Raw genomic sequence first — 144,179 nt, forward strand, 5'->3', positions numbered from 1 at the left:
ATCGAAACTCACAATGGAATAACCATAAATTCCAGTTGATATTGCCGACGTTCCCTTAACCCAATATGAAGACATTCAATTAACAGTGGTGCTAATAGCAACTTAGGGTATGGACTACCCCTCTGCGGTTTCGAGCTAGTGCAGAGATAATGCAGGCATATCATTCTTTTTTTGTGATATAAAATAATGACTTCTCATAACTAGCAAGGAAGTGGAAATTCTACTCTCTTCTCTTTCTGCATTTATCTTAAGAGAAGACAACTGCTATTTTTTCGTATTAAGATTCAATAAAGGCAGGATTTCTGTAAAATGTACGAATACTTGTAAGCAAAGCACAAAATGAGCACTAAAAGTTGATTCGAGTGTAAAATTCTTATTGCAGAGTGAATGCTGGCTTTCCATATCGCTTCTCTTCAGTTCATCTTGCCGCAATCGTATTAACTCTTACTGGATATTGTAGATACATATAGATTTGGTAGCGCTAAAAGTCTTGTCGTACGCGAATTGCCAAAGTTGTGTGGAAAAAGATGAGGTAGAAACAGCTAGCCCCTTTCTCGTCCATTGTTCAGCTTTTGAAAGACTGTGATTGAAACATCTCGACAATTATAATTTCGGCGTACCAGGAGAGGTAGCCAAAACTGATATTAGTCGCCTCAACAAATTTGTGATAGGCTCAAAGCGATTTTGTCGATTTATGAAAATCTTTATGATCAGTATATAAGAGTAAGATCCCTGTTGGCGCATGTAATAGGATCGACCTTTTATCCTAACTTAACCCTACCATCGCTATCAGTTTAACTCAACTTTATATAAAATCTCAGCACTTAGATGGAGAGTTCACTATATTTACACATGACTTAGCTTCCCACATTTAGTCAGTTAGGCACCTATAATCTACGTATGCCTGTCTTTAACAGAAGAAACATCTGATTACTGGTTTTTGAAGTCATCAAACACTGGTTACCTAATCCATAATTCAGAAACTTTAAATTCCTGATTTTTCCTCATAGGTTTTGTTCTTATCGGGGTCGTCATGATTGTGGAGAGCCTATTTCGCCACAAAGACCATTTTTTCTTGTATGTATATGCCTTTTTTATATTTTAATCAAAGCAGGATTATCGGAGAAACTATGTCACGAACTTCATTTCCGTGTCATTTGTCATCAGTGATTGACAATTGTACAAATTCCTTAATCCCACCTTTGATCTGTTAGTTTTTTAAAAAATCTTAGTTTGTTCAAAGGTGTTCTAAGGTCGTTTTTGTAAAAGTTTAAGTCATCAAGAATTTAACGTCTGTTACAATATTTAATCTGATTTCTTCAATTGTATTATCATTAGAAATATCTTATTGTAAATAACTTGGATTTTTTCGAGTTTTGATCTCAATTAGCTTTTGTTTTAAGGCATGTTTCTTTTGACTAATCGGTTTTAAAACTGACCTTTCTGTCGAATCCAAGTTTTAAGAAAAAAAGGAAAGTAAAAGAAATTCAAAATGTTACTTAACTTATTGTTTGAATTATTATGACTGCAATTTCGTTTCTTAGGCCAGCTTATATTAGATTTGTACTTTCGGACTTTCAGCGCCGAAAAGTTATTATTTCCGGAAATACCCAGAGATGACTACTACTCTATTAGTGAAGAGTGTCAGTTCGTATAACTCCCAACCTTTAGTCTCCTTTCCACTAGCTCGTTGTACCGTAACTGTTTTTTATTCGCACTTCTTTCTTTATTACTCGTTTGCTTATTGTGTCGTGGTCAGCCGAGCGCATTTGATTTGTATCTGTTCCGACATTTGAGTCTGAATTTTTATCTGTGAGCAAGTGCAGCTGATACCGCACCACCACCACCATCGTCACCAATGTAAGCACCTAAGTCTTAGCGCACACAAAAGCGAGGTACTTAGCGTTCTAGAGCTAATCATTTTGGATGGACGTGGGCAAAGAAAAAAGGACATTTAAGCTTATTGAGACAAATTAACATTTGACACGATTCATGTGGGACAAATACATGCCCACATAATAAAAAAGGACTCTATTTAGGCAAATATACATACACATATACGCTAGAAGGAAGTGCCGCTTGTGATTGTACAATGTGTGTTTCGAAGACACTTAGCTGTATGCATTTCTGAATATAATTTCGTATAAAACATACATATGTGGTATGCCTATGTATGTACAAAAAAAAATTTATATATACCATATATAGATATGTATAATATATACTTAGTAACTACAGTGGGGTGTTGCTAAGCATGACTTGGTATATATACAAAAAAGAAGTCCTCCGTCAAACACCCAACCAACCAGTCTGCCTTTCAACCATTAGTCGTCTTCGCTACAGAATTTCTTAGCATGTTGTTGTTATTATTTTTGTATCTTAATGAACAGCAAATCACAAACGTTATTCAAAGGACATGCTCATTAAAAACATTATGCTTTTTGATTTGTCACCTTTTGCTTTGTGTTGTTGTATTCCTTGCCTATATACATACTATATACTTTTTATTTCCAACTTTAGTTGAACAAAGTGGAAATTATTGAAAGGCGTGTCTTGCTACAGCCGGTGGCTACCGGTTCCGATGCGTTCGCTCATTTAAGCTTGCCTTCCTCCCAAAGCATTCTTGCTTTTTTATTTATTTTTTAATTATATGTGTGCGTGTGCACTGAAAATATGTATCATCGCAATATGCTGCAAATCCTTTAGCCTATGCTTGTTGGCATTGTCGCAACAAGCTGATGGCATTCAGCGTCATTCATGTCAACATAACGCGGATCAATTAGTGCGGTTCAGCAGCTATGAATGCTAGCAGCACTAAACGCAGGGCAAAGCGTTAATACACGTGTATATTTATGTATGTATGTATAAATGTATTTATGTATGTGTGTACTCTATATGAATATTAGTAGTGGTGCGTTATTGGGCATGTCCTTTCCGCCTTCCATTTGCTTAGCACTGTGCCATACAGATGCTGCCCATCTCACCATTAGGCCTTATATCATTTTGTTGTTGTTGCTGTAGTGCTCTGCTTGTACGCTGCGTTGGCACAATACAACCTTATGATCCATCTTATTCACTTATTCACACCTGAGAACAATTGCCGCACAGCAGGACGAGCAAGGATTCGAGTATAAACATTTTTATATATTTAAATATATGTATATATTAATATACAGACAAGTAAGGAAGCGCTAAGTTGGTAGGAAATTAAAAAATCTGGCTCAGTTCCAGTTTGCTTACAAAACTGTACAATAATAAATTAGACGACGGAAGTAAGTGTTCTTTACTCATCGAAAATGTGGACCTATTATATACCTATTTTAAATTTATCGAGTTATCTGTTTCTAATTTTTCACCAGGAAATACCTTGCCATAGATAGGAACAGACAGTAATTACCTGATTCGAAGTCCGGACTATAAAGTGGATGCAATCTCCCAACCAAGTTCCCGGTGCTTCTGGCGAGTCGCTAGCGATATGTGTGGTCTGCCGTTGTCCTGACGAAACACGATTCCTCTTCTATTAACAAAAGTTAGCCGTTTCTGGGTGATTCCTTCCTTCGGACGTTTCAATTGTTGACAGTAGAGGTCCCAATTAAAAGTTTTGCTGTAGGAGAGCAGTTCACGGTAAATGATTCCTTGCCAATCCCACCAAATACGTAGCAAAACCTGCTTGACCGTCAATCCTGTCTTGGGCACTATTTGCGTCGGCCCACCGCTATTCGATCATCACCTCTTTCGCTTGACTTTGCCGTAAGTAACTCAATTTTCATCACCAGTAACCACCCGCTTCAGAAATGGATCGATTTTGTTGTGATTGAGCAGCGATTCACAGATGGAAATTTTGTCGATAAGTTTGTTTTTGCGCTAACTTGTGGGACATTCATACACTGAACTTCTTTTTGTATCCAGCCTTATTTAAATAGTTTCAAACGGCATTTTGTGCTGCCCATCGGGTCATCGAAACAGTGCTTACATAACGGTTGGACTCGATGATTTCCATTATTCTATCGATATATTATATATCGATCGAAGAAAAAATGTTGTTTAGTACGAAATCTTACATTTCTAACGGCATAAAGTTCGTTTCGACATTAGTTGGTCAAGGGAATATATGGTTAGTAATCTATATATTCTTCGTAATTGGGATATTTGTACAACAAACTGATTTAGTTCAAAATGGCGTTTGATAAATCGAAAATAATCTTAAATTGTTATGAGTTGTGCCATCGTAGTGTTTATTATAGTAAACAGGTTTCTAGCTCAAGGAAGTTGGTTGACTTCCTAGAAGTTTCTCAAGATATTTAAATATTTTCTCGACTCTGCATCATCAGAACTCTTTATATATCTTTGTTTTTGCTGTATATTGTTACCAAAAACTGTTTGACGAACAAAATTCTTACACACCGTACAACGTGTTGCGTGGGTATAAAAATATATATCAGTTTATACACACACGCACACGCAGACATATATATAAATAAAATCACTTTGTTTGGTCTAAGTGCAGTCATCGCTTTGCGCTTGAAACGCTCCGAATGCCCGGCTTATATGGCGGCTTTGAGTGCTTTGAATGCTCTGAATATTTTGAATGCGCTCAACACTTTGCATAGATTGCGATTTCATTCTTATTTTGTACAACTTTCTTGTGAAATTATATGAAATTATTTGCATTTTTCGACATTCGCGCAAATTCTATTCAGCGTGCGATCTGGAGCTCAATTTATGGTCGGCTCTCCACTTTACGTTTTGATGTTCACAAATGTCGTTTGTGTTCGAATTGAAAAGGTTTTCGAAAACTCAGTCGTGCATATTCGACACTTGCGGTTGAAAGAATTTCAACACTACCGTAAGTAGTACAGGAAATACATACTTGTTAACGGTATTAGGAAAAGAAATGCGTCTTAATTAAAAGTCGTGTTCGTATGGCATCTCTTGACAGTCCACTTCGAGGAAGCACTTTGAAGTGCTCCCCTAAATAAGTTTTTATAAAAACAACTGTAAATAATAGTGTTTTGCAGACAAGCATTTTTTTTAACCCTGATTGTCCCTATATATTATCCACTAGTGTACTTATCATGTAAAATTTTTTATTATAGACAGCCATATAAAATTCGTAATATCTATTGACTTAATTCCATACTAGGAGTCATCGTTCCCTCTCATAAAAAGTTCTTGAAAACACCCGATGGCACTGATGATAGATTTACTTTACTACGGCCAAAATCTCATCCCAATCGGACTAACAATTTGGTATTGACCAAGCGTGTGTGCTCTATCGATCGCTGATTCGATTCTTATTTTTGGCGTGGATTTGCTTGGATTCAATAAACGGTGACCCCTGCACTTCGATAGGAACTGCCAAAACTGGTTTGTTGAGTTTCTACAAACGGTTCATACGTCAGGGTTTAATGAGCCATGGCCGGGTGTTCCGAAAACGTTACCAGATAGAAAAAAGATTCACGATGTCGTAGTGGCAGACCACTGGCAGTGCGTTAAATATATCCTGCATGAAATATTGGATATGAGACCACTTTAAAATGGTAGCTGTTTAAGCGTAATTTGACTTGAATCAATGGTGTTGATGGTGGACAGACCAAAAAGCTTCTACTTTTACTCAAGGGCAAAATTAGTAACATTGTAAGGGTCATCACAGATCTCACATTCGAAAAATTGGTAACGTAGGTACGCCAGAGTGCAGAGAATGCATGATCTAGAACATTACCTTTGCGAATATCCAGCCAATATCCAAAACCACTGAGTTGCTGAATACCACTCCGGAGTTCTTAACTGGTTACCACTCCGGAGTACAATGGAACTAATGATGATCTAAGTGCGGCCGCTTTTCAACCATCTAACAAATGGAAATCGAAGAGGTTTCGTGGATCCAATGGTACACAACAAATATCAAAAAATAGGCGATTATGCTCCGTAGAAGACGAACACTTTCCAATCTTCCATAAAGAGCATGCGTACCGTTTTCTTGAATTCACAAGGTGTGATCTATATCAAAATCTTGGAAAAAAGCCAAACGATCCCACAGTACAGATTGCGAAAAGAACGGTACCGTTTGACTTTTCTGCAATAATAATAAATATAGCTGCTCACACCTACACCGTCGCCACGTCTAATTTGAACGAACTAGGCTACGTACTTCTACCCCATCTAACATATTCTCCAGGTTTAAAATTCGGTTGAGCTCTTTACGTTTCCAAACTTGAAAAATACACTCGCCGGGAAGAAATTGCTGTCGAACGAAGAGATAATCGCCATCACAGAGGCCTGCTTTGCAAACCTAAGGTCGCGTTAAAGAAATTGGAACCTGGGTCAAGTCTCGCGAACTTTAAGGAGATTATGTTGAGAAATCAATCGAAAAATTTCGAAAATTTCCTTTTTTTCTTGTGTCCGTTAAATATTTATCGGATTTTCTTCGAATATATGTATGTACTTATGTATGTATATCTGTATATTCGTATATACTGTATATTGTTAATATCTCTCACATTCCTCTCATCCTTTTTTTTATGGCAATTTATTGTATTTCATTGCATTAATCTCGAAATCATTGCTTAGTGATTTCACCAATTGTGGAATGAGAGAATCGTATATTAATCTGAATTATAAGAGAAATATTAAAAATTCCACTGCCATTGTGATATTAAAAAATGAAATTAAAAATTTATACTCGCACAAGTACCTAAGAAATGTATTCATTACGGCACTTACTGACGACACAAACACATGCACTTACACACACACACGCACACATTATGCACTGAACTAAAATGTATATGGATTATAGCTGCTGCACTGCGAGCATATGAACTCATCATCAACAAATTGAATGGAATCAGTGAGATGAAATAATTTCTGCCAAATAGCACTGCCAACCAACAAACAATAACAACAACAGCTATGGCAATAGCAATAGCAACATATTGATGTGTGGCTGGTGTAGTTGGCATGGTTGGCTTAAGTGCTCGCCAGCTAGTTGGCTACAATGGCAAATCGTAGCTAAAGCAGAAACAAAATCATACAACAACAACAGCAATAACCAACAGTTGTACGGGAAATAAAATGAAGAAACAAAAATCCACTCGAACTGGAGGAGTACGAAAGCAAAATACACAAATTGAAAACAAACAAACAGTTGCGGATCGGGTGCGCACCCATACGAGGTCTACTCTTCCTCGTATATCCAAAAAACAGGGCACCGGATGTGGACACAGTTCAATTGGTTGCTCTTTAGGGTGAAATGCAAGTAAACAAATAGAGGAAAAATATGCGTTGGAGTTGGATTGAGGACTGACTGGGCTGCGTGTTGTTGCTGTTTGTTGGTTGGCAGAGCTTTCGTGGCGCGTTGCTGAGTGTCGTGGGTGCATACAAGTGTTAGTGTGTGCGTGTGTTTGTGCTAAAGTTGCGTTTGTTTTATTGCGAAAGTAGTTGTGGTGAGGCAAACGGTGGGTGGCGCATATTTACTGTGCTATTTACGCCTTTGGTGGTTGTTCGTGTTGTTGCTGTATTGACAACTGGGTGAAATCAATATGACGAAGTTTATGGTGTGTTCGTTTTTCTCTTTTGTTTTTGTTTTTGTTTTCCTTTTTGTAGAAGATAATAATGTGAGTGCTGTTATAATGATTGTGGTGCTAATGAAGTTAAACTCGATAATTATGATAATGATATATTGAAAGCATCCGGGCTTCGTTATTAGCATACAAAGAAGGATAATAGTTTATAAAATTCTTACTTGGCGATATTATAGTATAAATTCTAAAATTGTCTTTTAAGACCCAGAAATCTTTTAGCATACTTTTTTTTGCATAATTTCAACTGAAGCGGGTGTTTTCGCCAGCTCATTCACCAGTCTAATGTTGTAAGATTTGGATTTAAAGATTAGTTATTTATAACTTAAAAAATGGCATGTTTTTAACATTTCTTAGTTGAATTTGAAAAATAAACAGGATATATGTATATAGCAAATTTATTGTTTTTTTGTGAGAACTCTTTATAAAACCATAAAGTATAGAAAATACAAAATTTATATGAATTTTATAAATCTACGAATTTTGGTTGGTTTGGAAGTTGGTTGGTCTTACCAAGAAATAGCACAAACAGCTCCAATTTTTTTTCTCAAGTTGCTACATCACATGCATATTTTTAAGTTATTCTGTCAATTAATTCTATGTTTACAAGCCATTTTTCATCAGAGAATTTTTTTAATATGGAAAACATTGAAAGGTTTAAAAGCAAAGGAAATTTATGAACAATTAGTAGACGTATATAGAGAGTCCTCCATCCGTTGCATTTGAGACTGGTGAATTTAAACGTGGTCGTACTAGGCTGGTAGACGATCCACGCAAAGAACGTTAACAATTCAACAAAAACTGGATCGAAAACAAATTTCTCAGCATAATTTGGGGCGTTTTAAGCAGAATAAAACCGATTTCTTTCAACGTTTCATAACTATGGATGAGACATGGATCTAGCACCTTGATCCTAAATTGAAACAAGAACCAGAGAGAGGTAAAACAATCAACTCTGAATATTAATGCAGCCTTTGGATCAGCTGGATGAAAAAATTCGTGAGAAAAAACCTGGTTTGCAGTAAAATAAAAATCATTTTTCATCAAGACAGAGCATCTGCTCCCAAAGGTGTTTTAACAATCAAAAATTCAACGAATTGAAGTACGAATTGCTTGAGCACCCACTATATTCACCAGATTTGGCTCCGGGCAACTACTACCTCTTCAGAAACCTGAAACAATTCCTGAGTTGAAAGCCTTTTTCATCGAATAAAGAAGCTATTACGTAAGTAGACGGGTATTTTGCAGAGCTTCCGGAAAGTCATTATAGAGATAGCATAAAATTATTGGAGCATTATAAAGAATAAAAAATATATTTCGTACCAAAACAGTATCTTTTTCATTTCGAGCGCAGACGCTTTTCAACCAACCTGTATACATCATCCATAAAATTTTTTAATTTAGTTTTTTTTATAACAGTTCAAAGTTCAAATTTATTCTTATAATTCTTAATTTTTTAAAATCAATCAAGAAAATACTTCATATTTTTTCCTTTGCAGGAAGTAAATTAATCCTCGTAATAATTCAACCCATCCATAAAGTAACGACTAAAAATAATGGCAGGCTTTAGGAAGGTAAATAATGTTGTTTTATATTAATTTACTACATTATTTTATATAATTATTGTAATTTATATTTAAGGTCTAGTAAAAAAAATACATTATTTTACCAATGTCTTAGCAAAGAGAAAATACGCCATATTTTACAGATTTCCATTTTTAGGCCAAAGCTCTGGAAAGCCAAATATCGATAAAAGAATGAAAATCATCGGGTCCAACTGTTATGTAAGCACTGTTTCGACTGCCCAAGGGCTAAACATTGCACAAAAAACCGTTTGGAACCATTTAAATAATTTTTGATACAAAAAAAAGCTCAATGCATGGAATTTCCATCTGAGAATCACTGCTGAAATGCAACAAAGTCGATTCATTTTTGAAGCGGATGGTTACTGGTGATGGAAAGTGAGTAATTTACGACAAAACTTTAGGCTCAATGATCATGGTCGAATCGCGGTAAGCTCGCACAAACGTTGACCAAGACAGGATCGACGGTCAGGAAGGTTTGTCTATGTATTTGGTGGGATTGGCAGGGTATCATCTACTATGAGCTGGGGAGCAGATCAATATTCGGACATGTACTGTCAACAATTGGACCGCCTGAAAGAAGCAATCGCTCAAAAGAACACAGCTTTGGCCAATTGAAGAATAATTATGTCCTTCAGGACAACGCCAAGCCACACACATCGAAGCTTCGGCAGCTTGATTGGAGGTCTTTATCCACCATCTTATAGTTTAGACCTGGTACCAAGTTAATACTAACTGTTCCTGTATATGGCGAATGATTTTGCTAGTGAAAAATCGCCACAAGAGAAGTTTGTGAAATCGACTGTCTAATTTTTATGCGTAATTTTTATGCCAATAGGGATGAGGGTTTCCATTACTTTTCCCACGACACTCGGGTCTACGTAACCGAAACTGAATCGGATATCCAACTAAGGACTGTAAACTCAGCAGAATTATGCCACTACAACAACAACAACAAGGTTTCTATACAAGTGGCAAACTATCGAAAAAACGGTGCATATTTAACTTAAATGGGATCATTCTAACTAAACTAAACTGGATTTCTTTATACTGGATCCTATGTACGAGTAATACGAGTATAACTATAATATTTTAACTAGAGACGCAGATAGCTTAGTATCGCCAACTAAAAAAGCCATACATTCTTATTCTCATAAAGTTCTACCAAAATGAAAAACGATTGAACCGAAAGTAAAACAAGCGCAGCACATACTCAACAGCGAAATAACAACAACAACCACAAATACTAAAACTCAGTTAAAAGCCTTATTACAAAATACAAGTATCCAGCAAAAACAATAACATAATATAATAACAACAACAAACTGTAAAATATGAGTATTAAGCAGAGTGGGCGTGTTCTCATCATCAATGACAATTTCTTTTATGCTCTTGATGTTGTCGTTGTTGATTTTCTTATATGGCTTGTTGTTGTTTTGTAGTTTTTTTCAATACATATTTAAAACACTCTATTGATATTTTGCTGCTGCTATTTCTATGTATAGATGCAAACACAATAATATCAGCGTATCCTTATGACCTTTTCATATATCTATGTATATATGTATATACTAATTTATATATTTTTACACATGTATGTGCGTACAAGAGTGCGTGCAATTTGTATGGGAGTCATGAAAAGGCGCCGCAGCAGTCGACTGACAGTCGAACCCAGCGTACAATGTTTTCGGGGTTGTTGTGGAGACGCGCGAGGGAATGTGCTCACTTTACGATTGGGTGTCGGCATAAATTATTCATATTTCGTTGGTGCAAGTGAGCAAGGCACATGCCAGCCAACCATTCCGACTGTCAGGCCTGGCGGCAATCACCTCAACCCCCACAACTCAGGCTCTGGCTGCAACATTTCGAGTGTGAGTTTTCATCGATGTTCGGCGATGGCTCAGCGATAACTATTGCAGTGGGTTGGTCGTTGGTGACGTGTGGGTGGATGGGTGGCGCAAGGCGTTTGCCGAACGCAACGAATGGTGGATGGTGTTGTCGTCAGTCGCTTTGCAAGTTGTTGCTCAAACTGAAGGTGCTCTTTTGTTGAGCAGTTCGAATGCGCATTGCATGCTGCGTGAGGAGTACAATGCTGATGGTAGCGGTGATGAGACCAAAATATGATACACAAAAGTCTATTATGTACATATAGATATAACAGTTGGTTGTGCGTTATTAATTAGTAAAATGAGTTATCTTTTTTATGACATATAAATTTAATCTAGAAGGAGTATTACTACTAATAATTGATAAACGAAACTCTGAAATCATCGAAATCGCAAGTGGTTGTGCCATAAAAAGTTCATTCAATTATCTAATAATTACTAGAGCTTATTATCTCAAAGTTCTGCAGTATTTATAAACCAAAATCAGGTCCAAATCTATGCGTTTCCTTACACTCCACAAATGCCTCATTATATCTCTTTCGGGTTAACTTTCTTGCCTTGAAAAGGCTTTTGCGTGCAATTTTGATATAAAAAGGTATTCGTACACACCTATGCGATTGCAGTCCGAGAAATACTTAAACTCACCGCCCGAAACCGACCGGTAGTGTTCTTTTTACCGCATGTGGAATGGGACGAGACGCTGAAGAGTCCGCTTTTCTTTTGGCAACCATCAAATATTGTTTTAACGAGTTTCAACGTCGCTTTTTCATAAGTTACACTCATCTGCTACCATGGAGATAACGTGCCAACGATTCACTATTTTGTAATGATAAACCGTCAATGGTTCCCTTTGAACAATCGGAGTACTTCTTTACAGCAGTATTTCACGCCATTTAAGTGCAAAACTTAATAGTTGCTGCGTCGTTGCTCATCGACTAAGCATAATTTGCTTCTGATTTCCTTCTGTATGCTGATGACCTCAAAATATTTAGACCGATTACTTGTGAGACAGACATCATAATCTTGCAACAAGACATAAATATCCTCAGTGACTGGTGCCGAGTGAACAAACTGGATCTCAACGTAAACAAATGTGCGGCCGTATCTTTCGCTCGCTCACACTCACCGATCCGCAAGAGCTACAAACTTGATGGGCTTGAGATAGCGGAGGTCGAGAACATAAAAGACTTAGGTATCATTGTTGATAATAAGCTCACCTTCTCACACCACGCAGACAAAATTACATCAAAGGCGTTCAAAGCCCTTGGATTTATACTGAGGAGTGGTAAAGATTTCAAAAACCCTTGGACACTCATTAGACTATTCAAGTCACTTGTATTACCAATTTTAGAATATAGTTCGGTAATCTGGTATCCCTACACTAACACGACAATCGATAAAGTTGAAAAGGTGCAGCGTAAATTCTGTAAGTCACTGGCCTATAAACTATCGTCACCAAGTCACATCTGCACTACTGATGAGGTCTACCAGTGCTACTGTATAAACAAACTGTCTTCTCGTCGACAGGTCGCTGACCCCTGCTTTTCCTACAAAGTAGTCAATAACATCATTGATGCTCATGAGATCCCAAACATTTTGAGCTCGCCCCTGCTGGTCTTACCCTGAGGCGAAATAGATTACTAAAAACATCGAAATCCAAGAAAAATTATGTTATCCATGGTCCTCAGAATAGACTGGCTAATTTAGTAAATTCACTTCAAGGTGAAATTGATTTCTATGGAGGAACATACGCTGCTTTTACCGAAAACACCAAGAGACACCTGCTCGTCTGAATTACATCTAAATTAAGTCTGAATTACATATTAACTTACAATTATTTAAATATTTTCCAGATATTACACTAATATACCCTAGCCACTTTTGTATAATACTTTAATTCTTTATTATATCTATGTATATTGCCGATTGGCGTTTAAATAAATAAATAAATAAATAATTCCACCGGAACACATCATACGCCGACGAATATGCTTCGAAGATGGCGAAGAATGTCATATTGGGCGCTAAGCTGATGGCCACTATTCTGGTATATGGCAAGGTGCGATATACGTCGACTACCTATAGGTGGGAAAAGTGGTCATACTACTACGCTACTATGTTCTACGCTACTATGTTCAATTGTAGGGATGATTTAACGCTGAATCCCAGAAAAATTGGCTGCATTTGAGAATACGTAATTTTCAGACGGGTTAAAAAAGTCTAGACAGCGCTAAATCAAATGAATTGAGCTAAAACATATATATACCGCTTCTTTCCACAATTTTCTTGTTTCATTTGTAATCTAAGTGCTTAGTGAACCTCCCTCATATATAGTACAATTGCTTAAAGATTTATCGCGTCGGCATTTCTGCACATTTATAAGACATTATACCTATATCACACAACAATTATTTAACAAATTAATAAACTAAAACGTTTATTGATTTCCTAACTTCCATTAAACATTACTTTCACTATCTCAGCTGACGTGGTTTAAGGTGACCGCTAGTTGATCATTGTCTCATCTAAATAAATGCTTACGTTCAACAATTTGTTAAAATCGCTTAACTAGTCATAAAAAACTACCTTTAGAGGTCTCGGCATTCTCCCATCATAAATTCCGGCTCAGTAAACGCCATCGCTTCAAAAAGCGCAACAGTTTTATTTTGACTTATTCAGTTTCTGAAAACATATGCTTATATTCGGCTGCTTTCACTTTGCCATATCCAAAAAGCTATTAACTATCACTTATAAATACGAACTGCTCAGGCAATGTGCAAAATTTGTCGATATATGCTATTGTGTCCCACGAAAACTTTTTCCAATACCAAGCCATCACCAAAGCAATCTTCTCACGTTAAAAAGTATCTCATAATTTCAAATTTTACATCATTGCGCTCATTATTTTGATACACATCCATATGGGGTCAATAAAACACAGCGGGATATAAATTAATAAATTGGCCACATATGCCGAGAGAAAGCAAAGCATACCTCAATTACATGTAATTTGCAACAATCTAACGAGAAAAAGACCGACACACACCCACCCAAAGCACCGCAAATCACATCCATCTGTTGAACACACACACCCAAACACACGTAGCTTCAAAGTTTTAACAAAAAGTGTCAAAACTTTTTTCGTCCATATAAACTCGCTAACAAACAACGAAGTCTATTCGTGTTCAATACGGCATAAAAAGCTTTAGACACCCTCGTCAATTATTGCGATACACTTTGATGACTACATGCACTGAACTAAGCGCACTTTGATGGGTGGTTGTGAGCAAACACCACGCAACCGGAATTGTTCCTTTTGACCCTTCACTCCACCTGCTCAGCTCTATTTTGAAGCTGTTACAAATTTTTGTGTGCATTGTGTTGTGCCCGGTGGCCAGCAGTCGGCGTATTTAATTGCTGACTGTAAGACTTATGGTGGACCTTGTTGCCAGCGTTGTTCAGTTTTGTCTTCGTGTCTCACTTCTTAGCGCTTTGGTGTACTCAAAACACTGTTGGTCCTTCGTTGTAGGTTAGCTAGGATGGTGCTGTGGTTGTTGTATTTGTTGCCAATGCTGTCTTGTTACCATGTTGCTGTTGCTTGTTTTGTTGTTTGTTATAGCTTGATATCAATTAACTTGTGTCAATATTTAAACGAGCTACTTGAACGCGTTGCACATTAAACGTTCCGTTATTTTGTTAGTTGTTGTTGGTGCAAGCCAACATTCTAGCGTTCCTTTTGCAGCTATCGGAGTGCGGCGTCGTTGCTTTGGAGGTTAGCTTGCGGCGATGCTTTGACATGACAGTTAAATGAATTTTGTTTATCTAATAGCGCACGTAGGCAAATAATCCGATTTCGCTGGTTCTATTCCGGCACAAGGAGAGAGCAAAGAAAATGGCATACATATAGTTTGTCATATATAAAAATCATTGGCAAAAACTTCAGAAGGGACTCAGTGGTTTCAGTTTCAGATGCGTCTCAGTCCTTTGAAGCAAAGCAGTAACATTTGTTTTCATGCGTTCTCAAGACAAATTAGTAAAAAACTGAAGGCCAGATGTTTCAACGATTTGTCTCTGCATATATTAGTTTCCGATACTAGCAATATAAAAATATTTTAATATTTTTTTTTATCTGCCTTTCTAGAACGCAGAAATAAGCAGTTCTGGCGTTATTGGGCCATGTAGGAAACCGATGTTAGTAAAAGAGTTTAAGGGCATGCAACAACTTGAAAATCATGTGGTTACCGTTGGTAAAAAAAATATATGTTTGATATGTCGGCTTGAAGTCTGGTTATATAGGATAGTAACCTGCTACAATATTTAAAGCTGGATTTTCTCCAGTCTCAAAAGCAACACAAGCTCTTCGTCTGCTACTGATAATTACTTGATTCTCAGAACGTCAATGGTGGGCTCTCAAAACATCATACTATGGAGGTCAACGCTATATGAAAGATGTCAATATCTACCAGTTTCCAGAAGGATGCATCCAATATATATTGTGAGTATGGTAAAATATCTTCTGACGAATCGAGAACATTCGGAGAAATGTCCATAGTTTAGTGTTCGGTCGGGTATGAAGCTATTTCACCTGCGTCCTACTAGTCTGCCGGAATCATATTAGCATTAGCAATACAATTAACTCCTGCAATCATTCGTCCAATTCCTAAGTGTGGTCACCACAAATCTTCCAGAGCAGTGGATTAAGTTTCTTGAAATGAAGGAGCGATAAAGGTCGGAGGGATAGTCATGTAATTTAAAATAATGGTTTATTCGGCCGACGTTTCATATCCTTCAGAACTTACTCTAAATTAAAATTTCAGAATAAAAATCGGCAGAAAATCCTTCGTGAGAACTCCAAATAGTAAGCGAAAAATTAGAGATTATTCTACTAGTATTTGAAGCTATTCAATCGTAATAAGCCCGAATTGTGAAAAAAACATAGAGCCAGCATTTCACTCCGGGCGCTATCGATAGTTATGCAAGTGGCTTAGAAGCAGAAAATGGTGCTTCATCGCGATACTACTCGTATGAAAACATACAGTACAGAAATTAAGAAAAAAGATGAAAGAATTGCATGAATTTTGCTTCCGCATCCACTTGGATGGGATCTGGAACCTAGCGACTTTGTCTCCAGCCTTAAAAGAATGCTCGCTGGAAAGATATCGCTGACACTGAGACATATTTCGAAGCAACAATAGACACATAAAACTACAAAAATGGCATCGATAAGTTCCAAAATTGCTTAATTGGTGGCTTTTTAAAATAATGCGAATTGTTCAACGATTTATAAAAATTAGTTTGAACGAAGAAGAGTGCCACTGAAAGTGTCAAATCGCCCATCAGCTAATTCCGTAAAGGCAAAATTATAAACCATTTCTTTTATTATAAAGTAATTAGAATTTATTTTTTGTTATAACTTTTTAAATATTTTATTATTTCATTTGATCGTTTACATTATACTCAACTTGATCTTTTTCTTGGTTAAAATTTTTAATTTAAATTCTCTTTCTCATTTACATAAGTTTTGTGCTGGTATGGTTTCTTAAGTGCAAAAATATTTTGAGTTTATTATTATTTTCTCTTTTCCTCTCCGTTAGTCTTTCACACCTACATACATATGTATGGACATATTTTCACTTTGACAACATCAATACTATACACAAGGGAATTATATGTTATATCTTCAATAAATGCAATTTGTTCTCTTCGGGATATTTTGTGTTGGTAAAAATATATTATTTTAAAATTAAAATAAAAAATTTACTTTTTCTTTTGGTTTTTAAATTTGTTTGAATTTTTGTGTTGTTACAAAAGCTAATGTTAAATGAAGTAAATTTATTAGATTAAAATATTCATGTCATTTAAGTTATGCAAAAATATTTTTTTAATTAAAATAAAATTCATACCATATGTTTATGCTGGCATATATGTATAATGATGTACATTATATATTATAATAATACATTATATATTATATATAATATATGTATTTATGTATACTGCAACAAAAATTTTACTAAATTCTAAGCTCTAGCAAAATATTGTAAGCTTCGACACGCAAAACAATTCAGGCACATAATTTACTATCATTAATAAAATCAATATGTATATATGCATGGACATACATCTACATACATATATTTTAATTTTAATGTATAAAATTTGGCTAATTAATGAACACAGCAAGCGTACAAACATATTTCTCTATGTATGTATGTGTATGGATGGATTATTTGTTTTATTCACAAGCTAATTCCTAAGTTGGAAGATTTTCTCTGAAAAGCTGTCAAATGACTGGCAGACAAATAAATATATATTTTTTCCGATATTTTATGTCATATACTTCATTCCTGCATTGAAATTTTCTTCATTCGTTCGACCGATGGCTCGGAAAAATTTGATTTAGTACGTAATATACTGGCTACTAGGCGCCCAGAAATAACAGACAATGAGTGCCGGAAATATTTTTCTCAATATTTTGCTTCCTGCTCCTGAGCTTATACTGAGCAATCCTGCATTTAAATTTTTGCCATCCGGTTCACCAGGGCCCGGCAAAATTATTATTTTAGTGGGCTAATCGCTGGTTCGTTACTAGGCGCCCAGAAATACCAGGCAGTAGGTGCCGGAAATATTTTTCTCAATTTTTTGCTTCCTGCCCCTGAACTTATACTACAATCCTGCATTTAAATTTTTGGCATCCGGTTCACCAGGGCCCGGCAAAATTATTATTTTAGTGGGCTAATCGCTGGTCCGTTACTAGGCGCCCAGAAATACCAGGCAGTAGGAGCCGGAAATATTTTTCTCAATATTTTGCTTCCTGCTCCTGAGCTTATACTATAATCCTGCGTTTAAATTTATTTCATCCGGTCGACTAGTGGCTTAGCAATATTCAATTTAGTAGACAAATCGCCGGTTGGCTACCAGGAACCCAGGAATCACAGGCAGCTGTCAGCGGAAATATATTTTTGAATATTCCTTCATACTGCTCCTAAACTTATGTTAAATTTTTGCCATCCGGCAAACAGTGGCTGAGAAAGTGTTAATTTTGTGGGAAATTTGCTGCAGAGCTACCAGGCACCCAGAAACAGCGAGTAGGGATCAGATATTTCTTTAAAAGCTTATAACTTCTACAATTATGGACCGATTTCGGTGAACGAGCTGGCATTGGAAAGTACAAAGCTTGACGCTTCAAATAAATGTATGCATGTTTAAAATGTGTTAATACATTTAGCGTTAGATTAGCAAGAAAAATATAATAGCTGTTTTTTTTTTTTTAAATCGCTGTTAAGCGCTTAGCAGCCGCGTAATTTGTCAGGTTATGTTGCTGGATTATGTAGCTATCGACATATTTGCTAATTTACTGCAATTTTAGTTTCATATTTTGTAAATTACCAAACATAAAACCAAATAGATATGTGCAGCTTTTGCGCTTAATTTGTAGATTTAATTGTATGTCAAAAATATTGTTATATTTGATGTATGCTGAATTAGAGTATGTTTGTTTGTCAGTTTTGCATAGATTGCAATTATTCTTGCGCGCAAAGCAGTAAATAATAAACAAAAAATTATAAATAAAAAATGAAAATTTAAATTGTTTTCTCAAAATAAGTATTTATATTTTATTGGTACCATATTTTTTTGTTATTTGTATTGCATTATTATTAGTTATTATTTTAGTTAATGTCTTTTCATTAGGATTACAATACAACTTAGCTTTGTTTGCTTAATTATTATAATTTTTTTTTCACCACGCAGCCTAATTTTGTAATTAAACGAAATGGTTAGCTTTGTGTAGGTATGTATGTATGTATATGTGTATATGTGTGTGTTATGCTAATCATTGTTGTATAATACAAAGTATTGTGGCTCTTGTATTAAGTAAAGTTAGTGAATATTAATTAGATTAATTTAGTTTAAAGACTAAGCAAACATGTTTTGTTGCTTTTTGTTGTTGTTAGCTTGCTATTATTTTAATTATATATGATTATAGTAAATGGTTAAATTGTTGGCTGAAGTCTAATGGATAATAATAGTTATCATTACAATCATTTGTTTATGTATAAATTATATACTATATATAAATATTAATAAACGCTACAATACGATTTACTATATTCATAGGAGTTATAATTATACATATAATATAATATTTATAATAAAATTATTTAGTTTAATTGTAATTGGTAAATTGTAAATGGAAACCCTTGCGTAGTGACGCTTTACTGTTCTTTTTTGTTGTAATTTTGGCAGCTGAAATGAATTTAAGATTTCGGTTTGCATTTGTTTTTCCAAATTCATTGGCTTCAATTGCTGTGGGAAGCTTTAAAATTGTTTGTGTGCTAAGTATATCAAGAAAAAAATAAATTATATACTTTGAAATGTTAATGAGCAGGTATTACTAATGGTGGTTAGCGAGCGTAAAGGAATTTTCGGAAAAGACTAGAGAGCAACAAAAAAAGCTGCTTCAAAAAAAAAAAAAAAACAATAATAATAATAATAATAAACAATATGCTTGTAATTTTATATATAGCACTGAAAGCGTTTTACGGGAATATTCTAGTCAAGAAATAAACAAAAAGTCGATTTTTTTATATTTTCAAAATTTAACTTTTCAAGAATATGTCTACAAGCGCATTTTTCAAAATTCAAATTAATTTCAGCGATATTCAAAGGTGTTTTGCTGACGCGGCATTCAAACTGTTTCGGCCGCAACTGACACTTTAAACGCGTTTTTCTCGAAACTGTCTTTTCAAAACGATAACCGCGATTTCTCAGGTTCTAATGGAGTGATTTACCAGAAAGTTTTAGAGAGTTTTCTTTATATTCTATATCTGGAAGTATCCATAATCCCAAATTTCAATTTTTACTATTTTTAAAACAGTCAAAACAAGTGGTACAAAATTTTTTTTGTTTTTCAGTTAGGTGCCATTTTGTTAAAATTTTTTTTCCAACTTTTCCGTAGAATCAGACATTGCGACATTATTCTGGATTAATATACTTTTTTTTGGTGTTTCAGATAGCTAGAAGGGTTGAATTCATGGGTATGGTCACGTGACAATTTTTTGAGACTGCCAACTACATCAGCTGCTAATATTTGAAATTTTTATTTTTTTATTTATTCTTTGATTTTTCCTGTCTTCTTGTTATGTAGGTAAAAATATTAATTGCCTTTTTCTATTAAATTAGCTTTTTCAAAAATTTCCTGCTCAATATTTTTTCCTTCGAAAATTTGTCTTTTCCACAAATGACGTTTAACGTTTTGCTCAGTTTTCTTCAATTGTTTTTTTCTTCTTCTCATTTCTATTTCATAGCATTCACATATCGTACAATTGAGTATGACTTCCCACGGCTTGTTAAGCAAATTTCAATTATACACTTAAACTTAACTTAGTCACAAAAGTGTAAAGGCAATTAACACAAATCAGAAATTAACCGTAATCGCACTTAAATGTGTAGTTGTGTGTGTGTGTGTGTGATGGGCACTGTATACAGCCAGCAGAAATTGGCTAAACGGCGCTAAGCGAACTGTAAATTCTAAACACACATCGTTATTTGTATAAACATTCCATATACTACAAATATGTATGTGTGTATTACAGCATACATTTAACTAAATAGCATTAAACTTAAGTTTAAACGCTTAACAAAACTTACAAATACATATAACTGCGGCAAACTTAACAAACAAATTACAAACTCACTAAGCCATTGCGTACGTGGACATTTCTACCAAACAACAACCGTACTATTATGCACGTGTATGCGTGTCTGTGTGTGTATGTGTGCAATTAAATAAGGCAGAATATAACATTTACTTTGCAAAAGATTTAGTTGGTTATTTATTCCATTAAAAAAAAAAATAAACGAAACACAACGTTTCCCTTTTTGTTTGCAAGCCAGTTTATAAGTATGTATGTGTGTGTGTGTGTTAAGCAAATCACGTTTTTTTTTTATTATGCTCGCTTTTAGTTTTTGCACAGCGCGCATGTGCGCCTTAAATTATGCTTTTCACTTATATTTTTAAGCTTATTTTGTATTATTTTTAGTTTTCTATTTGTTAAATATTAGTTGCTTGTTGGTGTCTTGTTACAATTACAGCGCTTTAGTTGAAGTGAAATTAATTAAAGTTTACAACTACACAAACAACGCACTGCAATGTTTCGCTTACAAATTCTAAGGACATATTGCTAAAAATTTATTTTGCTTACATAAATCATTAGTTTTAGTATTATTATTATTATTAGTATGCTTATTAGTAGCGCTCCAAAATGGAGTTGACACATTCAGACACTTGCTTTCTCGCTTTCATTTCACGCTTCTTGCGGTTAGTTTCACTTATTAGTTTGGCTGCCATTTATATTTTATTTATTTATCAATTTCTATTTTGGTGCTGCAAATTTTTCGCTTTTCTGGATTTATGTGCTAGATTCTCTGCCACTGCTGCTAGTGCTTATATAACTACACTAGGAGTTATTCTCACAGTCATCGAGTTTGTGCTTCATACGGAAATTACTTAAAAGATCGGCGCAATTGTTCACCATCATTAGGTAGTCGCCATTGTCTAGATTCGCCTGTTCAGTGGTTGTGTAGGCGTGACTATGTTGTGTATTGTTTTTGTCGTTTCTGGAGGACAAAAGGTATATATATTATTAATTAGAAATAAAATTAGAAGACGCTGTAATACAGTTAGCACAAAAAAATTGGTATAATGGAATATAAATTACAAAATATATATGTATATATAAAAAGATAAATTTAAAAAGAAATTAAAAAAATTAAAAAAAAAAAAAATAACAGATTTTTTTAACAATAAAAAACAACAAATAAATAAATAAGAACACTTTTAAAACAATAGTTAGTAATTTAAGATGGCTTAGGTTTATAGAAGAAGAAAGGAAAGAGGCCCTATAAAGTGTATGCATAAATAAACAGAGTGACGAGTTGCGCCTACTATTTAGCCATGTGCTACTGTCTGTATATCGCGAACTAGTATCTTAGTTTTGGGATATTGAACTGAAATTTTATACACGTTCTTTTCTCCCCAAGCAGCTGCTTATTTGTCGGAACCGCCGATATCGGAACACTATAGCATATAGCTGCCATACAAACTGACAGTTCAAAATCAACTATTTTAAACTTTTTTATCAGATAAGGTATCTTGACGAAATTCGGCACAGTTTATTGCTCAAGGCAACATTACACTTTTTAAAAAGATTGTTTAGATCGGACCACTATAGCATATAGCTGCCATACAAGCTGAACGATCTAAATCAAGATAAATATCTCTTTATACCTTTCATGCTATAAAAAATGGATTTCTGAACGGTATTATAGCTTCGCTGCAACCGTAGCTAACAGTTTCTTTTTGCTCTTTTTTTTAATCACGTTAATGTTTATTAATTTTAATGGCACATCTATAAAAGTGGACAACACAACTGACAATCTTTACGAATTTAAATATTAAACATAACATTCACATTGTACAATTACAACAACCACTAAGATTCTTAGCTTACTTACTTCCTTAAATGCTCAACAAAAGTCGAGCTTTGGCAACCTTGGCAATTGAATTGAACAAGGACTTTTTTAAGTGCAAATATGCTGTTATCAAAGATATTGTGTAGAGTAAATTCCCTGTTTTCATTAATGCCCTTCAAAAACTTAGTATTTTACTTCTGTTGCACTTTCAGTCCACATTATTATTAGTAATAGAGTAGGTTTACAAAGAATTTTCCAACCACAAAACACAGTTAGAAGTTTTGTGTAGCACCAATGCACCAGATAGACGCAAAGAAGGTGGCTCAATAGCTTTAGAGAGGTCTGATATGATTCGAGGAGTCAGTACTAAATTGAAAATTATAATAAAAAATAAATATTAGAAAATAAATAATAAAAAATAAAAAATTAAAAATTAATGGAGAAAAATTAAAAAATTTAAAATTAATAAAAAAAAAATAATTTTGTTTTTAAGTAATTATTTCATTAATATTTTTTTGTTATTTGAAATTATAATAAAAAATTAAAATGAATGAAAAACTGCTAAATTTAAAAAAAATTAAAATACCAAAAATTACGAAAAAATATTGAAAATTTATAGAAAAAAATTAAAATACCAAAAATTACGAAAAAATATTGAAAATTTATAGAAAAAAATTAAAATACCAAAAATTACGAAAAAATATTGAAAATTTATAGGAAAAATTTAATAGTACAATAATAAAAATTATAATAAAAAATTTTAAAAACGTAATAAAAAAATGAAAGTGAAAAATTTTAATAAAAAATTAAAAATTAAAGTAACAAAAATTAATAATAAAAAAATATTGAAAATAGAATAACCTAACAAGATAATTTTGGAAAATTTATACAAAAATATTCGAAATAAATCTAAAAGGTTTAAAAAAGGAATATTCACTTTTTTAAACCAAAGAATATATAAATCAAATCAAAAACACCAGCTCAACTCACTTATTTTGTGTAATGTTTGTCAACATATTTTGTGTCATAATCACAGCATTCTCCAGTTCCTTTAGCATGAGTGAATCCTCACAATTCTTAAGATTAGCATGCAGTTGCATGACTGTTTGTGTTGTTGTATACAAATTGTTGATCACATTGTGCACTTGTGATTTTGCTACAACACAAAAAAGTTGAACACATAAAATTTACCCGAAATTATAAAAACAAATTATAAAACTTACGATCACTGCCATCAAGTGCGACGAATTCAGGCGCCTCAAATGCGCCACGCTGCTTCATCACATTCGGACTATTGAGCACTTTGCTCTTATGATCGAAGGTTAAATTGCGCGGGCGTGGTGGCACTATTGGTTTGGAGTTGGACGTACCGGCGGGTGTCTCCTCGGAGCTGGAATCGTCTTGCTGTGGCGCGGCTGATGAAAAAAAGAAGAATTGAATATATATTTCTAAAATTTTTTTTTTAATAAATATTTTGCTTACCGTTACTGAAATTTGGCTGTAAGCCTTTTCGTCGATTGTTGTTGGCATTCGAACTCTTGTTGGCATACTGACGATTAGCAGCTAGCGTATAAAAAAATATTAATAACATATATTCAGACAACGCTTGCATATATAATGCTGCACTTACCCGTGGGACCATTGCTGCGATTTTGGTTGTTGACACTGCTTCGGCCACGATTGCTGTCTTCGTTTTCAGAATCGCTCTAAAATTTAAATGGATTTTTGAATATATTAAGAATTTTTTTTTGTTATGTGCTTGCTGTAAAATTATTATTTTTTTTAAAATAAAATAACAGTATTATTTTAACAGCATACGCAATTTTTCTCTAGACAATACAATTTACAATTATTTTTTTTTATTTTTTTAAAATTTTTTATTGTTATTGTAATACATACTGCTTGATTTAGCACACCAATTGATGAACTCGATGCGCCCAAACCTCCAGCAGAGCTCTTAAGCTGCAAACTATTGCGCTTATTCGCCGATCTTGTTGTTGTACTGTTACGATAGACCACACCCGGATTTTTCAATTGACTCCCGTTTGTCTTACCAGCTGAAATTAATGTCAGATAATCATTATATATTACCATATATGTTAAATAATGAAGTCAAACTACTTACATTTGCCAAGGTTTCCCATATGCAAGTCACTAAGTGAGCAAGAGCGCCGCATAGAGGAGTCTTCGGCTGGCATTGGGAGAAGACTCTTTGGATTGCCTGTGAAAAAAAAATTAAATATTGTGTAAAAATATAAAAAATATATATGAAGAAGGAAAATGTGTTTAAAAATTATAATAATGGAATAAATTAATTTATTTTAATTATATTATTGCGTATTAGTAGTATTAATAGAAAAAATTATAAATTAAAAATAAATAAATTATATTATATAAATAAATAATAGTAAAAAAAATAGTATAAAAATAAAATAAAAAGCAAGAAAAAATGTTAACTTCGGCTACAATAATACCCTTCACAGCTGCATTTCTTATATCATAAAAGGGTTTAAACAGTTCTTTATCTTGATTCCGATCGTTCAGTTTGTATGACAGTTATATGCTATAGTGGTTCGATATGACACATGAGATTATAGCGTGACCTTGGATAATAATCTATGCCAAATTTTGTGAAAATATCTTTTTTTCGATAAAAAAAAAAACTTGATTTTGATCGATCAGTTTGTATGGCAGCTATATGCTATACTGATCCGATATCGGCGTCTCTGACAAATGAGCAGCGGAGAAAATGACGTGTGCGAAATTTCAGATCGATATCTCACAAACTGATGGAGTAGTTCGAATATATACAGACAGACGGACAAACAAACGGACATGGCTAATATGCTAGTCACACTGATCACTTAAAAGTATATATTGTATATATATATATATATATATATATATTATATATATGTTTTTTAGAGTCTTCAACGTTTCCTTCTAGGTGTTATAAACTTTGTGGCCAACATAATATACCCTGTTCAAGGTATCGGAAAAGTAATACAGGACTAAGTTCGGACACATCCGAATACTTAATAGCGCTTATAATACTTTGTGGGCCTGACAAAACTGTGTTTTCAAAATCAGTCTAAAATATTACTAACAACCGTTAAGTAAACAAAATAAATTTTTAAAGAAATATATTATGTGAATATAAATTTTAAAAGAAAATATCAAAAACAATTTTAATAAAAAAATATAATATTAATGAAAATTAATAAAATCAATGTACTTTAAATAAAATATGAATTAGAGTAAATTAAGATATTTTTATTAAACAGACAAAGTAATATCATCTTTAACAATTAGTGGTATTGGTGATCATGGATGAAGGATGGGTGAAATAGAAATTGTAACCGATTTTTTTTTTGTAATGAGAATATGTATGTATGTATGTAAATAAACACTTTATGTATTTTGCATTTTTGGGAACGCGAACAAGTGACTGAGAGCATGATTACGGTGATCATTAGAGACACAAAAGAAAAACAACAATTTTGCCACCAACTCAACCGTAATGTACCGTAAAAAAATTGTAACCAAAAAAAAAAAACAGTGCGTCGGTGATGAAACCACACAAAATATTAGAAAGAAAATCACAAAAAGAAATGTGTTCCAAAACATTTATAAAATAAACACGCTATTGAACGCACGCAGCAAACCTCGATCCTTTTCGTCGAAATCAATGCGCATCTTTTCGCTCTCATGTTCGACCACATCTTCAGCTGCCTCCACATCGGAGTCGGCCTTCACCTCCTTTGCCAGCTCAACTTCATCCTCATCTGTCGATGAGGAGTGCGCAGCTGGCGGCGACTTGCCGAACAAATCAGTGCGCTCCAGCACATCAGGCAAACTAATATTACGCTTGATGTGGCGCGCATAGGCGCACAAATCTGCATCATTACTATCGGCACGTATGCGCCGTTGCTCATTCTCGATATCCTTCTCGATGCCCTTGGCGAGCATATCGAAATTCATCGTTAAACTCTTCACATAACCCTTCTGCTTGGAGTTGCATTCGAAGGGACGCATGCGCGACTCGGTGGCAATGCGTATTTGCTCCAGCTTGCGCTCTTCCATTTCGATTAGTTTTTGTATGATATCGATTTTCTTAGCAATATTTTTACATTGATTACTGGTGGTCGTGTCGACGGCAGTTGTCTTCTCCACATTGGCCATATTCTTTTTATGCTTGGCATCGCGCTCGCGCTCTTGCTGTATCTCGTCGACTACCGCCTGCAGTTCGGGTTTTGTGTATAATTTCAAACTATCCATATTCATATTTTCATGTTCATTACCATTTTCGGCTATGTACATTTCAAAGGAACGTTCGCCACCGTAATCGCTTGGCAAACTGCCTACAATGGGCGGTGGCGATTCGACATTGCGATTTATGTCATTTAGCGGACACGTTGCAGTGGTGCCTGTTTCACGCTCCATTGTCGCGCAGGCAGAGTAAGCGGACGCTGTGCTGCCGCTGCTGCATGAGGACGAACGCTTCTCGCTGGGCGTATATTTAATTTGTGAGACTGTATTGAAGCGCACCGCTACCTTAGGGCGGCCGCGTGTGCGCATGCTTGTGGCGCGTCGCGATGCCGCCACATTCTTGACGTTCGTATCGAATTTCGAAACTTTTTTCAAACAACTGTGTGTGGTAAGCGCGCCACTGCTCACAGACGGGCGCATACCGCTCGCTTTTTTTGCTTGCAACTCGGCTTGCTTTTCGCGCTCGAATTTTTGTAGGTTGCGCTCGAATTTACGCACGACGCTGGCGGTGCGCGACTGACAGCGCACATCTGTGGTGTCCACATCGAAAGCGCAGTACTTAGGTGTTGTATCTCTGGGTGCGCTGCTAGCATGCGCCGTCTCTACAGTAGACGTGAGTGTTGAAACGAGATTTTGCGGCTTTGCGGGCACAGGTGGTTTCGGTTTCACCGTTTTCTTAGTAAACAGCTTGTCATCGTAAGTGTTGCGTTCCATTTGTAGCGGATTCGAGGTGCGTTGCAGACGCTGCTGTGCAAAGTCCTGACTGAGACTCTTGTTGACGCCCGAATTGTATTGCTTGTTCTTAGAGCTGAGCGTCGGTATGTCTTCCGCTTTAATGCCGACAACTGTTCTCGGCGAATCAGCGATTCGAGGATATGTTTTCGAGTTGGGCAGTTTCTTTTGCAATATTGGCGTTTTTGTGCGTACACTTTCGGTTTTGAAATTCTCTAAATTATAGCTGGACACATCAAAGCTCTCATAAGGCAACGGCGAATGCTGCATATTACGCTGCTGCATGTAGTAATCAAAGCTGCCATAAGCATTCGGACTCGAGCCGTACGACTTGGTCACCAGCTGTGTGGTGTTGGCTGCCGCAGCGCTTACCGGCCCATGCAAAATGAAGTTGCGTATGCCAGCATGACGTTGCACTTGCGTTTCCATAGGCGCGCTCTTACAATCGCTCTCATCTGAGAGTATGCTCTCCATGCTATTGCAGTAGCTGCCTTCATCCAAAAACTCATCGGAAAGTAGCGACTCCTGACTCTTGCGCTCGCCAAACTGCGAAGTGAGAAAGAAGCTGGCGCTTGAGTGCCGCTGTGTTTCGAGAAAACGCGCTTCCTCGATACGACGCGTCTCTGCCTGCTGCTCGGGCGCCAATATATCCGAGAGTGAAACATTACGATGACACTGATAGAATTCCTGATAGATGTAGTACTCGGACACTGCACGTTTTGGCGGTGTCACCGCGCCTGGCGACGGCATTTGATAGGGTAGCGTATATGTCAGATGCGGTCCAGCTGTGCGCGCTGCTATAGGCGGCTGCTTGCCTGCCGCATACACAGGTGGCGAAAGACAAGACGGCACTGATTGCGATGCTACAAGCTGTGAGTAACGTCCGCCCAATTTGGCATCATATAAATCGACACCGATATCATCCAGATCACCATACTTTTTCTGTATTTCTTCAATCATCTTCTCGGTATCGGCCTGTATCATGTCGAGTATGGTGCGCGCATCCTCCGCGTATACCGAGTGACGCTTTGGTTCGGTTATTATAATGCTGCTTTTATTATCCGCCGACCATTCGACCTCCTCGTGCACCGGCGATACAGGACACGACTTGTAGTGCTTCAATATGCTTGGCGTGCGACGCGCATTGCCCGCCGGATTGCGTTTAATGCGCGTATGCTGACCTTGCGCGGGCAGCGTGGAGCTATTGAAAGCGCCTGACTGTTTGCCGCTACTATGTTGGGATTGCGTGCGCGTTGTGGTGTTGCGCGCATTGGGCGCTATGAAAGGTACGCCAGGCGGTGGATGTATTTGGTGTACACCAACATGATGCGGATATGGTGGATAGTGTTGTTGCACTTGACGCATAGCTTGACAGCTTTGTTGTAGCACCGAACGCGATGCAGCGCAATTGAAGAAATGTTGTGGTTGCTGTTGTTGTTCTTGACTAAACGACTGTTGGAGTGGTGAACGTGGATAAGTTGGATATTGTGATGAAGTTTGGAATTGTGGTTGCGCAGACATTTGCTGTATTTGTGGCGGCATCTGTTGCTGTTGCTGTGTTGCTAATGTTTGTTGTTTTTGTTGTTGTTGCAATGGGGAATTATAATAGCTAGCGTACTGTGGGGGTTCATTAAAAGGAGCTACTGATTAGTAAAGCATATATTAGTAGTTAAAGTAAAGGCAGAAGTTTAGCAGTATATTAGGTCCAAATATTTCAATTTACATAGCCGCATGTATGAGGGAAGAGAAAATAGGGAGCAGAGTAAGAAATATATACTTGATGAGTATGAGAATATAGCGGTAAATATTAGTTGTTACTATGGTTTTTAGTTAAGGAACTATATAATCCAACAAGTAGGGGTAAGGCAGGGTGGAGAAATTTTATATAAGGGTTATGACTTCTATCTTAATTTAGAAAAATTATTTTGAATCGACATTTCTGAGGAAGGTCAATAAATAATTTAATTGTATTGAAATTAAAATTATTTATTTATTTAATGAAATTAAAATAAAATCAAATCAATACAATTCAACTCAATTTGATTTGATTCAATTCAATTCAATTAAATTGAATTTAATTAAATTAAATTTAATTCCATTCAATTCAATTCAGTACAATTCGATTCGATTCAATTCAATTTAATTTAATTCAATTCAATTCAACTCAACGAAATTCAATTCTGTTGAAATCAAATCGATTAAATTAATTTCAATTTAATCACTTTCGTAAATTCGATTCAATTTCAATTCTGACTTAATCAGTTTCAATATTGATTATTGATTTAAATAAAATTATAATTTTTGAATTTAATTATATCTAATTTTTACAATTCTTTTAAATTTATACTCGTCTTAATCGTATTAATTACATTCAATAAAGTTCAATTTAATTCAATTAACTTACAGTTATTTAAATATGCGTACATATATTCAAATATAGTCAGTTTAATTCAGTCTTACTCAAATTCTAATTGTTTAATTGTATTTTTGAGATTTCACTCACCTGTCTTTGCATAACGGTTAGCGGCGGCCGCCGATCTCGACGCATTATCCATATTGCCCGCTAGACTTAGATCCGAAATACTGTGACTGCCACGCAGTGAGCGATAGCCAACCTAATCAAAAGTTAAAAATAAATATATATTAGTTATAAAAAAATTTTAAACTAAGAAAATTATTAATATTATTAAACAGTTATTAAAAAATTGTATGTTAAACATTTACAAGACAAAGCGCTGACATTTAATTACATATGCTTGTATGTATGTATGTAAGTATGTACAGGATTATTAATATTAGTAAAGCAAAAAGTAATGCTTCGCTGTAATCTTCCTTTTTTATTCACTTTCAAATGCCACGAATGACCGATTACTTTTTTCAATTTCACTTTAAACTCGTTCGCATATTCACATACATTTGTATAATCATTGTGTTGCTGATTTCGAGTTTGCGCCTTTTCTTGTTAACCTTACACTTTGTTAACCGTTGCGCTTCGCTATTTATAGTTCGATGTTACACACGTCGCGTGAAGCGCAAAATCAGCACTTGGTTTGTAGCGACGCATCTGCCTCGTGTGTTTGCTTGTTGCATTGCGTTATGCTTTGCGTGTTAATGCTGAAGTTACCATTAAAGCTAAAACGGTATAAGAAGCATCGGTGGTTCAGTGGTAGAATGCTCGCCTGCCACGCGGGCGGCCCGGGTTCGATTCCCGGCCGATGCAATTTAACTTTTTTAAGTTTTATACTTTATATATGTATTTTATTTGTCTATTTTTTATACAAATATTAATTAGGCGTTTGCGTTTATTTAAAATGGTTTTATGATTATTTCTTTAGTAGTATGACGTAATGTTATATTTATAGTTTAAATCTTATATAGATGTTTTAAAAATGTATATGCACAAAAAAAATGTTCAAATACTGGAGAACAGACAACCAGAATTTTTTTAAAGCTTTTAAATATTTCAACATTTGATGCAGAAAAATTCCACTGAGATAAATTTTCTAGGGAATTTTATGCGCTACACGAATCTTCGATGTAAAATCTTTTATAACCGCAAAAAACGGTATTTGTGATGAACACAGTTTTGTTTACGTGGTTTTTTAATGGGAAACTTTCTACGATATTTTTTTTTATTCTTTATATGGGTTCGTTTTAACCTATGAATTCGATAAGTTCGATAAGTTGAATTCTCCATTCTGGATACTAAAATATACTAAATTCTTTAATTTGATGACTAAAAATGTACATTTTTTAAATTGATTTCGAATAGACAATCAGGCATGAACTTTAATTTAATGACGACAAGTTGCGTTGTTCTGACCAGCTTATTAGAGACTCGACATAACTTTAATACAGCCTTATACTATGTTCCGACCAAAATTTTTAAGTAATTAGATTAAATTTAATCCATTCACTAATCTAGACTGTTCTCACTGCCGTTGTTATAAAAGTCATCTTATTTTAAATAGTTTCCATTTAATGGAAATAATGGACACATTTTTTGATTTGGGAAGTCGATTGCCAGGTGAATTCAGATGCATTGCTTTTAAATTATTTGTTTGTTTATATTTTTCTTCTCTTTGTAGTGTCTAAATCAGCTATGATACATTTTCCTACCGACAAACAGATGTCTAATATTAACAAGATTAGTGAGATAATTTACTCAACAACATAAATCTAGTAATTAAGTGTCGATCGGAACATGGTACTAGGGTCGAGAGTTTAAATTAAAGTAAAGTAGAGATTAAGAATATATTCAGGGTTGTGTCAGAAATCACACTCTCTATACTACCTTAAGTGGATTTAGGATATTTTAACACATTACCATAACAACTTGAAGGTTTTGAAATAAAGAAGGATAACCGTAAATATTTTTTTCCATAAAATATAGTCTAAAATGTTTTATATGCAACAAAAGTTTTTTTTTGTTTTAATTATTATTATATCAAACTGAAATCTAGATTATAATTTAAAATACCAAATTATTTTAAAATAATTAAAAATGAAAGCGACATTCATATACATGCGTTTATGGCCAAACGAATATTCAGAAAATAAAATATGTGATGAAACTGTATGAAAGTCTTTTACAAATGTACTAGGTGAGCAGGTGCGCTGAGATATGAGTGGTGTGCACATAAGTAAATTTGAAAATGACTCCAATTAGGCGAAATAAGCGCAACGAAATAGAAAAGCGTAAATATTATGGCTGTGTGTGTGTGTATATATGTACACCAGTTTTAGTAGAGAAGACTTAGGACTTCAAGAAAGCGTCAAGTTATTAGAATGCCTTAGTAGTGCGTGTTACAGAAATTGTTACAGCGTGTTCGTTTTAGATATTTCTCACCTCCTGTATTGCATTCAACCTCTTAACTCCATTTTTACGTGCGCCCTAAGCACAAAACGTCGTGTACAACCCGTCAATAATAAATACAATCACCAAACAGGAAAATACATTTTTTTTTTTGGTTTTGGTTGGGTTTTTTTTGGTCAATCAAGACACATAAGAGAGACAGACACAGGATTAGGGACGAAACAAATAAAAATATTTATGTGAAAAAACGCTTAAAAATGCCAATAGCATTAATATATGAGGTTATATATACATATATAGTGTTTATTTACATTTTCCAACTGCTGTTTCACTTCGCTGATCACCTTCAGCAGCTCGTCCTTCTTCGTGCTGGTGAACGACTTCGTGATAGTGGACGCGCTGGAAACAGGCTTACCGTTCTCTGTATTATGTTTGGCACTAATACTGCGTCGATCTGCAAAATACACAACATTACAGTGAGAACTTAGTTCACTTACTTCTAAAAGTCACAACTTACTTGTGCTGCCACGCTCTAGCAAGCTGCCAGGGCCCTCGGGTAAGGCGGCCTGCAGGAAACTGCTTGTCGCTTGTGGTATACTTTCCGAACTGCCACCTAGGGTGGACGCCAGCGAACGCTCGGCATTCTCAGCGCTCGGTGTTGAGCCTTCGTCTTCGGTGTCGGAGGTGCCAGTGCCGGTGCCAGTGCTGGCGGTGTGTGTGCTGCCATTGCCGGGTAACGTCAGACCGACTTTATCGAATTTCTGTCTACGCATCGACTTGCGCAGTTCATCCTCATTCATGGCGGTCACTTTGAAGTCACTGAAAATATTGAGAAAGTAATTAATTTTACTAACAATGCTTCTGCGCTGGCCGATATTCGCTTACGTTGGTGTGCTGGGCGATATGTTGTTGTAGAACATGCCGTGATCTGAACTGGTGCGTTCGCCATCCGAAATATCCTCAACATCGCCATCATGCTCATTGGACTGTGGATCGAAACGCAAACCGGGCTTGCGTTTCTCAGGCGCCAAACGATTGGCCGCTGTGCCACCATTACTGCCGGTCACCGTTGGCACTGTACCACTGTTATTGCTGCCTATGAACTTCAATTCACGACGCGTTTCCATACCGGAGTCAATTGACGAATCTTCGCTGAGGTAAGTCTGGTTATACATAATGTCCTTGGACGATGCGCTATTGTAGTCGGATGTTTGTGTATTGCCCATACCACCAACACTCACAACGACACCAACACCACCGCCGACGCCGCCCATACCACCACCACTCGACGATATAGTGCCCAAAGGACTTTCCGAATTCGAACGCAGATCGTCCGGGTCAAATGGGCCACGTTGTGCCCAACGGCCACGCGCACGCGGCACACCACCAACACCTAATTGGCTGGGTGATGAACTCAAATTGGACGTTGACGAGGCAGACTGCATAGCAGAGACGGTTGAGCCAGGTATGGAGACGCCACCGCTCTCATCTGCATTCGCCGCAGCCTTTCGTTTCGCCCACTGCGGTAATTGTCCCACGTCAGAGAATTTATAGCCCGGCGTTAGTGCCGGCTCCTCGGTGAACATTGACGGCGATACGATGAATTTATGTGGTGTTGCCGTTTCCTCCATTTCATGTGTTGGCGACTCGACTATGATACCCTCCGGCGTGGCAATAATCGAACCGGGTCGTGCTGGTAGCGGCGCATGACCAGAACGTAGCCGCTGTTGTGAGAGACGCGCTTGCATTGTGACAATCATATCGTGTGGCACTTGCCACACAAAAATGCAGCCATCACCGCTGGCCGAAATGAGATGGCGACAGTCGTTGGTAAATTTGAGCCCGGTCACCAACTCACTGTGGCCATACATGCGTGCCATGCACTCATTCGAATAGTAATCGTAGACTGCAAGCGTTTTATCTGTGCACGAGGTGGCCACGTAAATGCCGCTGGGATCGAGGCTGAGCTTAATCAAACTACCCTCGTCCGAGTGTGAACCCTTGAAGGTTTTTGTGTGTTTGGCGTTTTGTGTGCCATAGACGCGTATATTGCGATCTTGGCAGGCGGTGAGTATGTGTTTGGCATTTGAGTCCACTTCCATGTCATACAATGTTGTTTTGCCGGAAGTATTTGTGCCGCGCAGGAAAATGTTGCCCTATACGAAATGAGAGAAGACGAAATATATTAGAAAATGCGCATGTCTAAAGTATCAACCATTAGCTTGAATTACCTGGAACGTTCTGAACATAATTGACTTGTCCGCACCGCAAGAAATCATCTGGAAATTAAGTCCGGAACCCACAAATCTAATCGATGTTATGGAAGACGAGTGATCGTCCAATGTCTGCAACAGCAAGTAATCTTGTGACACATCGAATACGTGTATTAGACGATCGCGACTCGCGCTCGCCAACAACTTCCGTTCGATCTTCTCATTGGAATACTCGAGACACAGCACTTCCGACTCGTGTGCCTCAATTGTCATGATTAGCTTTGTATTTGCCAAATTATAGATTCTTATGTTGCCACAACGATCGCCGCTGGCCAAATGCTGCAACTCCGGACTAATTCGTATGCAGCGCACACCATTGCGACCATCATAGGCGGTATTGGAGTTTTTATCGCCCGAAAGATCTTGATCCTTGATAAAATTCATTTCTTCGTCGATGTACATAATTTTTAACAGTTCCTTGGAGTAGATATTTTTACGATAATTTTCCGTGTTTGTGCAGCCATCAAGACCCCACACGCGAATCGTATCATCCGAGGAGCACGTGACAAACGACTCTTCGGGCAGTGTATCCGACAATTCGCGCTCCATATTGTATGGCACAGTTTCCACGCCCCAAATGCAGGTGGAATGATAGAGAAAAGAGTGCGATTTGCCCACACGTTTTATATCCCGCATATCCCAAATGTAAAGCGAATGATCATTGTAGACGCAACTGACCTGTGGTATAAAAAACAAGAGCGTGAGAGATCGTTAGAGAGTTTTTGGTGGCAACTAAATCAGCGCCCCTAATAAAATTACCTTCGCTCGTTGCTCATCATAAACCATTGCCACACAATCCGGATATTTGGCATGCGGTGGTACAGTCATGATGTGATTGATATGTATACCCTGCGCCACATCCACACCCAGATAATGTGTACGCGGCAATGTCGTCACATATTCCAATGTAGCGGCATTAAAAATGCGTATAATGGCTTCGGCACAACCGACAAGTATAAAACGAGCATTCACCGTTAAACAATTAGCGCTCGTCGTACGACATTGCACCCACTTGTCCAACAAACGACGTGAACTGAACTCAACCAAATGACCCTGTCGGGTAATGGCATATGTGCGATCCTTAGTCTCATCCTTGCCGCAGGCGACCGCGCAAAAGTCATTGTCACGCAAATCACCCAATATGGCACTGCGACCCATCAACGGTATAGGATCCTTGTACTGAAATGTGGTGGAAGTGTACGAGGTGAGTTTGTGGTTGAATTGTGTGGGTCGTCTCGATTTTGTTTTTTTTTTTTACTTACCCTGCGTCCACCCTCCATATACCAGTATTTGACATGACGATTGCCCACTGTGACAAAATAGCTGCCATCCTCGGCAAAGCTGAGCGCCGACACTTTGGAGCTGATTTTATTTGAGGCCATCTTTTGATTCGAACGCCAGTCGAATACATTCACAATCATATCGTGTTGTGAACCGATCGATACCAGGTACTTGCCGGTGGGTGAGAAGGCCTGAAAAGTGTAGTGGGTATATAGTTTAAATTAAATAAGCAGCAAGAGTATATTTCTTATTAAATTTGTGCTCTAACTCACCACACATGTGACGGCATATTTGTGATCGAAGAACTCCGCCACCACATTACCGCCGGTGGTGTGCTCGAGATTGCCATTCGGCGAGTCTAGCTCCCAAACTTTAATGGCGGGATTGATGCCACACTCGCCGGTGGCGACATAACGGCCGCAGCGTGAGAATGCGACCGATGTGAATGGTTTGCGGGATGTGTTGACCAGGTAGGCCTGTGTTTGACGCTTCGCATTGAACAGTACCACAGTGCAGCTGCAAGAAAAGAGAAGTAATAAGGTTAATAATTCGGAAAAGTAAGGCAAAAAGTTTAACGAAAAGGAAATCACTCAGAATATTAAATGTTAAAACATAAGTCAGTTTAATTTTAATTATTTATAAGCAAGTGGTTGGCAGCGCAACTACGAGACCTTTTCATTAAAAAATCACCTGCTGACTTAATTAGCCCTGTTCGCCTTTAATGCCTTTTTAACAGCTTTATGTCGCATATTAAATATTTTGTTGCAGTTGCATAGCAAAAGCTTGCGCAAATCCTTTGTTAAGACTGACAGGAAGGAAGCTCGTTTTAACAATTATTTTACAATGCCGAGCAGCAGCACAGCAGCAGTAAATTTACAAACACACACGTTCATTCTGACATGCTGATATGGCATGACATAAAAAATGGCCAGCGAAAGTAAAGTAGTTGCGCATTTAAAAAAGCAAGATAGGAAGTGAAAAAATGTGGGCTGAAAAAAGGAACAGTTAAAAGTTGAGCAGCAGCTTGTGTGCTCTTGCCTTGACTTTGTGCACACATTTAGTTCTAGAGTTTATAATAGTTTTCCTTGTACAGAAGGGCAGAGCATAAACTGGCGAAAAGAAAAACAATTTATGCTTTAATTTTTTGAATTTGTTTTCAATACCATTGAAATAAATATTGTTGGAAAATTTCCATTATATTTTAACCCATTGAATTCCACTTAAAGAGGACGATATGAATCTTACTTCAAGAAAACTCTCAAAAATTAATTTGGAAAGCTTTTAAAGGATTTGAATATGCTAAAATAAATTATTTCGTAATATTTCAATAATAAGTACTTAGCATCACCAATATTGTAAGATAAACGGTTTTGCGTGTAGTACATGCTCATAGACAGCTACTGTCAAAAGCCGAATCGCAATCATAGTTTTCTTCTGCTCGCGTGTGGAAGTCAACAGATTTAAGAAAAATGGAAAAAACAACAAGCTCGTTCGTTGATTCGATTCTTGTTTTTAGAAGTCAATTCGTGCAGTGAAGTCATGGAACGCTTGTATGTTGTACACGATTCTGTTTAAAGGCTAAAATGTTTTAACGAGCGAAGATAAGTGCGATAGCTGAGACAGTAGGCAACTCAAAAGACGGAATGGGTCATAGTCTGCATGAAATTTTGAGCTTTGAGAGAGTATTGAAAACGATGGATGAAATGTTTGCTCACTGCGAACAACAAGAGCAGTCGTGAGACCCATTTACGGTGGTGTTTAACACTTAAGGAGTGACAGGGTCGTTTCGGAACCTTCGATGAAACACGGATTCACTGGAAAGTACCAGAGATTAACTGTCCTATCACCTGGAAAGGAGTAGGCTACTGTTTTCTGGAATTCACAAGGTGTTATCTGCATTACCTTTTTGGAGATGGTAAGTGTTTGGATCACAGGGGCTGTTTCATAGTACATGCAGAAAAATGTTCGTTTCTACTATGATACGGCACTGAATTACACGTCCTCCATCACCACGGCCAAAGTGAATGAATAAGACCACGAACTGCTGCCTCATACACTATGTTCGCCTCGTGCCACTTCTTTTTGATTTCAAATTTTAGAAACTTACTCGCGGTGCAGAAAGTTATTCGAAATAAATTCGGTTATTGCCGCCACGGCGACCCAATTTGCAGACCTCCCTCAAACGTATTTTTCAGACAGGTTAAAGAAGTAAGGTCATTAGGTGCAGGTGAATCGATTTAAAAGAGGATTATTTTGAGATAAAAATCATAAGTTTTCGAAAATTTTTGTTATGTTATTCGTGAATAACTCTTAGTTGAAATTCGAAAATCGGAACTTGTTCTAAGTTTTTATTACACGTACTCTTTAAAATGATATTGCCGTTCCCCTTGTGTAGCATTCAATTAATTTATTGAAGCCAAAAAAGTTGCTCCAGAACTTTACTGGGTTATGAACTCGATTGCGATGTAGTGCGCCACGGACGCTAATATTTGCTTAAGCAGCGCAAGTTCATACGAGGCTTGCTCATATTTTGACTTTACCAGCTTTATATATACACAAATTTACATATATGTTACGTAACATATACGTAAAACATAAACAAGCATGATTCCCGACCGCTTTTTCAACACACCAGGCAAGTGTTTGCATAAGTGAAAGCTTTGAAAAGGCTCTCCGCCGTTGTGCAACAGTCCAAACGCTAGTTGGTAAGCCAATCTGTCAGCGAGTCGCGCAACTACCACCCATTCCCAGCATAATTCCAACCAACACAGTAGAGGGTAGTAGTATAGCGGCGCCAACCAACAAATTTGTCTTATGAAAGACAAATGTTGCCATCCTCGCTGCGGCCCCTCAATCTCAACAATTTGCAAGTGTTTGCCAGCTGTCAACATGCTGCAGGCCATTCTGAGATTGTTAGCAGGGGTTTTGGCTATTTTAGCGTATATATTAAGCGACAGTGGAGGCTGCCAAACAAAGCTACTTTGCGCGGAAAAGCCATCAGCAGAGTTAATGCTCGTGTTCGGTTACATGTGTCGTGGTTAAGGTTGCATGTGGTCCTTCGCGCTGCGAGGCCACTGCTACTAACCACTCTTCCCCGTCTCTTGTCATCTATTATCGCTTAGTTTGAGCTTCGAATTTATCTTTTATTTATGACAAATGCAGCTGTGGCCCGCATTCAAAGTCGCATTTGGCATTTGCCTCCCTGCTCTACATCACTTTACAACAAACACACATGCATTCGCTTCAATGTTGTCTCAAACAATCAAGGACAAAGTACGCGTTCAGCCAGAAAGTTATGCTTCCGTGTTGGCTGAAAAGCTCTGCACAGCGTTCAAGTGGGAAATCACCATGTTCGCTGTTATTCGAAAATATTGTAGTAGCGGCTCAGCTGGGCGTATACGTAACATTTCAACGTAATTTACAAATGTTTAAAGCTTTCTTAACGCTCTCTGCTTTTTCTCGCTGAATTTACATTTGGCTAATGCTATTTACTATATACTGAGCATAAGCTGAGCTTTTGTTGTTGCAGTCATCGATTTTCGCTGTTAATGTGAAATGTAATCAACGTGATGCATTCAATAAGCATCAGGCAGCCAAATTCAATTTTGTGCGCATCTATATTTTTCTCACTGCCGAATAAACAGCTGAAGATATGCTCAGAAAATTAAATTGCATGCACGAGTGCAAACTTACATATGTATGAAAGTGCAGAAGTGCAAGTGGATGTGCATATTTTACTAGAATTGCGCGCAAGGTCTGCTGGAAAAGAGGTAATAAATTGTAAGGATATTCAGAACGAACTGACCAATTCCAAGCAGTTGAAATATTTCTGATTTTATTGTATATGCAAATCGGATTTTCTATTTCAATTCAAAATGAATTTCTCAAAGTTTAAGTACCGACAATAAACTAGCAGAAAGCAAAGGAAGTTCAGCGGAAGTGAAAGTAAATCAAATTTTAATGTATACACACAGAAATACACATGTTCCACGCTATTCAGAGAGGATAAATGTAAATTATATTTGAGTTATTTATTGAAAAAAAGCAACAACAAAAAAACGTTAATTTCGCTTGCACCGAAGCTATAATATAATACTTTTCACAAAATATAACAGATTGATTTTGATAACAGCTATATGCTATAGTGATTTGATCTGAACATTCCTTTGGAAACTTCACTATTGCCTTAGACAATAACCCATGCCAAATTTCGTGAAGATATCTTGTCAAATGAAAAATTTTTTCAAACAAATACTTTATTCCGATCACTTTAATGGCGGTTCCGACCAATGAACACCTTCTTGGGGAGAAAGAGACGTGTGTAAAATTTCAGAACGATATCTTAAAAACTGAGGGATATTAGTTATGGTCGCCTAAAATATGTAGCATCTCTCTAAATTGTTCTTATATAGTTTTGAATGGTTTATTTGCAAATATTTTACTGAGAACTTGTTCTGCTCGATTTTACAGAAAAAAAAATTTCTCAAAAATCAGCTTATAGTTAAACCCACAAATCAAATATAATGAACTTATATATATACGAGTAACGGCGATATAGCATCAAAAGCTTCCTGCTTTCGGCGGTGACCTAATTTATGAAGCTAACCTTTGTGGAAAACTAAATTCCACAACTAAATACTTCTCAACAAACAAATTGAAGCCACAAAGCTATGTATTCGCGCTTAACCCATGACTTGAATAAGTATTTTTCATTTGCTTTCGACAAAGTTTAAAAATAAGCTTCTATAATACCAGATTGCGCTATGTACTAAGAGGAAACTCATTACGCTGCGGTTGAACTACTCGCTGCTGCTTTCAGCTGTAATTAACGAGAAAAAGTGTTTTTCAAACTTTCAAAGATACGCGGTTGTGGCGCAAACAACCGTTATATGCACTTAAAAAATCCCCAAAAAAATATATTGACAAACAACAACAATTTGGAACAAGTTTTTATTTGTTGCTTTTGTGGTTAAATTGAAAAAAAAAGAACACTTACCCTGCTGGATAGGCCAAGAGACCGCTAACGGGCGAAACATCCAAGGCGGCATTGCTGCAAACTGTGAGGCCGAGCACTTTTTTGAGCTTTATCTGCAAATGAACGGAAAACAAACACAGAAAATAAATGGTTAGAATTGTGGTCCAAATGGTTGAAGAAAGTGATTGGGAGAAATTCAATATATATATGTAAAAGTGGACAAAATTTCGGTTTTAACTTTTTTTTTTTGGTTTTTTGGAAAGCAAAATTTTCAATCGATAGCGTTGACGTGTGGTCAAAAGTAATGTATTACACTGAATAGAAATTGAACTTACTATTGGCTATGGTTGTTTGCATTCGTATGTTTACTAGTAGCTGCAAATGCTTTGCTTGTGTAAATAAAAGTTTAATGCCATTTAAAATTCATTTAATTTGTTAGATCAATCAAATGCTGTCGCATTCAATTAGTTTCTAAAATTTATGAGTTTAATTTAAAAGCAGCTCTGATTATTAGAGTATATCACTTATATAAAAAAATATTGAAAAATATAAATTTAAAATTTTTTACACAAAATAAAAAATATATATGTACATATATGTATATATAATAAAAAATTCTATATAAAATTTAATATTTAAATTCAAGACAAAAAATTTTTTTAAAATTTATCTAATAATATGGAAAACCAAAAATTCAGATTTAAAATTGATTTAAATAAAGTCAACTTACAAAATTCTTAACAAGTTGTTAGACATAATTATTTTACTAGTACATTCAAAAAAGAAAATAAGAGAATATGTGCAACGAAATTCAATGAAAAAGTCAGACATTTTAATACAATATAATATATCACAATTTTTAAAAATAATCGGAAAAATTTAAAACAAAAAAAAAAAATTCTGAAATAAAAAAAACATATTAATGCAAGTAAAAAACGTAAAAAACGAATATATAAAATTTTATATTCAATATTAAAAAATATAAATAAAAGTTGAAAAAAAAATTAAAATAATATAGTAAAAAATTTTAATTTAAAAATAAGTGTCTTTTAAAATGTTTTTTCAAGGTTAAAATATTTTTGTACTCGACTTTACTAATTATAAAAAAATTTTGAATTAATTATACTTTTTCAATTATTAATTTATTTGACTATATAAAAAAAATGTATCTTTCAAAATGTTTTCTTTAAGTTTTCTATAATTTTTTAATTGTACATAATCTATAATGTCTAAAATAAAAGGGATTTACTTTAAATTGTTAACTTAATTTATTAATTCCATTAAAAAACAAGTTTTATAAAAATAAATTAATAAGTTTAATTCTAAAAAAAAGATAAAAAAAACGCATTTTTGCATAACAAAGTTTACAGCAGTGCTAAAACAACACACACACCACATGCAAATTTCAAGATAAAAAAAGTGCTAAAAAATAATTAATTCACCGAGGCAATTAAAACGTAATGCAAAAAATTACGTAAAGTATAGATGTTAAAATTTATGGAAAACAGCGCAACAATAAATCAATGCAAAGAAGCACAAGTCACGTACACGCTAAACAAACAACAACAAAAGGCTTGTCTCGAACGCTAAAATGCCAGTTAGACGACGTCATGCAAAATCGCAACAGTCGCCAAAACGACTCCCGCCACACAAGTAGTTGACATCAGCATCCAGGCAAATACCTAGATGCACTTACATATTTGATAATTAAATAAACGTTTTAACTATAAGCTAACAAAATTATTTATTTATTGCAAAGTTTACATTCATGTTTACTTTTTATTTTAATTTTTCGTTATTTGACTTTTTATTACTCAATTTTACTACGCAATTCACAAAAGTACGGCAACCACAGCGCACAATATGTGTCGATTACAGACTAAACAGCGAAACGCCACCAATCAATTGGAAACTGTAATTTAGCCGATGCGCCGAGGCACTAACACACGCTTACACATACATATGAACGAACATACACACATGTAACCTTTTTGTTAATTTCAAAAGCAACATTACGGGTATTTCAAGCCTTCAGTCATTCAACCACTCATTCATGCATTCAATAGCCAGCAGCATAGTAACGCGATACACTCGTATAACATACCAGCGGCACACTCGCCGCCGTCAACTGTGATGATTTTTATTGACTTGGCGAGTCGTTGTGCGACGTTGCGTATACTTAATGTGTTATTAAGATTCACCTTGATCTTGTCTAGCAGCGTGCACAGCTGAGTTGAGGCGGTATTGTTAGTGTGCTATTTTTATTGTTGTTGCACAACAATCATAACTACCGCGTGGGGAAAAGGAGGCGTGCTGAATGTATTTAAATGAAGCTATAATTGTGCAAACAGGTAGTCGAAGTATCGAAAGATGAACGAGAAAAGGGACAGAGGAGGCACAGCGAAATTAAAGCAGAACTTGTAAATGTGTAGAAAAAATAATAAAGAAAAGTTACAACGTAGTATTGCTGCTGCTATTCAACGATAGTTAGTCAATAATTGAGATCATCGAGTAATTTCAGTTCACGTGGAGAGCGAGTTGTGTGGGTAAACACTTGCTAATGGCTTTCGAGTGGTTATTATTGTTATTGTACAACTGATTAACATATTAGTTTGTGTGGCGCGTGTAAAACGAGAATATATATTTACATAGAAAATACCTTTAGTTTATTAATTCATTAGATATTCGTTAATCTTACTTAAAATTGACAGAAATTCTGCTTTGAGAGCTTTGTTATTTTTGTTTTTGATTTTCAATTAGAGTTAGCAATAAATCACGATTTCATAAAACGATCTTTACAGCGCCGTTACTTTCAGTTTTGCAATAATTAAAAATAAAATTAAAATAAAATCGTGCCGAGAAAAAAAATCTATTTATAGCATTTCACAATGACATAAGATAATAAATGGTGACTTTTTTTATAAATAAATGTTTGTTTAATAAATATTTTTATAACCTGAACAGAGTGTAGCAAGTTTGCCACGAAATTTATAACACCCAAATGGAAACGTCGGAGGCCCTATAAAATATATATATATACCATAAATATCTGTATATACGCGAACCTTATACCGAGTGACTAAGATTTTGACAAGTCTTTTTCTCCACAAAAAGCTGCTTATTTGCCGGAACCGATATCGGACCACTTAAGCTTATAGCTGCCATACAAGCTGAACGATCGAAATCAAGTGTTTGTATGGAATAAAATGTCATTTAACGAGATATCTTCACGAAATTTAGCAAGGATTATTGTCTAAGGAACTTAACATTTTTTTCTTGTGGAATATGTCTCACTTCTACTGTTGTATGACTTTTTTCGAAATCCTGCTGATCCGAAAAAAATTTAGTGAAAGGTTTTTCAACCGTCATTCTAAATTACTATTAGTATCATAAGGAACAAATAATATGGAATGTTCCAAGAAGTATATTTAGTAATACAAATAGAGGAGAGGGTGCTAACTGAGTCTTTATCAAAATATCAGGGCGTTTTCAAACCTCCAAAAGGCAAGGTAACTTACTACATTTTCATTGAAGATTACTGGCTATGAAAATTATTACTTTAATAGCTTGCTATATTTTACTAAAATTTTCATCATTTGATATGCTTTTTCGAATTAATTTTTAATTAAATAATTTTTCAAAAACTTTCACTTTTTCAATTTTTTTAATAATATGGTTTGAAAATCCATTTTTCTACATAAATTCTTTTGAAGAAATGAATTTGAATACGAATTATAATAATTTATATGAAGTTCAAATATTTTCTCAATTCGAAAGTTTTCGAAAATGTATTGGTAATTTTATTTTTCAAAACTTACTTACTATTACTTACTCAATTTTTTTTTAAATAATTTTGAAAAATATTTTTAGCCACATCAGTTATTTTGAAGAATTACATTTAGATATAAATTATATAAAATTCTATATAGTTGAAATATTTTCGGTATTCGAAAGTTTACAAAAATGTATTGGTAAATATTTTTTTTTCAAAACTTACTTTTTCAATTTTTTTTAAATAATTCCTGTTTTGAAAAACATTTTTAGCTGCATAAATTTTTTTGAAGAATTAAATTTGGATTTAATTTTGTAATAATTTCCATTTAGTCAAAATATTTGCAAAATTCGAAAGTTGTCAACAATGTATAAATATTTCTTTCTTTTCAAAACTTATTTTCTCTAAACATATTTCTAACTTTTTTCAGACCATTATGCACATTAATTTTACAATATTAAAGCAAAAGCTCACGTTAAATAGTTGAAAAAATATACATTATTTTCGAATTAAAAAAATTTTAAATCACTATAAAATATATTTAAATATTTCGTATTAACACATTAATTTTATTAATTTATTTTAATTAAAAAAAAAAAAAAACAATTTAAAAACTTAAGTATTTTTTAGTTTAGAGTGGTTTCATCATTGAAAAATATAATCACAACCGAGTACAAATTCTCCGACTCCTTTTTTGAATTAATTAGTCTTTTTAATTGTTGCATAACAGTATTATGTACATTTTGCATAACAGTATTATGTAATAATACTTAAAATATTTTGTGTAGTATTAATAAAAAGTTAAATATTTAAGAAAATATTTAAAAAGTGAAATAATTAATCACTTGCAAAATAATAACGTAATTATAAATATAAACAAGGCTGACCAGTGTGGTATAAAAGTTTTTGTTTTTACCATTTACCTATTAATTATCGAATTAAATTCAGTGCGCTCAACAGCAAGTCTTATCATCATAATTATTATTAGCCATGAAATTATTTTTATTTGCACTAAATTGCCTAAATTGCCATGCCAAACAATCCTAACTATACAATTATAGTTTTCAAGACCAAAACTTATGTGAATGAATAACAAACGCTAATTAGTAAACAAAAATTTAAAATATTTGTATAAAATTTTTTGTTGATTTTTACAACTAAACCAAAATACTGATAATGCCTAAAACTAGTTTATTTGATTTCGATTTTAATTTTAATTTTGCCACAGTTTATAAATATGCAAAATTATGTAGATATGTGTGTATGATAAAATGACAACAAACGTGATTTGAAAATCCATTCTCAATGCTAATTAACGTATTTACGATATGTCAATATTGGTGTGTGAACAACAATATTTCCATAATCGTATGCATACCACAGCAACCGAGATTAGGAGTAAACAAACAGCGCTAAGTGAACGATACATTTTGGTGTTTTCGGTTGATTGCATCACCAACGAATATTCGTACTTATAATAACAAAAATAAATAACGTAGTATTAGTTTAGAATGGTGGTGATACACCAATAGATTATGTATGTATGTATGTATGTGTGACACTAGAGAATGTTTTGGGGAACTGAGTATTGTTGAATCTTGCACTAGAAAAAGTTGACTGAGCTCAAATAACCTCATCGCAACTGCATGTGTAACCCTTCATTGTTCCATTACCATATCATTTATCTCATTCAAAATCAGATAATTTGCAATTTGAGTTAAGAGATATTGGAAAAATGGTAGATCAGTGATCATTTATAGTAATTTTTGGAAATACTGCCAATATCTCAATCCCTACTTAAATTGGAGATTTTGAATTTATAGGAAATCTGATCACTCGTCAAAATCTACTTCAGTTTCTAAATGACATATAGAGAATAGTGATGCTACTCCACGAATGTACGAATCGTTTCGCGTATGAGTACAAAATGCTGAATAGTTGAAGTGGGTGCGGCGAAGACGCTGGAGCAGCGGCGCAGTGAGCTTTTTCACGAATGAATCGAAGGTCAAGGGCAAGGTTGGATAGCTGAGCTGCTGTACAGACCATGAGCTTACTAACAGTGAGCTCAAAGCTAGTCAAGGAGTGCATGACCTCACTAGCTGTGGCATCCAGCTACTTCCATATTAAACTTGTCTTCGTGTCTACCACAGCGGAATCGTCGAACACTGTAAAGCCAATGAGCTCGCGAGAAAAGGCACACTTATTCAAATCCCATTAGGTTGGGAACGAGAAGGTGTTCCCCTGTCTTCGTGCACTCGAGCGCTGGATTTATGGACTACGCGCGAGCTTAGTAAGCGTTGGTCAGCAACCAGCACTTGTGGGGTTGCGTAAGCCTTTTAGATGACAGTGGAACTACTGGTTCTTAGCAACGTTTACATATTCCGGGAATGTGATAGGTGTCCTAACTGAACACTGTTCCATTGGCACACACGCTGTGAGGTTAAAGATTTTGAAGGACGTAACTTGTTAAAGTTGCAGGAAGGAAGTTGAGGTGAAAACATTAAGACACTTTCTCTATCACTGTCCAGCTTTCGCCAGACTAAGTTTGAAGCATCTTGGTTGCCATACTTACTACGCACCGAGAGAATTTGGTTGGAGTAGATATTAGCCAGCTCAATAAATTTATGGCTGACGATTATCAGCTTATTTACCTAACCTAACCTAACCTGATTTTAAAGTGAAGTTTAATTTTTCTGCATTATAAAAATTTCCATATCCTATATTCTCATCAGTAAAGTTGTTCAGAGTGATCCGTAGAACATGTTCTATATAGGCGATTTTTCCATTTTGGCTCCATGAAATTCAACCATTCACTCTATAACATACAATAAGTACAATATGTTATTGCTAACTATTTGTAAAACTAAGTACACACAGAGACGTTATGTCAATATTAAAAAAAAAAAAATTGAAATTGTTAATTCACAGCGGATATCCACGTCCATCAAACGGATAAATAATTTATTAGCAACACATAAGTGCATATATATCATACACACGTTTTTGTACTTATAATGACTTGTAAACATAAAATATGCTTGTAGACAGACACAACCCACACACTTGCAATACAAACTTTAACAAAATTTATGAACATTTACATATGTATGTAGATATATATGTCGATTCGTGACTACATTGTTGGACAGAATTTGGAGTAAAATATTTACTACAAGTGCTCTAAATCAATGCAAAGCAGCAATAATCGTAAAAGGCCACAGATATGCCAGTTAAAACGCCCACTATTAAAGCGAAAAACAAAAAGCTGCAGATATACATATGTATATATCGTAATATATACATACATACATATATATGTATATGTATATTATATACCTATATGGACATAAGTATGCATGTAAGTAAGTGCTTTGTAACAATTGTGATGTGAAATTTCGCAAAACAACTGTTGAGCTTTAGAATTATGCCAAAACTTTAAGAATCTTTGGCATATAAGCAGATATTAAGATGCATAACGTGTATATAGTATTATGTGTGTATGAATATGAGCTACTATTTTGCGCTTTTGTTATTGTTTTTTTGTTATGCTGTCACAGGTAGCAGCTACTCCCGACAGCCTGACTCTACATATGCAAAGCTGACTACACGGATGTGTCAGACGTTTGATGGATGGAATGACTGATGGATTTGGCAAATTGATTTTCAGAACGACAACTGACTTTGGAATATTAAAATCTCATTCATTTTTTTTCAAGAAGCGCAAATTAATGACGGTTTTTTATAGTTTGCAACAGACGTTTGGGAAGCACTTAAGATGCAGTAAAAATATTAAGAATGAGCAAATTTATAATACTATATATGCATACAGCTACACGACTTGAGCTTTCAAAATAATATTAACAGTCAGACAAAAATTTTACCTTTTTTTATATTTTAAATAAAAAAAATTAATTACTTTTTTGGAGAACAACTAAAAATTCGTATGTCAAGCTTCTAGGTAATGGATAAATCTAGTTTCAATTTCAAGATTCAATTAAATTCATTTCATACAACAGCACATGCTATACAACCATCAACACTTAAAGGCGCCATAAGTAATGTGTTTTCCATTTCAGGCTGTGAAAAAAGTGAGCAGTGAGATCACCCACAGACTGTAGTGAAAAAATGGTAAAAAAAAGTAAGCTCTTTTGATGCGCATTTTGAATGAAATGTATTTGCGCGAATTCACGCCTGCGCTCTTTACGCCTCCCTGCCTCTTTCACAGCAGCCTTGCTCGTCGACATTTGACTCATCTCAGCTTAGCGACTGCACCCACAACACTACACTACGCTTGCAGTCGCTTATTGTGTGGTTGTTTTATTGCAATCTGATAGTTATTGGCATGTAGTCAAATATTTATATATGCATACATACATACCAAACAGATATATATTTGCAAGCATATATGTTTACATATATAAATACAAGTAATGTCTTTCGTTGCCGTATATGAATTTTAACATCTGTTGCAATAACATTTTCATATGGATTCGTCATTTATTACTTTTTCTGCTTATTTCTTATTCAATTAAGCTTTATAATCGAAGCTAAGTCCTTAGGTTCATGACCAGCACTCGTTTGGTCGTATGTGCGAAACAGATTGACAGTAAAATTGAGCTTTTGACACAGTTCTCTAAATCAGTCGTCCCTAAGCATAACTTCAAATATTCGTATACATATTTCTTTGGCTCTAAAATAAGGTTTTGCAAAATCTTTCTGTTGTTCTAATATAACTCGAATCTGAATTTCTTAGCTAATTAGGCGAAAAACTCGGCCCAGCACCTGTCACAAGGCTTCTTCAAACAAAATTATTATTAGTAAGGCTTCGTGTACTTTAGTGGAGGTATATTTTTCACAAAAGAGAATAAAATTAAAAAAAAAAGATAAAATGAGAAATTTCTGAAGCTGACAATTATACTTTTGCACGATTTTGATATCACACTACACGGACCTCCTGATGTTAATATTTTGATATATGAACAATAGGGCACCGTGTGCTCTCAACTTTTAAAATGAGTAAACTAGTAAGCCAAACTAATCAATACAGGTCCCTGATTCTTACTCTCTTCAAGCTTTAAACGAAGCCTACTTAGATATTCGAAAAAATGTATCCTGTTTTAATAAGGGGCATATATGTATAAATCAAACATTATTTATTTCATTAAATGCAGGGTTCTTTATAAACCACTGTCGAATGAATGTTGGAGCATGTTGTAGAAAAGGCCATAAGAAAACCTCTTTCAAAGTCGTCGTAGAGCTAAGTCGATTTAACAGTGCCCGTCTGTATATACGCGAACTAGTCTCTCAGTTTTTGAGAAATCGATCTGAAATTTTGCACACGTTCTTTTCTCCCCAAGAACCGGCTCATTTGTCTGAACCGCTGATATCGGGTTACTATAACATATAGCTGCCATACAAACTAAACGATCGGAATCAAGTCCCTGTATGGAAAACTGGTTTATATTTTTATATAAATGTATGAAGATTTTGAAAGCAAAAAAAAAAATGTCAAATTACAATTTACCGTTATCACAACTCTTAGATATGCATTATTTACAACTTATTGTAGCTAATTTCCTACTGGGTATTAACTAGGTTTCACAAGATTACAATTCAACTCGCTTACCAAAGGTCGTTAGACAAAAATCGAGATTTGTATACATTATTACTCTTTATATTAGTAAATTTTTCGTTCGTAGTAGCTACCGAAGCGCGGTGTGGAAACCGGTTTCTAGCAAAGGCAAGAAAAAAATCTCAAAAATTAGCAAATGAAACGATTATTTACAATTTTGTTGTCTAAATTTAACTTTTTTTCTGAGCTTGTGTGTTGTCATAATTGTAAACAATTAGAAGTAATTTTCGTGATTAAATTAAAAAACTAAGCAAAAACAACAAATAAATAGAAAAAAAGCGAAATAATGCTAACAGATGCCAGCTTGCGGCTAATATAAAGCAAAAAAAAAACAAATTAGAAAAAAATTTAAAGCTAAAAAACTCAACGCTGCACAAAATCACAAAAGCAATAACAAAAATGCCCGCTGGACAGAAATTAGGTTATTGCTGAAAATTATAAAAAAAAAACAGAAATTCGTTTGCTTGAAAAAGAGCAATAGCAAAAAAAAGTATTTAAAAAAAAAACAACAACAACACGATTTTAACAATCGGAAGTCTTAGCTATTAAAAATAAAATCGTAAGTAATTTTTTTTTTGAAACGCTTGCCGCTGCTCACTCACTGTCATTGCCAAAAGCGTTCGTCGGCATTCGTCGGTTAGGTCAGTCAATTTTCGCTTCAAAGATCAAAGTAGCATACATATGAGCCAAAGTAAGCGCATAAATAACAAAAAATAGCTATAACCACCCGTTCGGCAGCGAATGCATTGCGCAATCGCACACACAGTCACACACATTCGCTTTTTGTTGAATTTTTGTTCAAATCACGATTTATGCGTTTGCAATGAATTTGCTTCGCATAGAATATAGAAATTGCTATGCGAATCGCTGCTAAAATTTATTCTGCATGCATTTGCCGCCCGTAAGCAACAACAACAACATTTTTTCAATCAATTTGATGCCCATGTCAGTCGAAGGAAATACGAATTTGGCTGGGCAGACAAAAAAAGAAACAAACACAATTCGACGGAGTTTTTGTACGCATGCGGCAGCCATAAAATTAAAGTCGATTGTCTGTCTTTTCTTACACGCGCTCAATCAAACACGAACAAACTCTTTTACTTAGTCAAAGCGCTCCGCTATTCCGTCGATTCATGCGAAATTTTCAAGCACAAGTGACTAGTCGCTGTTTAAGCTCGTGACATAGCGATTGTATGTGTTTGAATGTGTGTGTGTGTGCGGAGTGTAAGTGCCGATAGAAGGTGGAAAATGAAAGAGCTAGTGTAGGTAAACGGGTCAACAACGGTACAATGCTGGATTAGCGTTGGTGTCGCTGACAACAGTTGACCGATAATTGAATTTATTGCCAGTGGTGGGAAGTTAGCGGGAAGAGAAAGTATTACTACTATTTTTTTTTTTGGGGAAAATTTGTATTTTGTGCTGGCAAAAATATGTTATGAATAGCGAGAGCATTTTGGCTGAATGCAGTTTTTATTTACAGCTAAGTTGAACAATGTCAGGGAATTCTTATAATATTTTTCATATGTATATAATTTTATTTGCGGTGCATTCTTCAATTTAACTTTAACTATCTATATAGTTTTATATATTTATCCATAAGATAATCATCAAAATAATTTTTCACCATTTTTTATTCATATTAATGACAAACAGAGCCGTCATCATCGCAGCCTTTTCCAACCTAGAAAAAAAGGCAAAGAGGTTAGTCTAGTGGTGAACGTATGCAAGACAAAATAATTGCAGGCTACACACAAAGTTTCCTAGCGTCTTGGGAACTACGTCAGGGTTGGCAACTATAAATTTTAAAAATTCAAGCACTTTGTATACCGCTAAACCAACATAAATTCCACCAATAATCTAAACCTGCAGATCAAGCGCTGAATAACTCTTGCCAAAAGGTGCTTTGTATCTAATATATTGGGGAACAACACCGAGATATTAGGATATTTAGGAACTTCACTGCGAATCGCATGAAATTTTGGGTCTGTTGTTAAACAAGTTCAATTTTATTTTAATAAACTAAGTGTAGTGAAACTTAGCAGACACCTATAGAATCAGAATTTTCTCTCATTTATTCCCACACTCTTTAGGCGCATATTAGCCGATTTCCCCTGTTTATTTCATGATATTTTTTCAAGTCTAAATAATGTGCGTTATGGCATTTAGGTGCCGAAAAATATTTGTTTCATAGAAATCATCAAGCAAGAGGTGAAGCATGATTCCTTAACATAAAGATGGTCACGTAGAAATTACCTGAAAGGTGTTACTGCTTCCTACTTTTTTTTTACCACAAAAATGCAGGTTGAATGAGAAGAATAAACGAAGTTCAGTGTTTCTATTGACTTAAAAGTACGAGATTTTAGGGTGATTATATTAAATTCACAAAAACACAAAAGACACAAAAAAAGTGTGTAATGAATTTCTGGAAAAAAACTTTTCACGCATTGATGAGTTTTTACAGGATTTACTGCTTATTTATAATTGCTTTTTTAATATTTTTTTTATCTTATTGTTTGTTTTTGTTTGCTCCTACTCACAATATCAAATTAAGTTTTTAGATACAAAATAAATTAAAACATTTTCCTTACTCTTCTGCGCTTAATTAATTACCCAACTGCGCGAGGTATAATTTCAAAGAACATATCAATTTAACCTACATTCATCACTATAATACACATTGTGGGCCGCTCATACACCATACATACAACAACAAACATCTTTTGCAACCTTCAATAAATATGTAAAACGTATGCTACAAGCTGCGGCTGAGCGTGGACCACGCAACTCATCTGGCAGACACTTTGTCGTTCATTAGCAAACAACACAATCTGGCAGCCTTGACAATTGTTACAAAAATAAACTACAAATAATAAAATAACAGAAGAATAAACACTACAAGCGCTGACATACACACATGTTTTAAATGCAAAACAAACAGATTTGGAATTTGCATTCGCGCGAAGCTCTGCGTGTGGGCTGAATATAACAGCTCTGCACATGTGACCGTTTTGTTGATGTCAAGTGGAAATGTCAATAAAAATTGTACAACAAACTTTTTTCTGATGACTTTTTGCGAACTTCAAATACAAGAATTGTGTGTGAGTGTGTAAAGATGTTTAGCTGATGGAATTAATATTCATAAATCTAGCTTAAGATAGAGTAGCACTTAAAATTTCTTAGAGGTTAAATCCAAATATTTTAAATTTACAATATAATAAAATACAAAATAATTGTAGTATTATTGCTTGAATGACAGCGATTTTTTTTCTAAGTTGTATTTTTAAGTTATTATTCAGACTCAAGCTAGCAAAACTTCGAGATATGCTAACTTTAATCTATATAATATTGAGAATACTTTAAAATAATCGGAACTCAACTAAAATTACCACCAAACGATAACTTTCAAAAAATCACAACAAAATTTGAGATCTTGGCTAAATGACGCTAAAGAATACCAGCTTACCTTATTGTGCAAGACTACGGAATAAGTAAGGTTTAGAGTGTATTATTAGTGAAATTTATCGCCTTTTGTGATGACATCTTTGTCTTTTTGGCAATCAGCTTAAACAATATCAGCCATTAGAGGTCTGATGCCGAATCAGATTCAACTCGAACTCAACTTGCTTTGAGAAACTACGTCATCTGCTAAGTAGAATTAGGGAGCTGAGATACTATTGCTTTTATTTTCTGTACTCGTCAGGTCATTGAAGCCTCTCCTTCCAACTACAGCTTTGGACTTCCATATAAAGTTGTGATTCTTCGTGAATCGTCCATCCTTAGGATAATAGATCTAACGTGATACTGTGTTTAGATCAATGGAATGATGAAAGATGAATGTTAATGCAAGGTGCAAATTGGTCAGACTGTTGCCCCCTTTCTGGTAGCGCCATAAGAGATTGAGAGAAAACCTTCATTTGAACAAAAAAATGTTTTTTAAGCCTGCACTTCTAACACGGTAACAGAAAGTAAACTTTAGACTATTGTCACTTTAGTAAATAACTTTACATCCTGATATCATACTTTCATAAGGGGTAAACACTCTTATTTCTATTTCATGTGGCACTTTGTCACAGAGAAGTGGATTCCTTTGCTCTAATTAGTAATTCACGTGACATATTTCCAAATATAATTCATCTAGTTGTCTGGGTTGAAAGGTTTACAGCTTCAGCCACCACACATACTCATTCTTAGATCAACCGCAGAAGAACCTAATGGACTTCTCAAAATACTCTCAAAGTTATACCATTATTATACTCAGTAAGTTATACCATTAATAACGCTACAAGTACTGATTTTTTGTAGTAAAATTTTATAAGGCAAAAGTCCAAGTTTCTTTGGCAAATTGGTCGCTGTCATTATGCAGGCTTGTCCATCATTTGCTGAAGGTAAACAATGACATGACAAGCGTGAAGAACGCGTTGTTGCCACAAGTGATGGTAAGGAATGGTGAATGACAGCAGCAACAGTTAATGCAGGTTCTATTACACATACATATATATGTTAAGCATACATACATACATCTTTGCTAACTATTGTATATGGAATGTAAGATGACAGCAGCGCGACAAAGTTGGTGGCATTCACCGGCGATTCGAAAAATTTACATAAAATTACGTTTAGCATTTGACAAGTGACATAAGCAAATATGCAATACTTACAACAATAACAACTACTATTATAAGAACAATATGGTATACATAAATATGTATGTAAATGGAAATGTGACTAGCGGCTACCCTGGTTGCAACGCCTGCCAAGCGCTGGCAGAAATTATTGCGTAAATTATGGCAAAATGTCAAGCAGAACGCGGGAGGTGTGAAGGGAGGTGAAAGTGAGGCAACACGATGGTGGTCGTAGAACCAAAACATACATAAATATATAGAACTATAAATATTTGCTATTGGTAAATGTGTGCGATATAAATGATGCATACAATTGTCTAAGTGCAATACAGTGGATCTTAAAAATAGTGGGTACAGACTATAAAGTTTTCAATTTGCAAACATTTAGAAAAATAAAACAAGAAAAAACGCTAAAGAAGCTATACCCTTCACAAATACAATATATTATATACAAGCCTTGATTTTGATCGATCAGTTTGTATGTTTGTAGCTATATGCTATCCGAACTCAACAATTCCATTGGAGATTGCACTGTTGTCTTAGGCCACCACTAAGCGATCTAAATAATATGCTTTAATAAAAACTTTTTAATTTGTGCAGAGTGCAACCAAAATTAACGATTTTTCTTGTTTTCACTTCTTTGGAAGATAAATAGATTTGGATTCGCCTTATACCTTTAAGCTAATGTTCGTTGGGTGAGCATTCAATAACTCTTTCAATATAACAAACGATTTTTGTTAATTTAATAAACCATATGAGAAGTGCACATCATCTAAAAATGGTTGAAAGAAATGTCGGAATATCTATATATTCAAGTGGCTTTAAAGTATTAGAAAAATACTAAATATTTTAAAATAAAACAAGGTATTATAGTTTATTAAAAGCACATGATAAATTACGAAAGTTTATCGAGAAGTTTCTATCAATGACACACAAAATTATGAAGATCCATAATGATAAATTGCTCTGAGAAAGAAATGAATTATATTTCTCTGCCTTATTCTCCACAAAAATTGTAAATGTAAGACTCCAAACACACTCGCAACGGAAAGATATACTTGCGAAGTAGGTGGGATTGAGGCACATTTTTTACGAGTCAAAAAAGCTTGAAAATACTCAAAGAGAGCTTAGACAAAATAGATGTATTTAATCGTACCCAGGGCAGTGTTCCCACGACCTTTTTAAATTAACTTTATACAGTATTTCGAAAACTATAATTAAAATTTTCTATATACATATTTTTTGACACACTGTATATAGAAAAAAAGCTTAAATTCTATAAGAAAAATAGTAAAAAAAAAAAATAGCAAAAGTACACAAATGACTGCAAATGCAATAACACCAACATGGCATACTATAGTCAAAAACAAATATCACTCTCTCATAGATATGTGCATATATCGATATTGGCGTCTGTGGCATACACTTAACGGGGTTAATGAACGTTCGATGCGGCCCACAACAACAATTGAGGTTAATAGACAGTGCAGTATGCTGTTTTGTTTACTTTTACATGCAAGCTTACAGACTTATGAGCAAACTCAATAAAGCACACAACTACACACATATATACATACGTACATAGGTAAACACATACATACATACATACTTGCATATGTATGTGTATGTGAAATATGCATTCTCATTTATGTTTAATGTGCAAAGTTTAGATGAATATAAACTTATAACAACCATAATGATTACAATTCGCATGCCAGAAATATATATGTATATAGAAATTGCATTGGCAACCATAAATACATATGTATGTGTGCATATCCATGTAGGTGTGTAATTATGCATGCATTTTTATGTGCACGAGTATGTATTGAAATTGGCATGGAGTTATGCATAGACGCCGCGGCTTGGGCGTTGAAAGTCCAATGGAGCGCACATCCATTTGCCATTTTATTATCGCCGCTGATGATCGCCATTTCATTTGTTGATAATAAAAATCCAATAAATGCACATATGACTGTGAGTAGACTTATGGAAATTCAGTGCATGACTTATTGTAAAAGACACCGTTTGCTTGTAATTTGAAAATCGCAGTGATACAAATGGCAACATAAAAAAATTAAATGATGAAAAATATGAGAAAGTTTCTTAATTTTACTGAAATATGAAATGACATTTATCAATTAAAAATATTATGGTCATTAATGGTAAGTTTAATGGCCGGTTGGTTTTCGTATATAATTAAACAAAAAATATGCAAAAAAAAAATTAGTAATGTATTTATCAGGAAAAAATATTTTTATGATAAAAATGTTAGCATACAAGGTGTGTTCAAAAAACAATATATATATAATATTTATTAATTTTTCTACATTAATGTCGCCTTCAAAATAATCCCCATTCAATATCATGCACTTATGCCAGCACTTCTTCCAATCGTCGAAACACTTCTTAAACTCAATTTTTGGGATAGCCTTTATTAGCTCTTTCAACGATTTTCATTCATCTTGTAAAGAAAATATTTATATTTAATATGGAGGCTGGGGCATCTTGACAATATTGTTTTTGGCCAAGCATTTTCGAACAAATTCTTAATTTATTTCTTTTAATAAACGAAAATCGCCAAGCTCATTAAAACACGTCTAACCTTAGCGTCTGCTACAGACAAAGTTAACAATGAAAACAGCTGAAAATTTTATTAGGAAATTAAGAAAATTGAATATAATTATTTACGTTAAAAGCATGCATATCAACAGAATAAAAAAAATTTAAATTAAACTCTCGAAACAAATTTTAAATTCAAAATTCCCGTTATTTTTTGAACACACCTCGTATTATTTTATTACCATATAGTTGAAATGAATAACAAGCTAAAATTTTCGAACCAGCAGAGAATTTATAATCAGTTGCAATCGTTACAAAGCTTCTCGATCTTTACGATCTCCACGACCGATTTCAGTTTGTGAACGAGAAAGCTTCGATTTTGAAGTTTGATTTGAAATTTTGTAACTCAATCTAAGTGCGATTTGCAAACCAGTTTAAAATAAAATGTTTCAAGAGCAATAAAAATATGAATTCGAAAATCCGAGGCTGCGAGAAAGTGAAACACGCTTAAATATTCTTTAATGACTCATATATGTACAATATATACACGAATAAAAAAAATACGAAGTCCATAAAAATCTTCAAATCTAATCAAATCTAGCCGCCAGCTATTTAAAGAAGTATAGTCCGTTCGGTTTGTATTAAGTTCTCTACTAAACACTTACAGAGTTGAAAAAAAAAATTCTTAAAATCGGCGAGGGAACACATCTTTGAGTATGATAGAGTACCAAGAGCCAGCAATTGACGTTTCGAAAAAGCTTCCAGAACTCCGTTTCAGTAAATAGCACAAGCAAAGAGGTAGACTGGTATGACGTTTCCTCGACTGTCAAGTTTACGTAACCGATATTAATTTTTATCCGTTTAAATACTATAAAAATTGTCTTAATAAATAATTTACCAATGGAGCCATTTTTCGTTTGAAATTTTGTAGTTAGTTCTTGGTATCCTACCTGATAGACTACAGTCTCTTAGAATTGGCACTTAGTATGGTTTAAGGGGTAGCTATAATTATTTCTAAAACATATATCTTTCGCTGTGTATATATGGAAAGATTAGGATGGTATATCCAGACGAATTTTGAGAAGTTGAGGGATAGAAATATTTTTTACAAACTTACTTGCAGTTTTTAATAAATAATCAGTAAAAAAAATTGCTTTAGTAAGCTTGTGCGCGTTCTGAATGAAGGCTATAAACTGCTCAGACTAGAGAGCCAAAGTCGTTCAACACGTTTTAGGAATGCATGAAATGGTTTTAGGAGACTTCCAATATGGCGCATATATTAAAACACAGTTGCAAAATATGTATTGTTTATCGAACATGCCTCTCCAATTAATTTACATAATATTATGTAACAACAACAAAAAAGTGCATGAACACCTTAACCACTCTGGGATTATATAATGTTTGGCAAGAGTTAACAACAAAAACGAAATTAATAAATAAATTTGTGCAACATGATAGGCTCCTAAATAACAATGCTCATACGGACATACAGCAACGCTAAGGGAACTTTGATTTTATTGTTGCACTGTTGCATGCATTTTGTTACGGAGTGCGTAATAAATCAAATGAGAAGCCGGAAAGTTGCTACATAATTCATAATTATTTAAAATTTAACAAAACACAAAAAAAAAAATAAATAAACGCATAGAGTTAGGAGAGAGAAAGAGAGAGCCGAGAGTTTGGATAGGTAGGAGTGTACCAACAGCGGGGTGTGGCAAAGGCTTGAAGCACGTGAAATTTAGATGAAAGCTGATGCAAGCTGCAGATGTACACTAATAATATAATATATGTATGTATGTATACTTATGATTACATATTTTTTTGTATATTTACAGGCAAGTGCTGTCGGCGCATGAAATTGCAGTATTTTATAATTTTTCAACTTTTTCAATGTCAATTTTGCATTTAAATGGCGTGAAAAGCAATAAATTACAATGCCGCTATCGCTGAGGCAATCAACGAATGCACGCACTTTTCCCCGGAGCGTTAATTTTTATTTTTACAAATAAATTGCATTAGGTATGTTTAGAGCGCGCAACGTGGCTGTATATTTGTAGCGGGTTGCGTGTTGAAGCCGGCTAAATTATGTTCAATTTTTAACTAATGATTATTGAAATCAAGCAAATATGAAATGCATGTTAAATAACGGGAAAATTATAATTGGCAAAATAGCACTTTTTGTTTAAAGTTTGTTTTCGCTGTTCATTAATATTAATTTCATAGCATCAGCTGCCTGAGCTGCTAACATAATTATCGCTAACGAAAAATTAAAAATTACATAAACAAAAAAGTAGTAGTGGATAGATGTTTTGCGGAATTTTTCAACACGAAAAAATAAAAATGTGGTAAAAAACAATTTTTTGAAATAATTTTTTATGTTACTAAACACTACAATAGGTACCCTGTACATATTTACTAGTTTATTAACAAAATGGCATCGGGATCCATATCTAACTGAAAAGCAAAATTTTCGGGATTAAATACCGAAATTTCAAGACTTTCAAAATATGTAAATATATAAAAATGTATAGCATATTAATTCGTTTATTTACATAATGACATAAAAATCTATATCAAATTGAGAAGCAAATTTTTCGGAATCAAATCCCGAAATTTCGGGACTTTTAAAATATGTATATAAAAATTTTTTATGAGCTCGTTAATTAAGTTAATGACATAAAAATGTATGCCTCATTGAAAAGTAAAATTTTCGGGGTCGAATCCCGAAATTTCGGCACTTTCAAAATATATAAAAATAAATAATTTGAAATTTTTAAACAATTCTATACCTGAAAGCTTTCAAAAGCAACGTTTTTTTACTCCACTACAAGACACCCCTAATGCTTTGCAAAATTACAAACGTACGTATAGATATACTTACATATATGTATATTATATGTACAAACTAATTCCATGCATAGAAAGCGCACATGCCAAAGTCGTTGAATTTAAATTGCCACCGGTTATCTATCTGCTTTTACTAATATGAATCTATAAGTGTCTTCGCATATAAATTTGCGTTATTCATTGATGAAGCAGGAAATAAGCTTATAAGTATAAGTATAGTCGCTACCGTAAAGTGTCAGCGAATTGAATTCGTCACGCAAATTTCCAGATTTGTGTTACAAATAAAAGAAATTTAAACACCTTTTAATTGGTGAAGGTATGCAAATTTGTTTATAAAGGCGAGACTTAATAAGAGTAAAAATCAAAATTGATTTACGAACTGTTATTGAAAAAAGTAAGTATGGCATAAAGTGTTTTAAAACCGGGTAGGTTTCATAAAAATTTTTGTTTAACTGTGAACCATCAGCTTCAATGGAGCTTTCGATGCTTAAAAAGCTTGTGTAAAACATTATTTGATATTTGAAGCAATTCAATTTAAATGTTTCAAAAGAAAAAAAAATAACAATTACTCTATAATTATCATAAAAGAGAGAAATCTTAAAACCACGAAATCCTTGATATAAAAAAGTTTTAGTTGTTTCGTTTGAGAATTTAAATTGCTTTGACTACTTTTGCTGGCGTCATAATTACAATAAAATATTTTGAAAATGAAAAAGTTATTGGTATTAAATTCTTATTAAATCATCTACTTGTTGACACGCTTAAATTTTTAAACTCTAGCAACATGTTCCCAAGTTACAATTGCTCTTGAAAGGAGCTTCACAAAGAACCTTGAAACAAAAGTACCAAAGTTGTGGTCATTGTGAGTAGCGATAAGCATTTTTAACTGCCAAGAATCCTACGACATGACAATAGTTTGCGCAAACAAAAATATCGCCCATTGTATATACATATGTATTATATTTACAAACCCCATATAACTCCAAGCGTGTGTTACATTAACCTCAGTCTTTACTTGCTTTACCAATTTTCTGCACGTTCAACGCGTATTCTTTAAGCCGCTTCGTAAACTTACAGACAACTCTTTGACAAAGTGCCAACTATTTTCATGTATTCCGAGCTTGGTATTCTGAAATATTTTCTGAGTTTTGCTTTGAAAAAAATATTAAGTATGCATGAGATGCGCTCATCATTAGCGGCTACCAAATGAGTTGTGCAAACACATGAAACATGTACGCGTTTGTTGTGTACAATAGAGGTGCGTTGTAAATGGACTAAGGCGACAAATTATACGCCGAAGTTTGAGCCGAAATAGCTCTTATTTATAGAGCTAATTTGTATATTCACCAACTTCTTTCGCATTACTATAAAAGTATGAGTTCACTGATTCTCTGACTGCTTGCCGTTAGACTCTATCGAATTCAGAATTTCAATTTTAACTAACTGTGAAACAATCATGGCTTACGATACGATCACGCTTTAATACCTTTTCAATCGTTCGTTCGTTTTTTTGTTTTTTTTTTTTGCTTTTTAGTGAATCGATAACGATTTGATTAGCATTTCGTGTTTGGTCTATGACTTCATACAACCATACATATGTATACTGAGAGCGTTGTTGGGACGCGAATTGTTTTGCATATTTGCGGTTATTTTATTATTCTGAGTATACATGGACGTACTCGATACAAGGTTTTGTTATTTTTGCTGATTTTATCGTAATCTCAACTGGCATCTCCGGAAAAAGTGGTGCGCATTTGTTGCCTACTAATGAGTTTCCCAGAATTCGCCAGTTCAATAGCTGATTATATTTAATACATTAGATTACATATATTTCTTAACAAAGGAATGAAAACAGCCAAGATCAATGGTCAAACTTTTCTAATCATTGCTGAACAAGTTAACAGACACATATAATACAAAAAATATAACAATAGCGAAAATATTTTCAGTTATTTTTCTACAAGAGATATTTAGAAATGAATTATTTTTTTAATCCTGAAATTTTATTACAAAGAGATACGAACGTGTAGTGGTTCGAAATGTCAATAACAAGCATCCACTTGCCATCTCAATTGGGAGAAGAGAACCTTATATAGACATGGAGATGTGAGCATCGACCGCTTCGTAGGGGGTCAACTGCCCGAGTGAGTCGCACTGCATTTTATTTCTTGACATTGAGTCCACTGCCGTGTCATAATAACGCCTACATGGCATGTTATGTTGCAGCCTAGTCGAGTTATCGCTGCTCACCAAGCGACTTTTTCTAATATTTAAATTAAATTTTAAATTGGTGATATCTTTGGAATGGAATGTGAGAATCGAATAATTCGAAAAGTTATTTAAAGGTATTGAAGCAGTCTTGAATATGAGGTAATTAATTTTAATAAGAGCAAATAAAGAGCTTTTACAGAGGCGACATTTTAATTTTTATTTTCTTTTCTTTCACTTATTGTAACGTAACTATAACATGCTGTCACATGTTTTTGTAGACAATATACGTTCTGCCAAGTCGTAGTACATTATTTTGTTCTGAAATCAATAGTAATAAAGCCTATATCACCGGAAATAGTGTAACTTTCCAGCGGTGTAAGAGTTTTTCAAATCGTTCAAGTAATTTTGAAGCCTATTCAGTTCAAACAAACAAACAATAAAATCTTTTTTATAATATTATTGGCATAGACGACTGCTTACCGTAAGCATTACGATATTTTATCGACTACACAATTGAAAGGCCACAAATATGCGCAGGATTAGTTGATTTAATCCCTTTATATTTCTTTCTCAGCTTATTGCTAAAATGACGTCATAAATTTTCAATTGAATTGAACTCCGGTTTATAATAATTTTTGCATGAATTTAATGTGACAAAATTTTAAAAATATTTTCAAATTCAGAAACAAACACCAAAAAAATATCTAATAAATGACTGGATAGCATAAAATAATAAACTAAAAATATTTGAAAAAAAAAATATTTAGAACCATTATAATAATTATTAAATAATTGTAAAATAATTATTAAATAATTGTAAAATAATACTAAAACTATTATAAAATAAACAAAACTTTAAAAGGGCTTAAAATAAATATGTGTAGCATTAAAAAAATGCATTTGTCATGTCGGCTCATTTATCAATTTCTATTTTTCACCGTATCTAGTCACAATTATCATTCCCAAAACGAATGCTAAAACTATACAAAATCACTGCAACAGGCGGTAACATAAATCCAGCCATTATTTCACAGTAAATGCACACATTTTTCCCTGTCGCTTGGAAAATTCTCACGCTTAAATATGTCAACATAAACAACAAACTTTGAAGCCATGTCCACCACTATTTGTAAACACACGAAAATTTTTACCAAACGATTTCTTTTTTCTATTTTTGATACACTTTGCATGTGACTGTAGGGCAGGTTTAGGGTTTCTAACCATAAAAACAAAGCTTGAATAATTTTGAAAAAAAAAAAACAAAAAAGAATCTAGTACAAAAAAATTAAAACGCAGCACGCGTGTCTGTTGCATGCAGATAAAAGTAAGCGGAGATACTCGTATCAAGTCACGTCAAATGCATAAATTAACCAAAAAAACAAAAAACACACACACATAAATACATGCATGGAGAAAATACATGTGAGTTGCTGCAGCAGTTTCAGTTTTGGACAAACTGTCTGTTTGTCCGTCTAAGCGTGAGTGACAAGCTTGCGTTGCAATGTCTCGCTTGACAATAGAAGAAGAAGAAGAAGAAGAAGAAGAAAAACAAAAGACTAGGCTGATATGCACAAGAACTTTATCTTCTTTCACTTTTTTACAGAAATAAAACAAAAAATATTTTTTACTACTTATTTTCTTAAACCAGTAGCTACACTCCCGCTTAAACGATCTGTTGGCGGCGATAAACGCCTGCGATCTACTTGTACAACCAACAGGTATGACATGGAGAGATTTATGTATACATATATGTAGCCATACATATACATATGTATATATTTGACACATGTAAACTTATGTTGGCCTGCCGTTGAACTTAAAGAATTACAAATGACACAGGCCACTTGCATATGCATACATATTTGTATATCTGTAAGTATGTATGTATATATGTATATACATACGCATGTAAAAACACACATCAGCTATGCAAATGCAGTCACTTTTTATGTTCTTCACTCTCTTTGTGTCGCTTATCTACAAAGGAAGTTCAGTTTGATCAGATGTATTGCATTTTTAATAGTTTACCTGCGCTTGTATATGTGTGTGCGGACAAGTGAAGGAGTGGAAAACATGTACACTGGTACTAAAATATATTTACGAGCATTAACAAACAAATATACATGCTTATATATATATATATATATATCTATGTATATATTTAAAGTCACCCAATCAATTGGTGAAAGTCTGGCAGTTGCATATGCCATAAATTTCTATGAATGTGCAAGAAAAGCAATTAAAGAATGAAGCAATAATTAGTTTTAAATGCTGATAATGTCATGTAGAGATAAAAATATATATATACATACATACATATTTATATAGGACTGCATTTAAATTTGTGATTCAGATTTTCTTAATTGCTTTGATGGAGGCAAATTTATTAAGCAGGAAGGCTCAACTCTAAGGCGCGTATTCTAATATTAAAAGATTAGGTGAGTATTGCGCTGGGTTTATAGGTAAAAATGTATTTGAATAAATATGAGATGACAAAATTCAAGAAATCATACAAAATTCTAATCAATATAAAAAGATTAAATGAGTATTGGGCTGGATTTTTGGGTAAAAAAAATTTGAATAAATATGAGATTAAGCATGACAAAATTAAAGAGGTCATACAAAATTGGAACATTTTTTGTGCATTAAAAAACGGGAAATCTAAGAAGAAAACGTAAAATTACCATAAATTCACAAATTACTTCACAAAAAACGCCGATAATTTTTATTTGTTTCAGATAAGCCAATTAGCCGGAATCATGGAGGAAGTGCGAGCCCATTTTTTTTTGAGGCGGAGGTGTTCAGAAAGCTGTAACTCATGTTCTACACAATATTTTTAGCTTAAAATGTATTTTTATACTGTCGAAATATATATTGATAAATGATGATAAACTTGGAGCTCTACATATTTACTAGTCGTTGCAAAAACATTCCTAAAAAACAGTCCGTCAGTTGGGATGACTCCCTTAATACTAAAAGATTGGTTCCTAGCAAAATGGCACTTTTAGCAATATTTATTATTGTTATTTTTTATTCCCACAAACAATTCAAAATATTAAAATATTACTTAATAAACTTTTACGCTTAGTTGCTGTCTGATTTTTCTAACTTGTTTAGAATTTCAGCAGAAAATTACAAATAAAAAAGTTGTTTCCGAAGCGCCAAACAATGAGAATTGGCAAATCGACCAAACAACTGGTATAAATACAGTAGACTGGTATAATCAAGTGAAAAGGGAATAAAAAAGTTTTTAATAAGGCTATTTCATACTGTTCTGCATTGTATTGAATTGGTTAGCTCCATTGTTGCTTGTATTTAGCGAGCTTAAAAGTGGCGTTTCGGAAACGACTAAAGACTAGCTCAAAACAGCGAAAAGAATAAATATTGAAGAATTAATTTGACTAAATTTCTGAGTTTGAAAGCTAATTTACGGATGGTTTTGAAGTTTCAATAATTTATTGATTAAAAAACACCAATTATTATCATAAAAAGTTAAAATGCTAATATTTCTCAAGTCACATTTTAATTTTTCGCAAGAACAGGAATAACATTTTTTTTTGAAAATATTTTGTTTTATGGAATTTATTTGGCTCTACTCTATACGGCGTCTACGTGATTTTGAGCAGGAATGCTGCATTGAGTCATCGAAAATTTGCGTAAACGGATGGAGATTTGCCATTTGGCTGGCATTTGATTCAAGTCATAAATGGAAAAAAATGAAACAGAAACAGAAAACAGAACCCATTTTGAACAAATTTGAGTGCTTTATTTCATTTTAAAATCACGTCGCTCTTGATGGTAGACCCTTTAGTTTAAAAAGAAAATCACTTATTAATGTCTTTGGCATTTCATAATATCACAATATATTCCTGACGAATTCGCGATTTAGTTTTCTTACTCAGTCAAATTAATTTTTTTTATGTAGAAAAAAATAATAATAATTTTTAAAATAGTTCCTATAGACTGTGGCTGATTTCTCAGTGTCACTTTTGGAAGGCTTTAACAATATCTCTGAATGTTTAACCTAAAAATTAACCGATTTAAAATTTTTTTCACTTTTGATATTTTTATTTTTGTAGTCCACACAACTTTTGTTTAGTTACACACAACAACAAGCAATTCTTTTATTTAATTTAATTTACCTCATAAGCTGCCATATCCTCCTTGCCATACAAGGGCACTGGCGATGAATTACGTGGTGCAAACATTTTACACAAAATTCATAAAACATTGAACACAAAACTCTTTTTGTAGCAAAAAAAGCTAATTTATCACCATGAACACAGGCGCGAGGAGTTAATACAAGAACACAACACGCTCAAAACGTTGATTTCGATTTAATTGAAGAGAAATGCGAAAATCACGCAGAGATTTAATTGCGCTTGTCTGCAGCAGAGATGTGGGTGGGTGGCGTAGTTGTCGTTGGCACTGAATGTTTTTCTCAAACGAAAATGTACGTGTGACTAATTATGGTTGTACACACTGGAAGTTTGTGTTAAAAAAAATGAATTTTTTTTGCGATTTTTTTTTTCAAGTTTAAATTACCGAATTTCGAAGCTTTGAAAGTCAATTTGTGAGCGTGATATTTTATTATTGTTGTTTAACAATTTTTAATTACAGCTTCGCAAATTATTACTATTTTATTGGGTATTTTTATATTAAAAAATTAACGTTGCAGCGGCTTGTGGGCGTCTAATGCGTGAATCAAGGGCGTATTTTGATTTTTTTGTTATATTTTTTCAACTTTTTATGTTTTCAAATATTTGAAGCACTTGCTGTATACTCAAATTAAATTTTGCTTACGAAAATTTATTTTCAAATGGTTCCGAATCGATTGCGTTGCTTTGAAGCTGACTAGAGTTTCGATATTTTCGGTGGTCGATATTTGGTTTTCGTGCAACAAAATACAATATTTTAATATTTCTTTAGATTACTTTAAACCACTAATTTGCGCAAACAAATTGAGCACAGTCACTCACACAGGAAGCTATGCACAAACACTGTTGTTGTTGTTGCGGTGCGCGACTACAAGTCAAGGTCGCTAGCGATGCGCGCTGTTGCGGCGCGCCTGTAGGCAACTTTTAATAAAACACTCTAAATTCACTGTTTATCTACAAGTTATCGCGCAATACTATTATTTGTGTATTTTTGTTGTTGTATATGAACAGTGAAATTAAAAAAAAAAAAATTGGCAACACTTGTACACGCTTACTAATTAAATTGCCAAACAACTTAAATGAATGCGGGTTCCCGCTTGGCAGCAGTAAATCATAAAAAGATAGTCGAGCATATCGAAATTTAAAGTCACTGCGAACGCCTTTCGCTTTCGATGACTCCCTATATGCGTAACTGTAATTTTTGCACAATTTCAGTGGCAGTTGCGCGCGCGCTACTTCACTGTTTCATTTATATAGTTATAATAGTATAATGGCACAAATATTATAATAAAATTTTATTTTATGACATAATTTTCCAACAGAAACAAATCTTTTAATTTTTCTACACAAATTAATCAAAAATTTAATTTCGACTTTATTCTAATTATTTTTTACGCTTCATTTTATGCGCGCTCGTTTCGCGTCGATTTTATCTTTTTGAAACGCTTAATAACGCGGCTCAAATCAAACTGAATTGGCAGCGCGCGACGCGTTCACACAGCGCTCTGTGGAAAAACAAACACAAAAGACACCTTTGCGCGCGCGCACACACACACACACACACAAACGCTACTACGGCGCGCGGCTATGCTGTCACTCAATCAGGCAGCAATAATACTGGCCAAGATGCAAAGCAAAAGGTGTAAAAGCAAATCAAAGTAACGAATCAAGCGCAAAGTCAAAGACAAAACTAAAAGTCAACGCGTTTGTTTGCGCGCACTCAACCGCTTGACGGCGCGGCGTTATAGCTCATTGAGTTTTTGAGTGTGCGGCGCGTTCAACGCCACCGCCAACGTCGCTGTCTTCGCCGCGGTAGTTAGCGCGTGACGCGCACATAAAAATGTTACACGCGTATGTGGCGGTCACCTGTTTACTTGCGGCGCTCAAGTGTTTGACTTTTGCTTTTGCGGATTGGCTTTCCTTGTTAGCCAAAGTATTTGACTGCCAAGGCGGCTTGTTTGTGGCTGCCGCTCACGTTGCATTTACATAAATAGAAAAGACAAAGCGTTCAGGCGGAGGCGGCATATTGTGTAGCGGCTTGCAAGCGCGCTTCACGCAATTTGAGGCGTTCAACGTGTCAACCGATATCGCTGCCGCTCGCGGGTCTTCGACGTTACATTTGAGTTAATTTTGGATTTTGAGCATAACGCGATAGCGATTTTAAATTTGTGGTAATCGAATTTGTGTTCATTTGAAGCAATGTCATAAACACGATTTTCAAGCATCTCCTTTCCTTAATTGAGCCAATTAGTAAATTGTCCACACAAAAGCAAACAAAATCAAATTAATACATTAAAAAAGCTCTATCACCAAAGCCAATAATAATAATTAAAATATATTTCTATAATTTTTATTAACTAAACAGAAACTATAACAAAATATTTAGTACTAAATTTTCATACAATTAAAACTAAATAAAAACTTTAAAAAAATTTACTTCAACATTTCCGTATTTTATATTGAAATTAAAAAAATATTTTTACCCCAAAATAATATCTGCGTTGTTGACCACAATCGCCACCTACAACATTTTATTTTCTGTGCCTTCTACGCTCACTCAAGCTCTCCTCTGAGTTGTTCACACTCATGACTTCGCATTTATTTCACCTTCATTAAATTGGCGTTGCTAGAATTTCAATAGAAAAAATCATGACAAATGACAAAGTATTTGTTCTTCAACAGTTTTTGCAAGGGAAATTTTTTTATTTTTATTTTTATTTCGCTCTAAACTGGTTTTCTTGCTTGCCGCTCAGCGGTTTCTTGACTTTAAATTAGAGTTTGTGTTTATAATTTTGTTAAAAGAGCGCGGTATACAAAGTGAAGCCGCCTGGTCTGCTTATTTAACATATAAATTATTGTTTTAATAATGTGAATACAAATTGGCAATGAACGCCGTTGCTTAAAACAAGAAAAGAATAATGCGAAGAGAGGTAAGTGAAGGTAAAAATTAGTCATAGAAGTAAATATTGAAATGATGCTGTGGTCAATTTGGCAGGTAAGAGAATAAGACATATTAAAAAGTGGCGATTTTATTGAGTTCCAGCAACAATAACTTTAGTAAAACAATGATAAATCGAAATACATTTTCGAAACACTGTCTTTCGAGTAAAAAAGACGAATCATTCGAAGAAGAAGGCGAAGCTTCTCATATTTTAATTGCTTAGGAGATGAAGGGTGGTATTGAGACCATTAAGTTAAGTAAATTGGCAAAGGAAAAATCTGAAAAATTATGGTGCAAAATATGGATTATATGTATTGGTAAATGAGAGCAGATAAATGGCGCTGATGTCGCACATTTAGATTAACAATATTTATATTGAATCTGCAAATTGGTAATAATTTAAAGTAAACTTTAACCCATATATTGATTTTATATATAAAAAAAATCACTGGAAAACTACACTTTATTGTAAAAAATTAAAAATTGGTGAAAAATAATTAAAAGTATCAAATAAAAGCCGCATAAGAAGCATGACTACTAAGAAGAAGCCATGCATTGTTGGCTGATAACACCGCTATGGACCACCCACCGTTTGATTGTTGGGAATGCCAGGTTCATTGAATATTGCTGTAGTCTTAAATGCAACAGTGGCAACATTTTCTACCGCAACAACTACAATAGCAATAATAATAGCAGCAGTAGCGGAAAACGCTGAAACTTTCCCCCATAAAGCAGCCTAAGAAAAGTTGCAATAAAAATAGGAAACAATGCGCTTTTTTATGTTTTTTTTTTTTTTGTGTTAAAGAAATTCGCTGGGCAAGCAGCATAGCATAGCATAGCACTTGCAATGCCTGACATACGATTACTTACTTCTTTGTGTGCATTCATGATGCGAAAGAGACAGATTTGAATAGTCGGAGCTGCCTATTAATTTACTTAGTTTATTACCTAAGTATATAAGTAGACGTTTATGCATATTTTTTAGCATACCTTGTAGTAAATTACAACAACAAAGAATGCATTTACAACAAAAGCACTGGCAGCGTTGCATATAAAAGTTGATGTTTAAAAAAATATGTGAGATGTCTGGCAATCACTCGTCAACAGCTCACATAATATATATGTACATATATATATTTTTATGTATGTATATATGCCTTTATGTATGTGTATACAGGTTTGTATGTATGTATGCATGCATTTCCGTGCACAATATTTGCCCAACCGCTGTGTTATGCATTTCGCGCAAATTTAAGAGACAATTGGTTGCAGTGGCGCATGCGCAGGCGTGCAATGTTGAATGCAAATTGGCTTATGGCTATTTAAAATTAACTGCTTTTGCTATTTACAAGCAAGAATGCATACATACAAATATACATACATACAAGTACACCTATATATAATATAATTTTTTTTTTCATTTCTTTGTTCGAACTTTTTTCTCGCTGCCTACAACTTCATAATTCCGCTTGGGTGCTTTGCCACAAAAGCGATTAGTATTAAGTAAACTTAAGTAATTATTAATTAAAGATTTATTACAATTCACCTTTGTATTTGTTGTCTCATTTGTGCGCTTTGATTTATTTAATTATTTTTTTGTTTTTTTTTTCTTGCTGACCAAGTTTAGTAAAAACGCCTACAATTTCCCAACGCTAACATGTTTGTACATGTAAGTACGTACATATGCAAAAAACAACAACGCAAATGCGGAATACTTTGTATTTTTTTATTGATGCGCGTATACTTGAGATTAGAATGCGACAATAAAAGCGAATTGTTGTAAGACCAGCTTCCATATGAATTCATATTTCAGAATAATGTAAAAAATACAAATAAAAATCATTGATTATTGCAAATTAAATGACAGCATTTGATTACTAAAAACGAACAAAACACAACAAAAAATATGTACAAACAAATAAAAAAATAAAATTTACAAAAAAATATTAAAGAAAAAAAAAAAAAAATTTACAAGAAAATAAACATAAAAAAAATTGCAAAAATATATAAAAAAAAAAAAATTACAAAATGTATTTGAAAAACACGCAAAAAAAAATATAAAAGAATGCAAAATTGCGCAGCTAAAAGAAATAATTTTTTATGTGTCGACATTTTTGTGAATGTGGGCGGCTGTGGTTGACATGCGGCGTGCTTAGGTGAGGCGCTGGACTCTCATATCTACTTACATAAATAAACACGTAGACACGACTCTTCTAACACTTTGCACCGCACTGCTTATGGCAATTAAACCAAGTGGCTACTAACCAATTTACGATTGCCAATAACAATTTTGTAATTAGCGCATGTAATCACCGCTATTGTTGAGTTGTTTTTGTTGTTTGTTGCTTACATAAAGTAGAAAAAATCGAAAAAAATCGAGGAATGTCAATTTGAAACGATCAAAAAAGTAAGCCACACAATGAAATTGCATTTAATGATGTTACATGAGCTTTTATATAAATAGCTTGATACAATTTGTGCGCGTCTGACAGCTTTCGGATGTTGTGCGCAAAATGAAAAATGCATTTTTAATTAGAAAAATGTCTAGATTTATCGATCGATATAACCAGTTGAAATTTTCATGTTGTCTTCCAGCAGAATTTTATTGAAAAGCTCCGCTTAGAACAGGCTTTTGTAAGTCAGCTTTCGAATTTTGAAAAATCAAAGCCAGCGATTTTTGATTTTTCACGCTTATTTGTGACATTTCGACAACTGACATTTATTAAATTTTCAACTTAAAACAACAAAGCTTTTATTTTAAACGTCAAAGGAGAAGTTTAAAAGTATTATTACTGAATTTTAAAGATTAGATTTGAGTGAGCTTGTGAGATTTCTCACTTTTCTCGATTCAATTACAGAAATAAGCATACAATTCGATTTTATGATTGGATTTCCAGAAATTTTTTAAAGCTTTTCGTATATCAAACAATAAAGTTATATTAAATAGTATGAGTCAGTTCTTAGTTTTTCCTAAAATCTTTCCTATAGCTCTAACGAGCTTTACGCTTTAGTCAGCATCCAGGGAAAAAGCTCTTACAAATCTATTAAGCTTTATAATTTTAATTAAAACTAGTTTTTAAACATTTTAAAAGTGTAGTAATAGTGTTACTATGCTTTTATACAACTTTCTCCACATTTTAACGAGCTTTCATTAAAAATTTAAGCTTTCAAACGATATTTCATTTCTATACAAACAAGTTTATAGCAGATTTGCAAAGAAGATATTTGAGCTTTTGATGTTATTGACATTTCGAAGTCAAAGCTTTTCAGAGATTTTGAGCTTTTTGCGAATAAATCATATATTTATTTATCTGTGAATAGTGCACAATTATTAGTGCTTTTAATTTGAATCTCATTTTAGATTTATTTATCTGTGAACTTCAACTGCCTTAAGGTATTCCCTGACCTTGTCTTGGTTTAGTAATATGCAATTAAAAAGCTCCCAAGTATATATGTTTATTTATCTATGAACTTCAACTGCTTTAAGTTATTCCCTGACCTTGTCTTGGTTTATTAATATGCAATTAAAAAGCTCCCAAGTATATATGTTTATTTATCTGTGAACTTCAACTGCTTTAAGTTATTCCCTGACCTTGTCTTGGTTCATTAATATGGGATTAAAAAGCTCTCAAGTTGCATGCAATAAATAAAGTAATTGGTTTGCAAAAAATATACACGCCAAACAGCTGTAAAGCTATGATTTATCTGTTATTTGATAGCTGATATTTATAAGCCACGCTTGTAAACTGAGCCTAACTGTAAAATTAAGCGCTGTCAATTCGAAGTGAATTGCCTTTCAATATTTTCCGTTAGAAACACATAAAAATCGGTGCAAATTTATGAATGTATGCAAATTATGAACGAAAAAGCAATAAATAATTTGAATGCATAAATTTGACTGAAACTGAACTCAACAAAGGAGCAGAATAAATTGTGCATTTTTTGCAAAGCTGTAATGGAGACCGTTGATTGGTCACTTCGGCAGTCGGACAAAGAGTCTGTCAGAGCAAAAGAGTTGAACTGTAATAATTTTTCAAGCAATTTATAGTTGAAGTATGCACTTTGTAGTACAATAGATAAATAACTTAGCATTTTTACAAGCGCACCTTTGATGTGAATTTTTGCACTAAAAAAATTTGCAAAAAAATTTTATTTGACTTTTTACGTTAGAAATATGAAATAAATAATTTTTTTTATTAAATTGCAATACAAATTTGCGTTGCTGTTTATAAGGCTGGCACGTCGGTGTAACAAATTTCATATTCTCTTTTTAAGGTGCGCATGCGCACTTTGCTATTTTGACCATTTGCCATGGCGTTAGATTAGAATTCATTTATTTTTTAATTTTTTAATATTTTTTTTTTACTTTTCAGGCTGCTTTTGCTTTACTTTGTGTATATTCTAGCATATAAATCGAATACAAGCAGCGCAAAGCAAAGCAAAAAACGCGTAGAAAAAAATGTGTGTGTATAAAGTCGAAAAATTCACAGAATGAATGAGGTAATGCTAACAGGTGCGAACGCTGTGCAAAAGACGACAGCACGAATACATTTTTTCAGGCTTTCGCAACTTTTGTTTTGTGATAAATACAAAAAAAGTGTACTTTGATATACTTGTAGAACACAATGTTGTAGTGGTGTTGTTGTTGTATTGTCGTGATATCACCACAACGCAGCGGCTAATTTGTTATAATCACTTTAGCGCGCAAAAGCGACACAAGTTGCACAAATTACTTGTTCGACAAGATTGCCTGGAAGTTTGGCGCTTAATCATAAATAATAAATGAACTTTGGAGACTTGCTGTAGTTTCATACACTGTTATATGTGTATGTATGTATTTGTGGATAGGTATATTTTCCCTTGATTCATTATTGAATTGTGTTGCTAATATTAAGCTTAGAACAGGTTATTGAATAGCGTGTTAAAACGGAAAACAAAAGTATGGCGACATTAAAAAAAAATATTTCTCAGGAGACTATATGAAATAGGTGCACGTATGAAAAAGAATTGCAATAAATAATACAATATTAACGAAAATAACTAAAATGAAATAAAAACAAGAAAAAATGTCAACCAAAGCTATAATAACCCTCACAGAAGCATTTCTTATAGCAAGAAAGGGTATAAAAAATATTTATGTTGATTATAAGCGGTCTGTTTGTATGGCAGCTATATGCTATAGTGATCCTATCTGAACAATTTCCTCGGAGATTCCATTATTGCTTTAGGCAATAACCCATGTCAAATTTCTTGAGCATAACTCTTCATATGAAAAAGTTTTCCATACAAGCACTTGATTCCGATGACTGAGTTTGTATGACAGCTATAGTGGTCCGATATCGGCCATTCCTACAAATTAGCAGCATCTTGGTGAAAAAAGGACAGTTGCAAATCGTTAACTCGAAAGCTGTGTAACATGATAAAGCCTAAGAGAGAGGGAAAGAAATTCGAATCCTTTTCGCTAACATCTAGACTAAATTGTCATAGTCAGGCATTTTTTGATCTTACTAGATACTAGTCTAGATAAAACCGAATTGAAAATTTATTAAATTTCACTTTACTTCCACGGCTGATCACAAAAATCTCCCTACACCTATTTAATTACAGCTCTTTATATTTTTTCACGTGAACTTTCTCAATAGACTTTATTATAATCCGTAAGAAAAAGCTACACACTCAACAAACAACGAACTTCCTCAGTGTCCTAACCACATTACGTATACGCCATGGTCGCATGCACTCCCACAGCCGACTTTTCACACACTTCAGCATTGTTTGCGTCAACACGCTTTTCACACGCCCCTTACACACAAACACACACACGAACTTTTCAAAGCAGTTTTCAAACATTTTTTTTGTTATTTTTTTGTATTTCATGCACAAAAGTTCAAATCTGCTCTATCAAATCAATTGACTTCCTTGAAATAACAATTTTTCAAAATTATTTGCAACGTTGTTTGTTTTTTTGTGCTTGACTTTGCTTGATTCGTTTAACGATTTGCAATTTAAAGTTTTATCAAACGTTTTTTTTCTGGCGTTACGGCGGCACCAAAGCTATGCAAGTCACGTAATTCACCTCGGGGGCAGTCGAGGGGACTGCAAAATGTGTAAGCATGGCTAAGTTTGGATATATGTCTGTAGTCATGTGTGCTCATGTGCATTCATGCCGTTATTGTTGTCAGCATGTGATTGCTGCTGCTCCTGCTGCTGCTCGCCAGCACTTTGTTGGCTCAAATTAACTGCACCAAATTATAGGTTTATTATATATGCCCGCTTATCTGCGGGAATCTATGATTAAATTCGAAAATTTACACACACATACTAGCGGGTGAGCATACATGAGTGCAATTAATCATAGCGCGGCTAAGTGGCGTATATGCTGCTGTGCTGTCAGACAGACAGCCACCGCGGAGTTGCGTGCAAGCTTTCCCTTCAAATTTGGAGTGTGGCTCAAAAAGCAGTCAAAGAGTTAAGCAACTAATCGATGCCTTTGATTATCAATTTTTAATTTTTTTTTTATGTGTAATACACACATACATATAAACATGGCTGAACATATGTGCGACTGTTTGGCTTATTGTCAGGCCCTTGCTGAATGCTTTCAGCTAAAGCTTTTGTTGACAAATTTATTGACGCTTTACGGAAGACGATTTTTCTCAAGTAACATTGTGTTAATGAAAATATTTGTATGTAAGATATAGGTATGTTTATAAAGATTTTTTACTGAAATTGTAAATAGCATTTTTTTTGATTTCCCACCTTCAAAACTGTTTGCATTCCACACCCACACCGTTAACTTTGTTTACTAAACTATTGTGTATTTTTATTTATTTAATCTTTGCTTCCATAAATATGTATATAAACGTACTATATAAGTATCTGAACTCATACTTAAACTATTGTATATTTACCATTAAATAGCTGTGTGTGTTTTTTACAAGGAAAAAAAGAAGAAAAAATTGAAAGCTCGCTACGCAAAGCTGTCACTATAACTGACAAGCTTCAGTTTGATGACATAATTCTTTAATAAAATTTTTATATGATTTTAATGAATGTGGCTAGTATGTGGGATATTGATTGAATTGTTAATTTTAAATGCGGAGACTTTTTGATGATGTTTGAGCTATTAATGATATAAGCAATCAGTTTTATTCTTCATGTCTTAATTTTGTTAAATTTCACATCGCAATTGACAGATGAATATGTCACTAATTGCTCACAAAAAATGTTGTAGAAATTAAACGAAAATCGTTACTACTATTTATTTTCTAAAGCTTACATTTTGTCTGTGTTTTTTTAGTATAATAATTTAAATGAAGCTTTCGAAGCTTTTACATTTAAAAAGCTTTCAAAATTGTTGGAAGTACTTTACTACTTTTGTTTTGCTTTGAGCGAATTTTTTATGATTTTGACATGCATTAGGGTCTATAAGCTGAAAGCTCGGAAGCTTTCAATATGTCTAAAACTTCTACAGAAACCCTTAGCAATAAAATGAAAACAGCTGCGAGTGCAAGCGTTATAAATACAGCATTTGAGAGAAGGCTTTATACATTAAAAGTTCGCTTAAAATACTTTCAAATTTTAAAACTCGGAATAACTTTTACAATATTTCAATATCTTTTCAATAACACTTAGTTTATAGCTTTCACATTTAAAAAGCTTTCGAAGATGTCGGAAGTACTTTTGTATCATAATTTAAGGTCTATAAGCTAAAAGCTCGGAAGCTTTCAAGAAAGCTTAAAAGCTTTATATTTAAAAGTTCGCAAATAAAATACCTTCAAATCGTAAAACTCGGCATAATTTTTATGGTCGTACAACATCTCATTGTTTATATTATTTCTGAAAAGATCGTGTCAGCTAAAATTTCTGAGAATAATATATTTTAGATTTCACACTTCACTCAATCTATCTATCAAACTATTCTTCAAATTAAACTACAAGAACGATTGAAAAACTTTTAAGTTGAACTAAGCTTTGGGTTTTGGAAAAAATCTAAAGCGTTAGAGGTCACATTTGCCATACTTTTTGATAGTTGTAAAAAAAACATTCAACGAAGCTTTAAAGCTTCGAAAGAGTGTCAGCTTCAGCAAAGTTTTTACAAGACTACTGTATTTTATTACATTTTTGAATACATCTTAATAAATTTTTGTTATAATAAATATATTAAATAAATATTAAAAACTAAAAAAAAAATCGACTAAACCAAAGCTACACTCAACAAAATATCTGTAAAAGAAGAAGTGAAACTGCCTGTATTTAAATGCTACTAAAATTAATTTATTTATTTTTTTATTTAAGCCCACAAATTCATAAACAAAAATACATTTCAAAAAGTTATAAATTCAAAAAAGTTTTTGTCAACAAAGCCGACAACAAACAAAGCGCAATAAAAATCGAAATTTTAGTTTCGACACAAATGCAAACTTTTTCAGTAACCACAAGCAACCAATGCACTTTATGTGACAGTTATTAATTATTATTGCATGGAAAACTTGAGCAACTTTGTAGATTGTAAATGTTGCAGCGCGCGTAGAGCTAATGTGTGGGCCGGCGGCCAGTATTTAAAATTTAAATATATTTCATTTGCTGTTAACTGCCTTGCAGAGGAGTGACTTAACGACAATCGGCGGCCAAGCTGTGTCATTAGTCAAAAAGTTATGCAAAATTTTGAGAAAAAAAATGGAAAAATGCATCGAAAAAATCGGGCGCCCACGCTAAGCCAGTAAAGCAGGCCGCCCAAAGGTAGACTGCTCGAAAAGCGACTAAATGCTTAATAGTGCAGACAGACAGCGCGATGATGTTTTAGACTGTTCAGTGTGTTGCACTCGCTGCACTTTGAGGTGGCTGCAAGAAAATATTCATAAATTGCTGTTCGAGCACAAATTTGTACGCGATTTCGTAATACTTAATGACACACGCTGCCCGCGAACAATTGAACAAGTGAATGGAGGAAGACATATTGGTGGTATAAGTAGGTATGCCTGTGTGTGTGTGTTTCTATGTGTGCATTTGTATGCCTGTTGGCGGCTCGGTGTTGCGCATAATGACAGGTGTCAGCTGTCAAGCAGCAACTCCCAAATGCAATTTAGCAGCGAAAAATTAAATTGCGGATTTTTTATGTGATTTTCTGATATTTTATAAATGGACTGCTTTGCATTAGTAGACAGTGTGGCAAGTGTACGGCAGTGTGTGTGGGTAGTTTACTAAGCGAAAAACAGCATTTTTTTTTGTTAAGGAACAGAGCATTTTTCGTTTTATAAAAAAGTGCAAATTTTTCATTGTAATTTTTCGCTCCAAAATTTATGGTTAGTAATATTTTATGACACTCAAACATACATATGCACAAATGCTCGGTTGCACCTACTGACATCGCTTTGACAACTTGCGATTATTTAATTAATAGGTAGCGCTGCTGTTCCGGCACTTTAAGAGGGTGTTTCGGTCATGCATACATATATGTTCGAATAAATGTAGACAACAGCGACTTATGCGCGGTGGGAATATACTAGCGTTTAAGTAATCAAGCGTTGGATTAATTTATTAGCTTATTACCAACTTTGTTTTTTAGCCCACATGCCAGCTTCTCTGCTGGTATGTATGTATATTAGTTAATAACCGCTAATCCAAATCAGCTTTGCTTCATAAAAATTCCAAACCATATTAATTTTGAGTTATTAAGACGTTCGTTTTGCTCAAACAAAACTAATTTGCCTTTTTATGTAACACAAGCATGACAAAATCGGTAAAATAAACAAAAAAAAAAAAAACCTTTAAAGAAACCGCAGAAACTTATTAAAAAAATATGAAATAAAAATTTCCAAGTTTTAAGAAATTTCATGTTTAAAACCTCTCAAACTTAATTACATTGTAAAATGCTTATAACAAAAGTTGTTTCTGCCCCCATTTCGGTAATAGGTATACTTTAAATAAATTATAACTTAAGAAAAACCAATAAACCATACAATTAAACAATGATTAAAAAATTAAAAAAGCTCTCGTAGGCAAAAAGCTTTAGTTTTCAAATTTCGAAAAGCTTTACGGACAAATGTTACCTTTAGTTAAGTCGATCATAAGCAAAAAAAATATAATAAAATAACATTAAAGATTAAAATATTTAAAATTTAGCCAAATAAATTTAAATAAAGCTCTCGTAATTTTACAGAAATTTAAAAGCTCTTGAAGAGAAAAACTAAATAACAAAATATGAATTTAATAAAAAAAATGTTTAAAATATTCTTGTAGACAAAAAGCTTCGGTTTTCAATTAAGCTTTACAAGTTACAGTTACCGCTAGTTAATTATATCACAAGCAGAAAAAACATAATATAGGTTATATCAAAGATTACAAAAATTTAAAAGCTCTTGAAGTTTTACATTATTTTCGAGATTTTTTATCTTAAAAAGGGTGAGTTCTGCAATAAGTCATAACATTTAAAAATATTTTAGAATGAGCTTTCACTTCATTTCTTTAATAACTTATTACAATTAAAAATATTTGCGTCTCACAGTAGTATAAAAAGTTGGCAATCGAAAGTCAGTATTTGAAAGGTTCTTAATATAGAATATATGAATTCACTGAGAGCACAAGACCTTTAGAATTCTTGCTTAGTTGCTATAGTAAAGTCACACTCAATATTACATGTTAAGTGTAAATTTAAATTTTCAACGGGATCATCTGTAATAAAAATATAGTATCCCTTAATTTTTATGGAATATATTAAAGATATAGATCGTGAATGTAATTATTGTAAGAAATTCACAAATAAATGGACAACGCGACCATCGCAGGAAGGCTTGACTTTAGAAATTTTAGAAGAGCTGTTTCACATTTTTCTTTGAGCTCTGATCCCTTTTTGAATAATTGGAAAATGAAACCAAGAAAAAAGTTTGCAAATTGAATTTAATACTAGAGAATATGCGCATATCACATTAAAATGGTATAATCCTTTACTATTAATTATGCCAGCGTAGTTTTTATACCAGTTGTTTGTTCGTTTCGTCACTGACCAAGTGTGGCCAAGAAAGCAGATAGTAAATTTGAGTGAACGGTGACAATTAGTAGCTACAACTTCTTTATATCTTTAGGCGACTTTTGCTGCTTTTTGATAGAGTTCTGTGTATATAGATATTTAGTTTTGAGACGCATAGGAGATATTTTTATGGTTTACAAATGATTGACTTACTATTACTATAAGAGAGTATAAGAGACCAAAATATACTGTCACCAAAAGAAATATACATTTTATAGAAATATTTTTTCAATGTCGGTAGCAGGTTCCGAACTATGGTGATCTTCCAAAACTATCAAAATAAACTAACACATATCATCGAAAGTATGAAATTTCAACAAAATAAGTTTTTAAATTAATATTTCTGAATACGCAATTATAAAATAGTAAAAGTGATTATAATAATCAAACCAAGCATATTAGCCAAACTTATAGATATTTTCTTATTTATGATTATCACTGATGGGAATAAATTTTGCTATTATGGTCATAAAAATTTATGAATGCCTGTTGACATGTACGAACATGAAATTTATTGTTTACTATTTACAGTTAAAACAACTTTTACCCAGTAAATCACAATCAAAGTATGACTAACGCAAATATATAAATATATAAATACACATATACATATGCACAGACAAATGAAAGTGGTAATCATAAGTTGATAAGTGTTTATTGTCAAGTTTTAACACCGGATTTAAAATTTGTAGCAAAGTTAAAATCTAGAGCACAACACAGATATATTTACATGCTCATACACATATGCTTCCGGGGCATACGCGCCCACAACCAAAATTCATATCTGGCAGTGTAAGAGTCGGTTCGGACCATTCACGAGCTTTCATCAGTGGTCGTTAACTTGACTTGTTGGCTGTTCTGGCTCATTTTAATGATTTCCGCTGGGGAAATGTCAAAATATTAAATAGCAGTAATTTGTAAAAGCAATGAACATAGCAGACATAAAAATCAGAAAAATTAAGTTAGTATGTTTGCAGGTCATTTGTGTGCGCTAAAAATTAGAGCTGATCAGTAAGGCGTAATATATTATTAAGTATTATTTTGTTTCAAACAAAAAAAAATAAAATAAATAATAAAAAAAAAAAATTAAAAAAAAAATAAAATACATAAAAATAATGGATAAATCGAAAAGAATATATATATATGTATATATATAAAAATAAAAAAAAAACATGCAACGAAAGTTATGACAATGACTCATCTTACTGTTTTCTCAATCTTTTCTTTATGTATTTTTTTTTTTTTGCAAATTGAAAAAGAGCGTTAACGTTGATAAAGTAACAGATGATAATAAAAAAAAAAACAACAAAAGAAATGAAGCCCATATAATATGAAAACATCTGCAAACATTTCAAGGCTGACCAATCAGCGCACAAAAATGCAAACAAACCTGAGTAAGAACAGTTCCACGAGAAAATAAAAATTTTAAAATATGCTTTCGCAACGAAAAAAAATATTTTCATTCACCAACTATATAACAACTCTTTTATGTTAGAAAAAAAACTTTCATAAAAGTTCTAACTATGCATTGAGGAAATTTTACGCACACAAAATTCACCAAATACACCAGTGTTCGTAATAATAATCATAAAAAGATGGCGATAAACTCAGTGAGTGGCAATTACGACGCAGTTTGCATTGCAAATTTTTGCCAAAATCGCCCAAAAGAGACAATATTTACAGAGAAGTGGAGATAAGTCTCAAACAGCGCACAAATACACTGAATATATATGTATATACTTGTATATATAGTACATAAGTTCTAACATAAATTCTTGAAGCCCCATGGCAGATATCCCTTGTGGCTCTTCAGCTTTCAACTGCTTTTGTTCTCTATTTCCTTGCGAGCATCTCTTTTCCTCTTCGTTGCTGTGATTAAAACTTTACGCACTCTCTGTCCATTGTTTTCTGGTTTTGTGTTGTTGTTGTGGTGCAGAAGTTTTGGCAGTAAAATTTAAGATTTATATACAATGTGGGGCATAAATTAATAATGCGCGTACAACAACAACTCATGTTGAAGCGAAGTGTTTGTCACATTTACGTTGATTTGTCTTGAGAGAGTGCTGGCTGCTAGCGACAGACACTCGTGGGTGTGCTCTTCGCGCTTAAGTGGGGATGAAGTTAAAAAACGAAGTAGAGCAAGAAAAATGGTTTTTGATTTATAATGTTTAGTAATCAAAGCTTGACACTTTTTTATCGTTTGTGACTCATATATTAACGATGAGCGATATTTATTACAAAAAACATAGAATATACATACTCGTATCTATGGTATATGGTATATACACGGGATGTGTTTGATGACTCATAGCGCAAATACCTCATACCAATGTCATTAATTTTTATAGCAAAGAATCGCATACATTTCAGAAAAAACGCACAGCGTGCCTGTACGATCCTTGTGCACAACCAATGGTTAATTAAAATATAGAAATATACCGTGAAATGTAGGTATTATGTGAGATCAGGATTTTGGAGTGTTTGACATAATGACATTATGGAAAAGTGACTAGATATTAAGAAATTCGGACATGAAAATTTCTGCACGCTGAAAGTCCCACCAAAACGAAGTATTTCCTAACAACGAGTAGATGTAAATTGTAGGAACCTTCCAAAACGTCAGGTAAAAAATTTCAAATAAAATATAAAACAACTTATTCTTTTTAGTTAACTATTGCAAACAATAAAATGACAATAAAATAAATTAGTGCAAAAATATGTGCTCTAAAATATTTACATAAAGTTCCAGTGTAGGCGAAATTCCTTTAAATGGAATGAACCATTTAACGCTGTCTCAAGTATTTTTGTATAGCCATATGTACCATATGTATGTATGTACATATCAAGTGCCTGACATCTGCGAATATCTGAGCTTGAGTAGCAATGCTAACATTGGCATTGCAAATTATTATTGTTCTTGATAATTATTTAATTAAATATACTTTAGGAAAGTGACTGCAGCGCATGAAGAGTGCTGGATTCTTAATTGACTAAGTGTTGGACAAATAAATAAAGAAAATTATAAAAAAAAAAACCAACAGCGTAAAGGAAGGGTGTGGAAGTATGTACAAAAATAAAATATATATATTTATATATCGCTATAAAAACACTGGAACATAAATGGATAACTTTGTATGTATATTTAATAATATATAGATTTATTTGATGATATTTGATTTTAGCATAATAGCCATAAAGAAAATGAAGAATATAATATATTAAATAGTACTTGCTTGTATGTTTTATAAATGAACACTCGTATAATAACTGATGATAGAGGTACATACCTGAAATGAAAAAAGAGGTAAAAATTAGTTTTTAATATTGTAACATTTACCATAATGCTTATATGTATATGTATTATGTATATTACAAAAAAAACATTATTGGGACTAGATTATTAGACTAAACTAAAATAATCAGGAGTCCCGAAATTTCGGTATAGGGATTTTTCAGGATAAATATTTTTTCTAATTTCCAACTACAAATGAACAATACTAAAATAATGTGGAATCCCGAAATTTCGACATCGGAATTTTTTGGGTTTAATATTTTTTTCCAATTTCAGACTACAAACGAAATCAGGTGAAATTATTTATACAAATATTTTAAAATACTTCAAAATCCCGAAATTTCACGATCGGGATTTTCTTAGATAAATTTAATTTTAGGTTTTTTTTTTTTAATTTCTGACAACAAACAAATGTACCAACATTTTATAATGTTTGAATTTATTATTATATTAAATTACAAAACTATTTCGAAGCCAAGTAACTTGAATAATTTTGTTATAAAAAAAAATTATAAAAAAAAATTATAAAATAAAATTATAAAATAAAATTATACAATGATACGAAATTTCGGAATCGTTATTTTGCGGGATTAATTTTATTTGCTAGTTTTTGACAACGATCTTAAGTAAAATTTTGTGATGATTTCCTTAATAAAAATACTTCGAAATCCCGAAACTTAGGTATCGGGATTTTTTATTGTAGTATAAATTTAATTTTATGTTTTTTTTTTTTTTGTATTTCTGACAATATTTTGTAATGTTTGCATTTATAATTACATTAAATTAAAAAAGTATTTCGGGAGCAGGTGCGTAGGAAATTCTAAATTTTTTAATAAATGTATAAATCAAAATGATACCAAGATAAGCCCCTTCCTAAATTTCCAGAGCCTATATTTTTATTTCGGGAATAATTTTATTTTATTTTTCTAATTTCTGACAACGAACGATCTCAACCTGAATTTTGTGACAACTATTTTTGAGGCCGGCAGACGAATTCGTTTAAATTTCCGATTTCTTAAAAATTTAGGTGTAGTCAGAGGCATGAAAAAAATTAAAATTTTAAATAAAGTTTATAAAACCACAGTAAAATATTGCGAAATCGCGAAATTCGGGATCACGTTTTTTTCGAAATTCAGCAGCTATTTCTAATAAAATTAAATTTTTTTTTAATAATTGTCTTGACTCTCTTACTTCTACACCTCTACAAAATTAGTACTAGTCCCGAAAATTCAATACCATGAGTTGCATTGCCGTTGTTTCCAGAATTCGCTACACAGCAAAACCAATTTAGGTCAACAACGTACAAAAAACTGCTATAGTCTTTCTCACAGTATTTAAATTTATTTTTAAATTTTCCAGTAACGAAAGACATTTTCTCACGTAAATAAGAAATATGAGTGTAATGTCATTTGTAAATTACAATATTATGCCTTCGTGGACACGAATCGAGAAACGGTTGGTAACGGAGGCACAGCGCTATTAGTCCATGCCTAGTCTTTGCACAGATTGTTTACCTTTCTGAACGAATTTGCATATATGTATTGAAGGCCATTAATCAGAGAGAACATGATCAGGTATTGACAGTTTTAGCCAACGCTGTGCCAAAAGTGTAGAAATTACAAAAACGTGTACAGAATTGTTAAATAAATTTATTAAACTTTGCAAAAATACACACTTGAAGCACGTTAAGCGGTAGATGAAGAGCAAATGGCAGGTTAATGATGATGCAGGAGAAGTATTCAAGTTAAAAAATGAAGGTAAGCAAATTGGAGCATGGATTAAGTGCGTGATTGAAATAAGCGAAAAATTAATGGAAATCATATAAATAATAAAATCGTTTGCAAAAATGTCGATAATAAAAAAAGGTTAAAAATTTTGCAGGGTTGCCTAATCTAAAAAAATTTTAAAGATCTTAACAATTTCAAATTACGAATAATATTTTTTTTGTTTTGTTGAAATTCAAAATGTGGTAATCGCCCACGAATTAGGTATACCAATTCCGGCAGACAAGTTTTTGAACCAAACACTTTGAAGTGCGCACTCGAAACTGTGGTTACACTACTCACTTATGTGCAAATACAAAAGTATTAGAGACTCTATTTGGTCAAGGAATGTTAATAGCTGAAACCACAAAAAAAAGGAAAATTGCGCCACAACAACAATGCTGTGCATAGAACTGTCAAATATTTGACAAGTTTCAGAAGCACAAAGTTGCCGCCAAACAGCGGAATTATAGTGTTGATGGCAATAGCACACTGAACAGCTTCGGCGAACTATTTAAATTGCTTGAAATGAAGAAAATGAAAAGAATGTAAATTGAAAGAATAAAAAATAAACAATTTAAACGAAACTGAAATTAAAAATGAAAAAAATAAAAAAAAATTTATACAATTTCATAAAACATCGTTAGCTGTTTTTGTGTATGTGCATATAATATTAATGTATATAATTCTTAACAGCTTGTCAGAACACTCGTAATCGCGTATGTAGGCATATTTAACATAAATAACCGTCGCATTAATTTGAAAGTAGGTAAACAAAATTTAAATCACAAAAAGCATGAAAACCTGTTCTAAATTGAGTATTTTTTTATTTATGTATACTTATACATAAAGACACAGCTATTTTTGTGGGTTGCTCACTACATAATATACCAATAGTAGGTTGCTTTATGAATATATATAAATATATGGAAATTCCATGATTTAAAAATATTTAATTTTAAATAGTGAATAAGTTTTTTATTTCGATTCGAATTCACAATAATCGATTAGAATATATTTCCATTAAGTTTGAGGCAAAAAACCATATGAAGTTGCCAGAATTCAAATTATTCGGAGAGGTTTCGTGCTGCATTATGTCATATTGTTACAAAAAAAAAATCCCCTTCCTCTTTTAAAGTTTCAGAAAATGACTTCATAGTCGAAAAGTAGATGTTATCGACCGTCTTTATGCCCTATTAAGTTTGCAACGAAGTTTGTACTTGTATATCAACTATTAATAGTCAATTAGTTTTTGAGATATCTCGACTTGATTGTAGACTTTCCAGGTCAACGATCAAACATAGAAGGTTCAATCAGTCCAGGGACAGTTCACATTATGTATTTGCCTATACTAGATATTTACAAGGCTCATACCAAAATAGTTAAGGAGTTGATTCCTCATTCACTCATTTTGGGGATTGATAAGATTCCTCTTAAGTTCAAATCGGTAGACATTTTCACTCATATTTTGCATAAGTTAATTATTTTACTCTTCACCATTTAATTTGAATTGTTATACTCGTAATTCATTGGTAGCTCTACCTGATTTTTTTTTTGCCGATCAGTGTCTGCTCAACATTCCTCATAATAGACTGCTCATAAAAGAGATATTAATGAACATTTGTTTGTAGTTTAATGTTCGCCTCAAATATATTATCTTTAGGATGTATAATTTAATTTAAAACTCACTGGAAATTTGGCCATAATTTTGATAAACTTTTTATAGACCATTTTCATTCAAATGTAATTAGTAATGGTAATCTTAGTAATTAGGAGCAGATAATGCAAATGTATATGCTAATTCATAGCGCACTTTCATCAATACAAATTTATCAATTCACTACTAAACTACCATGACCTTGCACACAGTCCAATTATTGCTCTGGTAAGCGCCCTATAGATCATCGTTATCGACCAATAAACTAATATCAGGCTAATCTAATTTTACAAACTTACATATGACTTTGCAGAGAAGATAAACTAGTATAAATTCGCTCAAAAAACCTCACAGTTAGTACAACTTTTTAACAACAAAAGTTCCCATCATGAAGTTCGGTAAGCCAACAGAATTTCCGACATATTCAATTTGGAGAGGCGCATAGTAAAACTAACATAGTTGTAAACATATACTTTACATGTATGTATGTTTGTATCACTATTTCAACTGGGCGTACGATTCGTTTATCTCGGCTTCATTAGTCGGTAGGAGGATAGTCACGTCCTTGAAGGCAGTCACGAATTGCGAGCAACATAAAAACTTTATGCTCATATAATATGAGTGCACATATGAAACAAACTTATCTACATTTATACATTTTCACTACATAGAGACACACATGAGAGCAAAGTAAAGAGTAACGAATTCTTTTCGGAAGCATGTGGTTATTACGAGTATTTCAAATAACGACAAATATAAATAGTGCAAATGCCTAATGAGGCAAAATATGATAAATTCAAAATGTTAATAAGCTTAAAGAGTAAAATATGCAAACGTACAACTAAAATAAAAGGCGAAAATATAAATTATGAACGGTTGTCTAGTTAACGCGCCAAAGCGGCCTTCAAGGCCGGCATGGCTTTTGGGTGGGTTAAGCAACCAAAAAAAATCAATATTAAATTATTTATTAATTTTTTTCAATATTTGGCAATAGTTTTTCATAAAATTTTTAGAGTTAATTTTTTTCAAAGTCTAATATATTGCATATATATATTTCATATGCAAATTCGACTTTTAAACGCCGAAAAGTATTTGGTAATATTTTATAAAATTCTGAATGCGTAAAACTGGTCACGTTTTTCCGGTTCGCATGTCGTCGCCGCTCACTTGGACTTATGCAAATTTATGTTGATGTCGCTTAAGAATTTTCGAAACGCCAAAATAGTGGAGTAAACAACGGTAAAGTGTTGCCCAAAAGTTGCAATAACTGAATTTGGGCGTTTCGTAAAGACAGGTACACTTGAGAGCTCATGGTAAAAATGTGTTGTAATACACGAGTATGCGAATGCGTACGAAGCTGTTTAAACTGGCGACTGAGAATGACACTGAAGTGAGGAAATAAAAGAATTAATTTGGACAGTTGCTTGTACTGAGGCACTTAACTTACATAAATGCCACAAGAGAACGATGACGAAATGCGTACTGCTGCTTTGTTAAAAAATTTATGTGTTTTTTTTTGTTTTGCGAAAAGTGTTTAAACACACTGTGCTGTAGCCGCAGAGTACGACAAAAGTCCATACATACATATGTCATGTTCTATTCGAACTATTTGCAGTTGCTTTTTAGGTGAGCATAACATTTTTTACTGCACATAGTATCTAGCATGTAGATGTGAAAAAATTTAGCTTATGATGACTTTTCATTATCAAGTTTTTTAAATGTACAGTGCCCTAAAATATACTTCAAATACATGAAGCATAATTTTTAGTAATTTTATGTATTAAAATAATATTTTAAATTATTTTAACATTTATTTTTCTAATTTCAAGTTTTTTTAATTTACAGCGGCGTCCACATTAATAAGAATTACTCAAAATCATTTGCCATCTTAAATTACAATATTTGAATACAAAATAAAAGTTTACAAGAATATTGATATTTAAAATTATTTGAAAAACTTTTTTTAAATTCCTAATTTTTAAAATTGACAGCAACGTCCATATGAATAAGAATTACTCAAAATCATTTGCGATCTTCAATTATTTTAAAATAAAATTACTTAAATGGTCAAATCATTTTACTTTGAGCAGTAAGAGTGGTGTCCATAAATATACGCAAAATTTTTTACGAAAAAATTAATTGTGAACCTAATAAATGTTTTTGGTATATGTAACTCTTCTACGAAATTTCAAAAACTTTTTGAAATAATCAAATTTAAATAAGTTTAAATTCGAATATATCCAACTATAATAAAAACCATAAAAACTTTTAGTTAAGGAATGGTTAGAAACTGTATTCTGAAAAATATGTTATCGAAAAGTTTAAAACTTTTAATGTAGCATCGATGAAAAATATAAAAGGGATATAAAAAAATATAGAATATGCGCCAAGTGTTATATAAAATCCAGTAAAATATTAAAAATGTTGTAAACAAAACATTTAGTGATAATAATCGATAAAAATAATTTCAAATTATCGATAAACATATCTATAAAAGATTAAATAATATGCGTCCAATTAATACAAGAAGTTCAATAAAATATTAAAAAATTTCAAAAGAGAACATTGAATGTAAATATTTGTTTGGATAGAAATTTCTTAATCTATATTTAGAAAAATAAAAAGAATATTTAATGATAACAATCGATTTAAAATAATTGCGAATTATCGATAAACATGATAGAATATTCTTAATCAATATTTAAAAAAAAAAAAGAAAAATTATATGGTCAAAAATATAATGATTATTTATTATTAATTAGTTGTAAAAAATATATAAATTAAATGAGCATAAATTGTTTTCACGACAGAGTCTTTGCACCGTAACATACCCGCATATTTATCCAGCCTAGAACTGTCAATTGTACAACATTTGTTTGTTCGCGTTTTTTATTGAAACGTATTTTTTTTATTTAAATCCAAGAGGTGAATATTGATCGAATCTATTAAAAGTTAAGAAGTAGGGCGAGCCCGGGAGCAGATTGATTAACTCAAAAGTGCACTAATAAATATGTAACTATTTTGATCACCGGCACTGTAAATTATGCCAACACTAGCGCCTCGGTTCATTGACTTCTTCAATGCGCACTTTTTATTTTTGGTCTAAATTGGTCGTATAAACAATTTTGGCACCACTTTTGGATTGCTTGCCCAGAATGGTGACCAGTGGTAACTGTTATTATCATTATTGCTTTTAGTGCAGAGTAACAAGTCAGGTCTAGTGGGATATTCATACTTTTTGTTTTGATACAAAAATTAAATGCTCCCAATTCAGTCATATGTTGGTAAAATCAGGTATGAAAAAGTACAGGCGAAGTATATAAAGTGCGTTATAAAATTGTAACAACAACAGCAAATGAAAGCAAACACAAGCGAGTTGAGTAACTGTCAACTATAATTGAGTGGTCAGTGAGAAATGCAACAGTTGTCACATTAAATGGGGGTCAGTCACCAGCAGCAACAGAAACAGCAATAAAATAGACAAATTAAACAGCACATTTAAAAGCAAGTTTGATGATATACCTACAGACATACATATATGTACATATATTCATAAACAACAGCGCATGAATGGAGTAAGCCTGCTAAACGAAATGGCAAAGCACTTAGCACTTCATAAGAGAAAAAGAAAACAAATGTAACACAACAAAAATCAAAACTAAAACAAATAAAAATAAAAAAAAGTAAATCAAAAAGAAAATTGTAAAAAAATAAATTAAAACTTGCGCGTTACTTGCGTGGTAACTTGATATTAGTGCTTTGGCGTCTCACATTGTCTGTTCGTTCATTCATATTTTCGCGAATGTTACACAATTAAACTTTGCTTCTTAAATTGCCTGTTTGACCATACACCCGCTAATTATTAGCACAAATCCACTCGTTCTTCTTCTTGTTTTTCGCCTTCTTCAATTCCGCTATTATCTCCGAATAGCATGTCGTCTAATTATTATGGTCGTTTTGTCACCTTCGCAGGTGACAATTGTTTTTTATGTTTATTACAACATTATTATTATTTTTGATTTTTTATTGCTGTTGTATTGTAGTGCGTTTAACTGGCCGACGTTTCGTTGCGTTAAGGTCAATGTTAATTGCTACGTCCAAAGCAAGTCTAATGTGCGGCGCCTCATAACAGATAACAGTCATATATGTGTGCATGTGTGTATTGAGTTTAAGAATGAGGAAATCGTTTCGTAATGCATTATATCTTGACTTTGAGCTAGAATTGGCATTAAGGTCAGGATCATTGTTTAAAAGTTCTCTCGAGTCTAGAAATGTTATAAGTACACAACTGGAAGTGCAAACAAGCTTTTCGGGTTTTCTTAATATCTTATAAAATTATAAAAAAAATTTATAATATAAGTAATATAAGTCAGACAATTATATCCTACTAAAAGTTTTTACAGCTTCTATTCAAGCTTAATATTTCAGGAAAGAAATTGCTTCTGAGATTCTGAGGATTTTATTTTAGCCTAATTTCTTTGAAGCTTAGGAGTTTTCGAAGACTGCAATACAATCCAAGCAAAGTTCACGTAAAAGCGTTGACTGGAGTTCTATACAATTAAATGAGTCAGGCACTTAACGAAATGCTTTTAAAGCTTTAACGCAAACTTTACGCTTCAGAAAACAAATTGCTTTTCGGAACATAAGCATTATACTTTAGTCGAGTTTGTTTTAGGCTTAAGGGTTTTCGAAAACTAAAATCCAAGTAATAATCATCAAAGCTCTTGTAAAAGCTTTGATTATAATGTATCTTACCTTATTTTCATTATTGAAATAAACGAGTATATATGTAAGTTATAAATAGTAATACGAAAAACGACGCCAAATAGAAGAGAAGACATGGCTGCCAGTATTTCTTCTCATCTACTGCATATCATTCCAAAACTTGGTCAATACCAATAAAGCTAGAACTTTGAATTCGACTACTATAACATACAAAGTTACATTAATTTTTCATCATTGCGTGTTCTGAAAAGTGAAGCTTTTTCTTTCGGTTTTCTTTTTGTATCGAACAAATTTTTTATTGGGTTATATGAGTTATCGATAAACATTTGTAAGTAGATGAAAGATAAGCAACCCTCGAACCGGGGTGGTACAGGAACGTGGGTTTAGTTAGTATTCTATAGTCATCAGATTCCTTTTTTATCGTAAATAGTCTTTCACCTTATTATTATTATTGTGTTTTTTTTAACCAACGGCCATAGAAAACCAAAATTTCAATCTACTACTCCAACAATTTCTAGAAATAGAGGAACAGTGCATTTAAGGAATGATATCTTTACGTAGACAGTGTAAATTGGAGAGACTTCGTTAGTAATTACTTCTTTACAAAATAAGAATAATAACAAGGAGTTCGAAAGGAGCTTGTCCGAGCGACTCTAAAAAATGGTTTCTCTCGCAGAATTCGAATATATCTAACTATAATAAAAATCAGAAAGTTTTAGTTAAGCAATGGTTTGAAACTGTATTCTGAAAAATATGTTATCGAAAAGTTTAAAACTTTTAATATAGCATCGATTAAAAATATAAAAGGGAAATAAAAAAAATTATAGAATATGCGCGAAAGTGTTATAGAAAATCCAGTAAAATATTGGAAATGTTGTAAACAAAACATTTAGTGATAATAATCGATAAAAATAATTTCAAAGTATCGATAAACATATCTATAAAAGATTAAATAATATGCGCCCAATTAATATAAGAAGTTCAATAAAATATTCAAAATTTTTAAAAGAGAACATTGAATGTAAATATTGATAAATTTGTTTGGATAGAAATTTCTTAATCCATATTTAGAAAAATAAAAAAAAATTTAATGATGACAACCGATAAAAAATAATTGCGAATTATCGATAAACGTGATAGAATATTCTTAATCCATATTAAAAAAAAAATAAAAATTATATGGTCAAAATAATAATGATTATTTATTTTTAATTAGTTGTAAAAAATATATATAAATTATATGAGCATAAATTGTTTTCACGACAGGGTCTTTGTACCGTAACGTACCCGCATATTTATTCAGCCTAGAACTGTCAATTGTACAAAATTTGTTTGTTTCTCTCGCAGAATTTTATAACAAAAGTCAAACAAGAAATGTAGGATTTTATGATTTTTAAACTTCCTATTAGGTTTATGGAGAGAGTGTGCCTTAGCGCCTGTATACTCTCGGAGCATTGAATTTCCTTACAGAAGAACAATCGCTTTTAGAAAATTCTCAAAGAAATAACATTTTTAAACATTTTCTGGCTAGTATTAAAAGCACTCACTTTAGTGAAATAAAAAAGTGAATTTCTTTGACTATTTGCAAGTAAACCTAAAAGCCGTCGTCTTTATACATTTTAAAAGTAAATTATTTACCAAAAGCATCTCCCAAACGTAACTAAAAAGCGACGTTACACATAAATCCCCACAGAAAAGTTGAAAATATATGGCATTCCAACGAAAGGAGCTCGAGTTTTAGTAGAAAAGAGCAAAGATAAGTAAACATACATATAGTATATATTCAGCAAATTCGACTAAGGAAAACATATGTGGATAAATACTTGTAAGTGAAATAAGTAAACCAAAAGCACTTGAATGTAACTGTAACTAAGCAGCATCTTTTCACTTTGAAGTAGCTAAACTAAACTTGTGTTGGCTGCCTTTGAAGTATACGAAGAGCAAATTTCACTTTCCTGACTGTCTGCAAGAGATAAGTACTTGCAGTAGAAAATACTTAATAGTGCCACCGGGGAGTTCACCTTGTCAGCGAGGTGCTCTAATGCGAGTAAATAGACAAATATATGGGTGTAAATATATATTTACATATGCAAGAGTGTGTGCTTTCAATGCACGAATGACCGTAAAATATAAATTTGCGGCAAAACGAAAGCGACAGCGACAAGAATGGCCGTCGGCGCATGGAGCAAGCGAACTCGCAGTCGCTGCCGCTCATAAATACTAAGATTTTCAACTCGAACTGCCGATTAATGTGCATGCCTACACCTACAACAAAGCTTTTGCAGTTATTTGAATTTGTATACGCCGAAGTTGTTTCCCAATTTGCTCCTCTTTCGGCCAACTGCAGTAATTGTGGGCGTAACTAAAAGGAACACGCTGCTAACGCTTGAATATTATAGTGAAAACCAGTGATGTTACTGGCTGTTCAGTGCAAAGAAAATCTTACAAAAAAAATAAAACAAATAAAAAAATGTATATAAAAACAAATTTAAAAATAAAATTTACAAATAATAAGAATGTCCAAATATAAAAAAATGTAAAAAAATATGCGCCAAAAAATTTTTCCCGGATAAAAGCGGAAAAATTGAAAGTAAAAGGAAAGTCTTCGAGTTATTGAAATTTTTTCCTTGCATTTTCTTCACTTTCCACTGGTCGGCAAAAAAACACAAAAAAAAAAACAGCACGGACAAACAGCTTTCTCGACAACAATCAACGTGAAAAAGGAGCAGAAATGCAAATGCGGCAGCGAACGGTGACCGTGCAACGGGGAAAAAGGAAAAGTTGAACGCCAGGCGGACAATGAAGGCCAAGTGAATGGCATGACAGAGCACAGAGCACAGCGGGAAAGCCAAAGCTATAAGATACATTTAAAATGAATTGAGATAAAGCAGGTGGAGGTGGCGGTTGCGGCGAGAAAGGCAAGGCGATTATCGGGAGCAATGGTAGGTCCATTCGTGGCAGCAAAGAGAATAAAACTGATTTTTATAATGTACAGTGGGAAGGATATTGCTGTCTTTGCAAACAAGTTAATGAGCATATATATAATGTAAGCAAATAGCGAGTAAGTAGTATGATTTTTTAAAGGCGAAGGACTTAAATATTTTTTCATTAAATTAAGAGAGAGAAATTTTTCTGCAATGCCTCATATATTATAGAAAATATATTTTAAACAAGAAAAAATGTTAACTTCGGCTGAACCGAGACTACAAGTATAATAGCACCTCACAAATTTTTTGGTCAGTTTTTATAATATATATAATATAGTTTTAATTTTTGTCAAATCTGAACACCTCCCGGTACCGTAGAACTGCCAGTCATGGAGACGAATCATCAGATGATCAGCCAGTATGATTTGGTTTTCTTATAGATCGTAAAGAACTGCGTTTTAGAGATAGTTAGGTCAGCCAAATTAGCAAAAAAAAAATTCTGATTCGGTTTCTTAAAAAAAAAAAATTAAATTACATTAAAAAAAATTGTACGGATCATCACGATCGGTTTTATGAAATAGAGTATAGAATTCACAAGAACTTATTGTAAACAAATAATAATATTCATTGAAGCTTTGAACTGTTGATAAGAATATCATCGAAAGAGTTGTGGTTGAATATTTTCATGATCGGTAATCCAAAATGATCTAAAAAAAAGATCAACATTACGGAAAAACAAAATTAACAAAAATTAAAAAAAATATTAAAATTATCGAGAGTATAAAGCTTAAAAAAATATCACAACTCCAGATTGCAGAATATTGAAACTACAATTAAAACACCGTTAGGTTCCACAGGCCACTGTGTGGCGCCAACAATGGCGCGTTGTTCGCTTCAGCAAGATAAAGCAATAGAGAATAAGTGTCTTGAGCTTCCAGACTAGAGCAAAATAGAGTCTTGGCCAGCCAGCCAGCTAAGAAATGCATAAAAATCACAGTCAAGCAGTAGGAGTAACCAGCCAGCACGCCACGACCATATAAGCATGCAGATGTAGACACTGAATGTAGATCGCGAGGCTGTGGCAATTGTAGTCGGCAGAGTGCCACCGTTTGGTCTTTTTATAGTTTTTGAGGGTGAAGTGCAGTTGCTGCGGCCAACAGCAGTTAAAGCGCCAGTGTTGTGGCACAAGCGCGTTGGTGGGTGTAGTGTGATGAATGCAGCGCGGTGTGGCATGTCATGGCAATAACATATCTATATACCGCTGCGTGCCACAAAATTGGTAAATTGTGTAGAAAAATACTTTGGCAGTTTGATTTAATGAATGCGGACATTTTCTCAACACACAAGGCGGGCGACAAAAGCAAGCGCACCGCTAGACGTATGAGTAACCTACATAATAATAAATTGTTGTTGCGCTGATAAAGGTGTAGCTGCTGATTTTTCGGAGTTTCACAGTACCCAAAAAAAAAAGAAATTTACGCTTGTTGCATGTTGTTACGATTTCGCATTTTGTGGGTAAGGCTAACTGACAGTGACATTTTCGTTTTTATTAATTTTATTTTATTCTACTCTACGCTTACTTAAGTGGAGCAACATGACGTAATAAAATAAACAATAACAAACGTTGACTTCGGTTGCACCGAAGTTATAACACCCTTCAGAGGTGCATGTCTTACAGCATAAAGGGATTAAAAAGATTGGTATCTTGATTTTGATCGACCAGTTTGTATGGCCGCTATATGCTATAATGGTTTGATATGATCAATATTTTCGGAGATTATAGCGCTGTCTTGCACAATAATCTTTGCAACATTTCGTGAAGATATATTGTCAAATAAAAAAGTTTTCCATACAAGAACCTGATTTTTATCGGTCAGTTTGTATGGCAGCTATATTATATAGTGGTCACATATCGGCGATTCCGACAAAAGCACAGCTTCTTGGAGAGGAAAGTACGTGTGCAAAAGTTCAGAGTGATATTTCAAAACTAAGGGGGTAGTGCTCAGCTCGTCACGTCGATCTTTTTATATGAGTATATATTTTATATGGTCTCCTACGTTTCCTTCTGGGTGCTACAAAAGTTGTGGCAAAATTTTTTGTTTTTATTTCTTTTTTTTTCATTATTTTATTTCTTAATTTCAAAACTTATGCCTTTTGCGCCCTGAAAATATCATTCGGCAACGATGACGCGCAGCACGACTTGCGACCATAAATTAAATGGCTGTCGTTAGTGTTGATTGTTTCGATTGAATGCGCCGAAACGATTCCGCTCACCGTCGCTGTGGCACGCCGCCATTGTTTTTTTTCGTTATTATTGTTGTTGTGGTTACTGTTGGCGTCTTAAGCAGCCGCTGTTGTCATAGTATTTACACAATGGCATAAATTTCGATTTTCAATTTTGTTGCACTACACTCAAAAGTTTTGATTGTACTGTTATTTGCCACTCAACAAGTCGACGCGCAAAGTTTTTCGCTTTTTAAATTGAGAGTTAGATGCATCTAAGATACAAACATACATACATACAGACAAACGAAAGTGCATACATACAAATAAACATGTTAAGCCACTTAAGTGATGAAAAACATGAAGCTGTTATATATTTGTAGCAGTTGTTGTTATTGTTGTTTTTGTTATTGTTGTCGTTATTTGTATTATTGTTGTTATTGTTATTATTGTTATGGCTTTTGCCGTTGCTCCCAGCCATCCACGACTTATATAAACTTGTTATATCTATAAAGACATTATCGATAAGCAATAACAACAACAACAACGGCAATAACGCCTCCAGTTGAAAAGTCGCTGCGTTGCAGAAAGTCAAATGGAAAACAAATTCGTTAACGCCAATATGTCAGTTTGGAAATTGAATAGAAAAAAATACGATAAAATAAAATATCATTCAAATGCAGCGTAAGCAGTTCACACACACAGGCACATAGCGAGTGTGAGATAGATAATCTTCGGGGCATCAGTGATGCTTGAACGGCAATAGATTATGTTGTACAGTGTTTCGATTTCACTAAAATTATACTTAAAAAAATTTAAATTACGAAATTGTGAAAAAAGTTTCGTATTTTTCCGAATATTCTCAATTTTCATCTACAACTGTTGTTATTAGCAGCCTTAAAATACCTAATACAACTCTGCAACTGATCAGTGATTATAAAATTAAAATCGAGTTGAATTCGTATTAATTTCGTTTTAGTATTTTAAGGGTTTTGTCGTCCGCACTACTAATTGCTTCTTCTTTGTAGATTTAGCACTTTAAATGTCAAATAGGTTGTATTTTTATTTTCAACTCTCATACGTTTTGGCAAAATTCTTCCTTATCTAGCATTCCTATTACTAATTTTTATTTTTTTTAGTTTTTCCGACATTACGAAGACAAAAGTTTGACTTTTTGCTTTAATTAAAATATAAAAGAATCAAGTGAATCTATCTCACGGAGAAAGGAGAGTGTCGTCTCTTATACTTGAGTTTAATGCCCACTATTCAGCAATTATTCATACATACGCTCAGTTATATCTCATCTCATCATATTTCTTTCAGAAATCGGAAAAATTTTTATGAAAAATTCTTCAGGTTTTATATGGGAATTGTCACTGATGACGGAAAATAACGGCAATTTTCCTGAGTCCGCTAAATGACCTGCGGCCTACATGGCCTTTAGACTCCTACGGTTGAAATGACAACACAAATACATTTGGATGAAGAAAAGTATTGTTATATTGTATGTAGAATAAAATATTTTAAAGTTATAACGGAATTATAGTTATACTGGAAACTTACTCCGGCTTGGTAAGTACTGTTAGGTCCTGAATTGCAACGGAACTGGGCTGTAGTGAATGTTTGCGAAAAAATAGAGACTCTTTGAGAGAAACAGCAAGATTCTAAATATATTCAAAGAGTATAAGGCAAAGTTCGATTTTATTACTAAATACACAGTTTGGCAGTCCGCCATTGCTCTCGTTAATAAATACTGAAGCTATAATTTCAGTTCTCTTTATCTGATCGTCATATGATCGGTCAGCGTGAATTGATTTTACAACATTTTATTACTTAATAATTTTTGAAATATTTTAAAACCTTCTACTTAAAATAAATTCCAATGAAATAATAAAAGCAATTTACTCCAAACGAACGCACGGTACGTGCAACAAGAGCAACTACAGTGTTATACTGCAACAGCCGACGCAACAGCTACAAAACCAAAATCGAGCAACGACAACATCAACTTGAAAGGGCAACAACATTTTACAATTTCGACCAAATTGATGTGATACAATTTGATTTCTGCAAGCAACACCAAGTTGCACATAAAAATATACAACAAACACACACACAACCAAATTGAATTGGCATATTTCAAATTTTCAAAATTGCAAATGCACCAAAAATATTGCAGATAACGACATTTGTGGCTCGAAGCGGAAGGAAATTTTTGTGGCATTTTGCGGAGCGGCGGAGTGTTGGGTGCGGCAAGCGGCTGGGATTGAGAAAGTTGCAAGGAATCGATTTGTTGCCGGGTGAAAATTCGTATGAAATTGGCAATAAATTGTTGCAGGGAAATTAAGATTAAACCGAAGGTGGAAAAGCGAGGCTATAATGAAAACGATTCAATATAAATATGTAGTTATTGTGTAAACTCAGCGCAACTGCCAGCAATTGCTGCAGTTTGTTGTGTAATTGCCGGCAATTGCCATTTAATGAAAACTCACTTCGTTAGCGATTAAATATTTTTACTTATTAAGAAAATTCGCAGCTTTAGCGGTAATGCAATGGTCAATTACTCAATTCGCTCCGGTTTTTACAGTCTTGCAGACAGGCAGAGGCGCAGGCAACACTTCACGGCTGTCAAGCTTATACAGTCAGGATATTGGTATTATTTTTTTTTTTTGTAAATTTTATATATACCATATGTATATAAAAATGTTTATTTCTAAGTTGCTTGTAGCACAAACTTTTAAATGGAAAGTTGCCGCAATTTCCTTTCCATTTCACTTGGCCAACAAAGGCAGTTCGGTTTCCTTTCGCGATGTTGCGACAGTTTTCCACACTATAAAAAAAAATCGAACAAAAAATGTAATCGAAATCGTCTGGCTGCTGTGGAAAATTGTTATTATGTTGTTGCTGCTGCTGTTGTTGCTTGCAAGCGTAGTAACCGTTATTTATTGTTTTTGTGAAATTCATGAACTGTGGTGGCTTGTTTAATTTATTATGCCACGTTTGTGAGTCAGTTAGTTAGCGATAACAGCGCAAGTGCTATTTTCGATTAAAAGAGTGTTAAAAAGTGGACGACAGTTGTTAAAAGGAAATGTTTTGTAGATATTGGTGCGCCTTGAGAGAGAAGTATTGATTTCTTCAAAACTAGTTTATTTATATAACAAGGAAATTCAACAGATATACTAGTACATATGTATAATATCGAATGCTATAAAAACTTTCCAATGAATATAGCAAAAATCCATTTTTTTATATTCATAGCTCTATATATCATATAAATATATTTTGCCCACAGTGTCTAGCTTTAACATATCTTTTTAGCCGTTAATAGTTCTTAAGGGGGTATTCTAGTGTAGATATTAAAAAAAAAGATTTTTCGATAAAAAAAAATAGATTTTTTGTATATTTTCAAAGTTTCACTATTCAAGAATATGTCTACTATGGAATTTTTCAAAATTAAAATTATTTTTGGAAATATAGGTATTTTGCTGACCTGGTTCGGTCGGAGCTGAAACTTTAAATGCGTTTTTTTTGAAACTGTCTTTTTCAATCGACGATGGGTATCGGGTTCTCAGGTTCTACTAGACCGATTTACCTGAGATTTTTAAAGAGTCATCTTTATAGACATGTCTATGTCTGGAACTAGCCATGTCGCCACATTTCAATTTGTACTATTTTTAAAAAATTCGAAACCGTCAAAAAAAAGGTGGTACAAAAAAATATTTTTTTTCCAGGTAGTCGCCATTTTTTGGAAAATTTTATCTTACAACTTTTTCGTAGAAACAGATTTTGCGACATTATTCTAGATTAATAATTTTTAGTTTTTGGTAGGAGGGTTGAAATCGAGGATATGGTCACGTGACAATTTTTTGAAACCCTCACTTTTAATTTTTTTTAAAGTTTTTTTTTCTAGCCTCTAGACTAGAATACCCTTTAATAGACTTTTCAACACTAAAGATAAAGTGGGATAAGGGGATATATCCATTTATGAAGTTCATATATTTGAATATTCTCCGTAAATTTGATGCTAATACTACAAAAAGTTTCGGAGATATGAGCGTATATGTAAGCATTTTTTAACTTAGTGTTATCGGCTGCAGTAAACTTTAAACGCATTTTTCTTGAAACTCTGTTTCAGAATCGCTGAGGAAAATTTCTCCGAAAAGGCTGGATTGATTGGATTAAAATTTTCACAACACCTTCTTATATATAATATATGCATATATTTTTCAGGTAATGATAAAAAGAATACGATTTTTGATAAAAATTTCGATTTTTTAAGCTACTCAGATATGTTAACTTTTTCACAAAATTTTATTCCAAAAAATCAACTAACTTCCCTAAATGAAAAATCGATAACCCAACCACCTCTCACAGCACCAGCTGCAACGCATTCAACCATAATCCAAAAATCTCACACCATTGTTACAGCAACCGAAATCAGCGCGGAAGCAATGAGTCGCGACCAAAAACGCTGATTGCGCTGTCACTAATTAAGCGCTTCTGGTAATTGCCACAGTTTTGGTGATGGCAATCTAGCTGCACGAAAAGGTGATGATGGCATAATGTTGCTATGCTGTCAGTCAGCGCTGACTTAATGTTGGTATAAATAGCATAACTGTTTGTGGCTGCCTTGGGTGCATCAAGTGGGAGTTGATTATGCAGAGCTCGTTGGCAGACGAGTGCATTGTGCAACAAAAACCAAAACAGTAAATCACTTGGTGCACGCAAAGAGATTTGGTAATTGTTTTTCGTTTGATTTTGGACAAGGGAAATTTCGAAAATGCTGTTGGGAGCGGTGAAACAGTTATGCAAGTGAATGATCCGCTACACTTGACACTATTTGAGATTGTGCTTGAATGGGTGAATGTTAAAAAGATGTTTTCAAGCATCAGCAAATACTCTTAGACTTTCCATTTTTAACGCGGCGCTTGGGTAAAAACTTCAGTCTACTTATGCAACTCGTGTCAGAAAGTGTGACGTAACAATTGAATAAAAGGCGCATTAAATATGAAGCAAAGTAAGCTTGTTAAGAGACATGTACAACACTTTCTTCGAAGCTCTTCCATAAAAAATGTTAAATAGCAGTAAATCGAAAATCATAAACACATTTGGATCCTATTTACCGAATATATTTTATGCACATATTCATGATTTAACCATAATACTGAAATGTGGTTTTAGTTTAGAAAACTCTTTAAACTTGTAGGCTAAGTTACTCAAGAACGCGACTGCTATATGAGCAGCATCCCATGGTTTTCTTAGGTTAGGTTAGACAAGATATCAGGATATAAGCCAACTTCAAGTTCTGTCTTTTTTCAAAAAGTTGGTACAAGAAGGCGATGCATATATTTTCTGAAAAGTTTGAAACGCTTTGGGTACTCTATAAACGATTTTACTATTTCTTAGAATACTTAGTATAACTATTTATGATTGCTTAATGCTTTAAGTATATATCCAATGTGCTAGAAACTCATTGGTTTCAGATTCCGCCCAATTATTAACACAACTTAGAGGATATTGTTATAGAAAAGAATGATCCCACAAGTAGTGGGATTGTAGTTTCGGAATAAACTTGCCTTACAGAGATTAACATAAAAATCTGAAAATTTGAAGTCGAAACGTTGCAGAAACCGTTTTGGAATCTCAAAATCAAGTGCACAAAACGTTGTGTGTTATCTCTGGGTTGGTGTGGTTTCGAGGAGCTTTTTGGTTCGAAAGAAAACCGTTTCCCAAATATTTTTTACGTGCTAACACATAGCATCATGGGTTCGGATATCATAGTCTAAAACAAAGATATGACTTTTCTAGCGACAGCGAATTCTTTCTGTACAATTTTTAATACCAGTAAGTGCAACTTTTACTTTGTACTTATTGGATGGTGCTGTTTATCCGCTATGATTGAGATCTGCTCTCTCGTTACAAAATTCCACATATGGAAACAGCAAAGCACTTAATAAATATAATTCAACACAAGAAAAATATCTCCCTCGTCTAAACACGTCTATTAGATTATGCCAGTCTATTTGATTTATACCAGTTGCTTGTTCGTTTCACCATTCTCTAAAGTTTGGTGAATTGATCACACAGAGTTATTTAAATTTCGGGAGAGAACAATCCAAGTAGGGATAAACCGATTGTGAATGTTTTCACATGTCTTCCTAGAAATTAACACACCTGCAAACCTCAAGCTTTTAGCTACCTATACATAAACATGTAAGTATGTTAAAGAAACAACAAAATATCATGTTTACAAATTTACAGTTATAGCTACAACGCAAATCGCTTGCCAAACTATTTGTACGACTATTACCTTCATGAATAAAACAATATACCATACAGAGGCAACAAACTGAGAAATCAAAAGTGAAAAGAAAACACGATCTCATTATGATAAAAAAAACACATAAACAACAACAAAACATATATACAACTGTGAAAACCATAAAACATAACGAACGAACGGAATTGAATGTGAAACTATTAGTAAAACTATGCAAAGTTCGATGGTGAAGCGAGTGAGTGGGCGATGGGTGTGCAGCAGTGCGGCAACAACAACAACAGCAATAAAGCTGTGAGCAAAGGAAGTGGCGCGGCAGGTGGCAGAGCAGGGCGGAGAGAGAAGGCACTGATAACATGGTAATCGCAGGCATTAGTGCGTAACCACATAAATGCGAAAACGCTTGGGCAGACATGATGTCATAGCCAAACACAACAACAAAAGCAATAAAAACTATAGAAGAAATAATAATAAAAGTTAACGGCGCTAATTTGAAATGCCGAGCGGTAGACGAAAGGCTTACAGATGCGATAAGGAAACGAAAATGATGGCAAAAGTTGAAAAGTAAAGACGAAGAAGCAAACGCGCGAACAAGAAGCAGCTGAAGATTTGATGGCGCAGTACGCAATTTTAATGGCAAAGGAAAGCAATGAAATTACGCTGATTTTGACAACTACTACAACCTAGCGGAGTTCGCAGCGGAATTGTAAATCACAAAAGTTTTCATCAAAAACTAACAACAAATACACAAACAACAATAGCAACACACACAGCGCTGCAATAATTGGCAAAAAATGCAAACGCTTGTCGGCGCCAAAGGAAAATAATGCAAATTTGCAGTTAATGAAAATTATTTTATGGGACCACAGCGGCTGAAAGACAGACTGGCTAAGCGTTGCTGTGACGCCACAAAGCGAGGGACCGCAAAAGAGTAGGCGGAAAAAAGCGCCACCAACTAATAATGGCAACCATTCGAGCCAGGAAGATAGTCACTCAAGCGTTGGCAACTGATGGCAATCTTCAGCAAATATTCACAATTCATGCCAAGGTATGCGCCCCTCTCTTTACCACCAGCTTCACCATAGCATGACAACGAAAAATTAACGCTGAACACCGCAGCAGCCACAGCGAGTGGGTAAGTCACTAAGTAAGGAGTGAGGAGGGTGGAGGGGAAGTCTGCATGGTGTGCGTGTTTTTTGTGGCAGCAATTGCTTCACATGTGAAAAGGGAAATTGCAATGATGCATTTTTCCTTTCATTTTCATTACGCGCAAGTCAAGTGAATACCAAAATAAAAAGAAATAGAGAAGAAAAGCATACAATTTTCGTATGGCGCTGTTAAATTGGCAAAGAAATGCCAGGAAAACTAAATTAGCTGAGTTATAATGAAGCCAACCATATGTACAATGTGTATGTGAGTATGTGTAGGTGTATTTTGCAGGAATTGTGGTAAAAGTGCAACTCACTTTTGTGGAAGAGGAAGCAAAGTGCTGTGTGGCAAGTGGCATTCGGCGCTGTGGGTCGCTGCGAAGATTTATGCCATAACAATTAGGTATACACTTGAAAGGAGAGCATTGTTTGGGCGGAGTAGAGGCTTGCCGCATAAAGCGCAGTAGCAGCCGCGACAGTGATAATGTGTTGCAGGCAGCGAAAATGCAGCGTATGTCAGAGGCGCATAACAAGCAACAGAAATTCCAAAGCTGGGCAATGCGCCAACTTTGATTAAGGCAACATTATGGCTGGGGTGGCGATATACAGTGGGGTGACGGTAGTGAAAATGTGCATCAATTTTTACGGAATTGCTAAAAATTTGTGGAAATAAATATATATTAAAAAAAATATAAAAAAGGAAATAAGTTACTAATTTCTTATATGAGTTTGTGTTTAAGTCTTTTTAAGTTTTTTTCATATTTTCAAAATCTATCTCAAGTCATTATATCTAAATAAGTCGGAAAACAGAAAATGTATGTACAGTAGTAACAGCATTAGGAGCGCTTTTGCGTTTTGAGAATTTTTGAAATCGGAATTTTTAAATAAAAGTTTTGGGAATATAAAAATTAAAACATTACTTTAAATTTCTATGGATAGATAATAAAAACAATAAAAATATATTCTTTTTCCCATATATTTAATAAAATAAATGATAAGTTTTACATAAAATAAGAAATAAAAAATATGAAAAAAGTAGAAATAAGAAAAAATAAAGAATTAAAATAAATGAATAGTAAAAAAGTTATAAATTAAAAGTAAAAAAATTACAAAAAAAAATGTATTAAAATGCATAGAAAATATACAAAAAACAAAATTATAATTATAGAAAGCATTGAGGTTTTGAAAACAATAGTCAAAACTTTATTTGTATTGAAAAAAGTAAGCAATAGTAAATTTTTTAAAGTAAATTTAAAAATTAATAGCACTGAAGATTCGAAAATAATCCTTAATCAAAACTTTATTTATGTTGAAAAAAATAAAAGTAAATTTTTAAAAATATATTCAAAAATAATCTAAAACTGTAACAAAAAAATTCTATAGACTTTATATATTAAGAAATATTATTAAACAAATTTTACCAAAAATAAAACAAATTTTTTAATGCCAGGGAAATGTGTTAGAAAATAACATTTTTTTCTAATTTTTCTAATATATTCTTTTTTCAAAACAAACCAAAAACAATTTTTATTAATTTTATATTAAGACATTGTATTTTTAATTTTTACCAAATATTAATTTTAACGTTAGAAACTGGGTTCTTAATTAAAACATTTTTTTTTTAATTTTTCCAAATTTTTTTTTCTCATAGTGTCATATAAACAAAATAGTAAAATGTTTTTTCTAATATTATTATACGGAAAAATATTACAAATTGACAAAAAAAAGTGGATGTCTATTTTACATTATATGTTTTATTTTATTAAAAAAAATTTTTTTTTAAGTACAATTTTTAGAAAAAATTTTAAGAAGTTAAGTAATAAATAATTGAATAAGTTCTGCATTTTAGTACCAAAAAAAAATTTTTACCAAATATTTAACACGCACTACACACTGTGCCCATGCAACAGCCGGTGCATGCAAGCAATTATTCTATCCATTCGACTTGAAAAAATATGTATACACGTCTATATGCACACACATTCACTTGTGAACACAAGTATTTGGGAAAACCTGCATGCACCACCAAGAAAAATTGCAGCAAGAAAGCAGAGAACGAACAGCCAAGCGAAGGCAGAAGCGTGCAACATCTGCATACCAAGTCGAAGGGGGAGTCGAAAAATATGCATATGTAATTACATACATATACATATAAATATAAATGGGTAGAACAAAACTAACAAAGGCAAAAAACTTAAAGCCGATTAGGCAGCGAGCGACGTTGAAGCCTCCTTCTTATTTTTTTTTTTGGTTTCAACAAGAGCAAAGCCAGGCCGAAAATGTACGCTGAAAAAAAAAATATTTTCGAAAGATTTGCAAATGAAAATTGTTTCTGCTCTAAAAAGCAGACGCAGACAGCGCTAGCAGCCAGCGAGTCGGTGCATGTGCAACGTCAGTGTCCCTCCCAGAAATTTACATTGTTGCTGCAATCAAATTATTTCTGTACTTCTATGCACGGTAGACATGCATACCTTGCAACATTGGGCCGCCGCAAACATTTCACAGACACATATATATAGACATATAATAATATGTATAAGTGAGCGTTTATGTAGTATATTCATAAATAGTTAAATGCTAAATGCTCACTTATGTTGTTGCATTCCATGAGAAAATTGAAAATGAAAGGTGGTGTTGTTAATTGCAACAGTCTCATACCCACTTGCAACAAGCCACACAAATGCTTGCAAACGAGAATGGCAATAGAAGTATGTACGTATGTATGTGTGCGGCTATGTAAATAACATCATTAATTCTTTAGCCATTGCTGGTGAATGAGAGATTTCGCTTGGTGTTGTGAGGAGACGTCTCCCAACGCGCGCCTCGCGGAAATTATGAAATTTGCGTGCGAAACTGCAATTCTAATTCTAATGCGTTCACCTTGAACTTTTCGAATAATTCTGCTGTAGCTGCGAATCGCACGATTCTAGCAGATTTATCAATATAAGTTAGCGATTTTGCTAAATGAGTGATTAACCGGTAGGTTGGAATTCTCTTTACTGTAATTATCGATTACACCATCTAATTTCGTTAATGAGAGCATGCGATTACTTTGTAGAAAACAGTGTAAATAAATATATGTGAGGTGTAAAGAACACGTCATTGACATTAAAGGATTTTAACGGTACTTTTTGGTAGGGAGTTTCGTATTTTTTAAACACCTGAAACATATTAATCAGAAATTCGATTACAATACAAAATCGGACGACTAAAAGTGGAACTCATCTACGAGGATACGTTTTTCCAAAGTATAAAATTAACTGAGACTACACCCTTCGTTTGAATTATTTACTCCGAATTTTGGAAATATATAACAACTGCAGAAAATCTCTTAAGCGAATTTTACGCACTCTTACATTGTTCGAAAAAATTTCAACAGTTAGTATATTCTGCTAGAACTTAATATTTATATTATACTAATAACTAGTAAATAAAATCGCAGAGACTCAACATTAAGATCAAATTTGACCGAGCTAACTCTGTGGCTTTCTGACCCTTTTTTCTGTTTGCGAAACTTAAAAATTCGATTCAGGGAACGCGCTATGGGTTCATTAACCTAATATATAAAAATCAACTGATAAACTTTTGGCGTAATGAACAAACACCTGGCACAACAACATATACTAATTGATATATGGAGATCAAACACGAACATAAAAAAGGTTACACCAATCTAGAAAAAAATGTTTATCGATTCAGTTTGCAAATGCAGTTCATATGAAGCTATCCGATTCAGGTTGATCTTGAGTGTATATTACAAGCATATCTACATAATGCTTTCTCGTAGAACTAATAAAACAGAAAAATCAGAAATTCGTTTCGATTGTTGGAAAGTATTAAGCTTTTAGTTACTTAAAATATCCAAAACATTGCTTTGTTATAATAATGCTGTCTTCAGTTAATAGATTAGACATGCCCGAACATTTCGTCTTCAACAGTTTTTACCAAAACTATTTAGATAATGCGTGCTGTCTCTACGAAAACATTTTTCATGTTGTTTAATTTCATACTTATTTTTTATAAGGGTTTTGAAAAAGGACAACAGAAAACATTTTTTAAGATATCGCGGACCCGAGGATCAGAAAATCGGTCGCATTTGAATTCGAATGTAGGAGGACAGTTTTGTGAATTCATAAAAATTCCTTAGCTTCTTAATGGCGAATCGAACAAAACAAGTGCTTTAACAAGATTAGACTAGCAAATCCAGAGGAATATAAGAACAAGCTGTCATAACACGACTCTAGTATAGAGTCCACTCGAAAACTTTGTTGTATATTTGCATCAATTGATGAATCGCAGCTTAAAGTTGATCAACAAAACTAATTCCCACAAAGCTGCTAAATAGTGAAATACTTATGTGTGAAGGTTGGTGTGTAGGAGCAATTTCTTTTTATATTAGGTGATAATTTAAAGAAAATCAAGAGACGAAACTTATATATAAACAATATTATTTTAAACAGAGTTGCCAACTAAATTTTCTTTTAATTTTATGTTGTTTTCACAATTATTTTTAAAAATTTTTAGTAAAAAACAATTAAGAAAAAAAATTATATATATATATACTTAAATTTTACAAAATATTTAATATACTTTCAATAACTCGGGCTTCTAAATATAACTGGACAAATGTATGCGCTAACAACTTTTAGAAAAATTGCAAAGACAAAAACTTAAAAAAAAAACAGGACTTAAATTTTTATAACATACGAAAGAAAGTATTTCACAACATACGGTAGAGCCTCGATGGTCGAGATTTTAAAAAGCATACAACCTAATACTAACAAATTTTTTAGATCAAATCGTTTTTACTACACTCGACCATCGTTCAATGACCATCATCACTTATACATCAAATATGGCTTGATAAAAATATGAGATAAACTGAATGAACACTATTTAAAGGTCAAGTTGTGAAAAAAATTAGTAAAAATAAATGATAACAAGTGTTACTTTTTTAAGTGCCGAGAACTTCAAATACTTAAAGAGAACGATTACGTTGTCTAAATGACTAAGTACTAAAATAATTATAAAACGTGTGAAAATGTTCTAAAGATAAAAAACATTATTAAAAAAAAAAAAAAAATAAGAAAAAAAAATTTCGATATTTATTACGAAAATAAGCAAAAAAAAAGAAATAATAAAAAAAATATTTCGATGTATATTACGAAAATAAGAAAACAAAAAATTTAATAGAAAAAAAATCATAAAAAATAAATAAACGTTAACTTCGGTTGTGGGGAATCTGTAATATCCTTCACCGATGTATTTCTTAAAGCATGAAAGCGTATAAAAAGATCTTTGTCTTGATTTGGATCGCAGATTTGAATGGCAGCTACATGCTGCAGTGGTCCGATCTGAACAATTTTTTCGGAGATTGCATCATTGTCTTAGGAAATACGCGCTGCTGTTAGGATATATCTTTAGATAAGGTTTTTCCATACAAGCACTTGATTTCGATCGTCCAATTTGTATGGCAGCTGCATGCTATAATGATCCGATATCCGAAATGAGCAGCTTCTTGGTGAGAAAAAGACGGATGCAAAATTTCAAGTCGACATCTCAAAAACTGAGAACTAGTATATATATAAATACAGACGGACAGACAGATGAACATGGCTAAATCGACTCAGCTCGTCATGCTGATCGTTTATATTTGTATTTTATAGGGTCTCCAATATTTCCTTCTGCGTGTTACAAGCTTCGTGATATATTGTAAAAAGCAAAATTTTTGGCAGAAAAGCACGTAGAAAAATATTCGCTTTAGTATAATACCCAAAAAAGAACTGGAGATTTTATCTTTAGATAACAATTTTATCTATTATATCTATTTTAAAGAATTGTACGCAGTTTGGTTTATTTTGTAAATTTGTATTTTGCTCCTAAATCAAAAATTAAAAATAATTTTCATACCGCTTATTTATTTTTCGCAACTTTTAGATTTGTTTTTTGCCGAATTTGTTTATTTTGGTTTTTTTTTACTATTCTTTTATCTTCGTGATCACTTACCTTTTCGCTTCTGACATAATTCGCTGGGAATTTAGGCGATAGCGAGAGCGACGACGCTGAGAACGGCGAATGCAGCGCTGTGCATGAGTTGCCAAAGTTGGCGAAGTTGCCAACGCTGCCATAGATGGGCGGCGTGCAAGGTGTGGAGGGTGGTGTATGCGCAGAGCAAAGTTGCGGCAAAGACGGTGCACGTATGCGGGTATGCATTTTCAACAGCAAAAATAGAAAAACACACACAACAACGCAAGAAAACAAATTATGCACTTAAAATTAATTTACAAAAGCACAAGCAAACTCACATACAAACTCATATGTAAGTATGTATTTTGTATTTACATAAAAAAAGGCGCACTTGCTTGAGCGAAGCGGGGAATTTGTATTTGCGCGCTTCTTCTCAGCTTTTTCGTTTACTTTCTATAAACAATTTTTATTATGAATAATATTGTTGCTGTTGTAGCACTTAAAAGCGTTTGGCATTGCGGTGACGACAAATTTGTATGGCGTTTTTTTAATTGACGGCATTGAAGCGCGCATTGATAACGGTGGTGGCGATGGCGAACGAACGCAAAGCGAGACTGCAGCGGGCGCATGCAAGTGTGTTTACACAAGTGTTTGCGACTGTCAGGTGGGCTGGCTGCTGGTACAGCGGTGGCCAGGTAAGTAAGTACACGTTGCAGAGCTTGTGTAAGCAGCTGCTACATTTACGCACACAACAATAAAGTAGATTTTGTAGAGAGACGCAGTTTTATGAATTGTATCCCAGTCACACACTAGGTTTATTTTTTAATTTACTGATATTTTATTTTTAATATTTCCACATTATGCTATTTATATCACAACACTGTAGCAACGCAAAAAAAAATATTCAAAAGAAAAACATAACAACAAACAAATTAGGCACACCACCGTAAGCATACACAATCGTCGGAATCGGTAAATTCTAACTACGCGAACCGTGAAATGCACCCCTGCGTGCCGCACCACAGTGCCGCACGTTCCAATTGCAATTGTGCTGTGAGGTAATCTTAGGCAGAAATTAACGCCGGACACGATCCGCGGTGATGACTGAGTGGCGACGGTTATTGTTGTACCTTACACACACATACACATGTATTGTATATATATATGTATGTAAATATTTATATTTTTACCTCAAACATAGCGGTTTGCAGTTAGTCTCCCCACCGTGGCGTATCAGTAATTGAATATCGCGGCGATCATGCGCCGAGGGGAGCTCAACGGCTACTGCTTTTACTATATTCAAATTGAAAGTGCAAATAAAAATTATGATTTTTTTAATTTAATTTTATTTTTTATAAACTTTGCATCACGCTTGTTTTGCTTGTTACGCTGCGAGCGCGGATAGTGAATTGTGCCAAATGGAAGCGATAAATAATAATAATAATCAGCAAAAGTACAAGTGAATGGCAAGAACGTAAGGTAAAAGACAAGGTAGGAGAAAACAAAAACAAATAAATACAAATTAACAAAATACAAGCAGTAGCGCGGCACGGTCTGTAGAAAAGAGAGGGTAGAAGAGAGTAACGAAGCAGAGCGTAAGACTAAAATGATAAGCACAAAACTTTTGAGAGTAGACATGTGCATATGCAGAAATGTATTTACATACATACATATATGTATGGAAAAATATACATATTTAATATAATCACATGGTCTGTCTTTGTAAGGAATATGCAAGCAGAGCTGTAGTGAAGAGGGTACCAACGATGTGTGATGTAGAGCGGTAAGCATCAATAGCTGAATCGCAGCTTAAAGTTGATAAACAAAACTAATTTCCACAAAGCCTCTAAATAGTATAAGACTTATGTGTGAAGGTTGGTGTGTAAGGACCAAAATATAATATAAAAAATAAGGTGCTAATTTAAAGAAAATCAAGAGACGAGACTTATGTATAAACAGTATTAATTTAAACAGAGTTGCCAACTAAATTTTCTTTTAATTTTATTCTATTTATACAATTATTTAAAAAAAATTTGTAAAACAAAAATTAAGAAAACTAATGAAAAAAAAATTATATACTTAAATCTTACAAAATATTTATACAAATTTCTAAATATAACTGGATAAATGTATGCGATTACAACTTTAAGAAAAATTTAAAAGACAAAAACTTTCATAAAAATTAAAAAATAAACTTTCAGAAAAATTTAAAAAAAAGTTTTAGAAAAATTTAAAAAAAGGGAAAATTGAAATAAACTTTCAGAAAAATTAAAAAAAAAAGTTTTAAAAAAATTAAATAACAAAAAGTTTTAAAAAAATTAAAAAAAAATTTTAAGAAAAATTAAAATAAAAAAAACGTTCAGAACTCTTAAAAAAGATCTTAAAAAATCAAAAAATATCTAACTATTGGCTTAAAATTTGCGAAAAATTATTTCTAGCTTATTGTGTTTAAAAAAAAAAAAAAAAATTGCTTCTCAGAAGAAATATTAATATTAATTGTTTATTAGTATTTTTGAAGCTTTTTGTTAAACCCAAAGGAAAATATTTTCTTTGAGAACTTTAATAGTTTCCACCACTACCTAATGTGATTAGGACACAAATACAAAGTCGTTTTGTTTACTACAACACTTTTAATATTTAGACTCAGATTAGACATTCTCCATGATTTCTCTACAGGGAAACTCTCTACAGATGTTTTTGACTAATTTTTTTATTCTCTTTTGATTTCGGGTTTCTTTTTTTTTTTTGTTATCAGCGAAAATTCGAAGTCACTTGCGCTTTCCTTCACCTTTGTAGCCTTAGCTTACAACTACGTTTATTGATTAGGGACTAAAAGAAACATATGTACACAATATTTGCTGTAGGTTTCAAGACAAAACAACTTAACTCGATTTATGAAAATTTTGAGAAGAACTCTTTATTGTAGGCTTAAAAATATTCTAAAAGTAGAAGAGTTAAACAATCATGACTGATGGGCTGAGTTTGTTGCCGCATAACTTTGAATGTCAATGTCTGCAATCGGTATATTGATCATTTGGAATATGTATTGCATGTCATTTCATCTCGTGACTTTCGAAAACATGCAAACGCTTCTTTTTTATTTGAAAATTGTATACATATATTCTTCAAGCGAATTCATTACTTTGTGTGTGTTTTTTTTCTGTGCGTTTTTCCTTTCATTGTTGATAAGTAGTAATTTCATTTCTTTTTAGTCGGTTGAAAACATTAGGAAAATAATATTGCAAAAAAAAAGAGTTTGTAGCAAAAAATGATAAGTAAAATATCAAAAGCCATATATCATTTATTCAGACGCAATGACCTTCATGCATACATACAAACAAACACACATACATATGTATGTACATAAAAACTTTTGGTTATAGGTAAATCGATTCATTACATTTCGCCGTTGGGTTGAGTAAACTGAGGGTTTTGTTTTAGCTTGGCTTTTAAGCTTTATTTGTTTCCCAATTTCACTTTCTCTATGAAATTTAGTGTTTCAATCAGTTTTCGTGTATTTGTGTGTATTTGATGACCAAATCGCCATCGCCTGCTGTGTTTCAATATTTCTTTAACCTTTGTGCGGTTGCGTAGTTTACAGCTCAATCAAGTGGAAACGCGCCAAAGAGCAAAAATTGCGTAGTAAAATTTTTTTTATTTTTTAAATAAATACTTGTTTTGTTAAACACATTTTAAATGAATTTTAAATAAAAATAGAGACTGGTGAAAATGAAAAAAATTAATAAATCAATGTTAACAAATTTTAATTATTTTTTCAAATTAATATTTTTTAGTACGTTAATAAAAATAGAGGCTAGGTGAAGAGACAAAATATTTACTTAGTATGAACGAATTTTACTATTAAATATTTAATTTAGTACATTTTTTTAATTAAATTTTTTTATAATTTTTTTTTTAATTTTAAAACTAATAAAAATAGAGACTGGTGAAAATTAAAAAAAAAATTATTTTTATCAAAATAAATAAATTTTATTGGCTGGTAATTATTTTTAAGTTTATTAATTAGCTATTGAGCTATTTTTTTATAAATTATTATTCAATTATTATTTTTATTTTATAAAACTGTTACTTCTTATTTATTTTATTTTAATTATTTATTAGTTTTTTTTTTCAATTTTAAAATTAATAAGAAGGGAGACTGGTGAAAAGGCGGAAAAAATATTTTCGTTAGTACGTACAAATTTTACTAAGTAAAAATTAATTAAATTTTTTAATAATTTTTTTAAACTAATAAAACTGTATACTGGTGAAAATGAAAAAAAAAATTATCAATATGAATACATTTTATGTATTAATATTTACTAATGTATTATAATTAATAGGTTACTTGTTAATTTTTTTACTTATTATTTTTTTTTTTACGATATTATAAAATAATTTTTTTAATTTATTTATTTTTATTAAAAATTGTTTATGTTATTATTGTAATTAATTTTTTTTTTATTTACTTTTGAGTAATCAAATTTTTGTTTAACGGTTAAGACTATTCAGAAACCGACATTAAAAGCAAAAAGCGCTGAAACCTCAAATTTTAATGCCAAAACCACGCTTTTAACTGGAAAACGTTTTTTTCTTAAACAATTTTTTTAGCTCTCGATTTTTCCACCCATATATACACATAGTTTAATTCAAAGAAGAAAAAACTGCACACATCTGATTCAGCACTCGAGTTGAGTTGAAAATCCACAATGTTGCAAGCGCGTATTTGTAGTACGTTGCATGTTTGCTGCTTTTGGAAACATGTTCTAGCGTTTAATGAGAATTTTGGTCAATGACAAATACAAATAAACATATGTAGAACGTCGACGAAGTCAATAGACCTCAAAGTATTTCGGGCGTTGATTTTGGAGAGATACATATGTATTAATACGGTGGTTCTTAAATGAGGGGAAAATATTTTTTAAATTTTTTGTAACAAGGAGATTTGAAAAGATGTTTATTATATGAGTTTTTTTATTTAATAATTTGTATAGGGTTGCCATTTATTTAGAAATTATTATTTTCTTCGCATTTTTTAACATATGCACTGCATAATGTTTTTCTATTGTAGTAATTATTATTATTAAATTTTAAAGCAAATTGTATAAAATATATAATAAAATATAATAAATTTTGAAAAAAAATAAAATATCTGTAAGCCTTTATCTCTCCCTTTATTGGCAACAACCGCAATGGTCGTTAGGAAACACACACATTTTTCCATATTTTCCGCTTGACAGCAATCGAACAAACATGGCGACGCTGACGGTGACGGTGTCAAAAGCATAGCCATCAAACGACATTTGTTGTATAATAACCACAACAACAAGTAGCAAAACAAACTAAAAACACTCACACACATCAGAAAATCGAGGTCACTGCGAAAATCAACAACAAAATACAAGACACATAATAATTGTAAAATGTACAAAACCACAAACAAAAAAAAAAATACAAAAACAACAGTAACAATTGGAAAATATAAAAATCACAACACAGCGGCTTAAGCAAAAAACTTTGGAAAGGTTTGCAGAAAAGAAACAACAAAAACCGAACAACAAAAAAAGGTTAAAAAAAACAACAACAAAAGCAAAAAAACAAGCTACAAACAATCTGAACGCGGAACAAAGCAAATTGTTTGCAAAGGGCGATAAATAGGAAGAATAAGAATGAACATTAATACGAGTGATTTTAAGCTATGAGAAAAGAAGCAAAAGTATGAAAAAAGGCAACAACAAATCGAAACAGTAATGCCAGCACCTGCATATTTTACGCCTGTGAGTGAGAAAAATAATGAAAATTGCGAAAATCACAAAGCGAATAACAATGTATAGGCAATACGCGAAAAATCACAACAAAAAAAAAAAAACAAATCCAACAAAAAATAAAATAGTTCAAACGTTCATTATAGTAAAAAACATAAACAGCAGCAACAACAAAAACGCTATGCAATCCAATTAAAACGCCGTTTACAGCGGTTTTGTAACGCAAGTGCTTTTTCTGTTTTTTTTTTTTACTTAAAAAATTAAATTTTTACACTTTTCCAATACAGATAAATATTTATAATATTTCACATATACACTTGCTGATTATTTTTAACAACGCTCAAATCGTTGAAATAAGCAAAGAAATATTTTTAAATTTCATAAAAAATTTTCAAATAATTTTTCGGCATTTTTCACAGCACCAAATTCGCCAGCATTCAAGCGTTCGCAAGGCAAAGCGTTTAAGCAGCGCCGAAAATTCACTGTTACTGTTGTTTTTACCGATTTTTAATTTTTCAACAAATATACGGCCAATTTGTAGGCGGTAGGCGGTGAGACACTAGGCATAGCAAATATATAGTATAAATGGCCACGTTTGGTAGTAGAGTACCATAGATCAGAGAATCGAGTACCGGCGCGCGTACACAGCACTGCTCGTGTGAATTCGAAATGAGTCTGAGGCAAACAAACACAGGCGGCCAACTGATCGTTAGTATCAGCGACTAGTAGGCAACAAGCGCCACATTTTCAGCTGGCCAAGCCGCGTCGTGCCACCAAACGCCAGAGCCAGAGCAAACGAACACAGAGCAGACACAGTCACAACAACAGCGCCACAAAACAGCAACAACAACAGCGCAAAGTAAAAGGAATACAACAATAGTAAAAAAAAAACACAACAACAAAAGTTGGGGAGACAACAACAGAGCGCGATCGTCTCGAGTGAGCGGGCAGAAAAATGCTTGAAAATAGGAAACTGAATGTTGAAAAAAAAAAACACTGATGCAGCAAATAAACTCCAGCGCCGAAAAAATATGCCTTCCTTGCCTGCACAGCGTCACAAAAGAGCAACACTGAGCGGTTTGCGTGTAAGTGAAAAAAAGTATAAAAATTTAAATAAAATTATACAAAACTAACAATGAAAAAAAAAAGGAATCGCTTGAAATGGAGCTCCACAAGCAGGCGAACAATGCGCACACTCAAAAACACACATACACACATATGCGCGCGCTCACACTTTTTCCACATCATCACCGCAGCTTTTCATTCAAGCACAGATCACGCAAACTGCGGGAACGCGTTGCGACCGCAACGCAAAAACAAATAGCGGAGTGGAGTGTAGTGCAACAACAATAAGCGCAACAGAAATTGTGCTCCGCGCTGTGCGCGTTAGGAAATTTGCAGTGTGAAGCTCTCCAGAGCAACACGTTCACATTAGAAGGCTTGACTTTTGCCGCTGGGAACAGCAAACAAATGAGTTAGGTGAGCTTGGCGTTGAAGAAAGTTGCACCCCAAACAAACACATACAAATGGAAAAGGTTTTATGCTCTTCTCCGTTTACAGTCGCTCTGCTGTGTGGTGGCTCGTTTGTCTCTTCTAAGCGTTCGTGGTTCGCGCGATCAGCTGTGCGTTCCACAAACACTTGAAACTGTTCGGAGCCGCTTTTTTATTGCGAAAGTCTTTCTCGCGCTCTTTCACTACTGTTTCTTGTTTGTTCGTGTGATTTTTTGTTTTTTTTTGTTTTTTTGTTAATGTCTAGTTATTGCTTCTTGCTTAAGTGGCATTTGCTTTTATAACAAGAAACCAATTGTTTATTTGGTATTGCAATTGCATTAATTGTATGTGGAAACGTGGCGTGCGTTGAACTTGAATTTTTAATGCACACTAAATTGATCTAAATATGATTTGTTGGAAGAAAAAAATGTATTCTGTTAGCGCTTCAACACTTTTTACTTAAAGAATTGGAGCAACAATTGTGACTTACAACTATAATTAGTCGAAATTTTTAAGAGAATAAATCACTGAAAACTGGATTGAAGTACTCAATCCAATTCTTTTCAGTCGTTGAAAACGTTATGAAAGGTCTTTTCAAAGACCTATGTATAAGTTCTGAAAGCATCAAATGTGAGCTATAGTTAAGACTAGACTACAATCTAATCTATTGTGTTTTTAATGGGTCATCGGTGACGTATTTGAATAAACCTCACAACATTTGCAACATAATTATTTTAGGTCGAGTTAGATCTTTACGAAATATCTCAGAATAGATGTATAATTTTAATGACCATACTATCATTATTTTTATGCCCATGACTTGGGGTCTACGTAGCCGGAACGGACAAGGATTTTTATCCGGTCAAGGAATGTCCACTCGGTAGAATTCTGCCGCGACATTTTCATTGAGCTTAAAGCTTTATCTTTTGGCCGCAAGCTACTTGAGAGTTAAGTGGTCTCCTCAATCTTCTTTTCTAGATCTCTCCTTATAATTGCCAACTCTTACGATATTCGGTATGGATCATTATCTAACGTAATAATGTAATCTCCGACGAAATTGTTCAAATCGGATCACTATAGCTGCCATACAAACTGAACGATCGAAGTTAACGGTTTTTTTTTTTTTGTTTTAATAAGTAATTAAAACCAAGTCAAGGCATAAAATCTCATTATTTTTGTAAAATATTTTATAATGTATCATTTTCATTTAAGCGAAATTGCACTTTTCATAATAAAACCGTTTCGCCGCTAATTTTCACGAGAGAGAAAAAAAAATTAAATGAAAATCGTACGAAGGCGTGCAAAGAAAACGAAAGTTCAATGCGGTGTGAAATTATAACAACGCCCACCGTGACGATTTCCAGCGCTATATGATGCCAGCCGGTGAAGTCAGTCAGTCGGCTGGTTAGCGAGGCAGGCGGCGTGAAAATGTGAGAGAGTGCCAACGCGAAGTGAATGTATTTTCAAAGTATTTTCAACATCTGTTTTTTTATATTTTTCTGAATTTATCAGCACTGCGTTGACGCCCCCACAATAGTAGCGAGAGACAGGTGCCGGTATCAGCTTACAAAGTAATGGCCCAAAAATAGAAAAATAATGAAAAATTTTCTTGTAAAATATACAAAAGACAGATTTGTAATGCCTAATGGAGTTAATAATATAATAATTAAAAATATCTCACTTCAGTTATAAGAGTGCTTCGCATTGCTTGGCTGGGAATGCTTTCGATTAGCTCCGAAGCTTGGAAAATCACTAACAATGACATGAGAAAATCGCAATTGTGATTCAAAAACTATACAATAGGAATATAATCTGGCAAATTTGCAAAACCACTGAAATTCCCTTTTTTTACTGAGTAAGTAAACAAGTATTTTAAAATTTTTAGGACTATTAAAGGACAGGGTAAGTATTATAGTACTTCGAGAGCAAGGCTATTATGTAAAATGTCTGGTGTGTTCCATTTAAAATCGGTAAAAAGTTAAGCTAGCTGTCGGAAACTTTTCATCAGCTCCAGTTTTAGACTTCCTGACTACTGCCGCATCTTCCAGGTCGAGTTGGCTACCATAAAGGTACCAGAAAATCTACTGCTCCGGGGCGAAGACTACTTCAGTGTTGACTATCTACTACGATAGCAGAGTTGCGATATTAGCTTTGAGCTCGCTGACTATGCTCTTCAGACTAGTGAAGATGGATGTAGATTTATCTCTAGCATCGAGTTACTATATGGTTAGACTGGTTTGGGTACCTGGCAATAGCGGTATTGCAGAAAACTGCAAGGCTGTTGAACTTACTTGGAAAGGTGTTTCAGTCTCAATAACTGCGGAATGGGAACGACTACTGAACAGTGGGGCAAGCAAGCGTTGATCAACTACCAGCAGCTATACAGGCGCAAGGTTCTTCTTGCCCAGGGTAAATCGTTAGATGTCTAGTAAACTCTTCGCTCTCAGCAAAGTCCACCTTTCAATGGTTGTAGGAGTTCTAACTGAGCACTGTCCCGATCAGTATTTATGCGATAACATTGAACATCTTACCGGATGCCAACTGATGATGAAGGTTATGAGCTAGAGTCCTTTCAACATTTCCTCCTCGAATGTTCCGCTTTTGCCAGATCAAAGCACAAACCTCTCTAATCTCATACTTTTAGACATCTAGGTGTAATAGCGTAAATGGAAATAAAGGACTTAAGCAAATTTGCGTTAGGTTCAGAGCGTTTTGCCGATAGCTCATATACAACATGTTGAGGGATCAGCCAACATAAGCTAACCTAGTATAACTTTTTTTTTTATAAATACTTTTGCCTCAACCTTAAAATCGTACGAAGATAACCTTTTTAAAAAAATTTGATATTTTCTTAACTCAATCCCATAAAGTATTACAATCGATCGATTTTTTCCATATTTATGACATTTGATTTGTGGATTAAACCAAGTCATCTATCACAGTTTTCATTTTTCTTGACAGAAAGTCGAACGCAACGCAAACCCCGCTGGAGTCAAGGCAAATCCGTAACCAAACACGTTTCACCTTTAAGATTTTGCGTTCACGGGCAACACAGCAACAAAAAGCTGGCACAGTGAATGGTTAAATGTATGTGTATATTATGGATTTGCAGCTGACAATTGAGTTCAGTTTGTTGTCAAAGAGAAAATCGCCATTAAGTGTTGCAAGTTGCACGCGGCATGCAACTGGGCGATATTGATGACAACAACGGCGACAATGATGGGGACGCCGCCGCCAATGATGATGATGACGACAACGAGTACAACATTACGACGACAATAACAGCAACTATGAAAACAACAACAACGATGGCAACAACAATAGGAGCGAAAAAAGTAGACAATTGCAATTTTATCGCACCATTTATTTGCCAAAGCCACCGTTTGATTGTTGCTGTTGTTGCCTGCTGGTGTGAGTGTTGGAAAAAGTTGTCTAACAACGACAATTCCGCCGTCGCCGACACGGTCTTTATGTCTGTTGTTGATGAAAGGCAACAAGAAACAAGAGCAGAACAAACCCAGATAAATCAAAGTTCCAGCAAAACACACGGGATATCCACTCGTTAGATCGATGGATAGAAATGTGACTGTGCTAAGGCGATCGCAAGACAGTGGTGAACGGTAAAGCAGCACGAAAGGAAGCAGCAAAAACGTAGGAAAGAAATCTATGTGAAACAACACAAAACGCCACAAAATGCGTTTACAATTCTAACCGCTTTGGATTTCCTTGTGCCACGGCAGATTTGCATATGAGCTCAAGCACAAACACACCTACATCCATATTTCTTTTCGTATTACACTCATTAGAGTGCATTGGCATTCGCATGCGGCCGATCGCCGCAGACAATTGTGTGGTTTGTGCTTATGGCAGCAGCGTCTTAACGATTCCAGCTTGGCAGTGATCACCGCTTAACGTCACATGTGATCGCCACAGAACCGAGGCTGAGCTGTAAGACAATCGCACCCATTGTTGTTGGCGGGCGGCGCCGGGTGGAGGAGGGGCGTTTTGCATATGCGAGAAATGGCATGGAAAGAGAAAATTCTTTATTCCAGCCATTAATGCGGTTTAATAAAAATTAATCACACTTTTTACAACTTCATTAATTTCAATGAAAATTAATTAGAAAATAACAAATTTCGATAGATATTAAAGTAGAAAAATGCAGCTGCAGTGCAGTTAATTTCCATAAAAGCACTAATGTGGTTATTAGAAAGTTTTAGAAACAATGGTACGTCTGCGGATGGTCTGTAGAACCTGTTTGCAAATATTTGTCTTGACTACAAGCTTAAATCGGCTTGTATCTGACTTGACAATTACTCATAAAATAAACGAAATTTTTCCACAAATAGAAAAAAGATATTGGAAATACTCAAAATAAAAAAATGCTCAAAATAACAAAAAATGCTTAAATAACGAACATGCTCAGTATTACACGGTATATAGATATGATTAATGACTTTTTCGTGCCTGAATTAGAGGATGTTGATGTGGCAGACCTCTGGCTTGTTAGACCCTACACTACATGCCATACAGCCAATGATACAACCAATTTATTGAAGGAAATCTTTGGTGAAGGCATTATCCAGCAACGCGGGCCTCCAAGATTGTGCGCTTTAACACTGTCGAGCCAGTCGCGGCTATATATATTTTTGAAGTATAGTTCTTCTCTGCAACGAATTGTGGTACATTTTTTTTAAATCAATGTCAAATCTATATAGAACAAGAGGATAACCTTCATCATACTTCAGTTAACAATTTTTAACTTATCGCAATTTATAGGTAAGCGGTGAGCGAGCTCTGTTCCAAAGTAAAAGGAGACTTTTTAGTATCGATCCAACTCAGCATTACGAGTATTTGCTACATATTCAGCCAGGAAACCCACTTTGGCTTGACTTAAATGGACATATTTTTCTTCACACAAATTAAACACAAGACGAAAATAGTCAAGATGAACCGAGATGTCAGGAGAGAGAACTTTAGATATCCTATCCCATACACTCAAATTTAATTTAGCAGTTCCTTATGATAATGTTACATATATGTTATAAAATGCATTAAAGAAGCATGAGATGAATAGAGACAGGAACAGAAGTTGAAGTTGGATCATCAGGATAAAGGTTAAAGGAGGTTAATATATCTCTATGCCTTATTGAAAATAATGAGATGAAGACTTGGTATAGGTACAAAATATATGAGGAATATAAGCAAGAAAGGATACCGAAAAGTAGAGAGAATAGAATGCAGAAAACGCTAAGGTACCTCGAACTTATAGCTTGCCATCAGTTCTATAGCAGCGAATAATAGAAACGGTGATCTCGCACTTTCAACTGGCAATGAGTGAATTATATTGGTTATATTAATATATAATAGTATTAGAGTCGGAACATATTGACCAACCTCATCGGAACTCAAATGTAGCTGGGTTCAAGCTTAAATGGTGTTACTGGAAATAATTAGCAGTACTAAAAAAGCTACGGCGCCTTAAGCCAAGACAATATCTACCATATTATAGTGTGGTTTTTATTTAGCTCCTTTAATTTAAAAGCTGAAATATGTCCTATTAAATAATAATTTTACCAACACTTTAAATAGATGCGAAAAAGAAATAAGGTAAATTTGTGTATTTGTGTACTCACCCGATCGACCAGTTGCTCATCGTTGCGTTTACGACGCGCTGGAGCGCGTACAATGCGCCCATCTGTAGAATCCATTATGGCTAGTCCAGTTCCCCTTTGTTAAATAACGCTCTATTGCTACTACTACTACTTTACGCGCTTCACTACGTTTTTGCTGTTTGGAACTTATACCGTGATCTCTTATACGATCGTGTGTTGATAATGCGATGTTCCACAAGCAGCATGTACAATACACGAACCACACGTTAAAAGCACTCCGCTATTTACACCTACGTTTTGCACTGCAGTATCGACGTTTGTGGAATGTGGGTTGGGGGTTTGTGTCACTGCTAACTATAACCGCTGTGTCATTTCAAGCAGTCGTTTCCAAGTAGAGTTGTTGCCTTTGATCGACTGCTCTTGTGTGGAACATATGTTGAGTGCGTGGATTCTTTTGCTGCTTGTATTCCACGTATTTATAAGTTCTCAACTGGTTTAAGATTTCTTGTTTTTTTTTTTATATATTTTATTTACTTTCTTTTTAAATTCTACAGCGTCTTCGCATTATGCCTTTCTTACTTTTCTTCTTAAATTTTTTGGCAGTTGCTTGAATTTACTTATAATTTGACTAATTGACAACGCATATACATATGTCTCAGTGTATCCACTGTATTTTCTTTGTTTCCGTACAAATATCTCTTAGTTGGAAGCCATCATTTATGCAGGAAGCTAAAAGAACAAAGAGCAAAATAAAAAGTTGAGGATGACATCAATTAATTGCAGAAAAAATATTAATCATTTAATGTACAAAATTAGCCAGGCTTTCTTTCCTTTCTGTTTACTATATAAGACTATACAAATGTAAGTATATGTGTAAAACGATTGTCACCGAGGTACATAAATACTTATGTACGAGCACTTAAGATTTATGACTCACTACTTAATAACTGATCAATGGAAAATAACAAATTGAAACTAATATTTATAAAATTGATAACTTTCTTTTAAACAAATATTGACAAATACAATAACTACTTATCGTCTAAAAACACTGCGGAAAATTGATAAGAAGAGTTTAGCAGATGAGCGCTCTGGAAGCAAAAATATTATATGTAGACATTAAGCCGAAATTCCAAATCAAAAACAAAATATCTCCTGTAGAAGCACTGTGGACGCCGATATTATGACTAAAATGTTAAAAGCTAAAATAAAGCAACAGGATTCGTATAACGAAATTGTTAAAAAAAATATCTATAGCGGATACATTAGATTTATAAAGAAAGTAGATATAAAAACAACGTACGAAACTAATCACCGTTCTTTTTCCAAAATTTTAGGAAGACAGTATTTTTTTGCCTGGATTCAAAGACGGTGAAAGTGAACATTATACCTCAAAATTTCTAAGGTAAAATGCGGGATTACAATCACTTTCTGTTCTTTTTGAATATTAAGGTACATACATCAGATTCACACTGGCTTCCATAAGTATGTACCTTTGCCTCTCATTCAGTCACTTAACTTCTAATATATCATGCATGTTTGACTATTATATAATATTATATTTCGAGAGCAGTTACTTCAATTTAAGATAAATAAAAGAACACCAAAGACAATTGCTCGAAAAAGAAAACCAACACAACTGTTCAAATAGACAAGTGAGTGAGAAAATACCCTGTAGGAAAAATAACTCATGTTATTGAAATACATTTTTGTTTGACGCAAAACAAGTTTTTCTACTAATTATAATGAATCGGATAGCATTTTTTTTTCTGTTCTCTAGTCATGTAAAATATGGAAGCATTGATACAATGTTGGCATATAATGGGCCAACATTTTTATCGAGAAAAGAAAGCGATATAAAGTAAAGTATTGAGTTAGTGGTGAAGTTTCTTACTTAGTATTGAGTTAGTGGTGAACTTTCTTAAAGGGGACCAAAATGTTTCGATAAACTTTTGCAATGAACTTTTGAATACGTTAAACTACAGAAATTCATTCTTTATATTAAGTATTGTGGAAATATTGCTTACAATGACGTAAGCAAGGAAAAGCATCGAAGGGCATATTCAAGACAAAAAAAAACCAAAATAATATTTTAAAGTACGCTAAAATACGAAATAATAACAAAACCGCGAAAGAAAGTGTTGCCTACATTTTGGCGCAAAGGCATATAAGAATAAACTGAAAAAACAACATAAGTCGTATCAAATATTATCTTTTTGCTCGAACCTGTTTTCTCAAAAGTTCCAATTCAAGCGCAATTACTCTACAAGAAAAAATACACTCGCTATATCATAAAATTGCATCTCTTTAATATTTATCGATTTTACTACAAGGTCTTTACCCAGTCACTCTCTACAGAATTATCCATACAAGAATACGTTTTAATCTTTTATGTATGCAGCATTTTGAAGGTTTTTCAAATAGATTTTGGCAAAATACCCGCTGTGCATGTGAAAATACTGCCAAATAATAAATGAGTACTGAGGAAATTCCTGTGGCAATGGCAATGTCACTATCAGCCAGTGTTGGTAGTAAGAGCCGAAACCTCAGGCGAAAATCGAAATGCAATTTTCAAGGTTAACTATTGATGAAAATTCAAAGTGATGAATAAAAACCGAAATTAAATGGACTGACAAGCAACAGTGATGAGGAGGATATAAAAAGCAATGAGAAGGAAATAAATAAAAAAAATTTGAAAATATTGCTAAAACTACGATTGAAAAAGAAATATTTATAGAATATGAGTATTTTCGATTTGCTTTAATATGATGCTGTGTTGATATATTTATGACTTGCAACTAAACATGTGACAAATAAATCATTAGAAATGTCAACAGCAAATATCGAAGATTTAATTACAACTACCAGTAATTTTTCTTACCTCTTACCTCAAACATAAGTAGTGACAATGCATATTAATGGGCGTATTTATAGTTATCACATGCTCGACATATGGTCACATTTAGCATATTAATCGTAGGGCGTAGACCAAGAGCCATAAAGATTTCTATTTAAATTAATTTATCGCTTGACCTCAAATGGAAATATTGACATTACTGGTTGGTATTACAAACTCTCATGCATTACATTTGAAAAAAAATAACAAGAAATTGATTAATTGAAGGAAAAACAACAAAAAAGGCAACTTTCACTATTCTAGCTGACTAAGAAGCGTATAAGTGCTGCACGGCTGTGCATAATTTAAATGCTTCGAGCCCAAAAAAGGGCAAATGAGCAATGTGAATGGGCACTGAGCACAATTGCTGACGTTTTTTAAATAAAATATATACAAATATAAATATTTTTTGACCATTTTTTTAGAATATTATTTATAATGCCACACACGTACACAGGCACACACACTCATACTTCACAGTACCAAAAAGCGTCATAGCTACATAAGCTCTCGGTGGGTGCGGTGTGTCAGCGCTGAGGGTGGTGGGTATGTCGCTAGACATAGTATGGCTATGACAGATCAACCAGCGAATGCCGCATGTTTACGCCGGTGCGTCCAATTAGACGCAATACGAGTATATACATGCGTATGTCTGTGGCTTTCGGGCGTTGGGTGTTTTGTTTTTGTTTATTAATTAAATGCAACATTGTGACAACTTTATGGTGTTATAAAATTGGTAAGCACTTTGACAGCGTCACGGTGTGTGTGTTCGTTCGCATGCGTGTACCAAATATGTTTGTATTTGCTAAGTGTAACGCAAGGCGACGCACGCAATGGCGTTTAAGCACGCAAGTTTAATGGTTTATGAAGGATGGGCGCTTCTATGGCAATTCTTCAAGTTGCACTTTAAATATTTCAGTAATAGTTTCTTTAGGTAAAATATATATACAAGTAATTATAAGTATATTTCTCAATTATTAAAAGCATAATAATGTATTTATTATACAAAATATATAGTAAAAATAAATCAGTGTAATGTTGAAAAATAATTGATTCAAAATATTTAAAATATATGTTAACATATTTTTAATTCTAAAAACTAACTTTTAGTTTTTTTCTTAAACCTTTGCAAATTTTTTGTAACTGAACGCTGAATGAACACATTTTTTGTTAAATTACTATTAAAATGCATCCTAAATGTAGGCAAAGAATTGCTTTCACAAAATTATAAGTCATTTTATTTTAATCAAGTCAAACGGTTGATGGCAGGCATAATATATAGGAGGTGAGAAGTAGAAAGGCCTTTTATAGTAGAAGTTTCTAGAGATCCCGTGTGCCACGGCTCTAGACTCCTTTAAGGGGTTATATTCACTTGTGAATTTCAAAAAATCGATTTTTGCTTGTATGATATCGATATTGATATATTTGAGAATATTTTTCGAAGTTGATGCAGCAGTTTCGAAGATATGAGCGTATTTGTTAGAGATCTTTAACCTAGTATAATCGGCGCCTAAAACTTAAAACGCATTTTTCAGGAAACGCTATTTTCTGAGTCTGAATAGACTTTTGAAACAAATTTTTTAAGCCACTCGTACGTGAAAATTTTTTCACATAAAGGGACAAATTTTTGGAAAATCGCCATATTGTCAAAAATCAAAATTTTAGCAAGTCCTTAAGTCAATACCTTTATTTATCTATTGCAATAATAATTTCTTTTGGATTTAAGATTACAGATAGGATAGGAACTTAGATCAAGTGAATTTGCTCATTGGACTACTTTGGACCTTCGTAATATCACTAGTATATACTATAGAAATTTATTGAGTAATATATAACTGGGTCTATACTAAATTATTTTGGCTCTCTGAAATTAATATGCGACATTTTTTTAAAAGTTTAGTTTCATATAAGAAAACCATAGCAAGTTTTTTTTATCAGTTTCCGAGTCTTTTTCATGCTGCTTATGATGGTTTTAGATAAGTATAGTAGGTCGGACGGTGCCTTAAGTGTTTTCTGAATCGAATTGTTTCTAACTTTTTAATATCTTAAAAACACACTTATTCCACCAACTGATAAGAAATCTATCCTATAATATTCTTGCATGCATTTTCTTTAAGAAATTTTGTTAAAATATAAAAAAGCATTTGACAACACTCACAATTAAAGTACATAAGTAAAATGAATAAGCTATTCACAAGTTTGATCCACACTCAAGCTGCTATCGATACTTTTTCTAATGTCCACATGTCCGTGGCGTCCGAAATACGCTAAGCCACTCTTGAAGCTTATGGCTTACGATAAAAAATTTAATTAAAGTTAGTACAAGTAATTTTCCGTGCTTTTTTACTATCCGACCTCCACAAATGTTGGTTTTTTTTTTGTAGCACACATTTTGCTATTATTAGTTCTTAGGGCTTTTTGCAGTTATGCTTGTCATTTGCTTATTTAAAAGTTATTTTTCTCACATTCTAACGCCTTAATATGTTGTCTTTATGACGTTGACAGTTAGAAGCTTACATATTGTATATAATATTTATAATATATAAAAACACTATATGTAAGCTTACATACTCGTACAGAGCTCTTTGCTAACCAGATTATAGACACGCGAGGCGCGGTAGACGTACGCACTTAAGTATACATTTTGGTTCCACAATGGGCTTAGAACCGGCCAGAAGTGCTTAACAGACCTTAGAAGCTTTCGCGCGCAGTACTACATTACTAAATGTAATAGTAACTATATATATACATATATGTGTACAATATATATTTATACCCTCAACAGCGTATAGTAAATTTGTCACGAGGTTTGTAACTAACAGTAGGAAACGTCGGAGATCCTATAAAATATAAAAAAAAAAAACAAAAAGACACAAATATATATATAAATGATTTAGCCATATCTGTCTGTCTGTATATACGTAAACTAGTCCCTTAGTTTTTGAGATATCGATCTGAAATTTTGCACACATCCTTTTCTCACCAAGAAGCTGCTCATTCGTCAAAACCGCCGATATCAGCCCATTGTAGCATATAGCTGCCATACAAACTGAACGATCAAAATCAGCTGCTTGTATGGAAAACTTTTTAACGGCACGAGATATCTTCATGAAATTTGACATAGATCATCGTCTAAGGCAACGGTATAATCTTCGAAGAAATTGTTTCGATCGAGCCACTATAGCTTATAGCTGCCATACAAACTGAACGATGAAAATCAAGTTCTTGTATGGAAAACCGGTTTCTTTATCGAGATAACTTTACACAATTTGGCCTGGATTATTTTCTAAGGCAACGGTACAATCTCCGAACAAATTGTTCAGATCGAGCTACTATATCATATAGCTGTCATATGAACTGTCCGACCGAAATCAAATTATTTTTATTTGTGAAAGGTATTATAGCTACCGTGCTGCTGAAGTTAACGTTTTTTGTGTAACATTTAATTACATACGTACATGTAGTCATTTGTATATTTCATCCTCTCTACCGCCTGCGATGCTGTTCGTGTGCTCCCCACCTAATGTAACTATAAGTATAATATATAACATATAAGTAGCATTTTGCTCTATTTCAGGGCCTGCTTATTTGTGTAGCATGCGACTTGCATGGTAATGCTTTTTAATGTTTTTTCTTTTATTATTTTCTACCTTTTATATTTTGCTTACATTTTACAATTACTTTTTTAAACTTTTTTCCGCATTTATTCTTTCATTTCCACTTTTTATTATTATTACACAGCTGAGTGAAAAAGTACAATAATTTAATTTAGAACTAACGGCACGACCGGCTACTTACCCACACAACTAACGGTGGCTTTTGCTAAATTATGCACTAATTTGCGTCTAAAGCGAACTCGTGAAATGTAATATTCATATTGTAAATTGCGTGTCAGTGTGGCTAAGTGTACAACTATGTAAGAGTGTGCGAGTGTATGTGTGTGTGAATAAGATGTGCTCTATTTTTTTTTTTGCTCATTTTCTTCTTGTTGTTGCACTGCGACAGACTATTTTCCATTTAACTACTGTATTTTTCACAGAAATCGCTATTCAAAGTTGTAGTGGCAACGCCACGCCCCTTCACCACCGCCAGCTAGAATGTGTGTTTTTGTTGCATTGCTGCATCCACTTGTCGCCACAAATGTTTGCACTCGCCTCTATACTTTTTAATTCTAACACTTTGCACATATACATACATATTATATGTGCAACTGCATTCAACTGCATGTGTGTGTGCGTGCATTTCTGCATTTTTGTAATTGCAGCTGGCGCTGTTGCGAGCGCGACAGCCGTGGGGGCATCATACTTGACATTGTTGTGCTCGGGCGGCCAATTGCCACTTGCAAAGTTGTTTGCTGCAGTAAATTTGCGCCTTTTTGTGGCAACATTACAGCTGCTTGAAGCGTGTGCCAATGCATGCGGTGGCACGTACACATAGTCAGCTTACAAGCGGTTGCGGGGTATGGAAGCATATGTACATATGTATTTATATTTGAGTACATATGTGCGGTGTTCACTCATATTTCGGGCCATTTTTGCTGTATTTTACGGCACAATTGACTGGCAATTTTGCAAATTGCAAGTTCAAGTGTTAAACTTTCAACTGCTCAAACACACACATACACACATAAAATGAGGCTACAACTATTACAGGGCGTTCCTAGCGTTGACGTGTCGCACAGCAGCTCAAATAAAAGGTGGTGGCCCTGAACATGTGTTTATTAATATATGTGTATGTGTGTGTATGTAGTTAAACCTATGATATGCACAAGAAGATGCTGTTTTATAGATGGACAAAAGCATTCAAGGTATTTATGTACTGTAATGCAGTTGCGAATATTAGGGGTATGACTGCTTTTTCTAATTATGTAGTAAATTATTTATTATGATTTATAAAATAATTTTAAATATTTTTATTAATTGCAATAGTTAATGTTTTCTAATATTTCGTGAAGATAATTTGTCATATAAAAAAGTTTTGCATACAAGAACTTTATTTATGTCAGTTAGTTTGTATAGCAAGTACATATACTTGTATGTTTTGATGGTCCGATCCGAACAATATATTCGGAGATTATAGCCCTGCCTTGGAAATGAATGTCAAATGAAAAAATTTACCATACAAGTTCTTGATTTTAACCGGTCAGTTTATATGACAGCTATATAAAATAGTGGTTCGATATCGATGATTCCGACAAATGAGCAGCATTTTGAGAAGCAAAGAACGTGTCCAAAATTTCAGATCGATATCTCAACTGAGGGACTAGTTCGCGTATATATAGACAGACGGGTATGGCTAAATCGACTCAACTCTATATTTTATAGAAGCTCCAAACGTTTCTTTCTAAGTATTACAAACTTGGTGACAAATTTAATATACCCCAAAGGTTTCTAATTTAAAAATTATAAAGCAAAAAAGATTTAGTTTAAAATTTATACTTTAGTTTAACATTTTTTTACCATAGATCTTACGTACATCAGTCTTATATGATCCGTAAAAAATTACATCTTCACAAAACAATAAACTTTTATTAAAATATTCATACCCCTTATAAATTCACGAAACATATACATACATTGCATGCACTATAAAGTGCTCAGGTAGCAAAGTGCAGCCTGCATTTCTTTGCTTGTAACATGTCACATCTTTCTTGCTATGTCATTGAAATGGAAAATTGCAGCAAACCAAAAGAAAGTGACTGCAACTTGTAAGGGATGTTATGCTTTTATGGAGCAAAAATCATAAAATATTTGAAAGTGCTCATATTTTTTGAACACAGGCGCTTCAGGTGAGTAGAAATTGGTAAGATTTGAAAGGTCGTAAGAAAGCAACAAAAAATTCATACTCAAATGGACGACAGACACTTAAATGATTTGTTGTTGTTTTCAATAAAGAAAGTGCAAAGTGAAAACATGTTTGTCCTTACGACAATTTTATTTTATGAGCATACAAATCGATAAATCAAAATGAGACAAATGCAATGGATAGTCAACAGTGGACTCAGCGTCAAAACGTACTAGTGATCGTTAACTCTATGCATTGTTGCATAAGAGAACTGAATTTTCAGATTTTAAAAGTTGGGGACAAATTAAAAAGAACTTAATATTTTTAATTGTCTTCAATTAACATTTCATATCTACATGGATTCTGATGGAATTTTCGTCATATACATATGTACGTAAACAGCGCATTAATATTAGATTTTAATATAACCATATTTTACTACAGAAAATATAGAAAATTTCTTGCTGATTGGTGTGTATGGGGAAACGTTTGTGGAGAAATTTGTCGCGAATCTTTTATTTAGCATGAATCTTCGAGAGAAATGACACAAATTATTTCAAGATGGAATTTGAAGTACTTGATTATTGTTTTTTGTGCATCAAATTTTGATAGCTTTCATGGAAATCCTGCACCATTTCAACCATTAGGGGTCTTTCATAAAGTAAACGATTATATGATATGTTTTGAAATAACAAAATACTTTATGAAGACTCCTCCTCAGGTCATTTCAGTAGCTTTTAAAGAGTTACGCCTAGTTTGAAATTAAAAATCAAAAAAACGATTGTTTTCATATTTTGATAGCTTATACCTTTAAAAAATACATACTAAAACTTTAAATTGATATCTGAAATAATTTTGTTACTGGCTGCTAGAGTGTAGCCGCTCAGTTCAATCAGCGCAATTAGTTTATGTTTGAACTCATTTTCTTCAAAACTACATTTTTCCAACTTGCTAGCGTGCTTACTCGGAAACAAATGTTCCGATAAATATTTTTTTTGCATGTTCTGTACACAGTTCTCCAAGCAATAATCTACCGGTTTCTTGATCGGATCAAAAATCGAATTTTGGCAAGTCAAAAACGTCTAATAGCATTCAACTTTGTTTAATATCCACATCAATTTTGAGTGTTTTTCCGAAAAATAAATATTAATAACAAAAATTCGAGATAAAATTTTTTTGAGGTTTAATCCATGAAGCAGGCTGGATTTTTTTTAGCGTCATCGTAAATCGAAAAGTATTTAATTTTTTACTTCAAAAACGTTACTGTGTATTCTTAAAATATGTGTACATATAATCTTAAAACTTTAAAATAATTGAAAAAACTTATTTTTTTTTTTTTGAATTCCCAAATATTGCTCTTTTAATGCTGTTACTCTAGGTATCCTCTTTAAAGCGTCAACTTCTTATCACCACCAATTAGTGTAGCTTTGCTCACACATTCAACAACCAGACTACGCACACTAAGAATTTCGCCCTTTCCATTCCATTGCAAATTAATTTGCTCTAATGATCAGCTGAGCATAAATCTAGTAGTGCGAGTACTCGTTTTAATTGCAATTTAACAGCAAATCAAATTAACACCTACCTACAACTACCGCGACTCGACTGATACATAGCAACAGACACGCACATATACATTCATACACATTTGTATTTAAACTTGCAGAGCATTAGCACTGCTGCAAGAAGCGAAGCTGCGACGATAGCCCACTCAAGTGTCGGGTCCACTTATGTACCTAGAACCTTAAAAGAACATTAAAATCAATTGAAAACGAATGAGAGTGGCATGATGTGGCGCTGCTGGTTGCTGGCGAAACGCCCACTTGCGCAAATCCATAAGTATACATAGATGTGTTTGTGTGTGTGCTGTTAATCTCGTGCTGAATGTTGTGGCAATGAATGAAGTGATTAAGAAAAAGATTATATGTCGCAGAGGAATCAAGCAGTGGCTGCCCATTTATGCCAATCAAAGCAGTGGCGTTTAGAGCGAAAGAATGCTGCCCAAGCAGCAACAACAAGCCGCGCTGTTATTAGTCAGATTTGAATTGGTCAATGTGCCTACGCTTACCTGTAACTACAAGGCATACATATATATGTACGAGTATGTATCGACAAATACTTCAGCAACACACGTGAGTTGGTTGTGCTCCCTACAACACCTCTCGCTCAACGCACCGGAGGTGAGCGCTTAACGGATAGGTTGCCGCAAATCGTTTTAAGTGAATTTTTTAAATTTTTGCTCTAGTCCTGACCTTATACGAATAAGTATTACAGCTGCATATGAGCCGTATATGTTTACAAAAATGTTTTGAGATGGTGTGTGTGTGTCTGCCGACCACGGAATTTGCCGACAGCTACACACTCACGGTAACGGAGTTAGTGGGTAATTTGTGTGCGCTTTCCACAGCTGTTATTGCAAATTATATTCGTATGTTGTTATTGTTATTGTTGTAGTATTTCTGCCTACATTGTTGTTATAGTTATGCACATAGGTACTTAAAGCGTCGTCGCACATGTTTCGTGCAACACCAGACAATTTAAGTACTCGTGTGTGTACGGAAAGGAGGTGAAAAATATATGTAACGAGACCAGCTATTAGTGGCTGTGTGGTAAGCTTGTTTTTTATACCCGAGTACAACACTTGGATAGTGCTGAAACGAATGCGCAAATCGTTTAAATAAATATATTGGCAGCAGCACAGAAAAGTAGCTGTTTGTGTTAAGAGACTATTTACGGCTGAAATTTAAAAAAAAGAGCTATATTCAGAAATAGTTTCTTCAAAATTGTTTTAAGAACAGAAAAAATTTGAAAGACAGGCTTACATGTTAACACGAAAGCTTTGTTTGAACTTTTTTGAGGTTATAACTGCTTGGTCCGCAACCTAAGGTAGGTGTGGTTAGGTAAATAGACTCATCTCTCGTGAAGCCACGAATAACCTCACTTGGACTGCTAGAAACGCTTGTTCGTTGTGATGCCCAGAGCTCTTAGGTATGGATCAAAAGGAGCGTCGCATATTGACGAAACACACTAGAGACTGCCACAAATTTATTGAGGCGGCTAATATCAATTCCAGTTAATTCGCCGGCTACGTAAAAAGTATGACAACCGTGATGCTTTAACGTTAGTCTGAAGAAAGTTGGACAGTGGATGGGAAAGTGTCTAGATGTTTCCATCTCATCTTCCCCATTGCAACTTTATTAATTTGCGTCCTCCAAAATCTTTAGCCCCACCGCGTCAGTTCCAGAGGGATAGTGTTCAGTTAGGACGCCAATCATTGCGGCGATGTGAGCCTTGGTAAGAGCTGGCAGTTCAATGGACACTTTACGTTCCACTCTGGGCCAGAGGGCTTTCGCAACCATTGCGTATTCCATTTTCATCAGTTCGTTTTTTATAAAGAGTATGCCAGGAGACTTGGTTACCTTCGAATATAAAAGTAAGATTGCAGAAAAAAAAATATGCCTATTGTAGTTAAGTACAAAGAACAAGCTCAAAACAAGAGTTATGTTGAAACTTTTGACTTACACATATATATTTCTAACCTCTCTTTTATGTGCTGAAACAAGGCGTACTCATTTTAATCTTCGCTCGAACTTAACCCCTCCCTACATCTGTCTTTACTTTATTTACCGCATGATTGTTGTTGCTGCTGGTAATTCCATGCTCGCACGTACTAAATTGCCACCGTCGAACCAGTTTTCAAGCATTCAATTGACCCAAATTTTGTGTGAAAATACTACAATACAATACAACGGGACATAGAAAATTAAAAGAAGAAAAAATGGGTAAAAACAGCGCACGTTTGATGTCTTCCAATTTTTGGGTTTCTCATATGGAAGTGGCTTCCAGTTTTTTCAGAAAGAATTTTACCAACAATAATATATGAAATTTTGTATGTGCATCAGCGTACAATTGACTCACTCGTGTGGCATGTAACTACTTTACAATCTAGAGCACTAAAAATTTAATTTCGTCGCTCAGGCACACATGTTGTTTAGCTTGGTTATCTTGTTTATCATTTCCTAATTGGTGTTTAATTCTACGTACAGTACCTAGTTTACACGTTTATTGCTTAAATAGTTACGAATTACCGTTGAATGGAAAGCAATTAGTCGAATCAAATTGCTTTAGACCGTTATTTACGTACAACTACTGCGAAATTCATGCTCACGATACAATTAGAAGTGAGAACATTTCAAGCACTTTTACGAATGTGAAGTGAGTACGTGTATAAAATGTATCATCACCGATTTAAATTTAAAGTTTATGCTTGAGGTTTCTATACTAGTTTGTTTGATGACTTTTTGATGTAACAAATTATTTTATTTTTCAACCTTCTCTTTTCTTATTTTTAGATTAAAAAAAAATATATTTTTGAGTTGTAGTTTTTATCACATATCATTCTGCGCAATACTGAGCAATTAATAATGCTTAAAGAGCGCTCAACACGCATCTTGTAACGCTCTCTATTAAATAAAATCAACAGCAATCCATTAAGCACATATGGAGATCAATTAAACATATTCCGATGCAGATCACATCACGAAACATCTGTCTCAGCTTATTACTTAACAATTTTGCCTAAATATCAACCTTAATTTAGCCATTTAACTAACTGTTGTGTAATATACTGAAGGAAATTTATTAATTGACTCAATTAAGACGCTGTATGCAACTCCAATTGATTTACCTAACATTAGTTTCAGATTATTCCCACACTCTTAACACTTAACACATTCTTAGCAATTACTAATTGACACAATTACGTTGCTGACACAATTACAGATTAACTGTATAATTTGCAAGTACCGAACTTATTGGGTTCTAAGAACATTTTAGCAATCAAGAATATCAAATAACAAAAGTCGACACTACTTGAAATACCACGTCGTATAACTAAGCAATCCATTAATTATTATCTTTAAAGATACTCGTACTTAATTTGGAAAAAATTACAGACGGAAACCACGCTATTGATATAATTAGTTCCCTACTTGCAGTTATTGCTTTGGGCTCTTAGAATGCTTTTTCATTTTTTAAGTCCTTTACTGAGTTCACATTGAAAAATGTTTCCAAAAACTGAGGTTATTTTTTAAACGAACGCAAGGCTAGTATTTTGCATACACATTTAGCACAAGCTTATTTTGGGAACCTTAAATATCGTCTATGAAAATTACTTGAATACATGATTTTCCGCTATTTTGTAGCTGCTTTGCAATACGTTTACTGTCGGAAAGTTACTATTGGTAAATCTTTAATTACGATCTGCGACTTTTTAATTATTTAATATATATATTTTTATATTTGGAAGCTTTAAAATGTCAGTTCGCTTTTATTTTCCTCCTTCTGCGTTGTCTGAACTCATCAGTTGCTACATTGGATATTATTCTCACAGTTTGTCCTCATTTTAAATTTTTGGCTTGATTTTAAGCTACTTGATTTCACCTGTTTATTTTGTAAGATAGCTTTCGAATTTCGTCTCGTAAATTTAGTAAAATCATATACTAGATACTTTTTTGAAATATTAAGGATACTTTGCACCATTATTTTATTTAATAAATAATCACTCACTTCTTAATGTCCAGCACCAAACTGATCTGCAGTATTACAAAAGCCAAGATCTAAGGCGATTTGGTGATGGATTCTTAACGAAATGTACATATGTAGTTATTGTGCACAAAGGAATTAATTTATCGCATGAGAGAATAATGTGGAAAATTAGCACAAATCGCACCCAGCAAAATTTATGACATGCCATATAAGGCAGCAAAGAGGGAGCATTAATGATTTGTCATTGCCAAATATTGGCAATTTCTTTAAATTTACGCACATGCATACACATATGGTATACAAACATACATATGTATATACATGGTATGTACATGCAGATTTACAGCGAAATAAAGCAGTTCAGTGAAGCATAAGAACTTTAAATATGCGTAATTGCAAAAACAAGAACGAAATAAAAGCATCTAAATCAAGAAATCATACCAGAAAAGAGGCGTGTGCGCAAATAACAAATGTGATACATGCACACATAATCCCAAATGCAAATATGGCAACAAATGTAGCGGAATAGAATGGCGAAAAGCTACCACTTAAAGATGAGGAGCAGCATGTCTTAAATGCTTAGAGGGACTGGGCGCAGCAAACGCACAACAAAGTTACAGTTAGCATTATTTGTGTATATGCGTAATTATATTGCATAAAACAGCAATTGTGCCTGATACGCGTCTAAGTGCACACTGTTCACTTGACGGCGGCAATAATTTGCACGTCACACAAATCACATAAAGGCGTGAACTCTCGTGCGGCCACGAGCGTTGTGGCATTTTCAGAGATGCGATGGAAGAAATTTGCGCTTACATACCATACATACATACGTACATATATGAATGCAGCAACAGCAGCAGTAGAAGCGGCAAGAGCAATGCAATCGCTGTTACGCCTTTCACTGCATAGCTGAGCAATTCATTAGCGGCACATATGAATAAATAAAAGTTGAGAAAAAAGAATAAATGCATACATACGTAAGTGTATATATGTATGTATGTATGTCTAAAGATGCTGATGCATGCCGACATGGAAGTGCAGAAAGTTGCAACAATAAGAGAATTTGTGTTGTTGTTGTGGTTGTTAACATTATTATTACAGTTGTTGTTGTTGTGCAAATATGTTATGCACAATTGCAGCTATACCAATTGCCAACTTTTATTGCAGCAAAAACAGCCAACCAACAGCAACAGCAACAACAACAACATAAACACTGCCGCATCAGCAGCTGCCACAGGTGGACAAGGGGGGCGGCAACATAGAGCGTGTGGGTGTAAGCAACAGGTTTGCATGAAATATTTTGCCTATATATGTAAAAATATTAATATGTGAAAGGAAGCAAGAAAAGATACGAATACAAAGTTTTCCTATTAAAATTATTTGCCTTGAGGTGCCGCCATCGATGACGCCGTTGCTGCTACCAATAAAACGATTTAATATTGTTGTTGTTGTTGCTCATCTTAATAAAGACAAGAAAAAAAGAGAACTTCGGCTGCATTGAAGCTATAATACCCTTTATAGGAGCTGTTCTTGTAGCATACACGGGTATAAAAAGATCTTTATTTTGATTTTTATCGGTCAGGTTGTATGACAGCTATATTCTATAGTGGTCTGATATCGGCGATTGCGACAAATGAGAAGCTTCTTAGGGAGAAAAGAATGTGTGGAAAATTTCAGATCGATATCTCAAAAACTGAGCGAGTAGTTTGCGTATATACAGACGGACAAATAGATATGGCTAACTCGACTCAACTCCTCACGCTGACCATTTACACGTATTCCTTTTATGGTCTTCGACATTTCCTTTTAGGCGTTACAAACTTTGTGGCAAACTTAATAAAGGGTATATCGGGGTAAAAAAATGATATTACATGCAGGCAAGAAAATGTTATTATGGCTGGCGCATATTAAATAGATATAGACATAGTGGTATCTCGTAGCAGGTGAGCGGCGGTGAGAAGAAACAAACCCGCTGCTAATACTCGCTTCAATGAGTTGCAAATTTCTTTGCAGTGCTCAAGATACTAAGAAAAATGCTCAGAAGCTGGGGCTCTATATATTATATCAAACTTATCTGCGCTGCCACCCACCACCAACATTAAATGGTGTTTCTGCAGCAACACCACCTACAATAGTCTCGGTTACTTATAAGTCAGCTTTCTGCTCGCTTTGTGGTATTAATAATGCTGATTGTTTTGCTAAATCTGCATATAAACACACACACATAAGAGTACATATGGACATACCCGGCAGCATCAATAGTTGTGCCGCCATGCTATAGCTACGGGCACTAACACGAGGTGGCGCTGACTAAACTTACCGTAATTTGTTTGCTTGTGCAAAAAGCAATAACAATAAAAATGAGCAAAAATTATGAATTATGAGCGTTTTTTAATGAAACGTTGTGAAAGTTAACGCCGCGGCAAGTCAATTGCAAGATATGGCTTTATCTTTTAATTACACGAAATTTTGAAATACAAAAGGGTTTCTTGAAAGTCTGATCACCTCTACAGATTTCACTTATTTCAATTAGAAAAACTAATAAGGTTTTGTAATGAAGCTACTTTAAACTCAAGCCACAAGCAGGAATTGCCACCATGCTGATTATGAAGACACTACTTGGGGTAAAAAACCAGATTTTAAAATTGAATAAAAAATTGCTAATTAATTACATGGGTTACTCTCACTATCCTAACAGACTAACCACACCTATATGGGTTCTTTTTCCTAACTATCATCAGATTTCTGAGTTCCAGTTTAGCAAGACTCTTAAGAAGTAAAGAAATTCCTTATTTGTCAAAATTATCTAAATCACAAAGCTACAGAAATCTCTACGCTATTTAGCGCCAATTATGATATTATCTTACTATACCCCACATCGATATTTTCGACGATTTTTTAAAACGAGGTCTAGCAAAGGTTATTGTTCGATTAATTGAAACTTTCAAGTAGTGACTTCGCAGATACTTTCTTACCAGATCAGAAGGCAACATCACAGATTAGCCTAAACAAATCAGTTTAAGAACGTAAGTCATCAATTACACCATTAAACCATTATCCATCTTAAATTACTGTTGTGAAGGGTCCTTTCTGGTAACCAATCTTTTCGTTTACTTCTGACATTAAAAAAAATTCGCATCCTAAAGCTATTCGATTGCGGCTCAAAACTTCAGAAACTTTTAATTTCTGGGATGATATTTAGACTGAGAAAACTTTAGAGGCCAATACTACCAGGATGATATTAAAGGTAAATTACGATAGAGTATATTTCTCGCTTTGATTCAGAAATACATCTTCGGTTTATAATAAATCGCAGGAATAAGAAGGTTAGCGTGGCGAACAAGACATAATATACAGAATCTCTACATTAATCCAAACATCGGAGCGATAACTCGCAAAAAAAATTGCCTACATTTAGGAACATTTGAATTTAATTAGAAAAGTATTTGAGAAAAATCTCGCTCGGAATCTCGATATGGATGGTTAAATCAACAGCTTGAGGAAATAGTCACAAGGTTCAACTGAAAACGGACTTGAGTTGGTTTTAGACTCCGAAGAATTAAATAAGAATTTGATTTCAAATCTCGAGAATACCAGTTGAATATAGCTAAGTTCAGAGTGACCTTTTGAAGAATAGAGTGCCTCCTACTAAATTAGAAAAATACCCAGTTTATATGCACGCTTTAGAAGTATTTCCGAAAACATGTTCGAAAGAGCTAAAATATGCGCGGGTTTTCGAAATATAAAAAGAATATGTAATTCGCTTTCGAAAAAGTAGTTTTAGCTTCTGAAAGATAGTTTTACTCTCAAAAACTTTCGATTCGATATGAACTCGTTAATAATGAAAGTCTTTAATGGGTGAACGACCTTTTGCCCAGCCCATATTATTGAACAAAAAATTAAATTACTTTTGGCAGCAACAGAATCGCACTAACTTATCGCAAGCAATAAAGCAAGCCGCAAAGATAAGACAAGAGAATAATAAGAAACGTTAAAAAACAGGCGTAGAAAGCTAAGTTCTTACGCACAAAAACGATTGTGTATTTCCCTAAAACTCCACGGCGAAATAATGGAAAAGCTCGAACGAACGAAATGAATGACTCAATCTTTAGTTATTATGTTTTCGCGTAAGTTTTTTTACTTCGAACAAGATAATCAGCGAAAAGAATACAATGAATTAAACATGCTTGAAGAAAAATGCACGAACAATGACGGTGAGTGAGAAAAAGAAGCTGAAAAACGACGAAACGAAATATTGAAAAGCAAAAAGGCATGAAAACATCGGCCAAGAGCCACTAAGCAAAAGCTACAGCCAGTACAGTGAAGAAAGCGAAATGAAGACACAATAAACTATGCGGGCTAAGAATAGTGAACGGTCGTGAAGCGCATAAAGCCGTTATGCTGAAGTGGCGCTGAAGAATGGATTGCAACATTGTTGTCTGCTGAAGAAACGACAATAACTAAAGCTTATGACGCTCATTCAACGATTTTCGAAGCGATAAAGCGAATTTTCAGTAATAAGACTCGTAATAAAAGAGACAACAAAATTATTGGAATAACTGCAAAGCTTGACAACCAACCGGCACATACAAGATAGTGTAGTATGGCGAGGAGTGACTCGGTGCACAAATGCCAGCGTGAACGGAAAGCAATAAGGGAAGTGTGCTGCTGAAAACATTTCCTTTGAGAATTTTTATACTCACCACATTTATTGGCAGTCAGCTGTTTTAATGCGCTTGACAGCTGTTTATTTTGCTTTGCTTCCGTGATTCAGCCACAACGCTGACGAAGCTATTTTAGTTTACAAAACATTTTTAATATCCGTTAACGGTAAAGGTATTTTTATTTTTAGCATTTTTGGGGTACATTAAATTGATTTTGATTATTTTATATTATTATTTCTTCAATCATCCATAGGCAGCTGAGCAAGTTATACCGATACAAGGACTCTTACTAAGAAACATTTGAGATGAGAGTCTTTCAAGGTAAACAACCAGAAGTCCCAACAATGAAGAAAGTGGACGAAGCCTAGCTGCTTATTTAGGTTCGAGAAACTTGATTCAAACGACCAGCAATGGGGTACAGCTGTTTAAAAGACGAAAAGGCTTTTCAGTAGTGCATGAGCATGAGAATTTAGAAGTGAAAATACCCTTTGGCCAAATTCAGTGATTTTGACTTTTAGCTACAACTTATTGTATCTGTTTCCAAACCTACAACAATTTTTGTATCTTGCCCTTATAAAATACGCCTTAGTTTCGTACCCATATTTTCATAGTAAGGTAATCGAACATCACCGGAATCATGAAGGTTCCGTTTCATTCAGATTACTTTTTGACGCCACTGATCAGACCCTAGCACATCGATAATGCGAGAAAGAGACAAAAATCGGAAAGCAGAGAGAAAGAGAGCTAGAGAGAGAAATAAAGTGGAAGTAAGAGAACAAAGATTAATGATTTCACAAGATAAACATTCTTTATTAGGTTTCAAATTAAGAAGATTTACGCAATTAGACCTAGTCCAAGACCGCTGTTGTTAAGCCTTTTCGTACCTTTGTTTGGAATTCAACAAATCTCACTTCAAACTAACAAATAATAGTTAAAAATCGGAAAATTAAGCACGTCATGGGCGCTCAAGAGAGCGAAAGAGTTACAAAGGTTTAAAAAAATTTACTCTTCCAAAGAAGAAAACCTGGTCTTGAAGAGAATTCAACCAGAATTGAAAATCTTTAATAGCTTATATTTGGATTCTCAAATAAAAAAGAATTCAGTTTCGTAGGTTAAGCAAAAGATTACGTTAACTAAGTGCTAACAGCTTTCATGAAGCCAACCATGAAGGATGTCTAAAATAAAGCCATGGAGGCGCGTAGTCACTTAGACATAAAGTAAATGTCAAACTGACCGAGGCAAATGGAGGTCAAATATTCAAACATTTATGAGTGTTAAAGACTACAGCAGACAATAAAAGCAATTTGCGCACGCGCAGTCTTTGGCAGCGCTGTTAGTCATTTAAGTGATGAATATGCACTTTTCATTGTTGTTTGCACATCTTGAATTTGGTATTGCGTATTTTCTTTAAATTTTTCTAATTTTTTTTCCGTTTTCTTTTAAGCGTTCGTTTACTTCTATTTCTCACATGTAATGAATGCCAAGTGCGCGCGTATCAAATAACCTTCACGTTGACGCGTTGCCGTCGAACTGTGACGTTGCTGTGGCCGAGTCAGTTGAATTATAAATTAATTGTGCTTTTTTTTGCTATTTATGTTTGTACTAAATGTAAAATACAACAACAACACGCTGAATATGTAAACCAGCAGGCAGCGCTGTGGAGTGACTTCTATATATGTATGTAAGAGGTATGTTTTGCTGTTTTTGTCGTCGTTGGCATGCAAAATGTGCAAGTGAAGGCAGTTGTCGAGACTTGTAAAATGAAGTGGTAGCAGGCAGCAGGCAGCAA

General features: G+C 33.7%; 1 protein-coding gene, 1 long non-coding RNA gene and 1 other non-coding gene across 4 annotated transcripts; 2 read left to right on the forward strand and 1 right to left on the reverse strand.

Annotated features, from left to right (window-relative positions):
* Positions 1-18,631: 18,631 nt before the first annotated feature.
* Positions 18,632-117,081, reverse strand: Wdr62 (WD repeat domain 62). The gene is made up of 21 exons (XM_070106182.1): positions 116,892-117,081; positions 110,665-111,918; positions 40,892-40,983; positions 36,168-36,411; positions 35,877-36,086; positions 35,374-35,793; positions 34,573-35,292; positions 33,227-34,497; positions 32,859-33,160; positions 32,653-32,795; positions 32,375-32,419; positions 30,029-30,140; positions 26,163-29,165; positions 24,650-24,745; positions 24,424-24,581; positions 24,155-24,230; positions 24,007-24,087; positions 23,748-23,939; positions 23,515-23,680; positions 22,567-22,716; positions 18,632-21,669 (listed from the first exon to the last, which is right to left on the reverse strand). The coding sequence occupies exons 2-21, from the start codon at positions 110,869-110,871 to the stop codon at positions 21,510-21,512; spliced, it is 7,848 nt and encodes a 2,615-aa protein (XP_069962283.1). The 5' UTR covers positions 110,872-111,918; positions 116,892-117,081; the 3' UTR covers positions 18,632-21,509.
* TRNAG-GCC (transfer RNA glycine (anticodon GCC)) lies at positions 30,675-30,745 on the forward strand. The gene has a single exon. It is a non-coding gene; the product is annotated as a tRNA-Gly (tRNA).
* LOC118680035 (uncharacterized) lies at positions 64,259-65,411 on the forward strand. 2 transcript variants are annotated; one of them, XR_004975552.2, is made up of 3 exons: positions 64,259-64,602; positions 64,873-64,957; positions 65,258-65,411. It is a non-coding gene; the product is annotated as an uncharacterized lncRNA (long non-coding RNA). The 2 variants fall into 2 exon arrangements; XR_011395415.1 differs by having other exon boundaries at positions 64,259-64,957.
* Positions 117,082-144,179: the final 27,098 nt, after the last annotated feature.

The sequence above is a fragment of the Bactrocera oleae genome, chromosome 3 (genome assembly GCF_042242935.1).
Source record: "Bactrocera oleae isolate idBacOlea1 chromosome 3, idBacOlea1, whole genome shotgun sequence".
NCBI classification, from domain to species: domain Eukaryota; kingdom Metazoa; phylum Arthropoda; class Insecta; order Diptera; family Tephritidae; genus Bactrocera; species Bactrocera oleae.

Excerpts from the sequence above, each read along its gene's own strand:
- Wdr62 (XM_070106182.1), bottom strand. The coding sequence starts at position 110,871 with ATGCATACCCGCATACGTGCACCGTCTTTGCCGCAACTTTGCTCTGCG. Across the intron at positions 34,498-34,572 it reads TTATGTTCAGAACGTTCCAG|GGCAACATTTTCCTGCGCGG; the intron begins GTAATTCAAGCT and ends CATTTCGTATAG. Across the intron at positions 32,796-32,858 it reads GCTAGAGCGTGGCAGCACAA|ATCGACGCAGTATTAGTGCC; the intron begins GTAAGTTGTGAC and ends TGTATTTTGCAG.